General features: G+C 37.0%; 3 protein-coding genes, 1 long non-coding RNA gene and 1 other non-coding gene across 9 annotated transcripts; 3 read left to right on the forward strand and 2 right to left on the reverse strand.

The window, feature by feature from the left end:
• Nucleotides 1–4,684: 4,684 nt before the first annotated feature.
• LOC140164630 (peroxisomal succinyl-coenzyme A thioesterase-like) lies at nt 4,685–48,337 on the reverse strand. 5 transcript variants are annotated; one of them, XM_072187967.1, is made up of 9 exons: nt 48,208–48,336; nt 16,844–17,087; nt 15,552–15,809; nt 15,153–15,322; nt 12,415–12,531; nt 11,936–12,021; nt 10,035–10,134; nt 9,082–9,283; nt 4,685–5,582 (listed from the first exon to the last, which is right to left on the reverse strand). In XM_072187967.1, the coding sequence occupies exons 2-9, from the start codon at nt 17,052–17,054 to the stop codon at nt 5,443–5,445; spliced, it is 1,284 nt and encodes a 427-aa protein (XP_072044068.1). In that variant the 5' UTR covers nt 17,055–17,087; nt 48,208–48,336; the 3' UTR covers nt 4,685–5,442. The 5 variants fall into 5 exon arrangements, with proteins under 5 accessions (XP_072044068.1, XP_072044066.1, XP_072044067.1 ...); XM_072187965.1 differs by lacking the exon at nt 48,208–48,336 and adding an exon at nt 24,065–24,169; XM_072187966.1 differs by lacking the exon at nt 48,208–48,336 and adding an exon at nt 18,201–18,347.
• Nucleotides 48,328–54,973, forward strand: LOC140164629 (tetratricopeptide repeat protein 22-like). Its single transcript, XM_072187964.1, has 2 exons — nt 48,328–48,466; nt 50,987–54,973. The coding sequence occupies exon 2, from the start codon at nt 50,988–50,990 to the stop codon at nt 53,967–53,969; it is 2,982 nt and encodes a 993-aa protein (XP_072044065.1). The 5' UTR covers nt 48,328–48,466; nt 50,987; the 3' UTR covers nt 53,970–54,973.
• A 13,490-nt stretch (nt 54,974–68,463) lies between these two features.
• Nucleotides 68,464–79,007, forward strand: LOC140163965 (uncharacterized). The gene is made up of 3 exons (XR_011860445.1): nt 68,464–68,637; nt 77,500–77,794; nt 78,930–79,007. It is a non-coding gene; the product is annotated as an uncharacterized lncRNA (long non-coding RNA).
• Nucleotides 78,666–78,739, reverse strand: Trnat-ugu (transfer RNA threonine (anticodon UGU)). Its single transcript has one exon. It is a non-coding gene; the product is annotated as a tRNA-Thr (tRNA).
• Nucleotides 79,008–79,967: 960 nt separating the features above from the next.
• Nucleotides 79,968–84,558, forward strand: LOC140164631 (uncharacterized). The gene has a single exon (XM_072187970.1). It carries the CDS (start codon nt 79,976–79,978, stop codon nt 82,871–82,873), a length of 2,898 nt encoding a protein of 965 aa, XP_072044071.1. The 5' UTR covers nt 79,968–79,975; the 3' UTR covers nt 82,874–84,558.
• The last annotated feature ends 45,043 nt before the right edge of the window (nt 84,559–129,601 follow it).

The following is a 129,601-nucleotide window of genomic DNA, read 5'->3' on the forward strand; positions in this document are numbered from 1 at the left end:
TCAAAAAAGAATGTGCACAGCAAAAATCCAAAATGGCCACATACTCCCCTGAAAATCACATTTTTAGCCATAACTTTTTCATTTTTGGGTCTTTTTACCAGGTTCTGGTGTCTAGTCTATGTTCTTTTTGGGTCTATCAATCTATTTATGCAGTTAGAAGTAGTCTCAAATCTTCATGTGTTGAGTTACGACCATTTCTGACCCAATGCACCTTTTTTACCCACATTTTGAACCAGGCCCATAGACCTCATATTTAAATTACAGAAAAAGCTAGACAACAGGTAAAAACTTACATAACACTATAAATTGGAAAAACGAAATAGACACACAACATACGTTACATCAAGTAAAAAATGTAGATTTTTGCACTGCAGAGTTTTATACAATTTTGATAGTTTAATGGATTTACATTTTTAGCAATTTCTTGCGTTACAAAAGTTTGTATTACACTTTATATTACTGATTATCTGAGGCTTCTTTAATTGTGAGCTAGGATAATTCAAAGAGAAGGCAGTTTCCATGGCAACGGCCATATATACTAATTTTAAAGCAGTAAAAATTTCCCCAGTAACATTTGACAAATTCCCTCATCATGTGAACATGACCTAAACATTTTACCCGGAATAGCCAGTATCAGGGATAATAAATTCTCTTTTCCTTATCTCTTTTTTTACACTGTCAGTATGGGAGAGCTCCAACTAAGCCATGTGTATTGACCCTTGACCTTCTACGGTGACAGTGGTATGTTAAAATAAGATGAGAGAAAGAAAATTTGTTATCCCCAATACTAACTATTTGGGAGTAAAATTTTAAGGACATCTCCACAATATGAGGTAAAATTTACAAAAAACACATAATATAAATGGCTACTTGTTATGTTGCTACGGAAACTGATAAGTGTCACAGGCACAATCTCAAACTGCTGCATGATAGTGTCCTAGATATCATCATCAGTGCCATGTGGTCGCTGCTAACTTTCATCTCCGGTATCAGTACCAACGCGCATCAGGTGATCCACTCGAAGGTTTTGTCCCCCGCGTTTCATCCCATTATCATCAAGGTAAAACCCAATATAGGCCTACCAACTTTTGTTGCCTCCCTCATCCCAGATGACAGCAACAACATTTTTCTGTGACCTATGACCTTTGAATTTTGGGCAGTTTGACCCCAAATTTTGAGCAATTTGTTGCATTAAAAAAGTTTGTATTACACTTAATGAGTATATTATTGATATATGGATTCTTTAATTTTAAGTTACATGTATTAGGAGATTTCAAAGGGAAGGCAATTGCCATGGCAATGGCCATTTATACTAATATTTAAGCGAATTTCCCCAGTAATCTATGATCATTGAATTTTGGGCAGTTTGACCCCAAATTGACCCATTTTCTTCATTTTGAGCAATTTGTTGCATTAAAAAGTTTTATTACACTTTATAAGTATACTATTGATATACATGGATTCTTTAATTTTAAGCTACATGTATTGGAGATTTCAAAGAGAAGGCAGTTGTCATGGCAATGGCCATTTATACTAATATTTAAGCGAATTTCCCCAGTAACATTAAGCAAATTCGATTTCACAAGAAAAGTATAGGCCCTCTCCGAATAACTGCTAACAGAGCCCGTTTTAGTACTAATTTCGATGTTGAAATAGCAGCATCACTTTCTAACATTTGTTAATAAAAACTGAACCTTACCTGTAAAGATAGACAACATTGGAGCTTAAGTGAAAATTTAGGCTTTATTTAATACAGCTAAAAATAAAGAAAACTATTGTCATGCGTGGTAGAATTGCCGCTTAAAAAATGTTGATTTTTACATGCTTTTCACTATGATGGAGAGGTTATTTGGTGGTCTGCGCCCCCTTAATAGACAGAGGTCACTCAGATGAAAGAGAGCAGTTTACTAGTATATTGACCATCAAAGGTTCCTCAATACAAACCCCAAAATCCATATATTGTGTCAGCATTTTTGGTAAAACAAAAATCGAGAATCATAGATACATAAGCGTTTTATGTTTAACACAATAACACCCCTACTTGATCAATGTAGTGTTCCAATATATTATTGTCTTTGTTGTTAACTACATAGTGATAGAAAATAATTATTGTAGGCCCTACCTGCGTTCCTTGGAAGAAAAAGGTATTATTCATTTGAGGGTGCATAAAGCATGATGCAAAAAGGTTATTTTTAAATCAGCACAGACAGAATTTTAGTACTGACCCGGGGTACTGAACCCCTTTATAGAATAGTCCTGTTCTATAAGCATTTATCCAACACAATTTAGGCCCCAATTTATTATGTAATAGTTTTGTTGATGTTGTTTACTTCTGATAGGCTCCTTTTTCATCAAATTTCATTTTTAAACTTAGAAAAATCACCGTACCTGAGTTTAGCATGAAAATATCGCAATTTTGCACTTTTCTGAAAAAGAGCATAAAGTAAGTAGATGTGCTCATTTTAAAACGGAAAAAGTCTCCACGATTTTTATTTGCTCAATTGTTCAACCTATATCTACTTTATCCAACAAGTAAATAACTTTGACAAAAATATTGAGGAACTCTCACAATCATCTTGCAAACTTTGCTTCAAAATTAGTATTTTGTACTTTTCTGAAAAAGAGCATAAAGTAAGATGTGCTCATTTAAAAACGGAAAAAGTCTCCACGATTTTTATTTGCTCAATTGATCAACCTATATCTACTTTATCCAACAAGTAAATAACTTTGACAAAAATATTGAGGAACTCTCACAATCATCTTGCAAACTTTGCTTCAAAATTAGGATTTTTCACATTTACACAATTGCTGAAAAGGCCATTACACCCCTCTCTGAAAATGGAACAACCCAAATGTTGTACAAAGAATTTTTAATTGTTATGTCGAGACAAAATGTGTATTATTACTGTGAAGTATAAATAAAATGTCTGCAGATGCGCGTTATTACGTGGCCCTAATCAAAAGTTAGTGCACATTTCAAAGTTTTTGTGTCTGAGAAGACAATCATGGGGGTCAATTTGAGGGGGTCCAGTATCTCCCAGTGGGGGTCCTCAAAATTTTTAATACCTCCAATGTAAATACTCATGGACACATGTTTGATTGACAAAATATGAACAAAATTTGCTGACCCCCATCTTCCACCTACCATCTGAGTCTATCGGATAAACCCTCTTAAGCTTAAAACTCTGATTTAATTAATGTGTGCACAATTGATAGATTTTCACATCTGATCTTTTCAGTCACCCTACTCCCTCTGTTTGTTAGCTTCCCAAGTGGACTACTGACATTGGATTGCGGTTTACATGCTTAACACGGCTGTCTATGAGCTTCTATGGATGAGATTGTCGGAAATCTGGCCTACTAAAATTGGCGATGATGTAATGCATCTTTAAATGGATCTGGCTTGTGATTGGTCGCCCAGATCTCGTTATGGTTTAAATCCTCCGGGTACCTGTCATTACCATTAATAACTACATGGTACACAAGTATGTGGCCTACGCCGCCTTTGTGTTGTGTAATTGCATGAACGCGTCAGTAAGTCAATGAGCGCGTCTTGTATTTGCTTGCGGTTAAATTTGATTGATAAACAAGTATGATTGACAGTGTGAGTGTTAGGGACTTTGCCTGTTCAAAATCACGTTTTTAATTGAATGTCCATAGTCTATTTTAACCTGGAATTTCGCGATTAATAAACTGGCAGATTCTAAAATCAGAATTGTTCAGTACTGAAGTGCCAATACAATTATGACATTATGATATGTTGCATTCAATAATATAAGCCACTTTACTTTTACTGTCACTAATATAATTATATTAACTTTTTCATAACAATTTTATACTTGTATTTTGATGTATTAAATATCAGTATAATTTCGAGTTCAACTGAATGCTTTCATCATGATTAACATGCTTTTATTTATCAAAAATAGACTATGGCATAGTCTAAGGTCTGAGGTGCTCTCATGTCCCACAAAAAATACTGTCGAAACTCAATAAATGCTCATTTTAGATCCCTTAATTCCCCTCAATTTTCCCCCAATTCCCCTTAATTGCCCACAAAATCAATTAATTCACCTGAATTTCTCTCAATTCCCCCAAAATTGCCCTTAATTTCCCCCATTCCCCTCAATTTCCCTCATGTTCCCCACTTTTCCCTTAATTGCCCTATAGGCCTTCTCCCTCACCAAGTAGTACCATAGCCATGCGACAAACGATGTTGACGTAACAGCATTTTTTAGAAATTGTTGAAAATCGTGTAATGCCCCTTTAATGACCTAATTAGCATATTTCGGGACGAAACTCTTTTCCAGTATGGGGCCGGTACCTGCCTTCCCCCTCACCAAGTACCATAGCCATGCGACAAACGATGTTGACGTAACAGCATTTTTAGAAATTGTTGAAAATCGTGTAATGCCCCTTTAATGACTTAATTAGCATCTTTCGGGACGAAACTCTTTTCCAGTATGGGGCCGGTACCTGCCTTCCCCCTCACCAAGTACCATAGCCATGCGACAAACGATGTTGACGTAACAGCATCTTTTAGCGTTTGTTACTAACGGACGCGTCGGACGGACGGACTAACGGAGAGACATGGTGACTGATAGAGCTGCTACCCGCAGCTAAAAAGTACAGGTTGGACTCAAAATTCAATTCAGTTAAAAATAATTTATTATAAATACCTTTTCTCACATAGCAACAAATCAATTGATAAACAGCAAATTTAGAATATAAACAACAAATAAAGAAATATTGTAACCAGGTGGTGTGCGGCATGAATTTACTAAGTTCAGGATTTTTCCTTTGTCGACTGTATGGGATTATTTTGAAATTTTTAGACGCCTACAAAATCGTACACTAATGATATTAATTAACGCTTACAAAATTATGAACTAATGATATTAATACAAGCTAAAACCGAAAAAATTTGACCTTTAACCTCCGCATTCCTCTCATATCAATTAGGATTCCACTCACTAAGTTTAAGCCTAATTGAACAAAGTTTACATTTGACCTTTGATCTCCGATCGCAACCAAAATGTGTAGTTTACTCCTCATTTTTTTTTGATCTCTCGTATGAATTTGGCAAAATTTAAGGATAATCGGACAAAGTTACAAATTTGACCTTTGACCTCCGCGTTCAACTCATATCAAGGAATTCACTAACCAAAAATGAGTTGAATCGGACGAAGTATAAAATTTGACCTCTGACCTAAATGTAGTTTACAACACTCCTCGTATGATTTTTCTAGATCTTCTGAATGAATTTGGCGATATTCGGATCAATACTGATGGAGCCTTTTACACCCCACCCCCACACACCAACCCCACCACACCCACACACAACCACCCCACCCCCTATATACAAACAACAGTAAGATTATTGCCAACTTCGGTGTGATTGAATCAGACCCACAGTGGATCAGACCATGCCACAATAACCATTTACAGTTTACTATGCAGAGACTGACGACTGGTGGTCTGTGATCCGACATGTTTATCCAGGAATTGAAGTAATTTTGGCCAATGGTGTTCTAGTGCTCTTTGATGTTCTCGTAGTGATCCACCCCATTCAATGACACCATCTGTGAAAATATAAAAAATGGTCTACTCAGTATGCAAATTACTTTCTTTAATATATCATCCTGATCACAACGACCCATATTTTGCTTCTTTACTAAATAAGTCCTAAATAGTAGATATAGATGCTGTCCCTGATTTTAAAAAAATGGTGCAACCAAAAACGGCTAATTTGTACTAAAAAAAAATGGTAGTTTGGTGTAAATGTAATCAATACCACGGTAGGGTTCATAGCTAAACTATTCAGATTTTCAATATTTTTCATTTTATCCAATTCGGTGGTGTTCACAATATGATGTGATGTGCCTCAACGGTTGCCGAGGCAGAAAGCTGAATCTTGGTCAGCGATAGGAATTGCTTTATTCCGTGTGGAGGCAAGTGTATCACTGACCACGATTCAGCATACGAAGGGATAAGCATCCTAGGTTACATAACCAAACCGGAAGATGTAGCCTAGGTCTAGACAATAGGCGGATTAGCGGCCATGTTGTCTTCTACATGATTTTATTCACGTGTCCTTATACTTTAGTACACACATATATAAGTTAACAGGTTTACAATTTTAAAATTATATTTTGTGTATACAATGATAATTTGATATACAGGGTGTCCCAGAAAAAATTACCGGGCAAACTAATTTGGCCATAACTTGAAAATTAAGCCTCCAAATCGTAAAATTAAAAAAGCTGCGTGTAGCCCATTGTATTTTGCATTTAATATATTAATTTTATTTGAATCGGTTGACCAGTTGCGAAGAAATGAGCGATTACATAACACATGCACAAATTCACTTCATTCCAAGTTTGCAAGAAAGTTCACTCCACACAATGCACTAGTGGTTAACATGCTTTATATTTTGTTTGGTGAAATCCTTCTTGTTCTTCTTAAACAATCTGTTTCTTACAAACAAACTTTATAATATTAAAATGAAACCTTGCATGATACTCAGTACTTGTAAATATCTTTCTTCGTTTAGAAAATGTTAACATATTGGACAACATAAAGAATGAATTCGAGCTGGTTAAAAGTATCGGTTTTCTTTTTTTCTTTTTGGAATATTTCCAAGAAATGGATATACAAACTTCTTAAATCTTGTAGGGATGGAAGAAAATGTCCAGACGAGTAACCCTGTTAAATGATGATTTGGACAGTATGTTGTTCCGCCTTGCACTCATTCTGGAATTGCGTTGGAGGGCTTGTCTGATAGCGGCTATGTTGTGCCAAGTACGTACAGTTCTTGGTCTTCTGCCTGACCTGACCTTATTCAGGTTGACGCTCGTACATTTCTCCTGATACTTTTTAAAATGGTTCCTTATTGTTTTTTCACAAGGAGGCCTTCTGTGATATCGCCGTCTGAAATCTTGCTGGGCCTGCACAGCACTGCGTGTTTCTGCATATCTTAAGACAATGAAGGCCCTTTGACGGGCAGTAAACTGTTCGCCAACCATGTTTGACAAGAAACATTCAAGCAATGGGCATAGACTGCACTGCAAAGTGAAGTACAATCTGAGTTTGACAGCTAGGTCTATGCTAGTTGTCCAGTTATTATCATGTTAATTAAAAACACATTGTTAAACCATCATTTATAAAATAATGTCCACTCCAACCAACCTGTCGGAATATCAAAAACCATTGTTGAAGACGGGATGAGTTGTTGGGCTTGTTGTTAGTTTTTGAGATGTAATGTCTTCATTTATCAGCTTTACCCTTGTTCATTGACTGAATTCAGGTCGTCCACCTTCAAAAGTGAAAGCATGAATAACAAAACATTATCGATTATAAAATAGATACGAGGACTAGATTTAATGAGATACACAGAACTTAGGAAGAGGGGAACGAATATGAAAAAGGGCCTGTTGATCAAACTTGGAATGAACTGCATTGACGCATGCTTTATGTAATCGCTCATTTCTTCGCAATTGGTCTACTGATTCAAGTAAAATTGACACGTAAGATTTAAAATAAGATTAGCTACACGCTGCCTTTTAATTTTTTTGATTTGGTTGCTTAATTTTCAACTTACGGTCAAATTAGTTTGCCCGGTAATTTTTTCTGGGACACCCTGTATTCTGTAGTAAATCGATCAAATGACGGTGATTGTCCAGGTTTTATATGCTTGATAGAATTAAATTGTCTGACCAGCTAGTATTCTCCTCCGCCGTCAGTGTGATTCCAGTCACTCCACGTACCGTGTTGCGAAGGTGGAGGAGACTAAGGCTGTATTGACGAACACGCATGCGTTAAAAATGATGTAGCCTTAGTCGAACAATAGCGTGACGCAGTTCCCGGCATTGTTCCTATGCACTTTCACCCTCCTGATTCAGCTCGCTGCGTTGCCGAGCATACAGTGCATCATGGGAAAAAGTCGTATAATTCAAAATCCCGGGGTGGGCACTGAACTTTAGAAGTGACGGTATGTGCCTGTCAATAGGCCCGCTCTTTTGAAGTCGACTATACCCGATGACCCCCCTTTTTTAAAAATCATACCCGATGACCCCCTTTTTTAAAGGTGCGGCTACCCAATGACCCCCTTTTTTCTAGAATTGCATCATCAAAATGCCACAAAATAATGCGGAAACTTTAAATTCTCTTATTTTAGCAAATTTGTATTTGAAATTTGGAACAAGAAATAGAATTTTGCTCCATTTTAAAAAAAATTTCTACTCAATGACCCATTGTTTGCAATGTTATACCCAATGACCCCCTTTTTTCAAAACGTTATACCCAATGACCCCCTTTTTCATTTTGTTTGTACCCAATGACCCCCCTTTTTTAAAACAACGTTTTGTACCCGATAGGCCCCTACTTTGCAACGCTGGTAGGCACATACCCGTCACTTCTAATGTTGAGTGCCCACCCCGGGTTCAAAATACAACTCGGGAGCATATGTCATTCACGTCTGCTGGAAGACCATAGGGTTATTCCCGGGGGTTATTCAAGGAAAACTTTTGACCTCTTCAACCTGGCCTCGGCGGAATATTGCATTTTATATAATGTTTATACAATAGCCTAATCTGAGTAATCTTGCTGTCACTAGAAACCCACAAAGGCGAGAAAGTACCCATTTTTTGCGAGAAATGGCGAGACTAGGCAGGAAAGGGCGAGGAAAGGTGAGGAAGCCTATTAAAAAAGGCAAAGAATGGCGAGGTTGAGATAACTAAATTAAGTATTGCTCAGATCCTGGGCTCTCTGGCTGAGTGTAATAAAATTGGTTATTATTGAGTCAACATGATAACAATGGGTGTTAATTGGGTGCTACATATATTCCATACAAAATGTCTGTGGCAGGTCTGAACTTGCTGCATGTACCTCGCCTTTCCTCGCCATTTGCCTTTCCTCGCCAAACTTGCCCATGATCTGAGCAATACTTGATTTAGTTATCTCAACCTCGCCGTTCCTCGCCTATTTTGATAGGTTACCTGGCCTTTCCTCGCCTAGCCTCGCCATTTCTTAACAAAAATAGGTACTTTCTCGCCTTTGTGGGTTCCTAGTGTGTATACTTACCAACAGCTTTGTAATATGATACCAAAGTAATGGGTGCATAGGGTGGCTCAATTAAATGTCCACATCCTGGATATCTCACTATTTCATAATTGTTACACCCTAATGCTTTCAATCGTTTCTCCGTCGCATCTATAAAGTGTTGTGCCGGCAAGTTCTTATCATCCATCCCCACAAAGAACAAGAGATTCTGAGCTTTCTCAAACTGAAATAGAAGGAACATTTAGAGGTTGATTTAACAGGATTTTGAAACCTGTGCATTAAATTAGCGTTATTTTGATTTATTCTAAAAACACTTTTAAAAACTTTTCAGTATGGCGTATAAGTACTGCTGTAACCATACCTTTGTCATACGTGAGAACGCTAGTACCACTTTCACCTTTGGAGCTCTTTGGCATACGTGAGAACAAATGCCCCCCCCGTTCCTAGAACAATTGCAAATCCCAATCCCAAAACAAATTCTAATTCTTAATCAAATCTCCACCGACACTCCTCTTAAACATCTCTTGGACTTTTTTTTTTTTTTTTTTTTGGTGTAGGACGGGTAACATAAGTGCAGACTTTCTATTTGTGTCGTGTTTATCATGTTTATAATCACAGTAAAAAAGGTAAAGGAGACGATCCTGTATAAACAGTGATCGGAGTGCCCATCTCTCTTTCATTGGCGATTGGGCCAGACTCCTCCATGTAATGTTGCTATAGGGGATCGATACACCTCCTCTACAGCGAGTCTTACCTTCCCAACATTTAAGAATGCCGGTACCCATTTAAACACCTGGGTGGAGAGGAGTAATCGAGATAAAGTGCCTTACTCAAGGGCACAACACGATGGCGTCGCCGGGGCTCGAACCCACAACCTTCCGATTATGAGTCAGTGCCCGTTCCGCTAGGCCACCGTGCTCCCAATCACAGTGGTTTATAATAATTTAGTGCTCCATCCAGAATCCTGCACTCACCTCAATTAAAGCTCCTGCTGGTGCAGTTTCTAATGGGTCAATCATATCATAGATATTAACGAGACCTGCTTCAGTGGTCTTCATTCTCGAGTAATCAAAACTGAAATAAGGAATAGGTTTACATTGATGTTCTTTGACAAAGAAGCAGTGGCGTAGATTTCTTTTTGACATTGGGGGGATGGGGTTGGAAAAAAAGTACAGTGAATCCAGCACCTTTATGGTTCAAAAGATGAATATATGCGCGTGAATCGCAAGAAAATGGCACTTTGGGGGGCTAAAATGGCCAAATATGAGGTTAATTTGGTCAGAAACACACATACAGGCGTCAACATGGGGGGATGATTGTATGGACCATCCCCCCTGGCAAAATATTGGGGGATTTATCCCCCTCCCCATCCCCCGGGATCTACGCCTATGCAAAGAAGTGAATTTTATTGTCATTATCTTGGCCCATTGACTTTATATATGGTGTAAAATCACACCAAATTTGACTTATCCATGCAATTTATTATTAATTTCAGCAAAGTGGGATTTACTATAGGCTACGCGTATTTCTTGATCCTGCAGTTTCTCTCATAAAGAAAGAAATGACAAGCTTGTTGATCAGTGGCGTTGCGTGGGGGAGGCACCGGGCCTGGGGGCACAAGCCGTTTTGGGGCATTTGTTTTTTGGGGGATTCACTAAATTTCAAGTCGATTGCGGGAAAGTGCCCCCCCGTGTCCATATGATGCTATACACCACTGGGCTTGATTATGAATAAAACAAATCTAAGACTGGTATGGTGATGAACAACCAATAGCAATATGAAACACGTTACTCTAGGATGAAAGAAAATTCTCAAAATTCGAAGTTAACGTATTGCAACATATAATTATGTAAGCATTGATTTAGTTTCCGAAATAGCCATAACTTATTTCACTGTGAAAACATAATTATAGACCATCGAAATATTTCCAGCGACATTACAATAGACCCTTGAGTACTTGAGTGATATATAGACACTTGGGTGATATATACACTATTATACACTACTCTATTTATGTCCATGTCGCATGACGGAAGATTAATATGATAGAAAGCTAGTTTATATTGACTTTTATTCAATTTATTAATTAATTTGGGTATCGCATAATGTGAAGGATGCCCGGTATATAGGCATAGACTTAAGACTAGAGAAGGGTAAAAGAGATTGGGAGAAGAGAGAGAAGAGATCGAGAGGGTATGTGGTGGGGGGAGAAAGAGAAACAAAGGGGAGAGCATTTGAAGTGGGAAGTGAAGGAGGGGAGAGGAGAGCTCAAGAGTGGAGGAGAATAGTAGGGGAGAGTCGATATTGAGTGGGGGAGGAGGTTATGAAGGTGGGGGAAGGGAGACTTGGTAAGAGGTATGGGTTGTGCTTTCCGGGAATAAACTAATTCATAATTAAAACATCATCATGCATCGTTTATATTTCATACAAATAAACAAAGCACACCCAGCACACCCTCAATTTACGCGCATGATTTCTAGGCCTCGTAGAACTCGGGGGGTAATTATACGGTGACATGAAATTATGCCACCTACGACAGAGAGCATTATAACTGTCGCCCGCGTTGATTGATATCCAATAATGAAAATGTTAGCACAATTATAGGCCATTATATACTTATGGTTATAGGCCATTATGGTTATATACCCTCATGTGTCCTCCCAGCACAATAGTGTTATGATTGCAGACCAGTTCATCTCCACTTTTTAAACCCTTGATTTTTGGTTTCTGAACAAAAGAGACACCATAACTTATAATTTGATGAGGGATTGTCTTGTTGTAACATACAGTTGAGACTAACCCAAAAATGGAACATCTTTTCCCTCGTGCATATATGGGATTTTGTTGTATGTACACAACTTCGTGTATCACTTACTTCAAATATGGAATGTCTCTTCCCTTATATGACATTGGTACGGTTATATTCGCACTACAACCTGATATACTAACACAAGCGCTGATCTGAAAAAGAAGTAAAATATAATAATGAAATATTCATGTGTTAATAAGGCCATTTTAATTTAAAAGTTTGTCTCAAACATATAACTATACACCAACATCGACCGTTGTCACATTTCTGCCCATAGCGTCGTAACTAAATGTTGCAGATAGGGCAAACTGTACATTTTTGGATTCCTTGGTAATTTGGTATATTTTTTTAAAAGAATTGAGATATTTTATAACTTTGACCCCTGTTTGACGTTAATTGACCCCTACCAAGAATGCCCGACACTTTGAAGAGGGCAGCCCAATCCGAATTTGTTGAATATCCTTCAGCAGTGCCAAAAACACTTTCAAACCTTTGTTCCAAAGCATTGGTCTCTTACTATGGAATAACTGTACTTTATAACTCACCTTTTCAGGGAACTCTGTTGCCATGCGTGCTCCTAGTACTGTTCCATATGATACTGCACATACACCTATACCGCCTGGCTGGACAAAAGATTGGCTTTGGAGCCAATCGGTGGCTTCCTGAATCATGAAACAACATAAAATGGATTTTTATGATATTGATTATCTTTAAAATGTGTATCGCAATCACAGTGACCCATGCACTGTTCTATATAGTGATACCACAAAGAAGTTATTCTTTACTCTGAAAAGACCTATCCTGGAGTAATGTGCTCCAGTTTGGGCTCCTAACAGAGAGGATCACAAAAACAAGTTGGAAGGGGTCCAGACAGTACTTTGGTCCAGATAAGGTTAACCAGATACTGTTTTCCTGGTCCCTGGTATTCGAGGCCTTCATACAGCATGTGCTCCATACCCAAGTTGAGATTCCCTTTCTCACTTATCTTTGCGCTATGTTTGCTGTCGGGTGTCTGTTCAAGTCTAAAAATTTACTGGGTTAGGGCATATAAGAAAAATGTGAACTTTCATCTGATACCAAAATTTTGATTTTGATAGGATCGACCAAGTGGGATGGGATAAGGCTATCAAATTCAATTTGGTCAAACACCTTTTAATTGCCTAAAGATGTTCAAGATGGATAAGATGATCTTGTTGGTCAATCAAATCTGATGATTACTATGATAAGAAGTACGAGCCAGCGGCGTACCGGTCCAACTTTCCTGGGGGGGTGTGCAAACAGAACTCGTTCCGCTGACTTGCTCCCAGATGTGTGTGAAAAAAAAACAAAAAAGTAATGCTAAAATGGGCCAAAATGGGGGGGGGGTAATCTTGATATAAATCAAACAAAAAAGTAGAAATTTTTAGCTGTTGGGCTACTTTTGTAGAATAATCTCAACATCAGGCATTTCTGCACATGTTATATTACTCCTACTTGGGATTCATTTTGAAGCCATCTTCATAGGGAACTGAGTCAATTCTGCAGGCATTTCTGTACCTTTTGTCTTTCTCATGCTTGGACGTAGAGGGTTCTGAGTCAATTCTGCAGGCATTTCTGTACCTTTTGTCTTTCTCCTGCTTGGACGTAAAGGGTTCTGAGTCAATTCTGCAGGCATTTCTACACCTGTTGGCTTATCAGGCAAAAATAATTCATGGGTATTCCCAAAATTCGCTACTGGTTGCTATGCAAATCATGCCATGAACATGGCATGATCATGCCATGAACATGGCAAGACATTCCGATTCTTTTGTTTTGTATATGGCATGAAAATCCTCTATCAAGGATTCATGGGTCGTTAAATTTGAACCCATTAAAATTGTAATTGACGCCCTTGAATAAAAATTAATGGGCATAGAAGTAGAGAAAATTTGACATTGACCATAATTCATGCCATGAGTTACCCATGAATAAGGCATTTATAGGCATGAAAGTAGAGAGAATTTGACATTGACCCCGATTCATGCCCATGAGTTACCCATGAACATGCCCTGAACATGTCAAGGCTCTGACTACACGCATGACAAAAAAAATCATGCAAGGCCATGAATATTCATGGTTGAACATGAACAACTCATCAAATTTTCCCAAATTCATGAAAATTCATGCCCGTTGCTAGCGAAAATAGAGCATGTTCTTGGCATGTTCATGGCAAGATCTTGGCATGTTCATGGGCATGACTCATGCCTAAATGCTTGGGCTTCATGTTCAATTTGAAGTCATCACCATTGGAGGGAACCGAGTCAATTTTACAGTAATCCCCAGTTATTTTATTCATGTTTGGGATTCATGCTCACAATTTGAAGTCATCACCATTGGAGGGAACCGAGTCAATTTTACAGTAATCCCCATCAGAGGAGGCCGAGTCAATTCTAAAGGCATTTCTACACCTATTGCCTTGCGCTTCATGTTAACAATTTGAAGTCATCACCATTAGAGGGAACTGAGTCGATTCTACCTGGATTTCTTCAACTGTTGCCTTACTCATGCTTGGGCTTCATGTTCACAATTTGAAGTCATCACCATTGGAGGGAACCGAGTCAATTTTACAGTAATCCCCAGTTATTTTATTCATGTTTGGGATTCATGCTCACAATTTGAAGTCATCACCATTGGAGAGAACCGGGTCAATTTTACAGTAATCCCCATCAGAGGAGGCCGAGTCAATTCTAAAGGCATTTCTACACATATTGCCTTGCGCTTCATGTTAACAATTTTACAGTAATCCCCATCAGAGGAGGCCGAGTCAATTCTAAAGGCAATTCTACACCTATTGCCTTGCGCTTCATGTTAACAATTTGAAGTCATCACCATTAGAGGGAACTGAGTCGATTCTACCTGGATTTCTTCAACTGTTGCCTTACTCATGCTTGGGCTTCATGTTCACAATTTGAAGTCATCACCATTAGAGGGAACTGAGTTAATTCTACAGGCATTTCTGCAGCTATTGCCTTACTCATGTTTGTGCTTCATGTTAACAATTTGAAGTCATCACCATTAGACGGAACTGAATCAATTCTATACAGGCATATCTACACCTGTTGGCTTACTCGTGCTTGGGCTCAGTGTTCACAATTTTAAGTCATGGGCGCCATTAGAGGGAACTGAGTCAATTCTACAGGCATTGCTGCACCCGTTGTCTAACTCATGCTTGGGCTTCATGTTCACAATTTAAAGTCATCGCATCAGAGGAAACTGAGTCCATATTTTGCATCTGTTGTCTTACTTCAGAATAAAAGAAACTCACCTCAAAATACTCAAGTTCAACTTGGCCCACAGAACTAGGTAAATCCTCATATCTGAAGTATGGCAAAGCATATGCAGCAAAACCTCTAGATGCTAACAATGCAGCACGATATGCTAGTAGTCCACCAGCACCGCCAAACATGTCTATCACCCCTTTGAACGGTCCTGGCCCTGTATGATGTATATTCAAAGATTTATTTGATATATTTCCAAAGAAGGAAAGGAAATGAAAGAAAAGGAAAGGAAAGGAGAAGAGAGGAGAGGAAAGGAAAGGGAAAAGAAAGAAAAAAAAAAAAAAAAAGAAAGGAAGAAAGAAAGAAAGAAAAAAGAAAGAAAGAAGGAAAGAAAGAAAAGAAGGAAAAAGGAAGAAAAGTATGACTATAAGCTGTAATACTATTACCTTTAGGTTTGAATACTTTTCCTCTCACTTTTCCAGATCGCACTTTAATTATTTCAACGTCAGATGACATATACGACCTCTGAATCTGTGTTTTAGCTATAGGTGCATCAGTTTGTAATGCTGATATATCTAAATGTCCTTTGTGTACTGAAAGTGTTATTTGCATTGGTTTGTTGACATCTTTCTTCATAAATCGTAATCCACGTTTCTGGCCAGGTGATTGTGTCATACTCCAAAATAGACCCATCGGCTCTACGTCTGTGAACAATGATCAAAAAACTTATGTTTTAACATTTCATATCGTAAATAAATAAAATAATAAATTTCGGTATATATATAGGCCCTATAGCACCTTACCACAGATCACGGAGTGTTCAAAGCGCTGTAATTTCGCTGCCATGGTTAATCATCACAATCAGATCGCATCAACTAGGCATTGTGCAGCCGGAATAGCGGAAACATATCCGCACTTAGATTGTACCATCCACCATTTATCTGTGCAGCTCCCCAAATTCCATTGGGTGAACCAAACAACTAATCACCGATTTTTTTGAAAGCAGGAGAAAACCGGAGATCCCGGAAAAAACCTGCGAGAGAGAGCATGGAATCGGGATAAACCAAGTGCACATGAGTCCTTGGGCCGCGCCGGGGCTTGAACCCGGGACCTCCGTGGTGCAAAGCGAGGGAACTACCGATGCGCTAACTCGCCCATCCAGTAGCGTAGCCAGCGGTGGGCAGGTACTAGGGCAGAGTGCCCCCCCGACAAAACATTAAAAAGAAGGATTTATGAAGTACCCTCTGACAAAAAAAAAAGAAAGTGAAATCAGGAAGGCAAAGAAAAGAAAAGGGGTAAAGAGCCAGTTTCCCAGCAAAGTCTTTTTGGAAGCTCGAAGACTTTTGCACGTACAGTCGCTCTAAAGTAGGCATCTGTTGTGATTTTGGGCTGTCAATAGCCCGAATATACAAATTGGATGTTTTTGTCATGTGACCGATACAAAATATAAAATATAAAACTGGTATAAAAAGCTCAACTTTTTTGAGTAAGTCTGGGGGATGAAACTGTGGAGTAGCATTAGACTTTTCAACAAAAAAAGAAAAAAAAATAAAAAGAAAAAAGAAAAAAAATGACAGGTGGATATTTGAAAAACAAAATTCAAAAATAGGATCGGTATTCATTTGAAAGTGACAGCCAAACTTTTTTTTTTTATCAAATTTTCCCAATTCTGACTGGTTGCGGATTTGAGAGCAACACTATAAAAATTTCGCCTTCTGACTGCACAATTTGAGCAAACCTGTGTAAGTTCCACCAAGCGATGGATCCTGCTCCATAGAAATCTCTCCATTACCATCCACCACGAAATGACCATGTGCCTCAAAATGTAGTCCTTTTTCTGGAAGGAATGACCTTACAGTGACCTTTGACCCTGAGTCAAATCCCGAAAGTTTGATTTGGACCTTCTCATCTGTGAGGGTAGTAGTAGGGGTTGCATAGATGGTGGCCATGGTTCGATGCACGCCTTGGATGATACGATTGGTCTGTTGAAGTAAGGATAAAAATACTACAGAGATATAATTTTAATTAAAGCCTTATTGAACGATTTCCTCCAAATTTTAAATTTGTTCTTTGATACTCAAAATGCTGAAATAATTGAGTTTAAATAAAATTGTTAAAGGTCATCTGAGGTCGACTAAGTATATATTGTTGGATTGTCAGAATATCAAGTTCAAAGTCTTGTCAAGATCATTTGATGTCAACTGAGCATTGATCGTCGAATTGTCATAAAACGTGGTGCATGTAATCAGTAGCGTAGCCAGTAGGGTGACAAGGGGGGCAGAGTGCCCACCAAAGAAAAAAAATGAAAGAAAAAAAGTGCCCCTCTGACAAAAAATAAAAGAGAAAATCTGGAGGGCAAAGGAAAAGAAAAGGGGCAAAATTTAATTTTGTCCCTCCTGACCAAGAAAGCTGCCTACGCCCCTGCATGTAATCACAACTATAAGCCCAAAACCATCAAGGTCATATCAAGGTTAACAGTTACTGATAATAGATAGTTGGATTGTCATGAAACTTGATTGGTCCATATGCAAAATTATGGAACATGACCCCCTTTTTTCAAGAATTGTATATCAAAATACCACAAATAATAACTTTAAAATTCTGTTTCAGCAAATTTGTAATGTAAATTTGGGGAATTGGAAGGCCCCTATACTTCGACGCGACGCCGGTATAACTTCATGACACGTGACTTGAAGTTGACCCCCCCCCGCCCTCCCATCCCCAAAATAGGCCTACACACACCGGAAACTTAGGCCTACTATATACTTTCTCAATTATAGAAACATAACATAATCCAATTATGTTTCTTGTAATTCAAAAAACATGGTGTAAGTATGTTGGCCTGTTTATAGCAGACCCGCGGACCGGATAGTATACCGAGTTGATACATCGTTTACGATAATCGTCCCGTGTCTATCGCATAGCCTACTTTAGGCCTATAGTACCTGTAGGCATATAAGGGGCCTAGGCCTAAACCGACACTCTCAGTTACTTGAGGCTCACGATCAGTTTACCGCACAAATCAGTATTTGATCATCGCTCAGCCTCAGCTACATCTACTGTGAGTAAATTAAATTCAGCTCTTTTTAACTTACGTTTCCAACTGAGCAGCAATATTACCACGTAGTAGGAAGGAGTTTTCTAAAACTGATGTGACATGTCCAATTTCAAATGAGTCCAACAGGCAACTCCAATTATCATGTTTATACACTACAACTTAATACACGTCTGTGATCTCTTAAGAATATGTAGGCCTACAGTGCCTATATGCATCCTTGAACGGAACAGTACGTCCGTCCATGCATGAACAATATTTAAAAATATTAAAATACCAAAACTATTGAAATTACAAACAAAACCAAAATGTTTACCACACACCATTGAGTTTCATTGAAACTATTGCATAACTATGATAACAGAAAGGGCATAAAACTATATAATTGCAAAAAAATGATGTATTATTCATGTTATTAAAGAGGATCACGGGGGGAGGGGCGATAAAGCGGGACGCAATATTTTTTGTTCACGGAGCCTGAACTATTTCCCTGCTTGAACATGTTGAACCCACATCTCATATGCACATTTTATATAAACTGGTTGAATAACTATTATAGCCCACAAACCCTAGGCTAGGATCTTATAATGCCCCACAAGACAAGGACTATTTAGCCCATCTTATCTTGTACGAAACAGTGACAGTCAAGAAAATTTTAGCATTTTTCTCGCCATACGGGTATAATACTGAATTGACACTCAATTTAGGTGTAATTTATCTTGGGTCGAATCTCTATCATGGAAAGTTTGCTATATCTTTATAAATATAATGATCAGCTATGTTCGATTGTTCTAGATTTGGGTTTTAGCGTTTTATATTTGAAAGAACTAATGTGTAATTGCAATATTTTGAAACAACAAACCAAAACTGGGTGCTATGACGTACGAGATTGGGCTACAAGTGTGCATTTTACCAAGTTAGCAATAGGGAATTGCTTCATTTTGCATATGCATGAGTTTCTTGTGATAACCTTCAAAATGTGGTTATTTTCAGAAAAAGGATGAGGTTGTTTAAGAGTTTAGGGAGATGTGAGATGTGCTGAATAAGTTGTTTGTTTATGGATGAGATTTGCTGTAATCAACGAAATCTGGCGAATGGCTCATTTTCAGTCCAGATTGACACCCAACATATTCAAATTGGTTAAATTTTGACCAAAATAGGATATTTTCTTTTGAATTAATACTTGTCCAATTGTTTTCCACCTATCCCATTATGTTTCAATGAAATTCCTATAGGCAAAGTTCTCTAAATATAATAGTCAGTATATTATATCCATCCATGGTATCTGAGTTTTTTCCTATTATTATACTACCTGTCCCCCCCTCTCGGCCTGCCAAAAATCGCTTGCCCCCCCTCGTCGGCCCGCCAACATTCTTTGCCCAAACCCCCTACCCCACTTACACATGCCAAATTTTTGGGATCCGAATTTGCAAACATTAAATGGTCTAGTATGTTAAATGTTGCAAGTGCAGCGAGCAGGAAAATTTGCGTATTAAAGCGTTTCCGTACTGTTTTCCTAAGCCTTTTTAGAGCGTTTTATTTAAAAGGCGCCCCATGAATGGGTGCCAAAATTGCTCCCCCCTCTCGGCTGGCCAAAATTGCTTGCCCCCCTAACGGCTCGCTAAAAATGTCTTGCCCCCTCCCCCATTTTACCCTCCCCCATCATGCCCATGGCTCATAATTATTGCACAGCCCCTTATGTATCAATGGTAGGGCCTATACAACATTATTAATGCAAGAAAAAATTACGTTTTGGTGTAATTTATTTGTTTTGGCTGCAGCTGCAGTTCGATGAACACGTCCCTATATTATGTCGCGTAGCAAAATTATGAGAAGTTTATAATTTTGCCATAAATCCCCCAATACTGCTGAGAATCGCATGGTGGGCGAACCTACCCCTAGGGCGAACACCCCCGCTCTCCCCTACATATTATATAGCCTATCATTAGATTTATACAATTTAGGTCTACTGTTAAATTTTAACTAGAGCGATAACCGCACCATAGCTGAACCATGTGGCTTCAGCAGTATATTGTGGTAGGCCAATACCACTGTCACCCGGAGTCTATAATGGACATAATCTTGAAATGCTACGAAGGTATGACCGCCCGAGTGGTGTTAATAGAAAGAGGAAAAGTGAAGAATATAAAATAAACTAGAGCAACTGTGCCCTTTGCAAGGACACAAGGTAAGTTAGGCGGATGACTGTGACGATCTGATCAAGCAGCAATACCATGAATACTGTGCTGGATAGTATTAATTTTAATAAGACTGTTTCATTAATTGCCGTTTTAATATACCTCGTGGGAAGCTGGCATTTTGAAAACTTGACTTTTGACCTCTGTATGACTATGACCCCCTTAATGACCTTAAAATGAATTTTAAAATATTTAAAACATGTTAAGAATGTCATAAGGATCATTGCATTTAAATTTCAGCTCAATTGAAGCATTTTTAGTCTATATAAATGACCTGCCGGATGCGCGGAGAACATTACGTCCTCCGTCAGGTTAATTGCGGACGATTGTGTGTTATATAGAACCATCAAAATAACAATGATGCTAAATCACTTCAGGATGATCTTGACAGGTTATCTGAATGGGAAAGCAAGTGGCTTATGAATGTTAATGCCCAGAAATGCTTCCTCCTTAGAATTACTGACTCTAGGTCACCCATCATGACAAAATATAGTTTGGGAAATTCAGTCCTTGAAGAAACAACTTCTCACTCATATCTTGGAGTGGAAATTTCCCAAGATCTCAAATGGGACACTCACATATCTAAAATTACTGCATCTGCAAACAAAACACTGGGTTTCATAAAAAAGAAACCTGAGTTCTTGTAATAAGGAAGTCTAAAGCAACTGCATATACTGCTCTTGTCAGACCAACTGTGGAATATTGCGCTAGTGTGTGGGACCCTAGATGAACACATGTAGGCCTATATGAGATTGGTAAAATCCAGAGGAGAGCGGCCCGCATGGTTTGCAATGACTAGCAGCAAACCACTAGTTTTAACACACGGAGGAAGATCGCTAGGGTCAACGTACTACTGGCCCTACCAGTGTCGGACTACCTGCGCCCGGCCAGCCGCTATATCGCTCATTCTACAAAATCCGGTGCCAATAGCCTTTTTTCCATTCTTTGGTCCACAAACACTTTGTCGAGCATTTAGGGCATCAAATATGTTGTTTTTCTGGTAGAACTCAACGAGATCTACACGGACATATATAGTTTTCCATACTTTAAATGCTTTCTTCAGCCTGATTAACCCTTGCAAAGGCTCAAAAATAGCTAAAAATGCGTTTCCACAGCTCAAGTGTCACATCTAACCCTGAATATTTTCTTTGAATAAATGCGATTTCTTTACATATTTGTTGTTTTTAATTAGATAACGCACCATCATATTGTTTATCAACATTATTTTTTAGTGATTAAAACGTCTTTGTGTAATTCTAAAATAAATTGCACTTTCCACCAAAACGCTGTGAGCTACGTTACCCCTTTTTAACACACGTTATTGGAAAGAAGTAAAACAGAGGTATCAATGTAATTTGCGGTTTTTGAAAGGAAACACTCATAGGTTTTTAAGAATCACAGTAAAAATCGTGATGCTCTGTAGCATTTTTGGCATAGAAATGTTGTAAACATTGAAATTTCGACCGACCATGTTAAGATTGGTGAGCTACGTTACCAGGATTCTATAGTATGCACTTGTATTACATGTACTTCCTAATAATATGTGAAAGCTACCAGTGGTCGAACCCCATTTATATTAGAATTAACCGACATAACGTTCTATCGTTCGCAAATCACATTAAAAACATTAAAAACCAGTGAACTACGTTACTGTGAACTACGTTACACACTCATTTACGCATCTTCAAAACTTCTATGAAATGGTGAAATCTGTTTTACATTTCACTCAAGTGATCTTTAGTTTGCTTTTTATGACCTTGGATTGAGTAAAACCAGCCCATTTTGGAGTCGGTAACGTAGCTCACATTACCGGTACATTGAGTTTTAGTGTTAAAAAACATCATGACTTCCTGAAAGAAAAATATGCAAGTGGTGTTGGCAATTTTTTACATCTGAAAGTAGTGATACATTTACTCTTAAAAAACAAAAAATCAGGTGTTTTTGAACAACTTTTATTTTTTCAATTTTTATAGTGGATTGGCACCGGATTTTGTAGAATGAGCGATATACACAAGACGATCTACTACCAACACTTTTATACCATACCACGCCAGAACCAATTGTTTCAAGAACTCTTTTGTACCTCGCACCGTCGTGGATTGGAACTCACTTCCACCTGAATTCCATTCAATTGAAGAACCCAACCAATTCAAATCAAGCACTTCAGAATACTACAAGAACCAAGACACAAATAATAATATCAGAGACTAATTAGCAGCACAGCATTGCGCACTCACACCCTCTTTGTGTGATTCCTTGTGGAATGTTGGAGAGTAACCAGAAAGAAGAATAAGAAGATTTTGAGAACTTGACCTTTGACCCATTTATTGCCCCTTAATGACCTTAAATGAATTTTAAAATATTTTCAACATGTTTAGAATGTCATAAGGATCATTGTAGGCCCTATTTAAATTTCAGCTCAATTGGATCATTTTGAAAACCTTGACCTTTGACCCCTTAATGACCTTAAATAAATTTGTTGATGTTTTAAACAAGTTTAGAATGTCATAAGCATCATTGCATTTAAATTTAAGCTCAATCTGAGCATTTTCGGTTAAAATTACCTTTTGTGACCCCTCTGACGTTTGGAAATATTATTCTTTATGTTTTCCTCTTTCATATGACACCACTCATGGGGTCATACCTTCGTGGCATTTAGAGATTTATGTCCATTTCAGACCAAATGGTTAGTCAGTTAGTAAGCTAGTAAGTAACATTCACTCATATAGGCTGATACCATTTCATGGTTCAGCAAAAATATCAATTTTTAATCATTAGCCTATGTGTATTGTATCGCAAACTTTTCAAAAAATATATTTATTTGATATCAGAAGGCCATTCCTCGTATTTAAAATGCAATTCGATATTCAGGCGCCGGGGCTCTCAGATCCCACAAAAAATACGTGAAAATGTCCCTATCCGAGCCCTTTTAAATGTTAGCATACTTTAGCGCAGTAGGGCCTACTTGTTATACTATTTCCATGATTATAGTGACGTCATTCTTTACACGGGAAAACCCCTTTCCCATGAGCCTTCACGATTTTACCGGAAATGGCCACCACGACTGAAAATACCAACATGATTTTGTGTCGGTGAACTATACAACGGGAGATACAAAAACAGCAGAAGAGTACAGTACATGACAGTGCTTTGAAGCCTCTTCCAACGCAATCAAAGTGAGTTTAAATGTCATTAGATCTATGTTATCTTTTATCAAAATATACAAAAACTATATACTTTCCACATGTGTGAGTATTAAAGCTTATAAACAATAAAACAAGTAAAAAGTTATTATCATCACACTCACAGTCACAGTCATGACAGTTGCTAGTTGTAGTAGTATCTACAACTTTCGAACGTTTAAGGACTTGTTCTCAAGTTGTTGCAGGTGCCATAGGGTGTCTTCAATTTTAATTGTTTTCATTTTAAATGTCACACAATAAATAACAGCCTGTTTGACCTTATACGTCGAACAACTGAATACATAATATGCACAACGTACGGACCATTGGGACCAATATATTTTTGTAAACATTTTAGGCCCATAACAAAATGTATATTTTCGTACAATTGTACAACTACCGTTTCTACCCTATGACCTATAAAAGTTACTGTTATCAAAGTGTCCGCAAAAAACTGGTCATCGCAAGTATCTTTGATGCAGAAAAGTAACGATATTCACGCAGGGACAGGCCGAAAACCTTACCTCGATCGTAAAATCCAGCCCATGCATGCCATAAATAATTCATTATTGCATTGTGTAAATGTCACTGATTGTGTCCGGGATGTATTGTTATTGCACCTGTTAAAGCAGAAGTCATGCTGAATGTATACTCGATCGCTGGATCACCATGTGAATTCGCCTATTAAAAAAAAAACCTCTACGACCAGGTTGTTAAGCATCGAGCACGCTGACTGGCTTAGCAATTATCAAAGTAGTTTTATAAACCAATCAGGTTAGACGTACTTTACTGGCGGGTCACATTAATTCATACCGTAAAAGGCCGTCGCCTTCATTGATTGGCTTACGATTGCGATGAATGGTGTTTGCATCCAATCACAAAACGGGTTACAAATAAATAAGGCGCCCATCGGAAATTTTGTACACGTCCATGATGACGTCATGCCACGAGGTATGATTTCTTCGCACCGACCAGGCGGTGAATGGCATGATCAAGCCGGCAACTTGTGACACCGCCCGGCCGTATGGCATTTTCCATATACTTGGTTAGTTTTGTGGGGTTCATTATCGAACCCCAACGGTTTTAGCTTGTATTTATATAACATAGGCCTATTTGTTTGTGATATTTCAAGCGTTTTAAAATTTCGAAATAATCCCATTCAATTACACTGTTGACGATGAAAATTTACTGAATTTAGAGAATGCAATGCGACCCCCACCTGGCACCGACGGCTACGTATGCATGTGAATGCACATTAAACATTATATAAACACATCCACGCCACATACAGTACCTGCAGGAACTCCCGGCCCGGTCAGAGCCGGGAGTTTCAATTAAATTGGAACTCACCACACTGATATCATAAATCATGTACCGGGTACACAGCAAACACCCACCAGCACTGGACCAGTAAAAGGGCCCATTTGCACTGGCCCAGTACTGGGCCAGGGTTGGGCCACATAAAGTGAGCGCCAGCACTGGACCAGACCAAGTCGGTCACAAGTGGTCCAATACAGTGCGTCACTTATGGACCACATAATGTTGCCAGAGCTGGCCTAACGCTGGCCGGGCTTCCATGTGGCCCAGCATTGGCGCTCACTTTATCTGGCCCACATGTGGTGGGTGACATGCTCACACTAGCGAAACAATCAATTAAATCAGTTTTCAGACTAGTCTAGGCTAGGCCCGGGGGCTAGGGCTATTTGAATAGATATTTTTAGTGGAAGTGCAACTTTTGCGGGAACTTTGATTTAATTTTCAAATCTTGGTGTATGGCTACAAATTTGGTACCAAATGAAAGCTAACAGATTCAATTTTATTGTTTATTATTGAAAAGTAAATATGAATATTGTATGGAGGAATATTTTTTCTTTTATTTTACTATCTTTACCTTTGATTTCGTGACAATTTAATAGGGGGCTAGCATTATTTAGGCATGTTTATTGTTTAACTTTCAACTTATACTTCTATCCTATCGGTAGGGAAAAAATCAAAATAATATTTCATGTCCCTTTGTCTTTGATTTCTAGACCATCCTCTAGCGCCTACTGATTTACGGGCCGGGTCCAGATTTGACCCTCGCCATTTTGTAACTGAGATTCGTGTATAATTAATTTTGTAAGGTAGGCCTATACAACTTTTAAAGCATTTTATATATAAATAGGGGCCTATCTATTCTGTTTTTATTCATATAATTTACCTATCATTTCTTTGGGCCCCGGGTTTGGGCCTAACCAGCTGGCTAGGTCTATGCCATGTCGGGCCTCCATATGAATAGGCCCTATATTAAATAGTAGGCCAAGGCCAAATAGTAAATTCTACGTCTGTCAAGTAGGTCTTTAAATTAAATAGGCCTAGGCCTATGCATGATACGTTACAACATGTAGGCCTATCAGTAATGGCCCTAATAGGGCCTATTTTTCTCTCCCTAGGCCTAAGAGCTTCAAACTGATATTAAATAAGCCTATAACTTTCCATAGGCCGTGTAAAATTAATGTTTTGGTTCTCGTCCAGAGGATTTTCATGAATTGATGAGGCAGGGAGGTGTTTTTTTTTTCAATGTAAAATTAGCCCCGATAATTAGCATGGCTTAGTTTTCGGTCTTTTTAGAGCAAATGAGGAGGCCCTTTTTTCATTTTAATGTGAGATTCTGAGGCCGGATAAATCCCCTAGATTACCACAAAAATTCTTGGAAGTGATATTTGTTCTCTAATAAACGTATTTAGGCATATTTGTAAGCCTATAAAGTTTTCGTAAAGTAGGCCCGGGAAAGTAGGCTATTCATAAGTTTTAAAAAGTTGAAAAATCTACTTTAAAAAAATCTGACAAATCCCGTAAATTGAGGAGGGAGAGGACGAGAACCAAAATATTTAGTATTTATTCAAAATTTAGCTTGAGCTATTCTTATAGGGTGTAACTCCAAAATTAGACCTCTAGTCTCAATAAAACTTCTGCATGGATTTTTTGATAGTGTGGGCCTACAATCCAAAATCCCGGGGACTCATTTAAATACAAGCATAAAACGCCAACATTTAGGGTCCCTAGCTTAAAAGCACATATTTAAACTTGAAATGTCTGAATGTCCCTTTCTTTTCATGGGGGCTGAGCAATTTATGTGCCCGGTTTTATGGGACGCCTAATTTTTAAATACAACGCTCTAAATTTAATGATAAAACGCTGCATCTAAATGGTAAAACGCTGCATCTTGTAAATTAGGTTCCCAAAATGTTGCCATACGTTGAGGGGTGGGGGGGTGGGGCAAGGACAAGAGTAAAGCAATTTGCAATTTTGGGCATGAAGTTTAGAAATTTTACCCCACCCGGACTCGTATTTATTGCACAAAGGTTGGTCTTTACAGTTAAGTTATTTGTGGTTTCACCGCCTTTGACCGGGAGGGGGGCACTCGAATCCCGAGTCGAATATGAAAGTGACATACCTGTGCCTACCAAAGTAAGATCCCAGACTAGGGATCTACCGGAGGCGATTATTAATTTTGTCAAAAAAGGGGGTCATTCAGTGGCGGCTCCAAGAAAATGTAATGGGCCATTACGTATGGAAAGGATTAGAATTGCATGTGTCATTGAATAACTTTCCGGGAAAAACTGCAAAAATGTGCTACAAAATGTAAAAATTGTACAATTTGCGCATTTTTGTTTGTTTGTTTGAGTGTACATTTCTATTTTTAAAAAGGGGGTCATTGGGTGTAAGCTGATGACAAAAGGGGTCATTGGGGTAATTTTAGCCTTCAATAAATAAATAAATGATAATAATAATAAAAATAATAATAAACGCTCGACAACCCCTACTAGAATAGGGTTTTTTGTTCTCCTAATTATCGTATTAAACTCCCTGAAGATTACAGATGACAGAGAAATAATGGAGACTCACTCAATGAAGTGCAGATATTTCAAATTTAATTGAAAATTTAAAATCAAACAAACTTATATTCCCCCTGCATGTCCTTTCTCAAGTCAAAATCAATTCAGGTTATTTTGAAAATGACAAGTCCCCTCACAAGTTGACTCTTTATAACACAATATCTAGGGACCGTTTTTTATTTTTTGAATTTTGACCAACTTTGAGAAATTTGCACCAAAAATGGTCAAAAAAATGCAAAATTTCTGAAGTTGGTCAAAATTCAAAAAAATGAAAAAAAGGTCCCTAGATATTTTTCTCTAGTTTTTAAAAATTAATAAAAAATTTTTTTTGGCCAAACAATTTTTTTGTTATGTGCGCGTTGCACGAAAAAATTTGGGCCAAAGAACCCGTTTTTGGGATTTTCTCCAAAAATTAGCATTTTGGCCCAAATTGGACCTCACAGATGAATTCATCAAATCATTTCCATTCTAAAAATGTATACTTTTATATTCTTTAGACTAATAATTTAGCAGTTATGAGGCCCGAAAGTTTTCATAATTCCAGGGTTCAGACCAACCTTAATACCCAGCAAACACAAAACAAAAAATCCCAAATCCCCAAAACAAAAAATCCCAAAAAACCACTTCTTTTTCGTTAATCGTAACAAAAACATTTTTTTGTATTAATTTTTTAAAAATAAAATATCTAGGAGCCATTTTTTTATTTTTTCAATTTCGACCAACTTTGAGAAATTCCAAACAAATCATAAAAACCTGATTTTCACCTAAATTTCAAATATTTTTGGTGAAGTTGGTCAAAATTAAAAAAAAAATTTAAAAAGGCTCCTAGATATTTTTATCTAGTTTACAAAAATTAATAAATAAAAAAAAATTGGCCCAAGAATGTTTTTTTTTACGTTTAAGGGAAGGGATATGAACGTTTGGACAGTATTTATTGTGGGACATTAGAGCACATCGGACATATCGAATGGTATTCTGAATACGAAGAATGTCATTCTGTTATCAAATAATAATTTTGAAATTCGCAATGTAATACACATTTTATGGCAAATAATTAAAAATTGATATTTTTGACATTTAACAGTACTTAAAGTGTATGTAGGTGGGATGAAAGGCCGACGATCAATTGAAAAGTTTGACCTTTCCTATTGAAGATATGGATTTTTTCCAAAACACCAAAAAAAATAGCTTTTTCTCCCAGCTACATACACTTTAAGAATATATCATTAGATTTATAAAATTTACTTCGAGGACTGTTATTATATCAAAATGTGAAAAATATCAAATTTTAATAATTTGTCATAAAATGTGTATTATATCGTGAATTTCAAAAAATGAAAATTATTTGATATCAGAAAGGCATTCTTCATATTCAGAATGCAATTCGATATGTCTGATGTGTTCTCATGTCCCACAAAAAAATACTGTCGAAACGCTCATTCCAGATCCCTTAACGAAATAGAAGTGGGCAAAAAACCCCGTTATTTTGGGGATTTGGGGCCAAAAATGGCATTTTGGCCCAAATCTTTACCTCACAGATGAATTGATCAAGTCTTTGCCATTCTAAATATGTATATTTTTATATACATTACACCAAGAATTTAGCAGTTATGAGGTCCAAAAGTTTCAATAATTCCAGGGTTCAGACCAACCTTAAAAACGTTTTTAAAACGTTTTTGTGTTTGCTGGGATATTAATACTTTGTCTAACCAGAATTACTGGTTTCGTAATTAAGGTGGCCCCCACAACAAAGGTTGGTAAATATAAAGTATATTGACCTTGATAAATATGCTAATAAACGTTAATCAAAATATGGGAATAAGGTTGCAAATATTTATACATATGAAGAGCTTAGTTCAAAAGCCCTTACATCCACCTCTGGCTGAAATTGAGTTATGACATTATAGTGTGGGTAAAAATACACATTTTGGTGGTTGTTTGACCTTCATACTGCCTTCTCTTCTCTTCCAGAGATATCATATATTTCCTGTTTGGAAAATCTGAGGGAATTTCCGGATATCTGGGCATTAACAATAATATAAAATAGTTTTGTTTTAATTTTTGATGTATATATAACAATAGTAGCCTTCAATGTTCTTTAACTATTAAAACCAAAAGGAACTGTTTTGGGGTCACTGTTTGAAGAAAAAAAATCATTATAATTAACAAAAGTTGTAGTTTATAAATACTAAAATAAAAGGCATTTTGCTGAATTTAATTTAAAAAAATTCATAATCAAAAACGTAAATGAGATTAAATTTTCTTTTTGATTTTGCAAACGTTTTATAGTCAAGGGCTCAAATTTGATTGCAAAGTTGATCAATGATTGTGTTTGAGCTGTACAGTGGATTAATGACAAGCATGTAGGCCAAATACACAAATGAGCTCATTAATACTGAGCTAGAGAGTGGATTAATGGAAAGGCAAAATATGCAATTCTAAAACACAAGGCCTGGTGGCCCTTTCAAAAAATGTATGCTTTGGTATATCTTGCATGACTAAGTTTAAAAGAGGTTATAACCATGCTAACAATTGTATTGCACTTCTGAGACTCATCAACCACCTTATTTTGGGAGAATATTTGTGTAGTGAACTGATTTCCTGATTTTCCATCAAATGAGACCTGTTCTCACAAAATGAGCGGAAATTGTCATGTAGAAAAGGAGATACATCATTGAACCTGCTAAAAAACAATAGAAAGCAAAGGAATTCTCCTTTGAAATATTGAAAACTTATATGACCCAGATAATTTTATATGACCCAGAGATTATGGATCTGGCCATAGCCATGAAGATCTGACAATAGCCATGCAGATGGTGCCCACCTGGACTAGCTTTAAGCTAGTCAGTACTTTAAGCTAGTCAGTACTGCTGGACTAACAAGGATGACTAACCTATCTTAGTCCAGCTTGACTAGCTTTTGCTTAGTCGCTTGACTAGTTTGATGTTAGTCCAGCACGCTGGACTAGTTAAGGTTAGTCACTCGACTAGTTATTGACTTAAGTTAGCCCAACTGGTGCCCATCTGGACTAACATAGTGTTAGTCAAGCCAGCTGGACTAATGTAACATTAGTCCAGCTGGCTTGACTAATATGCTCAAACTAGTCGATCCGACATGACTAACCTCAAGCTAGTCCAGCCTGCCGGACAACCCTAATTTAACCATACATGCATGCAGTTGCAGATTTGATAGTCTGATAAGGGTTATACAGTTGGAAGGTAAATGAGTTTGTCACTCATATTCACAATAATGTAGTCAAACAATCAAAAGTTTTGATGGATCCATTTTGCATGTGCATCAAATCATAAATCAGAAAAGTTTCATGTGCATGATTCAGATAAATCCATCTTTGACAGGCAAAATAAGTGCAAGGTTCTTTTTTCACATGACTTTTTTGTGGAACAGCTTAACTTGTTATTTTGCACAGCTGATGTATGCAGGATATACAGCATTTTTTCTTCTTGATGAGTTGGAATTGTTGGAAGTCTATTCCTACCACAGTTGGGTCACATTTCAGCAGCACCTGAAAGCAAATTATGCAAAAAGTTACTGTTAGTTAAACTTCAATTAGCAAAATGAATATTCCCGCTTTCACATCTGGCGGTTTTCTGAAAAAAGTACCAGTGAAAAATTTGAAATTCAGGATCATCAAAATAATTTACTTTATTTACAGTTTAATACATGTATAGTGTACGGAGCCCCTGAAGTGACATGGAAGAAAAAAACTTTGGGTCCGACTTTGTAACTCTGGACCCCGAAATAGTAACTTGGGGGCCAACATAGTAACTTGGGGCCTGAGATAATAACTCGAGCGCCCAAGATAGTAACATGGGCCCTGACTTAGTAACTTGGGGCCCAACTTAGTAACTCATGAGACAAGGTTGCTACGTCCGGCACGCATAGTAGGTGATAAAGTGGTTTTCAAGTAAAGTGTTTGGATGCGAGCCGTTAGACCAATAGGCCTATAAAATAAACGCCGTGTTTTATTTTATAGGCCTATTGGTCTAACGGCTCGCATCCAAACACTTTACTTGAAAATCACTTTAGTAACTCAGGGCCCGACTTACTAAGTTGGGCCCTCAAGTTACTATGTCGGATCCCAAGATAGTTCTTTTTCTTCCGTGTCAATTCAGGGGCTCTGTAATAGTCCCATCAATTAAGGGCTGAAATCAAAACTCGACCGCGGTTGACTGGCGGTTCTGTCCAGGTGCCATTGTTTAGAACAATAGCAAAAGGACAGGCGGTCAACCGCCAGTCGAAGTTTTGATTTCATCCCTAAACCAACAACAATTTTTTTTGATGTTTCAAAATGGGAGCTTAATTTTGACAAATGACAACGGGCAGGAAACTTTAAGAAGTTCTTACACCTCCAAAATTTTGGTTGGTCATGTATTTCCACACCATTTTTTAGAGTCCACCATCAGGGACAGTACTTAATACAAATATAGTATACATGTACTGTCTTAAATTGCACAAGCAGTTTTAACATTTAGAACCAAAAATGTGTTTCTTAATGGCTATAGAACCATCATTGGTGGCACCGGGCATTTGCCCCTCAATATTCTCCCCCCCCTAGACTATGCCATAGTCGAATTTTATTAAAAATATGTTATTAGGCCAAAAAAAAAAAGGTTCGTCTCAAAGCTTGCGTGCGCTTTTTTTTTAATAGTTTTTCCAGAAAAAATCGGCGAAAATCAGACTTTTTTCTCAAAATACCATGAAAAAAGTCGGGAAAAAAAATCGCATTTCGCATTTGTTTTTAAATTTCTCGTGAGCTTTGAGACCCCGTTTGAACAAACCTTTTTTTTGGCCTTATTAGTCATGATGAACCCATTTTGTTGAACTCAAAATTATACTGATGTTTATTAAAATTAAAGTATTCACTAGTAAAATGGTCATAAAGAGTTAAAAATATCAGATGATTAGTGACAATAAAAGTAATTGAATGCAACTTTATCTTGCATAATTATAATGGCTCACTTTAATACTGAACAATTCTAATTTTGGAATCTACCAGTTTATTGATAGCGAACCCCGAAAATTCGACTATAGACTTTGAATTGTAAGCAGAACTTTACCCCCTGCCCCCTGGACTTTGCTCCCCCTAAAAACACACTGTCAAGCATACTTGTTTATCAGTCCATTAACCACAAGTACTAAACATGGTATAGTGCAAGACGCGCTAGATGTTTGATGAGAGATTAACTTTCGCGTCAACACAAAAGCGCTGCAAATACCACAGACAGTTGTGTACGGTGTAATTAATGGTAATGGCGCGGGTCCAGAAGATTTAAACCATAGCGAGATATGGGCGACCAATCACAAGGCAGATCCATTTAAAGATGCAAAAAAAATTCCTGATGTCGCCACTGAGAACCAGTTTATAACATCTAAACATGCTAAACGGAACATATTTCAGGTCTACAATATCACGGGGATTATGAGAATACATGAGGTTTCTTCTGATGCAAAATGTCTCCATTTTGATCTAGGATAAAGAACAGTATGACCGGATGAGGCTGTCGATCTGGTCACACATTTTTCAGTTACCTTTGGTATTTGAACGAAATCATTCAGACTAGTTGTATGGCGTTGAGTCGTTCAAGCTTCACGGTTGCATCATCAGCCACAGAGCCTATAAAAAAAATTCATGGAATTAAAATGGGATTTGACAAACTGTCGATTGTAGATTTTGGGTCACAGTTGTTATTCTTTAAAAAAGTAATTAATTGCAGACCATGCACATAGCATTTTTTTGCCTAAGTTGTTGCTAATTTAAGGTACGGTATGATATATTTAAATGAGTCATATTTGAAATTTGTTTTGAATTTTTTTTTGCAGCAATTTTGGGCAAAATTTGTTGAAATTCAATTCCCCCTTAGTGGGGGGGGGGGGGAGTGAATTTCAGGGCCATGTCACCGGAAAAAAAATCTGGCACCGCCACTGTACTTAATAGACCTATTCAAGTGTTCATGAAAGTCAAAATTGTGAAAATAGGGCTAGTTTTTCAATCCAAATTCCTGTTTTAATTCAATCGTTTAGAACAAAATAAGGCTCAAAATGCAATCTGCAACAGGGGTTGTTTTGAATTTTCTGACAATCATCATCATCATGATGTTATGCCTTTGATAAATTTATATTAAGGGGAGCCCTGTGCAATAATTGTGAGCCCCTGGGGGAATTTTCAAATGGCAGAAATGCTTGCCACCCCACTCCCCTATTGGCTTGGCAAAAATTGCTCTTGAACTTTACGGCCAAGGCCCACTTTTAGAGTATTTTATTTTTAGCATTTTAGAGCATGTTATTTAAAAGACGCCCTATGAATGTGTGCCAAAAATTGCCCCCCCCCCCCTTTGGCTGGCCAAAATAATCTTGCCCCTACCCAATTTTACCTCAGGGCTCAGTGCTCATTACACAGCCCTTAATTTAACTTGGACTATTGGATAACTTGGGCCCCACAAGCTTATCAATTTTTTTCAGATTCAACTTTATTTAGCCACGGTGGGCCCACTTCAACCCTAGGTTGTTCTTCCTTGGGGCCGTGGATACAAACTACAGTACAAACAAATATTTAACAAAACATGTTTACAAGAGATATGTTATACAAAATATCAAATGAATTGTTAAAAGATACAAAAGATCATATAAACTTACAATGTATATAGGTTACCTTGTAAAACTGTTTACAAGCGACACTTCATAAAAATATCAAATGAATTGTTAAGCGATACAAAACATCATAAATAAACTTACATACAAGGGGAAAAAATGAATGAATTTATAAACTTATAAACAAAACTGAAAAGAATTAAAATGAAACATCTTTCAGCATATTTTTGAAAGTAAATAAATTAGGTGAATTTGTGACCCTATCATCAAGACTGTTCCATAAGATTGCACCTCTATATGATAAGCTACGTTTTTTGAAATCAGTTTTAGGCTGTGGGATGAAAACATTATTTTTACTTTGCCGAAAATTGTATTTATTATTAGAAAACGAGGAAACAGTTGAAAGGTAAGGAGGTGCTAAGTTATTTAAAATTTTATAAATCCAAATTGAGGTATTATACTGATGTCTATGAGAAAGTGGCTTCCAATTGAGCTGATCTAGGACAATAGCACTGGAGGTATCCCATGGAGCTCCACAAATAATGCGAGCAGCTCTGTTTTGGATAATTTGTAATCTCTTTGCTATAGACATACCACAATTTCCCCAAACAACATTACAATATTCAAGGTGAGGAAGTACAATTGCATTATAAACCATATTCAAAATATCTGTAGAAATAAAATTAGATTTACATTTCTTCAACATAAACATACCTTTAAGAGATTTCTTACGAACTTGATCAATTTGCTTGATTCCATGTCAATGTGTCATCAATGATGACACCTAAATGTTTACATTCATTAACTTGTTTAATATTAGCACCATTTATAGTTACAGAAACATTGTGAATATCATCTTTAACAGATTGCAAACGTTGCCTAGATCCTATGAGCATGAATTCAGATTTATCAGTGTTAAGACTAAGTTTGTTGCTTTTCAGCCAATTACTTATTATATCAAGATCCTCATTTATACAATTCATGATTTCCTTAGTTGAGTTAGAAGCATAATAGATTACAGTATCATCAGCATACATATTAACCTTACAGTGTGTGACATAATTTGGCAAATCATTAATATAAATAAGAAAAGCAAGTGGGCCATCGATTGACCCTTGTGGCATTCCACATGTTATTTCACATGTATCAGATAGAGTACCATTAACAGTAGTACATTGAGAACGTCCTGTTAGATAACTTTCAAACCACTGAATACAATGTTTACCAATACCATATAATTTAAGTTTATCTAAGAAAATTTCATGGTTTACTGTATCAAAAGCCTTCTTTAGATCAAGTGAACAAAGACCAATTAGATTTCCCTTATCTATTTCATTATACCAATCTTCAGTAATGTTAATTAGGGCAGAACTGGTGGAGTGAAGGCTGGTTCAAAGTGTATATTCGAAGGCGAATATTCGGCTTCGAATACTTTTTGGTCGTCAAAATATATGCGGCTTCGAATATAAAACTATGAACCGGAGAAAGTATATTTCTACAATTCACAGCGTTGCCCGACTGTTAACAAGTATTGCCCGTTGACCTAGGTAAGCAAAAATTAGAGAATTTCTTTAACGTAGTCAATACAATAATAGGTAAACTCAATATTGAACTACTGTCATGATTTAATGTCTGTAAAATAAAAATGAATAAATTAATTAATAAGTTAATAAAGAAATAAATAAGTCAATAAGTGACCATGCGTTTTAAGTGTAACATTTTGGGGTTCATAATATAGGCCTACCCCGGGGAGGCCTACAGCCTATGTAGTTAAATTTGGTGTCAAACTAAAGCTTGTGATGAGACCAATACAGTAGGCATAATAAATGTTGTAAACATTATTAACATTTGCTTAATTTGCGGGGTTGATGATGATCAGGAGGAGCAAATTGAATATAATGCAAGAGGGCCATTTCTTTTTTCACATTTTGTTTACAATTCACTTTAAACTGCATACTTTAACACCATGCAATCATATTCCAGGTAATTTAATTTGCTTTGAGAAGCAATTTTGCATATTTTATTTTCTGTAATTATCAAACACATGGCTAATTGTTATCTAATCAAGTATAACATTATAATTATAATTATAGGCCTATAAATAGTAATGCGTTGAGTTTTTAAAAGTAATATCCGCCTTTTTTTTCTTTCTTTTTGAAATGACATACTCGTTACAAAAAACAAATCAGCATGGAAAACATTTTTTTTTTTTCGTCAGAGGCAGATATTTGGTCTATTCAGTGTCATAAAGCTACAAATAGACGATCTTTTAAATTCATTTTTAAATGGCTTTTTCTTTTTCAACCTTATTGTTTGTATTTAAAATGTTCACACAATCTGACAATGTCCCAACTTATACCTAATGTGAATCGAGCCATTTAACATGTGCTTGTAGGACAACGATTTTGAATTAAACATATTAATTGTGATATTTTAATTCCCCTAGAACACCACAGTTAAGCGTCAAGTCCAAAATTGTAAGTGGGTTTTCTTTTATTTTACCTCATTATTTCGTTAAAATTACTCGAAAACCCTCCAAAGAGTTGTTACTGATATACATTTCATAATTTTGGGCAAAGAATAGCCAAATAGTTGACCGAAATCGTATATTTGCACCAATATTTGACTGAAATCGTATATTAGCATTACCGCCCCTTCGTGACTTTATTGCAAGCCAAACTGCTGCTAAATGTGAAACGAGATTACTTGAAATATATATTTCAAGAGTTGAACAAGTTTCAACTCTACGAATATATTTCTGAAATATGTCTATCTGATTGGTTGATGGTAAAGAGGATTACGGCATCCTCAAAGTCTCTTGCTGTAATTCTCTAATCGATATCTATTATAGGACCGATCTTTTGAAGTCCATACAACCGTGGCAAATGAAATAGTCTCGGATCATAATTTGTGCACGATACAACGTTGATACGTCAGATTTCGGAATTTTATTTAAAATAGGCATAAATTACCTTGAACAGGTTGAATGCTGGCAAAAGTAGATACAATAACTGTGGGTCGAATTTACATTAATCAGTGTCCTGGGCCAGGATAACATTTAGGACTCCTTCGCATTCTAAAACAATACTTCACCAAATGTCCTTGCTTTCATTTTCTCATTTAATTTATTTTATTTTATTAATTTCTTTATTCACTGCCTATGTGGTCAATCCGGTATTGCCAAATATTTCTCGTCCATTACCCGTGTTAATCTATTTATTTATTAAAATGCACCATCTATTAAATTCCTGTAATACAATGTATAGGCCTAGTGTATTTGATAACAAAGTTGTTTTTATTTTTGATTGGAATTTGGGGTTCGATAGATTTACAAGGGGTCAGTTTTTACACGATTTCATATATAAAATATGGTTGGGCATGGCGGAATTAGTATATGATTAAAAATAGACATACTCTTAGGCCCCCTTTTTAATGTTTGTACATTATTAATATTAATGTACAAAATGCAAACGAATGTATATATATATTTGATTGTTTTGTAAACATTAATTTTGATGTTTATTCATAATTATGTCTGGAAAGTCAGGAAAAAAAGGAGTATCGATATTTCCTGGGAAAGTGAATCAGATGAGCAGTGAGTAAAAACATTCGCTCTAAATGTTTATTTAAAAAAAAAAATTTTTTTATGAATTTATTAGGCCTACCGGTAAAGTGCAGAAAAAAACTCCAAACGCACTCTAGGATTTTTCATCAGCTGCAGTAGAAATTTCTGTTGCATGGATTTTCGGGTGATCTCGCTTGGATTTAGCAAACAATGAACCGTTCACTTGTACATTTGTAGGTTATGTTTGTAAGCCTAAATATCATATTATTTGCATAAAACATAACTTACCATCACTACAGCATTGGAATGCTATTGCCTGCCAGGCATTTTCCTTTTTCTGGGCGTCTTTATATATAGTCACTTACTTTTATGTCATATAAAATGGGTACGCTTGTACCGCACTAATAACGTTTTCTTTCAGTTCGTTATCAGCCATTTTGGAACTATTTGCACAACTGTGCAGCTTAATTTTCATTGGGGATTTTTGAAATCATCGTTCGTCGAACGATATTCAGGTGACCTCGAGCCTTTCATATAAATCAATAGTATCTCGCTATCAGTTGCGCGATATTTAATCCGACTCAACTCGGCGTGTCATCATATTTTATTCGTTACCGTATATATTTTGACGTCACAAAAAGTATTCGACAACGAATATTCGCCTTCGAATATTCACTATGAACCGACCCTGAGATGGACGGAAACCTGATTGATTAATGTTGATTAATTTGTTATCATTTAAGTAATTATATAACTGATCAAAAACAGCCCTTTCAGCAATTTTAGAAATAACAACAAGAATTGAAATTGGCCTATAGTTGCTAGGGTCACTAGGATCCCCAGCCTTAAAAACAGGAATTATTTTAGCTCTTTTCCAACAACTTGGGAATTTACATGTTGTGAAAGAGTGATTAATTAGATGAGTGATTATTGGTGTAATGACAGGAGCAGCTAATTTAAGTAGTTTAGATGGTATATTGTCCAAGCCAGTGGCTTTGTCATCAGATAATTTTGTTAATTGATTGAATACATAATCATCATTCACATGAACTAAGTTAAAGGTAGGTTTCTTAATATTACTAGTTTTCTTATAATCACAAAAATCATTTTCATCAATATTATCAGCAAGTTTTGAACCTATTTCTGAAAAGAATTTATTTAATTCATCAGCTTTGTCTTTAGATTCAGTTACAGGACCATCTTTAGTATTAATGGAGGGAATTTTGGTATCTTTATTTTAGATGGAACAACATGTCTAAGGTGTTCCCATGTCTTTTTAATGTTATTTTTATGTTTATTGAAACCTTGATTTAAGAATTCTTTCTTTTTACTCTTTACAATCTTATTAGTATTATTTCTAGCTTTCTTGTAATTTTCCCAACAAGAGTGATCATTACCTGATTTAATAGCTATAACCTTCAGTCTGTCTCGCTCGCGCATCATATCAAGAACCTCATTAGTCATCCATGGTGAAGTTTTCTTACGAATTCTACTCTTTTTAAACGGTACATGTTTGTCAATAACATCTAAGAATATTTCCTCAAAAAGTTCAGCAGATACTTCAACATCACCAGTATTAATTACAGGATTCCAATCAGTTAGAGCTAAATCTTGCAAGAAGTCTTGCTCATTAAAATTCTTATAAGAACGAGATATTTTATAATTATGATCATGCTTATTACTACTGTCTATATTTACTTTACTACCAACACTATTTTTAATTTTACCAAGAATTGCATATGTAACTGAATGATCACTTATACCAGCATGTATAACACCTGACTTACAAACTTTGGAGGCATTAGAACAGTAAATTACATCAAGAAGTGTTTCACTAGTTTCAGTTATCCTGGTAGGTTCTGTTATAATTTGTTTGAGATTAAAACTTTCACTGATATAATTAAGTCTTTTAGTATAACAGTGGGGTGTGGTTGTCAAAAGATCGCAATTAAGGTCACCCATTAGGATATAATCCTTTCCTTCAGATTCAATAACTTGAAGAAGTTGTTGAAGATGATCAAATAAATCAATACATGAACCAGGCACTCTATACCATAATACAACAATAGTGGGTTTCCTTTTCAAAGGCATTAATTCAATAGTTAACAGCTCAAGTTTCTCAGAACTTAAATCATCTCTTACAACATGCGTACAATGCTTATTTACATAAAATGCTACACCACCTCTGTGATTAGTATTGCACTTTCTATCCTTCCTATAAACATAAAAGTTATCAACATTAATATAATTATCAGTAACATTATCAGACAGGAATGTTTCATTAAGTCCAAAAACATCAAAAGAGTTGGAACTTAAAATATGCTTCAACTCATCAAAGTGTTCAATCAAGCTACAAATATTGAGTTGTCCAATAATTAGACCAGTACTTAAATCACGAAGAACCTTGTATGCATCTTGGATATTAATGGTTGAAACAGGATTATGGGATACATTTTGAGAACTATTTGTTGTATTGTCAGCACTTATCTGTTTACCAAAGTCATGTGAGTCAACAGAAATAACAGTATCTACATGTACATCAATACTACCAGTATATTGGTTGGATACACTATCAATATCACTTGTATTGCTATCACTGTAATTATCAATATCATTATTTATTAAGTTATTAACATTAAGATTGTTTATATCATCATCATTTACATTATTTCTAACATCACTATTTACATTATAATTTAGTTTGTCATTGTTCACACTTTTCTTTACAACTAATAGTACATCACCATTTTGTATATCATCATTATTCATACCTTTGTTTACATCATCACCATTGTTTATAGAGTTGTTTACATAATCATTGTTTATACTTATGTTTAGAGCATCACCATTTTTATAGAGTTGTTTACATTATCACTTACATTATCATTGTTTGTACCTTTGTTTACATCATCATTATTTATAAAGTTTTTTACATTATCATATACATCATCATTATTTATGAAGTTTTTATATTATCACTATGAACATTATCGGGGTTTGCACCGTTGTTTAAATCACTACTGTTCATGTTAATGTTAGCGTTGACAGTATTTTCAACATTTTTCTTTGGTGAATGATGGCCTATGTTATGGGGAGGGGACTGATCCTCTCTGCAATTGTCATCATCATGATCCATATTAACTAAATCATCAGAAGCATTGTTGGAAGGTTTGGAAGAGATACTATTTGCACACTGACCAACAAAGTTGGGCATAGAACTAATTGGATTATCACAAACAAGGGCCTCATTGTCATCATTGCAAATAAAATCACTTTCAGAGACAACACAATCATTACCACAAAGACATTCATGTAAGCAATTTTGATTTGAAGAGTCAATTTGAACATAAGAGTCATTAATGGAAGTTAGCGGAATTGTCCTGACTGTAGATATGTTAACCATGGAGGGAAGTGATTTCTCGCTGGACGTTGCTGGTATCTCTGTCTGGGAGCTTGTCGAAAAAGGGAAGGATGTGCGCACCGTAGAAAGTCTTGGAAATTCCTGGCTAAAAAACTGAGCCCCTTGTCATTTGGGTGAAGATTGTCCCTAGCTAGATCCCGAACTGCGCCATTATCAATATAAGTCCATCTGTTGGTATCACATACATTAGAAAGAATTTGGTTTACCTGTTGTACCTTGGAAGCGAGCGAGCGATGGATTGTCCCTGCGATTTATTACTGACGATAAGGCTACTTCGCATTGCCTCGGCGCATGAGCCTTTACCACCTCACAAAGCTTGTGAACCTTAGCATTGATTTCAGCTACAGTATTCTTTCCAAGATTATTTGTCCCGACATGAATAATAATGGAGTCTGCTTCTCCATTATACCACCAGGGTGCTTATAATAATCATTGAAGGTAAAATATGGTGCCATGGCTTGAACTTTTAGGGCCAAGGCCCAATTGCAAGGGCATGTACACATCTAGGCATGCCCGTCACGCAGGATTTTTTTTTTTTTGGGGGTGCTGATTTTGAAAAAGTGGACCTTTTTTCCAAGGGGGGGCAATTTTGTAAAAGTGGACTTTTTGGACATTTTTTTGGCCAAAAAGCGTAAAAACTCTGTTTTTTATCGCTACGCCGCAAATTGTCATATTTTGGGACTTTTTGTATACTTTTGCACCCCCCGCGTACGGGCCTGCATCTAGGGTGTATTGCCGGCACTACATGTATTGCTATACAACAACAAAAAATAGTACACAGGCCTACCTGTTGTATCACAGTGTTCCCGGGGTCACTCCCATTGTGGCCTGTACACCATCCGCGATAATGAAAACGCAGAAAAGGGTAGTTTTTTGGGTATGCACGATACGCATGCTGTAACGCGTTTAGGGTGTCAAAACCATGAAAAATTGGAAAAAAGGGTAGCAAAATTGCAATTAAACGCGGAAATGAAATTCAGGGTATGAAATTTGATGCAAGGAATAAAATCCCTGTTTAGGGTATTGTTTTAGCCAAGGGTTAAATCCTTGTTTAGGGTGCTTTTCAAAAGTTGATTATCGCGGATGGTGTACAGGCCACAATGGGAGTGACCCCCGGGACAGTGTTGTATACTAGCTGCTATGTACATCATAAAGACTGGCATGTTGATGGCTTGTTATGCGGCATATGCATGACATTATTTTTGGTCTTTCTGATGTAATATTATAATAATTGCAACTTTACATAATCAACACAAAGCAAGACTTACATTGTAAGACATCTTCTACAAAATCTTGATGCATTTAATTCCAGGACATTGGGGCAAGTGTTGCTCTGCAGTGCAGTGTATACGTGTAGTACAGTATCAGTAGTTGACTCTGACAGTTGACAGTTGTGTTTCCCCGCTTAGAGTTGGGTCAGAGGTCACATACAGAGGTCACCACAGAGTGGCAAAATTTAAACTTGAAGCTAGTCGAGCAACCTAGTCAAGCCTGCTTGACTAACATTAAGCTAGTCCATCTACCTCTACCAGTCCATCCAGCTTGACTAACCATAAACTAGTCAATCCTCAAACTAGTATGCAAATATTCTAGCCTGGTTGGTCTGAATGGCATGTATTCCTATTATAGTCACGGTTGAAAATATGCAAAATCAATGCAATTTCAACAACATTTGAACTGGAACACATAGTGACACATCTATGATGTTGATTTGAAGTCATTCCAATTGTCTGCTTTCACTGTCACCATGTAACCATTTTCATACCGTACTTGGCTCTGTGAATGATGTTGATCAAGTCACGATACTTTCTGATGTGATATTCCTCAATTCCTGTCTGAAACAACAAAATAAAATATTGATACAAAGTAATAAACATTTTGGTCATCTAAATGTTTATTCATATCATTTTCAGTACCGCGGTATTTATTTAAAAGTCACTAAATAACACATGTTCCGATTCTTTATTCTTGTCTGGGGCTGTGCAATAATTAAGAGCACCCCTGGGGGTAAAATTCCCAAATGGCTCGCCAAAAATCGCATGCCCCCCCCCCCACCGGCCCGCCAAAAATCGCTTGTTTTCCTGAGCCCCTTTAGAGCATTTTATTTAAAAGCGCCCCAAGAATGTCGCCAAAATTGCTTGTCCCCCCCGACCCATAGTATTTGATCTATGACCTCCAGCAAACCACAAGCCAATTCAATATGAAATACATATTATTTGGATTTTTCTACTTTTATACATGTAAATACATACCGTAGGCCTATAAGCACTAAGCAGAGAGGCTGCAATAAGAGTCATGATTTAAGATTTAAAGAGGCCATATGATTTTAAGGTTTTTGTGCAGCACTTTTGGACAAAGCTTCTAATGGTGATAAAATTTATTTACACACATTTTACCCGGCTGACATTCCTGAAAAGTGACTTGATATTTGGGTTGAAAAATGCAATGTTCACCTTTACATGTGAGTGCCCCGGCATTTAGGCCTATAAAACTTGAGACTCGCAATTAAAGCATGGATCGATGTTGAAGTAAGCAGAGTCAGTCTTAATAGGCATGTCGACGGGCCAGCAGTAATTTTCACATGTTTTTGTGCCGAGGACCCGCCTTCAAGTAATGCCTAAATTAATCACAGGCCTATAGCCTAGGGCCTATAGGGCCTACTTACGAACCAAATGTCCGTTTTTTTAGGCATGGGCCTATGTGCAATGTAAGTATTTCTCTTCTCCTTTTCTCCTCTCTTTTTCTCCTTTCCCCTTTCTCTTCTCTCCTTTTTCTTTGCAAAAGAGTGGAACACCTATAAACCAAAATGCATTGCAAGGCGGCATGCATGCATGCCAATGCAAGTCATAGTTTCACCAGAATGAACTTGTGTCTTCTAATGATTAAACTGTTCCATTAATCGTGGATTCAAATTCAGTCAGCATATTTACCACAAATATGTCATTGTCATATCTCCTAGTCCTACATCATGTTCATCATTCATGTTCTTGAGCTGACATGCATGACATGACACTCTCCGCTCACGGAAAATGAAACTATAAAATGAGATTTATGCATGTGAAATTACAAGATTTTTTTTATAGTTTATACATACCTATTCGATGCCGTCAGTGGTCAGCCTGAATCCTCTAACATTCTGCTAAATATGTATATGCTTTTGGGCCAAGATATACGAATTAAAACCTTTTAAACGGCATCTAATTTACTTTTTATAAGCTTTAACACATCCGGTGATTGATTAGAATTTTTATGAAAACTTAAAGACAGCTCGTGGTACTACCAGCTCTGGGCCAGCAAAAGTGGCTTGATGTGGCTTGGATTATGGTCCAATCCAAGTGTCACTTTTGCTGGACCACACGAAAGGTCCTTTTGTTGATCCAATCGCCGGTACCAGGTGTGGCCCAACACTGGCCCAGTACTGGACCAAATCGGCCAAGTTCCCTGTGTACATGCTTAGTTATCATCATGATCATACAGTATACAGTGTATGTGTGGATTGTGTGCATCATAGTCAGAAATTTGACACGTGGCATTGCAACTTTGCAAATGCCATGCAATTTTCAGGTGCTTTCGCTGTTGTAATAATTCGCCATGGTTGCTTCCCGGGGTTGCTTTGCAAATTTACATTGTAAATCACATAGAATTTAAATTGCGATTTGATGGGTGAGTCTGGTAATGGTATTGTCATCAACAAGAGGCAGGTTTATCATATGAGACAAATTGGACCCAAGGATAAACAGTAGCCGTGCCAGGAATTTTTTTAGGGGGGTTCAAAATTAACTAATTTAAATCAAATTTGCTGCAAAAAGTGGACTTTTTTCTAATTTGGGTTTTTTTGCCTTTAAAGTAAAGGTGGGGTTGAAATTTTAAAAAAATATGGGGTCAACATACTCAGCAATTCACAATTTTGTGAGTACTGGTTATCCAGGGGAATATACATGTACTATATGTTGCCCAAATTTGCAATATGTAATAATTGAAGTATATATTAATATAACATAAAAATTAATTGATAAATTGGTAGATCTATAAAATGTTCGATGTCACCACTGCAGACACTACCTCTCCCCTCGTTTAGATTCTTGAGCATCTTGGGTAAACAATTAACAATTTCTGTCTTCAAAAAACATTTCCATTGATTCACAAGTTTGTGCCCTCACCCCCCCTTTCTGGACACCTAGCAATGCCATTGGAGATTAGATACGCTTTTAATAGCCCTGTTTTAGAACTGTACATATAATAGTACCACTCACTTTTGGGGGCACAGACAAAACAAATTACAGTTGCATCATACAAAACATAGAGACTGTATGTCTTTGAGCTTCCAAAAAAGGCTTTATTGGGACGATGCACAGTGTCAACGCCCTGTATTATAAATATTTTTTTTCATATCCCGCTCCATACTCCGTTGGTGATCAATATTCTAATGTTGACACAGATAAAGAAAGTTTACGGGCAATTCCATGTTAAAATGACATTTTTTCAAAAATATGAACTTTGCAATTGGCAATGATTGATGATATATTTTGATTATACACCCTTTAAAGTTAAGAAAAAAGAAATTTTCAAATGAATATCAGCTGCAGTATTTTTTTTTCATTGATTTGAAGGATTTAATGTATTTTCCTACATTTTGTTAATAGCAGATAGTCAAAAGTAATTAATTTTTTTTCTCATTAATATATGGAACAAAAACAATTCTTTTTTGTGATAGTGTTGTTTGATACATAATTTGTCAAAATAAAAAATAAAAAATTAGGAAGCTGTGTTGGTAATGGTCAGGATGGCACGGCAAGTTGTATAATGTTAAGCATGTAACGCGAGTCACAAAAAGAACAACTTTTTAATGCAGTAAAAAATCTAAAGGGTTATAAATGTTCCCTTTCATTTTCCTCCTGGTTTAGGTCATAACTCGTAATTATTTCATAAGGTTTTTGGTTTGCTACAATTGTACCACCAGAGACAGACTATTCAAAATGGTAACGCGAGTCACAATGTAACACGAGTCACGATATTGTAACGCGAGTCACACATATTTACAGCTCTCTATACAGTAGAGCTAGAAAATAATCCATAAATAATCACTAAAACTTCTCCCTCCCACTTTTACCCTCCCCAGGACTCATAATTATTGTACATTTGTACATCACTTAACAAATTGCAGGACTGGAAATCGTTTTTGTCCCCATCTGTGAATTCAAATTTACAATTTGACTTTCCATTATAAACACCCATTATAAACACTCACTACCACCATTCCACCCCAGTTTCTCCACCTAACCCCAGAACAGAAGGTCATGTTTAAAGTTGAATTCCACAATATTAATTAAATAGAGCATGTTTAGAGCTTTCAAATTGGGCTGTGTTATCAAATAGTGAGTGTAACAGTCACGTAACGTAACGCGAGTCACGCACTAAGTTGGCCATTTTTAAAATACCAAACTCAAATGTACTTAATGTTTGCTTCTGTAGTATAGCTGCAGTAAAAGGTAATTACCTAGTGGTATCAACTTTTGTGTGCAGCTTCTTGTTTGAGGAGAAATATTGAAAAAGTAAAAGCTCAATTTGGAAGGGGTAATTTTAGTAACAAAAATCACAACCCCATTTTTGTCAATAAATGTTACATCGTTACATAGAGTTATTCACAAATTACAAGTTTACATGATTTGATGTAAAGAGAAGATGAATAAATCAAGTCTGAGGAATGTGTTCCACATTGATCAGCGGCAGCCTTTTATATTTTGCTATAGGGGCTGTGCAATAAGCAGACCTCCCCTCTCAGCCTGCCATAAATTGCTTGATCCTCTCAGCCTGCCAAAAAATCCTTACCCCTCTTTGCACATATGGAAAATTTTTAGGAACCCATTTTGCAAACCTTAAATGGTCTATATCAGTTTTGCATATACATTAGGCACAAAAAGAAACTCGTCAGTTATAGTCACCCTTGCTGATGTTCAACAACTTGATAATTTTGCATTATTCTGAAATATACATTTTGTTAGTTGGATTTTGCTTTCTCGTTTGACATCCTGTTCATGAAAATCGAGCAAGAATTGACCAAGATATGTGCCTCCAAACCCCAAAATGGAAAGTTGCAATTTTAACGATTCAATTGTGCCTGTTACACTGTGTGCTTTATTGATCGGCCCGTGGTGCTTGTGTACAACACAACGATGCATCCCATTGAAAATCGTTGAAATTGCAACTTTTAATTTTGAGAGTTTGGAGGCGCATGTCATGGTCAATTCTTGTTTTTTTACGAACAGGGTGTCAAGTGAGAAAGCAAACTCCAATTAACAAAATGCATATTTCAGAATAATCCAAAATGATCAGGTTGTCGAACAGCAAGGATGACTATAACTGACAAGTTTCTTTTTGTGCCTGGTGTATATGAATGTTTCCATACAGTTTTTCAATGCATTTTATGTAATAAATGTATATGAAAATTGTATTCTTATTCAAATTGCCAGTTTTTTTTAATTTCCATCATTAGTCCCCATTACCACCACCCCACCCAAGAGGAGAGGGTCCTTTTTAATGCTGAATTACAGTATTTTTTATATAGTGCTAAAGTAAAACTGACCACAATGGAAATGAAATTGAGCGTGTTTAAAGCTTTTAAAGTGGGACCATGTAATCAAACTAGTGAGCGTAACACGAGTCACGCACCAATTTAGCGAAAGTTGGCCATTTTAAAAATACCAATCTCAAATATACTTGGTGTTTGTTTCTGTAATACAGCTGAGATATAAGGTAATTACTAAGTGGTATAAACTTTTGTCTGCAGCTGTTTGTTTGAGGAGAAATATTGAACAAGTAAAAGCCTAATTTTGAAGGTGTAATTTTTCGTAACGCGAGTCACAATCACATTTTTTGCTATAAATGTTCCATCTAGTTATTTACAAAATTTAAGTTTATGTGATTTGATACATTGGGTCGGTAAGTACATGTGGAGAGAAGATGAATAAACCAACTCCTTGTTCAATTGTATTTATATGACATTGTATGTGCTGATTTTATCAAAAATGTAACGCGAGTAACATGGAATTGCCCATATGCATTGTGATATACACGTGCACGATCGAATATTCTATACAAGCAGCTGGATGGGCTAAATATTGTAATTCTCAAAATTAAATATATCATAATTTTTACTTTGGATTTCTTTCATTTTATATAAAACTTGATCCTTACTTGTTTCCAGTGTTTGATGAACTCCTATTTATTTCTTATTAAACCTATTTATAGGTAACATCTGCACCAAGGTCAGCAGCCACAAGCAGATCAGCAGAAGTACATGTATTTACCACTTTGAAGAATTCACTTTATTATCTTGAATGGATGACATCTAGATGCAGTGTAGGTAGCCTAGAGATGGAGATATCAATTGACTTTGTACGTAGAATGAGACCTCCTGGACACACTAGTTCCATCAGGGTGTGATTACATTCAGGTATGTCTGTCTATATTACCACGTTCATGTTGGATATTTAGAAGGATTCGGCCTTTCTAGATTAAAAGTATGACACATGACATATACATGTGTAGATAGAAATGAAGGATAAATCAATTGACTTCCTGGTCACAGCCTCAACAGAATGGCACAACATTTGTGGATGTCTGTGTATGCCATATATATCACAATGGATGATCCTGGTTCCTGAAGGGAAAGAGAGGAAAATAAATTAATTATTACGTATGACAATATTTTGAAACCGATATGATAAAAATACTTATATTTTATGTGCAGCACTATACATTCTCATCATGTTGTATGTAATTAAGCATAGTTTAAAGTAACCTTTTATTATTTTCGAACATAATTGATTTATAATTCAAACATTTTGCTTGGTAAATCCAATGAAAAAGGCAAATCGTTTTGTTTTTGGTGATATATACTATAATTAGCGTCTTTGAAGTATGGCGGGCACAAAAGAAGAGCTAATTAGAAGAGGACATACTTTGATTTGGGCAATCTTTTATATACTTCTCAGCTGACAATAGATACCCAAATCAAAGTACGCCCTCTCCCTTGTGCCCGCCACATTTCAAAAAGGCATATGGTTTATTATAGAATTAGATGTAGCTTGTGGACTGTATTTTATTACCGGTACTCAAATTTATTTTCAACATCAAATGCTAGCAAAAAATTATTGTTACACCCATTAACAATTGGAATTCTTTTAGCAGTACAATGTATTATATACTGACACTTCCATTGACATCAAGTCTGAACTGTATCCTAGCCCCTGTATCCTAGCACTAACCGCTCCCTTGAAAGAGTAAATCTTGCAAAATAATGGATAGTGTACTAACACATATTACAGAGAAGTTATACATATGTGTGGAATAGAGTGTATGCAATAAACCCAAGCGGAACGAGAGTTGCTAAGTAACCGCTACCCGAACCATAAACACATGCATGATCAGACAACAAGTGTTCAATTTCCCCATAGCTTCCCACGCTTGTACACATGTCAGTCGAATTTGGCGGTGTTGGTTTGTTTGTCCTCCAAGTTATAGCATTGTTCACTTTGTGTTGAACATTGTACGTGGGCCTCACTGTAATAACTCAAAGATAACTGTGATCATCATTTCAAGAGGTCACTCTCCCGATTAAGCTAAACAACCTATGTGGAGGAATTTTATGCACGAGCAATCACATCAATGACGTAGTAATGAATACCCTCTATTAAGAATTTGTTCAATACCTACCAGAATATAATTATTAGACCACATCCACCAGCAAGCACAATGTGTAATGGCAGAGGCAAAGATATACACCTATCCGACTTCGCCATTACTGCGGTGTCCCCGATGTAAAACTGCGGTGTCCCGAGGTCGGGGGTTCTATCCATTATTTATTGTGTGCTATACAGAATTGTACCCGGGAATTATACACAACAGTGATATTCAATACACAATCATGAGTATTGAATTACGAATTAAATCTCCCGCTCTGGTACATCTGTGTTGCCGTCAATAGAGGGCCAAATACAGTAAACGCTTCTCGGATTGGTGTATACATGTACATGTATTTGTATAGCCATACAAATGATATCCTAGCACAGAGTGTAGGTAAAGAGTTGTGGGCGAATGGGTGGGTGAAAGAGTCTGTGTGCGTGAAAAGGGCATGTATGTGTGGGAGTAAACCAGGGGTTTGTGCCCGGGAGGGCACTTCAATTTGAAATGGATATAGGTGTAGGGCTGGCGCTTTCGCACTAAGGGGCATTCGGTGAGAGCAACATGTAAAAAATATGGGGTCATTGGGTGAGAGCATGATTTTTGGCATTCGGTGAGAGCAAAATGTAAAAAAATGGGGTCATTGGGTGAAAACATGACCTTTTTTTTTAAATGGAATCTTTGGGTGAGAACCGAAACAGCGCCACAAAAACCTCGACAATCGAATTTCTAGTTCTAAATGGCTTCAAATTTCTTTATTTTTTCAAAATAAGTAACAAAATCATCAGTGATAAATGAAAGTTGCTGTTCAAATTGAAATTATAAGGGTCTTTGGGTGACAGATCAAATGGAAAAATAGGGGGTCTTCGGGTGACAGAGCGCGGAGCGAGCATGTGTTCGTAAAAAAATATGGGGTCTTTGGGTGACAGCGATGCTGAAAAAGGGGGTCTTAACAGCCCTACATACGCGTCACCTCCAAAGTTGAGTGCCCCGGGGTTTGTGCAAGTGTACAGTAGAACCCTTTTTGTGCAATATCAAGCCAGTTAGTTGAAATTTTTGGCTCAAAATTTAGGACAGTTTTTATATCAGCCATCTACAGGTATGTGTTCAGTTCTTTCCATAGTTATTCATCACCCCATGCAAGACTTGATCTATAAGTAATTCTTATTCTTGTACAGTATTTTGAGGCTGGTTTGTATAGTTATGATCAAAGTATAATGGCATCTTAACACCTTGTACTGTGTAGCCTTCCATTTGAGCAAATGTGATTTTTCTTTCTTTTATATTTTAGAATGAGTGGCAGTGCACGAGGAGAAAATGATGTCCCTGGGTTACTTACCTTGGATCTGGCCATAAACAAGGAAAAGTTAACTGAAATTTACTGTAAGCAAGCAAAATGTAAGGTGGAGCTTCTGAAGAAAATCCTGAGAAATTGTCCTAAACGTCCTCATCGCTTTGTTCTCCGACACCTTATTACAATATTTGAGTTTCGTCTGGGTTATGAGGATGAGGCGATCCAAGAACTTGAAAAACTTAAAGAGGAAGATCCATGCAACTTGAATGTTCTTCAAGATCTTGTGACAATATTTGAGAAGCATGTCAGAAAAGAAGATGAGGCAGACTGTTTAGCCAAGATTGCAGCCATAAGAGATGGTAAATATAATGACAGCAGTAACGATAGTAGTAATGATAGAAGTAATGATAGTAGACTAGCTCAAGCAAGGTGCCTTGCAGGACAAGGGCTTGCTTGGGGTTTTGATCTTCATGTAGAAACTAGAAGCACTAACAGGTTAGATAAGTCAATTGATTTGTTTACAAAAGCCATAGAGATTGCAGGAGACTCAATAAGTGATGATGAAAGAGATGATTGGCTCCATTACTTGGCTCTCGATTATGTCCGTGCAAATAATCTGAAAAGAATCAAAGAAGTCAAAGAGTATTACAAAGAAAACTTGGTCAAAGCACTTGAATGTATTGAGCCAAATGTACGATCTGAAGACCAGTACAGGCGATCTGAGGCATTGTGCTTATTGGGTACCTTGTTTTCTCAAAGGCCTGCAAATTATCTGGAATTAGTATCTTTTGTACAAAAAGATTTCAAGCCATACTGGTACAATCCAGAAAAATGCTTCCTTGCATCTCTAGCAGTAAATCAAAGTAACTTCATTGCCCTCAACCAGCTTGCGCGAAGATACTACTATTCTGATAGGAAAGAATTAGAAGCTCTAGATTGCTTAAACAAATCACTTCAGCTAAACTCTGGACCATCAAATCATGAAGCCTTCCGCATTAGGGCTCGTATCCATCGCAGTAAATACAACAAGCAAGTGAGAGACAAAGTAGAACATGAAAAACACAACCCCCAGGTGGGTAAGCCTAATGTCAATGACCCTTCTGAATCGCATCAGAACCCTGATAAAAACTTTCTCCGTCTAGCCATGGATGACTTGCAAATGTGTATCAAGTATAATCCGTATGTTTTAGACATGATCAATCTTGCTGAGGTATATCGGAAGCTCGCCTGGAAAAGCAAGAACGAGTATGACAGGCACTTACTATATCGTGCTTTATCACATTGTTCAATGGCTGAAAAGTGTCAAGATGGGGCTATGAGATCTGATCTACATCAATGTCGAGCTTTAATCTTACAGGATTTGAATGATCTTGATTCAGCAATTCAGTGTTTTATGCAGGCAATTGATTGTGAAAATCCTGGTACCAAGTATAATAGAAATTTTATACTCTTATTCTATGGCCTGTTGCGGAGGTATCAGAATTTGGCAGACAAACCAAATCACTTGCTACAGCAGCTTGCTTATTGGTTAGAAGAAGGAATGCACAAGTATGCACAGACTGGCATTAAAATCGGTAAGTTTGTAACAAGTTATCCAGAGGAGATGATGAGCATTCTGGAAGTTTTGTCAGATGGTGAAAGAAAGAAGCAATTGTGCCTTGCAGAACAGTGTCTTCAGGCTTTCAAAGATAGCCAGGTTTCCAGTGACCAAGCCAAACTTTCAACTGTAGACGCAAAAGTGGTGCAGTCCATGGCAAAATATGCTAATCAGCCAGAAAAGCCTGTAAGTCCGAGTACTAAGGCTGGATTGAAGGCTAAGATGCAAGATTTGAAGCTTAGTATATCACCAGTGGAAGCAAAGTTGTTCCAAAAAACAGCCACAACTCAAATCCATGAACAGCCAAAAGAAGACACCAAAGAAGAAAAAAGAGTGGAACTTATTGATGACACTATCAAGTCTCAGGATGATGGCGGTGCAACAAACAAAGAAGCCAACTCTGCAAGAGGAATACTGACTTCTACTCCAATACAATCACACCAACCCCATCCAATATCAGAAGAGAAAAGTACTGGGAAATCAACATTCTTGGATCTACTTTTTGAGCAGCAAAATCCACATGAAACAAAAGAGGCATCCAATGTAGAGGTATCTGATGTTATTCCGACAGTTAGTTCAGTTATGTCACCATCAGAGATCCAGCCAATTTCTCCAGAAAGTAGCCCACTTGCTAGGTATGTAGAATCGATGAAGACATCAGAATCTGAACAGACTCCTAGTCCTTATAAAAGGCACAGTGCATCTCAATCGGCATCTTACGAAGCCTCACCATGGACACCACAAAGCCTTTCAGATGATAGTGCATTATCAACTCCAAGTACAGCTGGCTCTGTAACTGTTGAGTTCAGTGTTGAAACTCCACAGAAGGCGGTGAAAAGGAGCATTTCATTTCCTCCTGGCCAAGTGCATCACAGAGACCTCTTTGATGCATTTCGATGTACTCTAGAAGAATCTGACTTGCGTGTATATGATATAGGTGATCCACCAGAGAAGGCATTGCATCCTGATTTCGAGTATGATTTCTATGCAGTGTATGATCCCAAATGTGAAAAGACCAGTGACTTTGTGTATTATCATCTAAGATCCCAACTGGAAGAAGGTACAAAACCTCTGAAAGGCTGCATTCAAGAAAGAGACTTTCTACTGGGAACACCAATCATCGATAATATGGAGATAGCAATAGAAAGCAGTGCCAAGATTTTACTTCTGATATCAACAGGCTTTTTTGAAAATGGATGGTGTAAGCAAGCAACAACTTTAGCATTTGATCCAGATATGCGTTACAAGCTGGTCCCAATACTACTCGACCATACACCACTTCCCAGTAGGTGGAAGAGTATACAAGTGCATAATGCCCAGAAAACTATCAACTGGGGTCTGATACGAAGAAACCTAGAACCATCAGGAAGCCCGAGTGTATAGGTTTAATTGAACCTTCTTCTGATTCTTCTGAAGCTATAGTATCAACAGGGTGATGAAAACTGCAAGTGACTAACTTTCTAGGTGATCATGATGCATGCTAGATCCTCGAGAAGGTTATTCACATGTATGTTCTGTTTCATCTGAGTGATATAACAATCTCACCTAGTCAGGTTTTCTCGAAAGTCATTACTGCTCTCCATGACTGCTGCCTGGACCAAAGGTTTTGATAAGGTTCCCCATGGTCTGCTGCTACTGAAACTCTGTTATGTTGATCCGTTTCTCAGCTAGTGTAGATCATTTTGTCCAACAGAACCCAACTTATCTCTGTCCATGGTGTGTCATCCAGTCAAGTTCCTGTTGTGTCTGGCATTACCCAGGGATCTTGTCTGGAACCTCTTTTCTTTCTTATCTATTTGAATGATCTCTGTTTGTCAATTTTCTCCCACAATAGTTCCCTGGTGCTTTTCGCAGATAACACAACATTTACAAACTCAACCAGCAATGATGACTTTTGTCTCTTTTCAATTCAATAAAGACACATTACACAACTTGTTTGTCAGGCATCATTCAGCGGCCAATACCAGCGACACACAAGAAATCATTTCCACCAAAAAGATGTTTTGCCAAATTACAGCTCACATTAAATAATCTCTCATGACCCAAAGGCTAAGAGTAAAATTAATGTTCACATGATTGGTTGGGAGTAGCATCTGTGTTTCTTTTCTTTCCATAATTATAGAGCAGCATAGTATAAGCTTTTTAGTCTGGTTTGATCACTTTATTGAGCCTGGTCCTTCAAGGGCCTAAGTGTGTCTCCATGTAGACTTTAGAGTAACCATCGAAAGGGTACCTGCCAAATATTCCTCAGCATCCACATCTGTAGCAATTCGTCAGTCGCAACACATAGTGGCGTACGTGCAGGACAAACGCAAAATACATTTCCGAGAAAAACGCGTTTGAAGAATATGCTACTAATAACATAGTCAGTACTCCTCTAATATTATCTCTCAGTGGACCGATTACATTTAGAATTGAAGTTAAAGGATTAAACTATTAAACTGTAACTTAAATAGTTAAAAAGGAATAACTTTTACATGATATATCTAGCTCTAGACTTATACGCCACTATGTGAAACGGAAGATTTCGGGGTTTCGGCGGATTTTTGAAGCGTAAGTCACACGTACGCTACTATGTGAAACGGAAGATTTGGGGGTCTCAGCAGGTTTTTTAAGCGTAAGTCGCACGTACGCCACTATGTGAAACGGAAGATTTGGGGTTTTCGGCTCGTGTCTGAAGCGTACGCCATATTATTGACGGATGATGTGCCTAAATGTCATCAAATCTGATTTCGCCGTTTCACATAATGGCGTATGTTGATCGTGCGTCAGTTTGTGAAACGGAAGATACTGGATTCTTACGGGATTGTTAACATAAGTCAATTGATTAATTAACGTTATTTATTAATTAAGTATAGTTGAGGTTTCTTACTCGGTATACTTGAAGAACTTGATATATAAAACCATTGGGCAAAATTTTATAAAATTTACCAAAATCACCGTACGCCACTATGTGTTGCGACCGACGAATTTATTCTGGAATCTCCACATTGAGTCAAGCATGTTAAGAAAGCCCCAAAAGTCATTGGCTATATCCACGGGCCTTACCAATCTCATCCCAGACCCAATCTCTGGAACCTTTACAGCTCTGCTCTTGATCCTCCTTCTTCAGACTCTCATCTTCCTGTTTCAGTTGTCAAGTGTCACACTATTGCTTCATTCAAAACTGCAGTTTGGCACCATCTTCAGTTTTTACCTAGTTTTAGGTTCACAAATGTTCAGCAACAAGTAGTTTAGTGATGCAAAAATGTGAAACAAGGTCACATACCTGTATGGGTATGTAATAGCCCAGGTCAGCCGCCTTGTATGATGCAACCAAATCACCAATAATTGCCTTCCCCTTCTCGATCCACCCTTGGACTAACATTTATGTATTTAAATCTGATATGTAAATCTATTATGAAAGATAGTAACAAAATTTTACAGTTGGATGGGGACATGACTAAGCATGCTTAAATGGAGAGGTGATACCTCTTACATGTATGTTAAAACAAAGAAGATAGGCCTTTATATGTATCCCAAATTTCTATTAAAGGAATAAGCTTTAAAAAAAACGAGTGATGGCTGAAATTACAAACCTTGCATGCACAGATTTTGAACATGTAAGTAAAGTTAGACCTTACGATGGTTGAGATGTAAATAATTACTGTAAGTTGGTTGGGTTTGTTTTTTTACTTTTTTTTATTTATTTATTTTGTATTTTTGCTTGTCAAAAGCAAGTCAATTTTTACTCACTACAATATCTTGTCCTTCACATCAGAGGACTTCATCAGACATGACTGATAATGGTCATATCCTGTTCTTCCTATTTCTGTGGAAATTCTCTAGACGAATTGTTATGCTCCCACCCAAGAGAGACTATAAGAATTAGCCCTACCGGTAACGAGTTTGCCAGGAAAGTGGATCAGATGACCATATCAGTCATACATGTATCTGATGAAGTCCTCTCACGTGAAAGATGAAATATTGTAAACCATATTTTGCCCAGATGTGGCAGTGCACAGACGTCAGTGCATTTCATAGATGCATGCAAGAAACAGCCGACTCGAGGTGTTGACATCACTGCCATATTATTGATTATGGTGAAAATTGTATGTTTTGGCAATAAAAAATACCCAACTGTATTTGATCAACAAACCTAATGATTAGTGATGAATGTATTAATGGATAACCTCTTTGTTTCATGTCTATTATTACTATTTTAAAGTCATGATCATGGTATTCTACTCTATTTGCCAAAGATTTTGTTTTGTTTTCTTGTAACAAACTGAAATAAATTGTTGTTTTTTTTGTGTCTATTTTTACATGTTAAAACAAGGAAGAAAGATTATATTTTCTTAAGAAAGATTGTAAATGAAATGAATAAGTATTCACTTATCATTTGTAGAGATGACAGAGGAGTCATATATTTTGTGATTTAGAAGTAATGGTCCTAGCCTGTATATCAAGCTCCTGGTATAGTGGACGTGTTTTGAAATGAAACCTAAGGGGTGGTGCAATAAATATATGTACTTTCAGGCAGGGGTAGCATTAAGGCCCGAAAGTCGGGGGCTGTTTTCCTGTGTTTTTCACTCCCGAGCTTGCAGAAAATACAAATACATGGGGTGAAAATTAAATCTCAGGGGTGAAAAATATTTGCAGTGTAGTCAGGGATAAGAGTAAGGTCCAAAAGTAGAGGGTCAGAGTTCACCCCCAAGCTTGCACATTCCCAATATATGGAGGGTGAAAAATTAATATTTTTTAAATTTAGGGGTTCATTCACCCCTGATCTAGGGTTAACGCTACCCCTGCTTCCAGGGTGGTGAATTATAGGGGGCAAAGATTTTTTGGCAGGCCAAAAGGGGGCCCAGCATTTTTTGACAGGTTGAAAGGGGATGTCAAGCAAGCGATATTTGGCAGGTCGAAAGGGGGGAAGCGATTTTTGGCACAGATATTTTGGGCACCGTTTCTATATTACGCCCTAAAAAGATGTAGGAAAACGTTAGGAACACGTTCAAATATGCACAATTTCCTGCTCGCATTATATGATAAAAACATTCATTTAACATGTTTAAGGTTTTAAATTCAGGTTCCCAAAAATCTTGCATGTGCAACGGGAGGGGGCAAAGATTTGTTGGCACATCAAAAGGGGGGGAAAGGGTTTTTTGGCACATCAAAAGGGGGGGACAAAGATTTTTTGGCACAGCCAAAGTGGGGGAAGTGATTTTGGCAGACCATTTTGAGAATTCACAACCCCGGGGTACACATAATTATTGCACCACCTCTAAGATTTCACTGTGCAAACCAATCTTTAAGTGCAAGACAGCAGTATAGCAGTCTCTAAAACGTAATAAGAATAACATAAGGCCAAAAAAAAAAAGGTTTGTCTCAAAGCTCACGAGAAATTTAAAACAAACGCGAAATGCGATTTTTGAGAATTTTGAGTATTTTGAGAAAAAAGTCTGATTTTCGCCGATTTTTTCTGGAAAAAACTATAAAAAAAAAATTTTGAAATAAAAAAAATTTCCGCATTTGTTTTTTGTCAAATCGTGGGATTTTACAAACGCGCGCGCAAGCTTTGAGACGAACCTTTTTGTTTTTTTGGCCTAACATATGTATTTTAAAAGTGATTGCTTTTAGATTAGCCTATCTGACCTAATTAACACCCCTACCCTTATTAATGTCCCTGTGAGCTTTTGTAACTTGCATCTGTTAATGCGTCCCTATAAACAGGCATTTTAGCGTGACAAGGGGTGAAAAAGGCAGAGGTGAACATGGTGAACATCATAAAAATATGAGCATATTCGCTGACTAGCTGTTACACTTGTGTATTTTGGGTATTGTTTCAATTTTAATGTTTGCGGGAGGGGGAGGTGGTTCTTATTAAGTACCCCCCTTCAACTGATTTACTCTGGAGTCAGGCACTCGAGTCGGGGCGGGCTCAGATTCACTAAATCAGAAAATCTAAAAAAAATCATTGAAAATCATATTTTGCATTTTTGTAAAGAGGGACATGAGAGCACATCAGACACAAAAGATCTAAAAGTGTTAGGTCTTTTGTCCAAAAGTACATAAAGTTTACTTTTAGGACAGTTAAATGTCAAAAATGTAAATATAATTTGCCATAAAATTTATATATATCACAAATTTCAAAAAATCAAAATTACTTGATCATATCAGAAGGACAGTTTTTGTATTCAGAATGCAATATGTGTCTGAAGTGCTCCCAGGTTCCACATGCAAAATGTGGGTGACCGACCCTTAAAGAATATTTTGGAGAATTTATTAAATGACATGGGGAAAATGAAATATGCGTGAAAACTGTACTAGTATTTACATGTAAAATGATTTATAGATAAATAACATGGGAAAAAATGAAAAACGTGTGACAACAATATTATTATATTATACAATAGCAATATTAAATAGCTGCCCAGGTAAACTTAAGATACGCGTGAAAAATGATTGTACATTACATTTCTACAAAGAGGTATTGTAAAGGGTGCTTTAGTTTCTATAAAAATTATAATTTGTGATTCTGTAAAAGTTGTAAAGATTTTTATAATAGATACATTTATAATATTTTTGTTTGTTAATCTTGTATACATTTGTACCCATTGGTGTTTGTAACTACTCTTTATGTATCACAAAAATGTACCATGACAAATCATTAAAGCAGCTTTACAGAGGGTGCTGAAGTAAATTTTCTTTATATGATTATTTTGAGAGCTGGGTTGATGCCCGAAGGAAGATAGGCCAAATGTAGATAATGTACAATGTCATCACCCTACTACGATAATTGCTTTTTGAGAACAAAGTACAAAATAAACATGCATTAATTTTAAACATTTATTCAGCAATCTTTGCACGCGCACAAGAACACATGATAATGAGACAAACAAAATGAATAATCACAAATAATTAGGATGATTATGCAATGCAATCCTTCAACCATATTTATTACTTTGTTCTCAAAATTACAAAAAATGACTTGGGCAATTATCGTTGTAGGCATGTAGGGTAACAATGTATATTAAATCGTCAGCCGAGTGCAACACTATCGTGACTATTCGTGAGTGCAGTAGAATGCAATAGCTGCCTTTTGTAAAACACCTATTGTTTGCAGCACAATTCCCTCATCATGCACATTGTAAAGTGTTGATGTTCTGTATACTTTCCTGATGGCTACTAAGCTAACCCCAAGATATCACCTTTACATGTAGTTGTGGTTTTTTTCTTGTGTTATTGGTTAAAATTAAGTACATTTATTGAAATGTTGCAAAAGGCAGCAACAATGTATTGCATTCTACTGCACTTACGATAGTGTTGCACTCTGCCGACAAAATGTGGTATGATCCAACCAGGCCCAAGGAAGCCATTTAAAAATTTGAGTTATTTTCATCATCAATTATTTAATCAGTACAGTAAGTTAACCAAGCATACTTTTGCTGAAATCCTTACATCCCTAGCATTGGTTGTGAAGTTCTGAACATGTCAATGGCTATTTTCTTATGTATTTCATAATATTTTTGCTCTCTATTTGCACTGTATCTCAATTTTACAATTGCCTGTTTGGATCGGGGTTTGGATCAGATTGTGTCACAAATAATAAAAAATGGTCTTTTTTTTCAAAATAATATTGAATTTGATATGTTAATCATGTTCATTGTTGGACAGATTGTTGTTGTTCTGAAGAAAGTAAGGGCTCATATTGAAATTCCCTTACACAGGAAGGTGTGTGCCATCCTGCAGCTTTCCTGTGCTAGCCTTCTTTTGTTAAAATCCTGGGCAGGGTGTATCACTGATGCATATAATCCTTCCGTTTTATGACCGAGCTTTCCTGGGCTTAGCGCAGTAGCGTAGCCAGCGGGGCAGGGGGGCAGAGTGCCCCCCTGACAAAAAATGAAAGAAAAAGTGCCCCTCTGACAAAAAAATGAAAGAGAAAATCAGGAGGGCAAAGGAAAAGAAAAAGGGCACAGAGCCAGCAAAATTCAGGGCCAAAATAGTATAAAAGACAAAAAATTTCCGTGCCAGGCGCGCACATTGTAACAATAAAGCCCCATTTAGCCGGATAATGGGCGAAAATAGTGTAAAATATCATTTTTACGCGCTACACACGCACATCATCCAATTAAGGCCTTTTCGGGAGGCTAGTCGACATACAGTCTCTGTGTATTGTATGATGCAACTGCACTTTTTTTTTCTGTGCCCCGAAATTTTATTTTGCCCCCTCGACCCCAGAAAGCTGGCTACGCCCCTGGCTTAGCGAGGGGAATCCTGCCTTCTTTCTGTGTGAAAACGTGGTAGGGTATTTCAATATGAGCCCTAAAGAGTATTCAACTCTTGTAAATGAAATATGGAAGCCACTTGGAAGCCATGCAGTTCTATTTTCAAAATAATGTTGGATTTGATATTGTTAGGACCTTTTGGCAGATTGTTATTGTTCTGAAGAAAGTAAAGAGTATTCAAATACTATTTGTTGTGTGTCATGCCAAATGATTATGGAAAAGACTAACATGTAAGTGAAACATGGGAGCCATGCCGTTCTATTTTCAAAATAATGTTGGATTTGATATTTTGTTAGGACTTAATCATGTTGGACAGATTGTTGTTGTTCTGAAGAAAGTAAAGAGTATTCAATAATATTTGTTGTGTGTCATGCCCAGTGATTATGGAAAAGACTAACATTTAAATGAAACATGGAAGCCAGCCATGTAGTTCTATTTTCAAAATAGTGTTGGATTTGATATTTTGTTAGGATTTTTTCAAGTTGGACAGATTGTTATTGTTCTGAAAAAAGTAAAGAGTATTCAAATACTATGTGTGTGTGATTGGTACCCAGTAGTGTCCAATTGAATATGGAAAAGACTGCAACATCCAATGCAACATGAGATACCATAAACTCTGAAATCTGTCAACCAGAGTTATTTCAACTATTGCCTTAAGAAGAAACAGTCTTTTCAATAAATATGGATAGCTAATTGGGTATACCAATCATTTTGATATAAGTGGCATTAAAGGGGGACATATCAATATTTGCACAGGGGATTTGGAGGCCCAGGATTTGTTTTTAATACATGTATTTCAACAAAAAGTGGGATTACAAATTACAACATATTCATGTAAACATTGTGGGTGGAGGTGAACACATACACAGTTTATTTTATTGAATATTTGGAACATGATTTTCCCTCCCAATATCCCCCCTGTAATATTGATTAGTCCCTAAGAATGGCTGAAGGATTGTGTGTGTTAATCTTAACATTATTGATAATGTAAATTCAGGTTTTAAATCTAAAATATGTGTTTATACATCATGCGATTGTGAGTGATTAATGATGATATTAATGAACGGGTTATGATGATGGACAGAAAGTAGTTTTTGTATATGTTGAGATAGTATAATATTAATAATTAAGAGGTAATTATGAATAATTATGAAATTCATATTAAAACATCAACTCAATTTATATAAAACACATGAAGAGTTCAAATGAAAAAGCAATATATCCATTTTTTCTCAATTTGAGATATAAGCAAATACAACATATAAAGAACATAATTAGAAAATGTGTACTATTTTTGATCTTAGTTTCAAAAATATACATTGGATTTTAAGGTACATGTACTAGCTTTAAGTTGATGCCCTACAATGTATAGGGTGTCAATTTAAAGCTATAGGTCATAGGTCATACGTTATGGGTCACATGGTGTATATTATATAAATTGCAGCTGCAACTATTGTTGACAAAAGGTGTTCCATTTACTCCTTGCACGGTTTTGCCATATTGGGTAAAGCCTCAAAGTTGCAACAGACTTGAAGGGAAAAATTATGTACATGTTATATGACTTTTTCAATTCCCATTCATATATGCTGCCAGTTTGAGGCTCTATACCGGGGGTGGGGCAATATTTTCAAACTTTTCCACTGACCCACTAAAATGACTGTACTGGGACAACGGGCTAATATGCGATCAATTTTGTCCCAGTTTTTTTAGTCAGGTGGGGCAGGGAGACTCAGGTTGGTATGGTATGCCTCTAGAACCTGATGACTGTGCAGTGAGCAAATTGCAAATAAGATGAATCTGGAGTAATCATGTAATACATACATGTAGATTTCACTGCCAGTCACATTTTTTACATTTTGTGGCAGCTTTTATTATGAAATCATGGTAAAATAGACATATTTACAGCTGACAATGCATTATTAATATTATGAGAACTTGTTGCACACAAAAAGTATTGGTACACTTTAATGAGAGGCAATTACTTTAAGTTCAAAGGATGACGGATTTTGTTCTGAACATTTTGATACCTTAATTCTATATGACTTAATTTGAGGATGATTGTAATTTACAATTTTTAAAAATGACAAGCTTTCACGTCACATTTGAAACAGAAAATGAAATTTTGTAATTTTTACAAATCTACTTTTTGTGAATTAAATGGATGTACTATTGTGCTAATTTAGAGTTATCAAAATGTGCAAAACAAATTGCCTGTCCATAGAATTCTTTTCTTAATAAATTGTAGCGGGGTAGCGGTAATTTTTGTGTGCAATTTATTTTAAGTTGTGTTTAAGTTTTTATATAAGGCATATCTACTTCATGAATTAATAAGGGTTTTGCTTTTATTACGCGTGTCATTGTGGTATTTAATACCAGAGTATAAAATATGTTAATAAAGTATTATGTTGAGTTATTTTTTGTCTAAAATAGTTTGATTTTCTGTTAATTATAACAAAATCGTGGCTTTTGTGGGGCTGTGTTTGTTTTGTACCAAAGTACTGAGTACTGACCCTTAGCAAACAAACAAAATTTACAGGGAGAAAATATAACCAAGACAATGAGAAGGAAATCAGGCCAATGAAGGTCATCCTGACCAAATGAGCTCATATGTTTGAAGATTTTTGGAGTCAGACCGTCAGGTGCTTTGTCAGGTGTCATCTTGGGGTCAAATGAGGTCAATATGTACAAATACTAAAAACGCTTTTTATCCCCAGGAAGTCATTACAACGGTCCCCCTCACACACACACACACACCCCCACACACACACCCACACACTTTGATTCTGGCAGCCTGTTACTATTGAGATTCCTATGTTTTGGGCCCAAATTGCCTAAGATTCCCCTACCACCCACCCAAATATTCACTATACCACCCCTCCCTCCAACCCCAACCCCATGAACACCATAAATATTCTTATGCCACATCTGGAGTTACTCCTATGCCTGGCCTGGTATCCATGTATTGCAAATTTCACAACCAAGGTGCTTACCTGTTTTGTAACCAGCCACAAAAAAGCCCAAAATACCGGGTAGGGATCGTGGTGCTACCACATGACCAATCGGTGCATCATAAACCTGGACCGTAAACTGTCAGTTTGTTGATCTTGTCACTGAGTACATCTGGAGACTAATCTGTTAATGAAAAATAAGTGGCAAATAAATAAGACTCAAATAAAATATCAAATTGTTGGTATCATTTGAAAATGTGAGCTTTTTGGAGCTGCATGGTCCAAAAACAGGGCGTCTTTCTGGAGACCATGTTACCAGCTCATCAGTGGTGGCAGAAGCATTAAATTTAAGGGGGGGGAACAAAGCATATTTTTTGCACAATTTGCAATTTTAGCCCATGAATTATGGTATTTGCAGGGCCAGTGTGTGTAGCAACCCCGGGGGGGCACTCAACTTAAATTTTGGTAGGGGTGTGCGGCGCAGAGCGCCGAACTTTGGGAACTAAGAACTGATTTTCGGGCAAAATAGGGGCTTGAAGAACTGAAATTAGGGCCAAATTATAGGCTGTTGAGCTAAAAATTTCTAAATTATTTCCAAAATTGAGCTTAAAGAGCTACAATTGTCAGAGTTTGAGGCTCAAAGAACTGGAGCAGATCCAAATGTGGGGCTTAAGGAACTGCCGGAGAGCCTGAAAAAGGGACCCTTGAGCGCCGCACATACCCGTACCACCTTAACATGTGAGTGCCCCCCCCCCCCGGGTGGCAACATTGTGCAATTGCACCCTATTTTGATGAGAATTTTGATGGGGTTACCTGAATGGGTGACTCCATATGTCTCCCATTTAAAGATGAGCTGCATAGTCCAATAACAGGGGTCTATACATGGAGAGTATCCCCCAGGGGGCATCAGTGGCCCGGGGGGGGCACTCAAATTTTTTTTTTTTTAGGGGTGTGCCACCGCCAGTTTTGAACTTGAGGTCTAAGGAACTGATCGGACAGCCAAAAAGGAGGGTCTAGGGAACTGATCGGCCGGTCAAAAAGGGGGGTCTTGGGAACTGATTGACCTACCAAAAGGGGGGTCTTGGGAACTGATCGACCGCCAAAATCCGAAAAATCTCGGAAACTAAACCCGCAGGCCAAACCAGGGTTCAATTTTGTTGCGTTTTTGCCACAGATTTTTGAAGGAATCGATTTCACTTTGAATTGTGCATTTAAAATAGGTCTGGTTTGGCCTATTACGATGGAAACCTCAACAAAGCAAAACAGCATTCAAATCAAAAAATACTAGACCCTGTAGACCTACAATCTATGCTATTAGCCTACTGACAATTATAGCAGCAGCCCACCATAAAAACAAACCCACAAGAATTTTTTTCAGTGCCGAAAAGAAAAACATTTGGACAACATTGAACTGCCATGCGTAACATGAGATGATTGAGTGAAGTGTGCAGAATTTGACACCCATTCCACTCCCGATTTCACTAGACCAGTAGATCGTAAATTACCTTTTAATTCATTGTTTATGGAGAGCTGCAAGGATGTGTACATAATTATTTAAGGTACTTTTCCTCATATTTGGCAATTTTATTCCCAAAAGAGATCTCAAAATCATTTATTTCTAGCTAAATGTTCACCAGCTGGAGGCATCGCGGCCAGCGCAGTTGTCCAATGTTTACAAACAGTCAACCAGTGTTGCCACTATAAAAGGAGCCCAAAATCCCACCCAAAGTTCACTTTACAATGTGTTTCAATGGGGAATAAATTAATGGAAAATTCCCTTTGAAGTTTTTGGGCTCGCAAAAGTAGCTTTTGGGTCTGCTTTTGGGCTTGAAATAGTAGGACAGAAAACACGCCTCTCAAGATGCCGATGAGAGCGGAAATCGATGATCTGAGGGTCTATGGAACGGCTAGAAAAATTTTGGGGCTTCAGAGCGGGCAAACAATGAATTCAGAGGGTCTAAGGAACGGCCAGCGGCTCTGAAAAAGGGGGTCGTCGCCGCGGCACATACCCGTATAGCTGGGAAATGTGAGTGCCCCCCCCGGGATCAGTGGTGGCAGAAGCATTAAATTTTAGGGGGGGGGACTCCCAATTTGGAGGTGATACATAATTATGTTGGGCTGTTAAGACCCCCTTTAGTTTCAGTACAGCTGTCACCCAAAGACCATATTTTTATCATCACATGCTCTGTCACCCAAAGACCCCTTACGGTATTTATCCATTTGAACAGCACACAGTGTCATCGACCCTATATCTTGAGTCATGGGAGAAATCGCCATGGTAGGTTGAATCCACAGCCACGATTGGCCATTTGGTTCAGACCTTTGAAGCTCTTTGAGACAAATAATTAGTCGAGGGACATGACTAAGGCTACTCACAATAGCCATGTAATTGATCTTGGTTGTGCGTGAATAAGCTTGTATACCCCATTGAAGTCAATGGTCATCGACTTTTATACTGCCTAGTAGTGAGTGCAGCTGTACTACACGATGTAGTCCATACAGGACCAACGCAATATAAAATTAAGAGTTTTGGTCCGATTTTGAGTTCAAAGCGCACGGCCAATTTTCGAAGCGCATTCTAGCGACCATCTGTTCAACACGTATTTTTAAGTGTATGAGACCACATCTGGTTTCTTGAGAAAAATTCATTTATGGGAGATATTCATCATTTTCTAACCCGGTATCCGAAGATTTTCGTCTGATATCAAAATCGTGCATTAGCATAGCAATTCACGTGTATCGATCCCGTGTATTCATTTTTTGGGGCGCCCTCTACGGAGGCGTCCCACAATATAGGCATGTACTTGTGAGTAGCTTCTAATTTCAGTCTTACTAGATTTACTCCGCAATTGTTGTGCTATTTTGCTAAAATTATGCCCTTGCTCAGAAATAAATCCACAATATGCTTGGATTTGATTTTATTATTGTTTTCTGTTATGCACAGGATAAAATGGTGTGCGTATATTCTTTGTTTAAAAGACAAAATTAATGGATTTGTAAAAACACCAAATAAATCGAGACCTTTGACCTTTGTAACCACTTTGACCTTTGTAACCAGTTTACCGCCTCTTAGAACCCGATAGACGGTGACCAACACTATGGATTACAATAGCCTAATCTGAATGGCATAGTCCAATAAGCTCAAATAAACAATCATAGTGCAAAATTTGACCTAACTTGCAGAGTATGAGTTTTTGTACCCAAAGTTTCAAAGTCAGGCATCTTATCAAGATCAAGATAGTGATAGTGACATAACAATTAACACGCTTATCTTACCAAGGTCTTATCTATCTGCATGGGGTAATTGGAAATTATGGTGTAGCCTATTTGTTTTAAGGATGAAACAACTGGCTCCTTTTGCATGGAAATTAGAACAAATTACTATACAAGCTGTATCAAAAGTTTGGTACCCAGCAGTTTTGATAGTAATTGAAAAGCCTGGTTCTTCCAAATGCAATATCGGGTCCCCTTAAAATGATAAAATGATCAGACCATAAATCTTTTGTGACTGTTTATGACATTAATCAACAAATTATGCGGATCCTAGATGTGTCGAGGATGTTATGTTTATGAACAAAACGTTACGTTTGTATTTTCAACATTGTTAATCATTGCTACGTGTATGTTAACAAATGAAAGTTCTGTAATTATTTTAATTCTTCAATGCTAAGTTAGTAAGTATTCTTTTGGATATCATCAAATTGTAAATCTCTAGTCAGATTTTCAGTGTGTTAACAACTATGTATCAAAGATGTTACGTTCATGTACAAAACATTAACGTTCTTATCTTGTAAACATTGTATACCCATATAGCTACTTTTGAAGAATGAATGTTCTGTAATTGTCTTTTATCCTTCATCTCTATTAGATTTTCAGTGTATTAGCAAGTAGATGATGTATATGTATCACAGACGTTATGATGTATATGTATCACAGACGTTATACATTCATAAAAACTTTTCTTTTGGTCAACATAGGGGTAGATCCTCTTCTATACTATCCATCATATACCCCCCTGCATAACGAAATTCAACAATATTCAATATCCAAAGCAATATCATCACTACAATATGCCCCAAAATTGAACTCCCCACCCCACATAATCGCAAATTGACACGACAGCTTCATTCCAATTCAATTTATTTCATCCAAAACGGTCCTGTGATACACCTTCCCCAATCAAACACATTTGTCTTGCATTTGATCATCTTCTACTCTTCCCTAGAAAAAAATCATTATGATACCAAATCCCCGGGACCAAATCTAAACACCATGCCATGGAATTCACCATATCACGTCCAAGCTCACATACTTTGGGCGCCCCATTCCTTTTTTAAAGGAATTTTTATTTTAGTGTCTCTGCATGCTATACTGCTACACCAAATAATTATTAGCCAGGCGGTGTCGGTGTGCAGCAAGGCCTCTATCACTAATTTTGCTGCTTCTTATAACTAAACCATTTAGAACTAGAAAGTCAATTTTCGAGGCTCTCACCCAAAAAGGTCAGACCCAATGCCCCCCTAATTTAGATTAGGGGGGGGGGGGCAAACTTTAGGCAAGCATATTGGCAGCATCAGGCAATTTAGGGAAATTCCCGGGCCGGCTGTATCTTCATGTCCCACAATTCATTGCGCGATATAAACATGTCTGACGTTTCAGGAAGTCACTGGAAGTCGAAGTCGCACTTACTCAGATTTGTCATCAATAAAACAGTAATTTAAAACATTATTTTAACTGACAGAAATTTTTCTTGTTTAAATGAGGTTTAATTAGCCGTAGAACACTGCAGACAGGCAGTAAAGCATGGATGTTAGGTACTCAGTTGCAGTTAATTTGGTAAGCTTAAAATTTATAATTAAAATTTTACGGGATGACCTTTGTCAGGCTTTGACATTCAGTTGTTGTGATCCACAATATTTCAATTCGCGCGAGTGTCCTTGACTATCTACATGATCTATGCGTCAGCTTGAGACTAGTGTACCTTTGTGGTCAAAACAAAAGGGGAGGCAACTTTCAACGGGTGGGGGGGGGGGACTTTGATGAAAATGGGGCTGAAAAGTACCAAAAAAAAGTCCAGGAGTTCACTCTAGTTCACCACGTAAACTTGTATGGCTCAAAATTCGGACCGCTCGCCATTAAGTTTACTGACATAGTGTATTTCCAGGCGGTTGATGTTTTTTTCATACTCACATACAGTCCACAGGTGTTCCAGAGAAAGTCATTAATATATCCTGCTAAATAAAACGAATTCTCATTACGGAGAAATTTCAGTGAAACATACGTGCCCATATGACTCTACCCCCTTGACGTAATTATTATTAATTTTCTTAATATTGTCATAATGTTGATCATTAAAAATACTAAATAATTAATTTATACAATACTAATATTTTTTATATTTGTTTTAATTATTGTAAAACATTTTAGATTATATTTTGTACGTTTAAAAACCCAATATTTCTGAATTCAGGTCATCTACGTCCATGACGTCATTGATTGAGGTCAATTTCCATCATTCGACGAATGGACTTACATAGGATTACACAGAGAGAAATTTGACCATTTCTATTTAGCTTGGCCCTACTTTGTCTGCGTTATATGAAAAAGGACAGTCTTAAGTAAGTAAAAGTGCAACGCTTTTGATGTTTTGATGTTTTGAGAGACTGGGAGGGATCATAACACAAAAATGACGGAGCCTATTCTTGACTGTGTAATATTTCTTCACCACATTATCGTACGGTAACAGGCTTATACGATGGACAGATAGTATCAGTTTGTGAATGAGGACATCGTATAAGTTCCTTGTACTAAGTTCACTCCCATTGTCATGGCCATCTGCGAGAAAAAAAATTCGTAAAAAGGATACTTTTTTGTGGGTAGGCATGATAAGCGTGTATCTATCATGTTTAGGGTGTCAAAAACTTGGAAAAAAAATTGGAAAAAATGTAGAGCTTTAAAATTGCAATGCGGGGGGATGTGGGATTTTTAAAAAAATTATTTGTTCGGGTCTTGACAACCCTGGATAACCCAAGAAAACCTAGATATTGAAGCTTGTTTCCATTGGGGTCCATTTGAACTCCGGGATGGGTTGGGAACAGTCGGGGGTTAACACCATAGTTACTCTTTTTGAAACTGGTTACGAGATACATGTACACTACAGGTATGGTATTCGGGTCTCTCTGCACACGGAACCGACGGCTTAAAGGACAGAGTACTTTCATGAGTCATTTACCCAGTTCTAAATGAACCATGGGGAGGGTGGAAGTCTGAATTTAATCTACAGAGGTTGCCAATTAATTTCAGACTTTTTTTTATCCAGCAAAGCGCCCGGAACTGAACCCGGGACCTCGTGCACTAAACAGTGGCGTACTGTGGCCGCTCCTACCCCGGGTAGCAACAGCCCGAAAAGGTTGACCCAATTTCATTCCAGCCATGGACGACTCTCGAAAATAAAAAAAGTGGGGGGGGGGGGTAAGAGCAAAAAAAATTTTCAACAAATTTTTTTCAAAGTAAAATTTTACAGGTGTTACACCCCCCTAATTTTTAACATCACCGTCTAGAGCTGTTGACAGTGGAAAAGGTATATAGTTTCTTAATTTGTCACCCTCTTTACTTGAAAATTATTCTTGGTGCCCCTTAGGTCCCGCCTTTATATTCTTATTCTTTTTGCCGCCCCTTTATCTGCTGCCGCTCCTTCTTTTTTGCCGCCCCCTGCTTTTACCCCAACCCCCCCAAAATATGCACATGCTAAAGACGAGTTGGCTCAATCGATAAGGCGTTCGACTATGGTGCGAGAGGTTGCAGGTTCAAACCCTGGTGCTGCCTTGTACGCTCTCGTGGAAAAATTGAGTTAGCTTGAAATTCCCCTGGACAAGGAACTTACTGCTAATTTGTCTCGTTGTAACCCGTACAAAACTTGGGGAGCTGATCCTGTTTGCGATGGTTATTTGTGGAATGACTAGGGTGTGCGTTCTTGAAGCAGAAAAGTCCCTGAATTGTTGTTTAATGGTTTATGGAATGATGTGGGGCTGTAGTGGTCAGCGACAACCTGTAAAGTGTGCTGAGGCTTGTGGATCAACGTCTAGGCGTTGTGCCTGTGCGTACAGCACTATAAATCACTGCGCTTTTTTTTTTACTCTAACCATTAGGCCACGCTCTCCATGTGAAGAGTATAAGTGGATAGATCAAGAAATAAATATAAATGGAATATGATCTTCAAATAGGGGTAGGTTAAACAGCCTTTTAAAAAGGGTGATGTTTCAAATTTCTTAGGGAACCAGCTTATTTGATGCAGTATGATCTCCTGAGCAATTTGACACCCTTTTCATTCAAATCGGCCAAAAAATGAGAAGTGCCGGCCAAAACAAGTATTTGGACAGGGGGGTCTGTTGGGGGTCTTAAAATCAATATTTTCATCAATAATCATTATTTTATGCCTAATTCTGTTAAAGTTAGTGTTGGTTTGCAGGTAATTGATGTCTAGTAGAATTAATTCCATTTTTGAAAGTTGCATAAAAATTGGAGTTGTCGTATTCTTAAAATGGCCGTTTTACGTCCAAATAAGGATGTGAGGGCGCTTTGTATAAAACATGCACACGTTCTTTGCACATGAAATTTTAATGATGTCAGTATGAAGATAATCACATGTGGCACATCCTCAAGAAATTTGGGCATTATATTTCTTTTCGTTTGACCGTAGCACCATTTTTCGTATTCTCAGGAAGCCTTCCATTGAAACGTACACATTTTAAAGTGCATTGACCCCTGTACAGTTGAATGGCAGCGTTCTATAAAATATTCAAATGGCTGCCAAAATCAAAGCGTACAATGTAAATCACTCAAATTTCTTGAGCAGGTACTACCTATGATTATCTTCATACAGACACCATTGAAATTTCCATTTTAAAGATCATTTGCAACTTAAATGCGAAGCGCCCTCATATCCTTGTTTGAACGTAAAATGGCCATTTTAAGAAAATGACAACTCCAATTTTATGCAACTTTCAAAAATGGAATACTTAACATCAATTACATACAAATCAATACCAACTTTCACAGAATCAGGCATATAATAATGATTGTTGATGAAAATATTGATTTTCAGACCCCCCAACAGACCCCCTGTCCAAATACTTGTTTTGGCCGGCACCTTCTCATTTTTTGGCCGATTTGAATGAAAAGGGTGTCAAAATGCTCAGGAGATCATACTGCATCAAATAAGCTGGTTCCCTAAGAAATTTGAAGCATCGTCATTCTATAACCCACCACTACTTCAAATGCTTGCATCCTTGTTTAGGGGACTAAAAGTGATCCATGTTTAGGGTGTGAAATATGTTACGAGTCGTACTTGACTCAAGGCCAAAATCACCTTTTAACCGAACTCACATGAATGCACAACACAAATACACTGTTTGATTAAGCTAACATAATCTAAGTCTTTAATTGAAAACAAAGTATGCTTGGTACATATTTAACAACAATTACAATAAAATCACACAATCAGTTTTATTCTAGGGGCACTTAACCAGCGGTCTTCTTGTTGGTGATTCTAGAATTCTTGCAATGTTCTGGACGACTGATGTAATATATCCTTATTCACTTGTCCTGCGAAAATCAGCGAAGTCCATAGTACACTTGCATTTATATCTAATGCTTGCGTATAAAATCCTCATACAAAAATGATGATGCTTCCTCCAGTCTCCTTTGCGCTGCTTGCTCCACAAATATATCTCCTTGCACTAGCACTGCTTTCTCCAAAAATGGTGTTTCTTTCACCAATCACTCTTTTTCCAGGGAACAGGTTTCTTTAACACAGCTCCGCTGTTTTTTGACAGATCATGCGTGGCCTTTGTTGCTGTATTAAAATTAGCTCAATTATTGGCTATATAAACTGGTTAAAATGTACTTCTTTTTTGAAGCACGAAGACCATCACACACATGTGGAGTTTCTCAATCTCCCATGGCATTCTGTAAAGTCCCACAAAAGCCTCCAGCTTTTTGGCGCCCTCTACGGAGGCGCCAAAATATAGGCATGACTTTGTGAAAAGCTTCTAATTTCACTCTTGCTAGATTGACTTCGCAATTGTTTTGCTAAAATTATGCCCAGCTCAGAAATAAAACCACAATTTGCTTGGATTTTATTGTATTATTGTTTTCTGATATGCACAGGATAAAATGGTGAGCGTATATTCTTTGTTTAAAATACAAAATTAGGATTTATAAAAACACCAAATAAATCCTGACCTTTGTATGGGTTCAACCAGTTTACTGTGTGCCTTAGAAACCCGATAGACGGTGACATTTGACCATACACTAGGATCCACAACATGCTCATCTATCATGGGAACAGTTCTTAAGCCCTAATACATTCATGATGCAGTCATGTCTACAGTAGAATTCATCTCGACCTTTGCAGGACTTAACCCCATTAAAAGCTATTAAACCAAGATAACAATCGTTGAAACAGCTCAACTGATTAAATCGGATTTTCTCTGGTTGTGCACAAGTTACCATAGAATCTAATTACCATAGAATCTATATAGCGGTTATTGCCAAAGTTGCAATATGGTGGCACAATTGGGCGGCAAACTGTATGCAAACAACACGGCATATTAATTATACATGTTCTACATTGTTGTATTTTAAAACACTGAAGACCAAAATTGACGTTATTGCCATGATTGGATCATGGAGGTAGTACTACAACTCTGGCGGAAATTTGTTGCCACACCAGGGCCACACCAGCACGTTCTGGTGTTAAAAGCACGCAATCGAAGCTAAATATGTGATAGTTCCGTATTATTTTGTATAATAGTTGCAAATGCACAGTCAGATTACACTTGCCCTTCCCACCCCCCATTTTCCAATGTTGGGAGACTGTAATGTAGAAATGATGACGATTTTGTCCAAATCAACATTGCAATAGGGGAGCGGGGAAGGATGTTGGCCAATTAACGCTCAGGTACAATGTGGCAACATATTTCGCCAAGGTTGTAGCTATACCTCCATGATTGGATTAAGTAAATAACTAAATCCTGTTATCTACCCAGCAATGTTTGCTTATCTTAATAATTGTAACAAACTGTAGACAGAAAAGGCAAACAGACAGAAATTTAGAGTTTTAAATTAGAGAGTTGACAGGAAGTTGTAAGAGTTAAATTGTTATGGATATGATTGGTGTAAGGACGAAAAAGTTGAATGTCAGATCAAAGTCATCCGAGGTGAATTAAGTAATGTCAATCACAAATTGTTACAGGTCATTTGAGGTGGACTAAGTTTATATTTGGATTGTCAGAACACCTTCCCCAATCAGACACATTTCTCTTGTTTGGCTTGACTTTGCAAAGAGCGTCTAATTTCGGTCTTGCTAGATTTACTTCGCAACTGTTTTGCTTAAAAGTATGCCCAGCTTAGAAATAAAACCACAATTTGCTTGGATTTTATTTTATTATTGCTTTCTGATATGTACGGGATAAAATGTTGTGCGTATATTCTTTGTTTAAAATACAAAATTAATGGACTTCTTTCTATGCTAATATTACAATATTGTTTTAAAGAGAAAAAAAAGTATCCAAACAGTTGGGCCCCATTCCTTTTTTAAAGGAATTTTTATTATATCAGTACTCATGCAAAAAACCCATCATCTATTAATAAACCATTACTTCAATCACATTTTCACAACATTGCTGCAATCTTGGGATTTCCCAAGATTAATTATACACATTCACCTTTCACATTACATCACTTCCTGGGTTTTTTTTTCTGACTATGGTGCAATATACTGAACTGGGGATTTCCAAGTTCCAAACATAGATCTGACTTTGTTTACAATAATTTGGGGAATTCCAAAATACAAGGGGGTTTCCCATCTCATGATATACTTTCAGCTTGTAAACAAAGTTAAATAATTAAATTAAATCAAATTACTCAGGGCACATCACAAATAGCACAGCAATCCTTCTTAGGGTATGAAATTTGATGCAAGGAATAAAATCTTGTTAGGGTGTGAAAACAGGCGCAATATGTTACTTGTTTACTTTAGGGTATCGCTTTAACCATGGGTTAAATCCTTGTTTAGGGTGCTTTTCAAAAATGATGGTGTACAGGCTGCAATGGGAAACTGGGAATTGACTTTCCTTACAATTAGCCTTATAGCCTCATCACTTCATGGTAATTCAGGCGCGTATCCAGGGGAGGGGCGAAGGGGGGGCGCGCCCCCCGGGTAAAAAAAGGAGAGGGAGAGAAAGGGAAGGGGAAGAGAAGAGAGAAGGAGAAAAAGAGGAGAGAGAGAGAGAGAGAGGGAGAGAGAAAAAGAGGAGAGAGACTAGGGCAAACATCGTGCATCGTGAGTTTAATAATTTAATAGTAGGCTACTGCATGTGATTTTTCAGAGAAGAGAAGAGAAAAGGACGATGAAAGAAAGAAAGGAGAAAGAGATGGAGAGAAGAGAAAAGGTTAAATTACACATGAATAGACAAATGCTAAAAACCACAGTCGGGTCGATCGGAAGTATAATAGGCCTATAGGCTGTAGGCCTAATTATCAGGCATTGCTTGAAGGCGAGTCCTTGGCTCAAAAGCATGTGAAAATTTGTAGGCCCTACTCGGCGGGCCCACCGATATGCAGGGCCCGTCACATTTTACTCACATCTTATAGGCCTAAAGTGTCAGTGGTCCAGGGTCTACTTTAACGCACAAAACACGCGTATTATGCGTTAAGGCACTTTGCAGACCCATTCAAATCCAAAGTCCCAAAGTCCAACGCGTTCAAAATCTAGAAAACGTGGGCCTACACATTTCACATATTGTCGGCTTTTTCAACTGTTCAAACTTACTATTTTACACAGTAATAGTGCCAAAATGGTCCACCAAATCATATCAATTAGGTCTTCATTTTGCAAAATTTTCCAAGTTCTGAGAAGGAACATCCCTCTGCGTAGTGGATGGCCACTTTCGACATTTGCCAATTTCTGTTTAACACAATTTATAGGTCTACCATATTAAGGAAAACCTTTGCCGTCCACGAAAGGCTTCATGGACTGCCCATTTGACAAATTTTCGGCTTTTTTAAACTAAAATTTTAACATTAATAGTGCCAAAATGGTCCACCAAATCGCTTCAATTAGGTCTTCATTTTGCAAAAGTTTTTTTACTTCTCAGGGAGCTTTTTTACATTTTATTGTTTTCTTCTAAAATTGCCCCCCCCCCTTTTCTGACTGCTCTAGGTCCGCCTTTCCTCCAAAAGCACACATATTGTTAAAAATGCCCCTTTTGCAATGTTTAGACCTTCAGAGGAAGGGTCCAAAAAATTTGAAAATACCTCTTCAGCAAAATGCTGAAAAAAAAACCTGCAGTGGACCATAATATTCAAAATTTTGCAAATTGAGTTCGGGCCCTTTTTTAGTTGAAAGCAATAATAGGGTATAAATAGTGTAAAAATGATGCACCAAAATGGCTTCAATTCGACCTTCATTTTACAAATTTCCCCAACTGCTGAGGGGGAACACCCCCTCAAACACTCCCCTGCGTATGGATCAACTCAGTAGGCGTTTTCGCTACCGGTACTGTATTAGACGCTTGTATGTTTTAGGCAATAACTTAATAATTAGGCCTAACAGTAATAGTAAATAATGTAACTTTTTCTAACTAAGATTGTAGGCCTACACATATAGGCCTAGTGTCAAAACCGCCCACCAAATGGCTTCAATTGGGCCTTCAAAATTTATAAAGTAATAGGCCTAATTACAATAACAGTGAAAACCTGACCATGAATTGGGCCGTCATTTCACAAATTTTCGACTTTTTCAAACAATATTTTACACAATAATAGTGCCAAAATGGTTCACCAAATGGCTTCAATTAGGTCTTCATTTTGTAAAAGTTTCTCACTTCGGAGGGGGGCACATCCCCCCTCAGACACCCCCCTACGTCGCGCAAGCGCTCCGGGATGTCCGCTTCGCGGCCACATTGTATTTTACATAGATCTCATTTGCGTCCCCCGGTCTACGAATTCCTGGATACGCGCCTGTAATTGGTACATGTACATGTATAAGAGGCTTCAAGAAACCATTCAACACAATTACCTGGGAGTAGAGCAGTGCCGTACTATTACGCTGACTTTGTTTACAAACAGAGAGGTAGACAAAGGGTCTGTCAAAACTGTTCCGCTTGTCCAAATACTCAAGTATCAAAAGGATGGTCCACAATAGATGACCATGTGCTTCTTTTGTCCACTTTGCCATCAAGATTTCGAATAGAAACAGTTCAGACCCAGAACAGGATCATGTCAGAAATTAATATTTTGTTCTGGGTCTGATATTTGGACTAGGGGTAGAGATTCGGCTAGACCTGAAATGGAACTCGCACATAAATAAGATAGAAGGCTCCATAGCAGGTTTCCCAAGCCAAATTCAGCACATGCTGGTGGGGGAGGGGTGGGGGTCATTTTCATGTGTACAGCTGCTCCCTACCTGTGCAGTGGCATAGCCTGAGCCCTCCGATTGGGGTCACCGCAACTGAAATCCCACCACTCATCAAACCAATCAATTTTAGGGACCGTTCACAAACAAAAAAATTTGAGGTCTGTAAAAGGGGGGGCCCAAAAAATTTTCGCGATGAAATTTTTTTGCATCAGGCCCCCCTCCTTACAAGTGTTTGTGAACAGTCCCTAAATTTTTCTCACCTTTTTTTTTGTCAACAGAAGGCACTGTATAACCTGAACTAAGCAGAACTAATACCGGGGTATATACGACTTCAGCCTCAACAACTGTCCAAGATTGGAACAATCTGCCATACTCAAGTTTCATCTGTATCTATTCCACAACTTCAATAAAAGAGCCATTGCACCACTGCATTTAATTCATACACACAAATCCGCACGTCACTTCATCCTGGTTGTTTGGCTTAGCTACATGATACATTGGACAATACCAATCCAGAACCAGAGAATCGAGTAATACCATGATAACAAGCAATTTTGTTAGCTGTATTCTAAGGTAAATACAAACCAAGTTTATGACTTCAGCCTTGTACAGCAAAACAATAGATCCAGTTGGTTGGAAATGATTGGTTGATGCATTCATGTGTCAAGCGATACTGCTCAAAAGTTGAGATTTCTTCAACTTGCAAAAGCGACATCGGTTTTTTCCCGGTGGGGCACTCCAACTTTGGAGGTGACACGTATGTAGGGCTGTTAAGACCCCCTTTTTCAGCATCGCTGTCACCCAAAGACCCCATATTTTTTTACGAGCACATGCTCTGTCACCCGAAGACCCCCTATTTTTCCATTTGATTTGTCACCCAAAGACCCTTACAAGTTCAATTTGAACAGCAACTTTCATTTATCACTGACTTTGTTACTTATTTTGAAAAAGCAAAGAAATTTGAAGCCATTTAGAACTAGAAATTTGATTTTAGAGGTTTCTGTGGTGCTGTTTCGGTTCTCACCCAATGATTCCATTTCAAAAAAGGTCATGTTCTCACCCAATGACCCCATATTTTTTACATTTTGCTCTCACCGAATGCCAAAATCATGCTCTCACCCAATGACCCCATATTTTTTACATTTTGCTCTCACCGAATGCCCCTTAGTGCGAAAGTGCCAGCCCTACTACACCTATATCCATTTCAAATTGAAGTGCCCCCGGTTTTTTTTTTTTTGTATCGATTGATCGGCTTGACGCTCTGAAAACGGAAGTAAACACTGAGCATGCGTGAGAATCGCTTTTCTGCAAAAGCGATCAAGTATAAATTCAGCTTATTGAATTTGTCATGGAAAAACAGTGGCATGATCGACGAGAATTATATAAATAACTATAATTTTCACCAGGTTCTACATCACATAATCGAAGCAACAAGCAGAAATAGTGATCCCGCCTGGGAATCGAACCCAGGACCTTAGGTTTACAAGACCTGTGCCTTCACCACTTGGCCATGGGAGCTTCGTGGTTAGGCTGGTTGAATTTGTCCCTGATCAATTTAGAGTAGGAGTAAATCTCGTGATCAAAAGAAAAAAATAATATGGGGTGAGTTCAAGTACAATGTACATTGATCAAAAAGTATGTTATTTATTTATTTATTTATTTATTTATTTATTTGCATATATATATTTGTTTTTGATGATATTTCTAGACTGCCTATACAATGTGTGTGGATATGACCAAACTAGTTTAGTTCTTACCCCGGGAATGGAAGAAGGTAGCAAGGACCTCTGAAACTATGTGGAGAAGTGGATATATTGGTTTTTGTTCCCTTGGAAGAAAGTACCAAGGACCTTATAAAAGGTATGTACTTAAAGATGTTTTTGACAATCTATTTTCTCCATAAAATAAGTTAAGCATTACAAAATCCCAGCAACCTAGATATTGTTAAACTTTTTCTGAAACTATATGGAGAAGTAGATGTATTGTTTTTGTTCCCATATCATGCATTACGGTATATCCCTAGCAATATGCATGACCTATGTTGTAAACCTATAATTCCTCGTGGAAAAACAGTTGCATGATCGATGTGAATTATACAAATAAAAATAAATTTTCACCAAGTTCGCCATTGCAAATAATCAAGGAGACATGCAGAAAAAATGATCTCGCCCAGGAATTGAACCCAGGACCTCAGGTTTAGAAAACCTTAGATCCTGGCTTGTAAAACTGAGGTTCTGGGTTCGATTCCCGGGCAGGATCACTTTATTATTTGCGACAACAAACCTGGTGAAAAATTATGTTTATTTCTAATTCCTCCTAGGCTGACTCCTTGCACATCATTTTGGTTACATTATTATTCTGAAAAACTGACTAACACAAGAAAATGTATGTAACTTTTTGCTGCAGATTAATAATGTGACTTCCTACATGCTTTTGGGTTCCATTGTGACAAAAGTGTGCACTGTATGTTCAAAAATATGTGGAGAAGTGGATGTATTGTATTTTGTTCTCATATCATGCATTATGATATCCCTATGCATGTCGACCTATGTGGCAACCTGCAATTCCTACACGGCTGACTCCTATTTTGTGCAAAATTGTCTCCACACCATGGGGAAAGTCTGTCATAAAAAGTCATGTAAGTTCATCAGTTGGTCAAAACCAATGTTGACCAACTGCGGGTGCCACTTTAACTGTGATATTTTGCTCACCATAACAGTAATAATGTTGCAATATCATTTAGATTCTTTCAGAATGACATCGTTACCAGACATCAATCCTGGACTACTGAAGCAGAAAGATCTAGCTATTAACAAGAAACTTTTGGGTGATGCTGACAGACGCCAGGCAACCTGTAAACTGGAACAATTACAAACCTACTTTGAATCAAGCAAGGATTGTCCCCATCAGTATGCGCTTCTCAACCTCATTGCAGTTTTTCACTTCCGTCTCGGTAAGGCTAATGAAGCTGAAAAAGTTCTCAAAGAGGTAGTTGATAAAGATCCTACTAATGTACATGCATGGCAAGATTTACTCACAATTTGCAAACGTAAATATGTGTTAAAAGATGCAAATAAATGTGAGGAGCGTTTGAAGGAAGAATTGGGCAAAATTGGGGGAGAAGATAAAAGACAAAGTGATGTGGTTCATGCTAGATACCTTGCTGGCCAAGGTTTAGCATCAGCATTTGATCTTCATGTAGATACAAAAGGTACAGGTAGGCTCGATAAATCGATAGATTTGTATGGAAAGGCATTAAACAAAGGGGAAGGCGTCATAGATAGTTCAGAAAGAGCAGATTGGATGTACTATCTTGCTCTCGATTACATACGTCGAAATAATGTTAGAAAGTTGTGGGAAGATGAGACTAGTTATCGTGAAAGCTTTGACAGGACGTTTCACTGCCTTGAACCAAGTCTTAAGTCTGACAATATGCACAGGCGGTCATCAGCTTTGGGTCTTTTAGGAAATTTATTCTCACAAAGACCAGGTAGTATGTCTGCAGTCCCAGAAATCATTAGAAATAGTGATTTTAGGCAGTACTGGGGAAATCCACAAGCTTGCTATCTTCGAGCCCTTGAACTGAATAGCAGCAACTGGATCGCACTCAATAGACTAGCTCGGTTACTCTTTGACAATAATAGGGAAGAAGAAGCTATGAAAATGTTGGAAGACTCTCTTCGTATCAACCCAGGTTCATCAAATCACATGGCTCGTCGTGTCAGAGCTCGCATTTATCGTGTCAAATTCAACAAACTTTTGAGAAGAGGTGCAAGTCCAGACAAAAGTCTTCTGTCCAAAGCTTTGATAGATTTAAAAGAATGCATAGATGTCAACCCTTATGCCCTGGACATGATTCATCTGGCAGAAGTTTATCACAAGCTATCATGGGAAACTGACAAACCACATAACGAAGACAACTTAGTCAAAGCTCTCGAGTGGTGTGCAGAAGCAGAATCTTGTCAAGATGGGGCAATGAGACCAGAGTTACATCAACGCAGGGCACTCATTCTCCAAGACCTGCAAGATTACGAGAGTGCAGTTAAGTGCTTTATGCAAGCTATGGACTGTGAACCTGTCGGTACAAAGAATTCAAAGAATTTCCTGTACATGTACAACGGAATGTTAAAAAGATTCAACGAATTGAAGAATCCAAATTATCTACTTCAACAATTGGTTTACTGGCTGGAAAAAGGGATGAAAAAATACAATAGATTGGAGATCAAAACAAAAGGTAAAAAATCGAAGGTTGAAGCAACAAATATTGATGCAAAAGAGGAAACTTCAAATGTTGAAACAAAAGGTCAGAAGTCCATTATCAAACTGAGTTACTTCATCAACAGGTTTCCAGAGGAAATGATCAAAGTGCTCAAAGTGTTGTCTGCATCCAAAAAACGATATCAGCTAGAGCTTGCACAGAAATGCATTAAAGCATTCAAAGACACAAAGGTCAGCTACAGTTTGTCTACTGAATCACTAGATAAACTACGTGAAGAGGTTGCAGATGCATTGCAAGTATGCTCTTCTACTGGGAGTGAAAGAGCAGATAGCCTCAGATTGGATGTAGCAGCTGCGAAATCTGCTTTTTCTGGTTCAGTATCATCCAACAAGTCTGGTCAAGGTTCTACAACTAGTAGCATAGACAGAAAGAGTAAGCCTGAATCTTCCAAACAACTAGATGAATCTAAAATGGTCCCAGGATCAGATGATGGAAGCAGTCTTCAAGTCTCGAGACATGAAAACCTACCACCTACAAGTGTGTGTGGTTCTTTAGCTCCTGATCTAGCTAGGCAAAATGTTGTGAAAACAGAAGCTTCCCAGTCACCATCAAGTAGTAATCCACATGATGTCCACGAGACTTCATCAGCATGCTCTTTATCTGACATTCCACCTGCTAGTCCAGAAAACATGCCACTCTCCAGACTGCTAAGTTCAGATGAGACTGCAATCCCACCAGAAGCAATAAATTCACCATCAACTTCGGCAAATGCAGAAGGAACACCAAGTTCAACCAAAACACCTTTGTTGTCAATATCAGCATCTAGTTCAGGCTCATATCTTTTCAATTTCCAGTGTAAGCCACAATTTGACGGAGGAACAGAAAAAGAAATGACAACAACATTTTGCATGACAAAGGATGGCTTTACCGTTCAGAAATTATTTGAAGAATTGAACCATGTTTTAGAACAAACTGATCTTAGACCGGATGATATTGGTGATGCGCCTGAAACAGCTCAGCATTCTCAATTCAAATACGACTTCTATGCCGTATATGATAACGAAACCACCAATGCTAGTGATTTCACCTTCTACCATCTAAGACCACAACTCGAAGAAGGACAGAGTCGACTGAAAGGCTGCTTTGATATAAGAGATTTTCATGCAGGAAGATCCAGATTCAAGAATATGGCATATGCACTTGAACACAGTGCCAAGGTATTATTCCTGATATCAGAGAATTTCTTTGAAAATCCATCATGCGACAAAGTCCTATCAATGGCTCTCACTCGACGTTTTAGGGATAAACTAGTTCCAGTGTTGCTTGATCATGTAACTCTTCCTGCAGAACTAGAGGATGTCCATTATATAGATGCAAGGACAACCATCAACTGGGGACATATAAGGAAACACCTAGAACCACCAGTGGCGTAGCCAACTTTTTGAGACCAGGAGGCACAAAATTGCAAATGTACGAATGGCCTAAAAATGTCTATGATTTTTTTAAATGGTTGCCTATCAATCAAGATCCACCTGGTTTGCTTTTGACTTCAGAAACACTTACATTTTACAATAATATTAGAAAATGTTACAACAAGAGTCTTCTGTCAAGTTACTAAATTGTCAAAACATAGCCCATCATATGAGAGAAATTGTTTATTAGTGAGGCAAAATGTACCAAGTCGTCCTGATGTGCTGGTGGAGAGAAGTGGTTTTACCAAAAGGACTTCTGAAATTGACCAAAAAGTCTTTAAATGTAGCAAATAATAAACATTCTGTATCTTACAATTCAGTGAAACTAAAATAATAGTGATTGTGGTATCAATTTAGTAGAATGTCAGGTTGACAATAATTTTCAGCTCATTCTACAGATGCGACACATGAAACGTTGCACAAATCTAGCAATAAAACTTGCCAGAATCTGAATTTAGAGGGCGTTTTGAGACCGAATTGGTCTAAAAGTGTAAATTTTATCCAAAAAGCATCTTCAACGATTTAATGATTTGTTGTTTTTGTAGCAAAATTCACTCAGAAGAGCTCAAATTTATGTTTCGCAGCTCAAGCTTCAAAGTGGCCCAAAAGTTGAGAAGTGGTTGAGAAGTAAGTAGCCTTTTGGAGATATGGGGGACAGGGGGTACAATTGGACAGGCTGCACAAGTTCTTTTGTTAGTGTACATGTAGGTTAATTATCAAAAAAAAAAGTATGAATACTGCATTACTGCTAGGCAGGAGCTTTTTCAAGTGTATTTTTGGATTATTCCTTCAGACATTTTCATATAGTTTGAATGTTTAATTGTATCAAATTTCATTGTCATGCATGATGTACATTATTAGAGGGTCATTATCAAGTTTGCCAGTAGAGGGACAAAGTTACAAAAGACAATCTCAGGAAAGACAGTTGCTATAATCAATAATCAAAATATATGATTCTCGATCATCTGAGTATACTTGTTTCGCACATATATTTGCATGGAGTGTGAAACACAATAACCAAAATGCTATATGGAGTCAACATGACCAGAACTGACCACTCACAGTCTTCAAATACAGCCAGCGGTACCGCTAGGGTCAAGGGTTGGTCACATTTGTGTTAATTCAACAGAAAATGCACTGATGCATTGTATCTCATGAGCTTGAATTAAATATTTTGATTTAAATAGCTTGCATTCATCAGACGCGTGATAAACTTACACCAGTATCATCACTGGGCTGTAAAAACCTTGCATGTAAAGTTGCCTTCTGAAGTCATTCAAGTCAAAACCTGATAAGAGTAATAAATGTCCAATGACAAGACCTATTATGCAAAGATTAAATCATTTTGCCTAACACATACAAAAACGATTCAAAAGTAAGAAGATTTGCATAGAAAATGGCATTGTTTATTTGGATATTTTACAGGCACTTATTAGTATGCTATAGTTAAATGGAAAGTATCAGAATGTGTGACACACAAAAAAGGAATTTGATAGTAGGTTTTTGCATTTGACCTTTGGAACTACATGCAAGGTTTTCCCTTGCCCAGCGATGTAGATCTAAATGTGACATGATCTGATCCAATCAGACAAAATACAATAAAAAAACCATTATTAAAGAAAAAAAAGTTAATGATGGTAATATCACAATTTCTGACTGGTCTGAATGGATCAGATCGTGTCACAATTTGTGACTCGCAAATGTTGTGATAAACTTGGAAGATCATAGCTTTACGAAGGTAGTTTAAGGCTTAATTGTTCTAAATCAGGGATTCCCAATCCCAAATATTGGGCCACAACCCCAAATTGGTTGGCCAGTTCACTAACATGGGTTTGCAAAATTACTCACAGGATATTTGACATGTGACACAATTTGAAAATGAAGTTGCAAGTGCTTGTGACATTTCCAGAAATGTGGTCACAATCACATTCCAAAGACGTTGGGCATCCCGGATTTAAATAGTCAGATCCTATGTATTCTTTGGTTCGCCTCAAGTTCGGTAGTGACGTCAGTGCTTTTTCGCAGTTACACTGCAAGCGTGCCAACAAACCTTACTTAGGTTAGCTCACATCACACACTATAGGTGGCGCTATTCATCCATAGGGAAGTGGAATGTGCATGTACGGTCCAAAAATGGCTTTACTGTGGGGCTCAATGGAGAAAATCACTAAAATTTAATTTTGACAACCAAAACCTAAGTGATGTTGACTTATGTTGGTACTGGCATGATACTGGATTCATAAACTATCACATAGTGCAATCCATGTTCCACCAAGTCGACACTTTTTAGTTCAAAAGCAATTTGTGTGTAAATCAAGACCATCCAAAACAGCTTTCTTACAGTAAAGAATAGGAGGTCATCTGGGGTCACATACAGTAGTGTGCATTGTACATGTGCCTGCTGTCACAATTTCACACACAAAATTTTGGGCAATTTGATGACACTAGTTTTGTTTGTAACTTCAAAAGTATATGCACTAGAAACATGATTGACCCCTTATTGTTTAGGTAATTTAATTCTCTTTCAAATGAAAGAACTTTCAGCTAAAAATATTGAACTTCAAAATTTTATGAACATCCCTACCTTACTTGAACATGTGCGTGTATGCTCTGTGCAATTAACTTTGCGCGCGCAATTTGATACTGCGACCAGCAAAATATGCACCTACATCCCCGCCTACATCACTACCGAAATTTAGGGGAACCAATGTATGAATTCATCATAATTGTCAGGTATTGAAGGTACCTTAAGAAAAAGAATTTTGAGAGTTCAGTGCAACAAGACATTTAACAATATCTGCATTCTATGTTGTACACAAATGACAACTGGCAGCTATTGCAGGTAGGGCTTTCTTGATATTGGATGGACTTGATTTTTTTCAATGGATTATTTGAAGGGCATTTTGAAAATGGAACTATAGAAATTGATGACAGTGCAATATTTAATGTGTATATTGTGAAAATTAAAGAGGTTGAGGATAAGAGGATGTTTATAGTATGGTTAGTTTATATGACTTAAGGACTGATCAGTATTTATGCCAGGGTAGTATTGGGGAATTTAGAATTTTCTGCATGAAGGTTTTTGCAGCCCCCATCCCCATGTTTGCTCAAAATGGTGTTTTTACCCAGATTTAAAGTGATTATCCTTTTTTTTTATGAAATAAGATTGTTTCCCCAAATTCCTCAATCTCCTCCCCACCCCATTGGCATAAATACTGACTGGTCCCTTACAGAGACTTGAATGTTGATGAGTGTTATTTATTTTTGTGTGGAGAAGTATCCTGCCAGCATTATTTTAGATGCAACAGTGTGTGTGTTCAATACAGCAGACAAAATAGAAGAATGCAAGGAATTTGTCATATTTTGGAATAGGAGAATATAATTGTAAATTAGCAGAGGATGCTCCGATTTAATTACCTGGTATGCCCACCTCCATGACCTGGAACCTGGAACACAACCCATATGGAGTTATTATCAGTATTTCATTCCCTTTAAAGACAAAATGTGATGTGATCAAGCAAAATGAGTGGGATGTCAGGAATATTGATTTAGATATATATAGCCAATAATGGTATTCAACTTCCTTTGTATTTTATTGTTCTAAGCCACACTATATGTTCTAAGCCACACTTTATTGTTCTAGGCCATATCTATGGAACCAAAAGTCTAATTATGATGGGGTTTACAGCAAAATAATGCTCTGAAAATAGCTCATGTTAATGATATTGAAAACTGAATTTTGATTTTGATCGATATTATAGACTCATTTAGCTAGATCACATCACAAATGTGTATTTGAGCACAAAGGGCAAACAACAGACTACTACATACCATTCACAACCAGTCAAAGTCCCTGTGTTTTGTATGCTGTGAATTCTCGCATATTCATGAGGGCCGATTGTTCCACCGTGCCGTAACAATCACGCCAGTGTTGCGTGCCTTCGCGTATACATGATAGAGCTTCGCATATGTCTTCATGTTTATATGAAAGACCGTAAAAATATGCGGTATGTGCATAGCAGTTTCGCCTGTCGCATTTCATGGAACAATCGGCCCTCATTATCGGGTGATGTTGAGACTTTGACTGTTTGGAAATGGTCTGTTATCTCCTTCATCCATGGGGCAAACACTAGGATCATGCTCATCCATCAGGACACAGTTCTTTAACCCTAATATATTTGTACATTCATAGAATGACCTCTGAATTTGTTGGGTACATAAACTCGTACTCCACACTTTTGAGGTCAAACTTTTAGATATCATAGTTGAATGTGAGTTGTTGAACTGTGCCGTTGGCAATGAGGCATTGTTGACTCGTATCATAATGAAAGGTCACATAATACTGTGTGAATAAGTGACTTAATCCATTTTCTGGATTGAACCAGAAATATGTATATTCATAACCCATATTAACTCATAAAACCATTGTTTATATTATTGTAACTTTGTAACTATTATATATTTATAGGGAAATATATTGAAACGCGTGGAAACAATAATTCCATTGCTTTAAAAGAAGCAATTATCTGATGTATATTTTGTCAACTGCATGTTAAAAAGTTGTAAAATTTAAAAAAAAAAGCTTTTGTTGTACATTTGTTGTAGACGTTGCTCATAATAGGTCAGCAAAGAAATCAAAATGGTTTCTCAAAAACCCATGCATACATGTAGCTATGTGAAAATAGATTTGCAATTGGGTCATTTGGGTTTTTTTAAAGTGTCATTGAAAATGACTACTTTGTATTGCAGCTGTAGATTAGCAGCTGAAAGTTGAGTGGAACCAAAAAGTTCATAGTTGTATTGTGTTCTCTGTTTAGGGAGGACAGTTTTTATGGTCTACTTAGCTCAGCAATGCTTTGCTGTCTTCGATAATGGTTCATGTACGCTAGAGCGTTCGATAGGAACAAGCGAGCAGTATACGAGTTTGCTGATATCTATCGGAGAGTTCAGCAGAGCAGCAGGATTATAAACACGGTCGATGGTAAAACCAAAATCAATTTCCTTTTTGTTCAGTAAGTACATAACGACCCACTCATCAACTACTCAAGTGGTCATTAAATACGCATGTCTTGGGTCATGTCTGTGGTCAATAGAAAGTAAATAATGTGTGTAAGTTTATGTTTACATAAAGTGGTGTAATTAGATTTCAAGGGGTTGTTAATTCAAACATGGAAGAAAGAGATAAGAAGGAACCACAACGAACGCATTCACTTTGTCCACTCCCTTTACCGACATTTAATTGACATTGTTATTCATGAGGATTTACTTTGATCAATACCCAGCGTTAAATAGGTGATTGGTATTGTACTCCATGTATTTGCATGTCTTCTGGAGCGTGTCTGAAGGATGATTTGAACTAATGACCTTCCGTTGCAAGCACTCTATAGGATTTCTCTGGTGACGTGATCATCGGTCATTGATGGCCTACATCTTTTCTTCCATTTCGCCCAATTTTCCCGAACTTTGATGACTTTTTTCTCAGAGTTGGCAGTCTTTGGCACTGAAACGAGTTAGCTAGTTACGATTATACACATATAAACTATTAAATTAAACAGGTTTCATGTAACGGACTCAACCGGAACATTGTGCATTATTTAAGAACATTTTGCATCAATTTTTCATCGAAAAAAGTCACCAAAATCTTACCTTATTTGCTAAAGATGAAACTCAGCAAAAACCGGCCGATTTTGATGACCTTTTCGATGTGTTAAAGGACATTTTCTACACAACACGATCAAGAAAACAGTTTGACTGTAGATCCCAAAACAAAGCTACTATACATGTTCAGAGCATCAGTGAAATTCCATAATCTTACTTCTGGGTAGCGTTTGTTTGTTCTTGGATGGGTTTGTTATAGTTTTTCCAGTAATGATTTCGCCAAGCATCGATCCGCGTAAATGGATCATACATGAAAGTAAGTACCATTGGTAGCTTTTCTTTTCATGCGTCAATAGATAAGCGGATTAAAACTTGGTCGATCGAAGTCGTTGTGGTTCCTTCTCATCTCTTTCTTCCATGATTCAAACATGGTCGTAAAATTGATTCGATCGATATTTTGGTCAATGCGTTGTATCGGAGCAGAGTTGTCAATTGAGCGGAGCCTAAAAGAGTTTGCTGCATGCTTTAATGGGTTTGGGCTTTGATAAAAGCCAGGTACCTCTCCGATACAATGCGCTATTGAAGACAGCAAAGCATTGCTGAGCTCAGTAGACCATAAAAACTGTCCTCCCTAATACCGAGAGTATAATTATCTGTTCTATATAATTTATAACGTTTTGGTTCTTAAACCATGTAAGTAGGGGGACAAAGACTTGCCACAGATAGTCTCAAACTCGTACAGAGTCCTGGTACATGCTGCAATCATGAGGGTGTGTCCCAAGCACCATGGACATGGACAACCAGGCCATACATAAGTAATGGGCTGTTCTATTTAAAATCCACACTACCCCTGTGGAAGATTTTGGAAATATCTTCCACAAGGGGAAATTTCATTTCAAATGGAATTAACACATTAGGCAACTTAATTTGAATTTCATACACCCTCTCAGAAAGATTCCATCTGAATCTTCAACAGAGGGAGGATGAATTTCAAATGGAGCTGCTTAATTTGTTAATTCCATTTGATATTCATCCTCCCCCTGTGGAAGATATTTCCAAACTCTTTCACTGGGGGAATGTGGATTTTAAATGGAATAGCCCAATATGTTATGGATGTGAAAGGTCAACATTTCAAAAACCAATCAAATACAAAAATGACCTGTGGTTGTATGTGTTCATAATTCCACTATATAACTCTGTTGTGTTTCTTTAAAATTTACATTTGACATACTGAAATATTGTCAATGTTGCAACATTTGATAACCTTAGACATACCTCCCTAAGCACTACCTGCCGATCTAACATTGCCTCTGATTGGCTAATTACATGATATTTTTACTTTAATCACCAATCAAAATGGAGCTTTGCAAATAATTCACCCCAATTTATTTTGCATAGTGAAATTATTCTAACAATGTTGCTGATTGGTCCAATTGATAATGGGAACTTCTTTTTTGCCAATCGGCAGGTAGTTCTCGTGGGGTTAAACCAATGCTTCTATTGCAACTCTAAAATGTAAATGTTGCTTTTATGAAATTTTTAATAGTAGAAGTGCCTTGCCTGAAAAGGCTTATTTGTTTTTACCTTAAAAATTAAATCTAAGTAAGGATTTTTGTCCCAAGGTTCAAAGAATAAACTAAAATGCTAAACTTTTAAGTTAATATCAACTGGAAGTGTGTAAAAATTTGACATAACATGTTCAATCTGAGGCTATTGAAGGAGGTGTTGGTACTACGCTATTTATTCCGTATAGCACGCATATTGTTATAGAGGGCCATACTACCATGACTACGGGTTGTGTGCATTGTAATGTACAAAAAGTACCCTGATTTCGGAACAGTAACCTCAGAATTTGATTGCCATAAAATGTTTTTTTTTTGTATAAAGTGAACAGTGTACTTACATCTTGCTGAGTCTTTAGTTTCAAAAGATCACAATTTTTGAGGTAATCAATTATTTAATTTGAATTGAAAGACATTAAACTAGAACTAGTAATGATATTTGTAAGAAATTACAGAAATACTATATATATTATGCAGCTGTAACATTTATCTTCAAGAAGATGAATTGTAATACCGGTACTTTCTCATTTATGATACGCGTGAACTGTCAAACATTACGCGTGAATTGTTAAACAAATTATATCTTTATAATAAATATCAGTTATATTGAATGATTGTGCATTTTGTGGCATTATTAAGTTGAAGTCCAGTACTATGTTGTCTATTGTAAAATGTATGGTTTGGTTTCAAAATTGACTTGGTGCACTTTGTACAGACGATAGCAAGTGTGTGGTATTGTACTGAAGATAGCAAGTTTATCCTCTCTTGCTATCGTTAAGGAGGCATCACTTAAGTGTTTTCTTCAGATCTCTTTATTGGGTACTAACATAGGCTCTGTAGCATCAACTGGGTGAATAATTAGATAATTAAAGCTGATAATAACATGTGTATGCTGTGTACTAAATGCAGCTTTTGCAATTTGCATGCCATGTACTAAAGATAGCCTTTATATGCTATCTACTGAAGAAAGCATGTGTATGCTATCTACTGAAGATAGCATGTGTATGCTATCTACTGAAGATAGCATGCATGTGTATGCTATCTACTGAAGATTGCATGTGTATGCCATCTACTGAAGATAACATGTGTATGATATCATCTGATGATAGCATATGTGTGCTATCTACTGAAGATAGCATGTGTATGCTATCCACTGAAGGTAGCATGTGTATGCTATCTACTGAAGGTAGCATGTGTATACTATCTAGAAGATAGCATATGTATGCTATTTACTAAAGATATAGCATTGTATGCTATCTGCTGAAGATAGCATGTGTATGATATCTACTGAAGGTAGCATTGTATGCTTTCTGCTGAAGAAAGGTAGCATGTACATGCTATCTACCAGGGGTGTGATTTTTCCGGATTTTTCCGGATTTTTGGGATTAAAAAAAAATTCCGGATTTTCAAAAAAACTTTTGGAGTGGCCCTGGACCAAGAGCTAAATGCTTAACAGAGATGTCACATTACATTTCCGGAATTTTCAGTTTCCAGATATGAGAAAATCTCCAATTTTAAAATGAAAATTCCTTAGAACCCTGACTGGATGATTTATAGACACACTGTACTGTGCAAAAATGGTGATGCAATTTCTCATGTGTATGTGAATGATATGATACTGGAAGTATGTATTCACAGATAATAAATGTTTTTATACTATAAATTGAAGTATTTTAACAGTTTCTCATTTTTGCATTTTACCCCATGAAATTGCATCTCCAGTGGTGCTCAAGTGTGTAAAACCCCTCTGGCTTCAGGGGGCTTTGACCCCTCGACTCCCACCGGGGCATTGCCCCTGGACCCCACCAGGGGCCCTTAAGCGGGCCCCTGGACCCCGGCCGCAACAGATGAAAGCATGTGTATGCTATCTACTGAAGATAGCGAAGATAGCATGTGTATACTATCTACTGAAGATAGCATGTGTATGCTATCTACTGATGATAACATGTGTATGCTATCTACTGAAGATAGCATGTGTGTGCTATCTGCTGAAGGTAGCATGTGTATGCTATCTGCTGAAGGTATCATGTGTATGCTATCTACTGAAGATAGCATGTGTATGCTTTCTACTGAAGATAGCATGTGTATGCTATCTACTGAAGATAACATGTGTATGCTATCTACTGAAGATAGCATGTGTGTGCTATCTGCTGAAGGTAGCATGTGTATGCTATCTACTGAACATAGCATGTGTATGCTTTCTACTGAAGATAGCATGTGTATGCTATCTACTGAAGGAAGCATGTGTATGCTATCTGCTGAAGGTAGCATGTATATACTATCTAGAAGATAGCATATGTATGCTATTTACTGAAGATATAGCATTGTTTGCTATCTGCTGAAGATAGCATGTGTATGCTAGGCCTATCTACTGAAGGTAACATGTGTATGCTATCTACTGAAGATAGCATGTGTATGCTATCCACTGAAGGTAGCATGTGTATGCTATCTACTGAAGATATATAGCATTGTATGCTATCTGCTGAAGATAGCATGTGTACATGCTATCTACTGAATGTAGCATTGTACCGGTATGTTTTCTGCTGAAGATAGCACATGCATGCTATCTACTGAAGAAAGCATGTTCATGCTATCTTCTGAAGATATCATGTCTATGCTATCTACTGATGATAGCATGTGTATGTTATCTACTGATGATAGCATGTGTAAGCTTCCTACGGAGCTCGACTGACATGTATGTATAATCTACACAAAATGCATGCCATTTACTAAAGAAATCAAGTGTGCTATCAACAAAGGACATGCAGCAAGTGTATATACATCCACTCGAAAGTGTTTGCTATACACTGCAGATAGCTAGTGGGGTCTATTACACGGGGTGCAAAAGTGACTAAGAGTGTTCTTCAGAACACAATATAATGAAACAGAATACTAGACACAAAATGATATACACTCTACTATGATGAAATATATTCAAATAATAATTTAATATATACACTCTATATTCATATTCACATTCCATATTCACATTCATATTTCAATCTCACAAATAATAATCAATATCCAATTAAATAAGATTATATCTTTAAACTCAATATATTATTCAATTATTCAATTGTTCAACTGCTGTACAAATTGCCAATAATATATCACATGTTTAATACTCTCAAATGTTCAAAAACATGAATTGTCAATAATACATCATATGTTTAATAAACACAGATGTTCAAAATATGTACAAATTTTTAAACTATTAATGTTAACTAGTAACGCGAGCTTTCGACACTAGTCCACATTAAATAAACAAAAGTTTCAACAAAAGAAATCAATCATTAAATACACAAAATTAATGATTGTAGGCTTCAACCTTGCATGTAATGTGCTATCAAGTAATACACTGAAATTTAAATATTTGAATCAAAAATTACCCTTTTTGATGTGTTTGGAATTCAAGCATAAATTAATACAATACACAAAGTTGATTGCAAGATTATCCAAATACCAAAAATGGGTTTTCCAAACTAGATCAAAACAACATTGTTTTGTTATCACAACCTTATTGTGATACTCTCAATTAAATGAAAGATTCAAGAATTATAAAATACAAAAATTATATCTTTGGAACAGGTTTAAAGAACAAATTGATTTGTTATCAGATTCACTGACAATATTTCACAAATATGTTAGCAAATATGTGACATCTGTTCTGATCTGTATGTGTGCAATCTACAAGTGTGTGATAGACAATACCAAGTGTGCTATCTACTGATGATAGTAAGTGTGCTATCTGTAAAATGTTATGTGTTCAACCTTCAAGTATGTTATACTGTAGGAGATATCAAGTGTAGCTAAGTGTGCTTTATAGTGAAGAATGAAAGTGTGTACTTCTACTGAAGATAGCAATTAATACTATAAATTGTAATGTGTGCAATCTACAAGTTATCAATTGTGCTATCTACTGATGAAAGCACATACTTCCTTGCTATAATATGCTATCGTCAGGAGAGCCTGGCAGAGAGCACACTGATCTTTATAACCTTTCAAGTATCGTGATATCAAGTGTGCTAATATTGAGCGGATATCTACTATTGATGATATCAAGTGTGCTATCTACTGATGAGAGCAGCTGCTATCTACTGAAAATAGCAAGTGCATGTGTGCTATCTACAGAAGATATCATGTGTTTTCTACTGATGATAGCAAGTGTGCTATTTGTAGAATGTAATAAAATTTGTATTATATGACTAATTTCAAAAAACTTGATTATCATTTTGATATCTAGACCCTCCCTCGGGTCCGTGGAGAACGACTGGTAATGTAGATTACATAGCATTAAAAATCAACCCGGAATCAGCGCTCAATGGACTTTCGCGTTCACTTATAATACGAGTATATTTCTATATTGCTGCATGGTTGACTGTGGTGGGTGTAATTAGTGGCGTCGATTTGTGGATGAAGAGGAATGGGTTTTGGCATTGAAGAAAATAAGGGGGGGAGTTGGCATTTTTTTCATAGGGCATTACGTAATTATTTATTGTTACATTATCCAGAGATGGAACCGAACCGAGACTGGGGCCAGTCTATTTGATATCAGGACATTCCTCGTATTCAGAGTGCAATTCGATATGTCTGATGTGCGGTCCCACATACAATACTGTCAGGAGGGTGAAAGTGCATATAGGAACAATGCCAAAAACTACGTCACGCCGGTCACGCTATTGTTCGACTTAAACTACATCATTCGCCATTTTGTAAATATTAACGCATGATCGTTGCTTTGAAGTTTCCACCGGATAGTCTGTGGATAGCGCAAGAGCATGCTTTGACCATGCGCAAAAAAATGAATATCATGAAGATGTTTAAGATTGATTCTTAGATGTTTCAAAAATTACCGTCATATGCACCGTCATATTGCATAGATTCATCAAATTTTACAAAATCAATGTTTTTACCTGTCGGTATTACAACTCGTGAAACACATTAGTGATGTGCCTGGGTGACCTAATCTACTAACCTTTACATAGGGCCTGCACTTTGGCTCCACATTTGAAAGGGGCGTGAATTCATTTTTGGATACGCCCCTATTATAATTAGGAAATACTCAGTCACACACATTCCCTATATGTATATACATGTACCACATGTAGTAAATCTGTCTGCTTTATCTGTATTGTGACGTTCTTAAGCAAATAGTTAAACACGATTTCATCAAACATTATAACAATAGCTCTTTTACAGTGTGCAATCATCCCGGGCAATAATTGGGCAATAATAGAGGATGTGCGTGAAATTATTGATTGGCTCCATACAAAGGATTTGAACCGGTGTCCTTCACCGTAATCATGGCGCAATGCAGTGCATTTAATCAAACGTTGTCGTCAACCTATTTGATCGTATAGTGCATTTGTTATGTGTGTGTGACGAGCTGTCGCGGTAGATTGCAATAGCTTGTAATCATGGTTTTGTTGAATGAATTTGAGTACTCCGCCATATTTACAGTATGATACGTCATAATCTAGGTGATTATTTGCATTGGATGTCTTGAATACGCTGGCGAAGTTGTGTAGGCCTAATAATCGGATTAATGCTATAACAGTAGATGAATACAAGGTTTGAATATATCGCGTTGCAAAGCCCCATTCAGTGATCCCAGCGAAAGTGAAAAAAAAATCAAATTGTTACTTTTATAAAATTTTTAATGAAAAAATGGGCAAAAAACCAAGAAAACGGCAGTATCGACGAAGTTGAAGCCCCATTGAAATACATGTAGCTAATTTATATATAGGCCTATTGTCAGTATATAAATTACAGATTCACGTAAATGCATTATTTTTGTCTTAAATAGGCCTACTCGGCTTTCGGCTGAACCACTAGCAGAAGATACCAAATTGATGTTTTATGACCTTTGAAATTCTTTTGTTGCGAGTGACATGGTCAGTTCAATTCACGCCGAGTGTCCTTGACAGGTTTGACTCTGCTTCAGTGGTCATGAAAGAATTCAAAAGATAACCTCTGCCCCACCAATCCTAAGCAATTGTCTGAAACTGCTCTTCGGATGATGTATCATAAGAACTCAGTCGTCAAATGATGATAGTCATATAATGACCAAAAGATTATTACTGACTATATCATTGAAGACTGAGTTCCGCAGTCTAGTACAAAATCTGAATTTTGATGATTTTTACGATCGTCCGGATGAAAAAATCACTGAATGGGCCGTTAGTACCCTCCTCTCCTTACCCTGGCAATATGAATCAAAGAAAAATAAAGAAAAAATTAAATAAAACAAGAAAAAAAAGTCAAAGAAAAGAAAAACAAATATGAAAAGTTCGAACAATATTTGGTTTATAAAATTAATGTGACCGTGATGAGGCTCGAACTCACCACCTTCCGATTTAAAGTTCGAAGCGCTCGTGTACCAAATTCTGATGCCTTACCAAGTGAGCTGTGCTCCTGAGATACGAAATAAAAATAAAATAATACTGTACACTGTATACCTGCTTGTGTCGGTAATTGATTTGCTCTAATTCCATAATGGTACAGTGCAACAGAGCAAAAATGCCCAAAATTTAAAAGCTATATAATTTATGAACAATATTCACTACACATAAAAATACTAATACAAGGGAATTTCAACATAAGAATCCAAACAATTAAGTACCAACATGCACAGCTTTGTCCTAATATCACATTTGGGTTTTTAACAAAATGTTATCAAACCTCTACTGTGATTGGCAGCTGCACAAGGCATCTCTTTGATAGCTGATAATGGCCATCCATTCAGCAAGTGGCTACTAACTGACCTTGACAGGCTTGAATGAGCACTGTCATCTGCTACAAAACCATCACACTCTAGGACCTGGTCACTCCATGATCCAACAGAGAGCACAGTACTTTGACAATGGAGTGAAATTATTGATTAAGTACAGCTCCTATGCGTGTATAGCAAAAAATTGGAATAGAATGTTTGGAATCATGTAACTAAAATACTAAATGCATTCTGCAAAATGTGCTCTGACCAATATATAAAGCATTTCATTAGCTTTAATTTGACATATTGTTTGACATGTTTGGAATTATGGTAAATCATTAAATAAAATATTTATTAATTAATCAATTATGTCAATTAATTAAAAATTTAATGCAAATATGCATATTTTCTCTGACAGAATTGTAGGATTTGACAAGAGCCATCTTTCTTGTAAGTTTGATTCTTATAACATACCGGTATCGTATTGCGTCCCCAGTTATAGTTGCAGAAAAAATACGCGTGCAGGACACACATACGCACACACCCCCACACACCCAGAGGATCGTACCGTTTTACAATCATATAACATTCATTGGCGCTAGTAGTAGTAAATTCCAATTTTCTTTGCTTTACCTCACTTGTTCTGCTCAAAAATAAAGGGGACATATCTGACAGTAAAAGCATTTTTATGGAAATTATGTTTAACTATTTGCTTAAACAGCACAAAACAGATAAAGCAGACAAATTTACTATACATAAGCCTCTACATGTATGGTATGCCAGGGACTGTTTAAGAATATATCATTTACTTCGAGGACTGTTATATATCAAAAATGTGAAAAATATCAAATTTTAATTATTTGTCATAAAATTTGTATTATATCGTGAATTTCAAACAATGAAATTATTTGATATCAGAAAGACATTCTTGGTATTCATAATGCAATTCGATATGTCTGATGTGCTCTCGTGTCCCACAAAAAATACTATCGAAACGCTCAAAACGCTCATTCCAGATCCCTTAATTTGGTTAATTTTCTTTGTCGTTTTTTTTCTTGTTTTATTTATTTTTTTCTTTATTTTTTCTTTGATTTATATTGCCAGGGGAAGGAGTAGACTTCTCCGTAGTCCACTTGTCAATTGTGCACTACTCTGGCTATTACATTTAAGCTTAAAACTCTGATTTAATTAATGAGTGCGCAATTGATAGATTTTCACAACTGATCTTTTCAGTCACCGTACGCCCTCTGTTTGTTAGCTTCCCAAGTGGACTACTGACTTTGCCTTGAGAGTTAGGCCAATTTCTGGCCTAACTAAAATTGGTGATGATGTAATGCATCTTTAAAATGAATCTGGCTTGTGATTGGTCGCCCAGATCTCGTTATTGTTTAAATCCTCCCGACGCGTACTGGTACCATTATAACTATACATGGTACACAACTATCTAGGGAATGCGGCGCTTTTGTGCTGGTGGATGAACGTATGCATCTAGCGCGTATTGTACCACCATGCTTAGTCTTGTGGTTAGATTTTATTGATAAAGAAGTATGATTGACAGTGTGTGAGTCCCGGGGTAAAGTTCTGCTTAAAAGTGAAAGTCCATAGTCGGTTTTTCGGATAATAAACTGGCAGATTCTAAAATTAGAATTGTTCAGTATTGAAGTGTCATTATAATTATATGCCATTATGATATGTTGCATTCAATAATATAAGCCTACGTAGGGCCTATACTTTACTTTTACTGTCACAAATATAATTATATAGCCTAAACTTTTTCATAACCATTTTATACTAGTATTTTGATGTACTAAATATCAGTATAATTTCGAGTTCAACTGAATGCGTTCATCATGATTAATAACATTTTTATTTATCAAAAATCGACTATGGCATAGTCTAGGGGAAGGAGAGGAGGGAACTAAAGGCCCATTCAGTGATTTTTTTTTGATTTTTTTTTCATCCCGACGATCGTAAAAATCATCAAAATTCAGATTTTGGATATTAGACTGCGGAACTCAGTCTTCAATGATAGTCAGTAATTTTTATATTTTGGACATTATTATGACTATCATTTGAGGACTGAGTTCTTATGATCCGAGGAGCAGTTTCAGACAATTGCTTGGGATTATTGGGACAGAGGTTATCTTTTGAATTCTTTCATGACCACACAAGCATAGTCAAACCTGTCAAGGACACTCGGCGTGAATTGAAAGACCATGTCACTCGCCACAAAAGAATGCCAAAGGTCATAAAACACCAATTTGGTGTCTTCTGCTATCTAAAGGCGTATGGGTGATTTTGTACCTTTCGTCATTGTCATAGATGTGCTAACATAGCTTGCCAGTGCAGTGGTTCAGCCGAAAGCCGTGTGTCTAAGACAAAAAATAATGCATTTACGTGAGTCTGTAATTTATATACCGGTACTGACAGTATATAAATTAGCTACATGTATTTGAATGGGGCTTCAACTTCGTCAATACTGTCGTTTTCCTGTTTTGTTTTTTTGCCATTTGTTTTTCATTAAAAAAATTTATAAACGTAACAATTTGATTTTTTTTTTCACTTTCGCTGGGATCACTGCATGGGACTTTGTAGCGCGGATTATTCAAAACTTGTTTTTACCTACTGCTATATAGTATTAATCCGATTATTACATAACTTTGCCAGCTTATTCAAGACATAGGTTATGTAAGGGATAAACTGTACATGGGTATAGACAAAGAGCTTTTAAATAGAAATAGAGTCGCAATAGATTATATAATCTTTTGTTCGTTTGATGCCGATTAGAAGTTGCGACAGGCTATTCATAAAAGTGGTACCATTGTTTCGAACAAAGGGCAGTGAATGGGTTCCGCCATTAAATTGGTCACTGATCCGGCATCATATTAACGCTTTACCCAACAGGCGAGTATAAATAAGTGACCACAATACAGTCATGTGGAAGGGCAGTCATGTGTAAAGTGGTACCATTGTACTCACGTATCCCAAATGTGCGCTTGTGCGGGTCTGGTGTCTATAATGGAGGCTTTAGTTGTCGATATAATCTTTTTTATCACCCACCTGACTTTAGACGCTTCATTTAAATAAATTGAATGCCCCTGCTGATCGACTACACATTAGAATGTATTAGCTGCCAGGTTCACATTTCTATAGTATTCTATAATGGTAATCGCTGCGTATACATGTAAGTATAAGTATAGGCCTATAGGTTTTTCACAAATGTCCATTTATCTTTTATTTTAAAAAGGAGATTGGCATAGAAATAGCGGCGGTGGAAGGGGTGGGGCAGATTCTCCCCTGTGAGAAGTCTTGAGAGGGATATGAGGGAGGAAAAGGGAGGAGGGATATGGAGAATGAGGGGCCTACAGGAAGGGAGAAAGAGGACAAATGAAGAGAAGAAATAATGAGAAGTAAATAAAATAATAGCAAAATAAGGACATATTTATATTGGAATGACAGGGAGAGTGAGAGAGGACAAAAAGAAAAGAAAGAGGAGGAAGAAGGCAAGAGAGAGAAGGATAGCGAGGGAGTGATAAAGTTAGTGTAGGCCTAGGAAAGAATAAATACAGAGAAAGAAAAGAAAGGAAAATAAATGTAATAATAATTATTATAAAACTTAACACACATAACAGCACTAAGCAGCCATTCGATGACATCAATGCCGTTGTGCGTTACGTAATTAATGAGCCCAGTCAGATGTATTTCGCACCTGCCAAGCACAAGTCACCCAATTTCGAAAACTGGACGTTGAATGTACACTCTCATGAATATTGATTGGCAACATTTTTCAATATGTCAGCGCTCTAATCGGAAACAATAGAACAATAGACCCTGCAGAGCGTTGGGTATAGAGGCCCTGCATGCTTTTATCGATTGGCTCCAAACAAAGGATTTGAACCGGTGTCCTTCACCGTAATCACGGCGCAGTAGCCAACAGTCCATTCAATCAAATGTTGGCAGTGTGCGAGACGAACGATGTATAAATCTAGAGGTCACATCATCACTTATCATGCTTATGTTGTCCAATGCATATACTGTGTGTATTGTTCCCGGGAATTGTCAATGCAGTCAAGCAAACAGGTATTCAGTATCGAAGTTACGTAATGTTACTATGTCAACGGGATCACGCGCTTGAGTTATGAACCACGATCGAAACAATCACCACACAAAGTATATGGCACTTGAAGGCATATCAAAATAGCGTGATCCGGTAACCAAGAGGATTACGTAACCACTTCGATGCTGAATTATATTTTGAAAAGGCCGCTATAGTATATTCACAGGGGTGTCTTGAATGGCCAATCATATGGGACATAATCAAATTGCAGTGACTGCTTCCTCTGTTACCACATGTCAGTCATCTTGTGATTATTGGACCATGTAAACCTGCAAAAAACGAGACAAAGTGCTGGCCCTATGACGTTTCCTCTATGAACTCTAACCCTCCTGCAATATGGCGCCTATTGTCTAGAGTTAAACTACATCATTCGGTGTGTTACGTAATAGCTACGATGCCTATCCCTTTATATCCCTGATACTGTGCAAATGTTGTTATCCAATTCCTTAAGGGCTCTGGTAACAACTTTTGCACAGTATTTTTGTGGGACATGAGAGCACATGAGACATCGAATTAAATTCTGAATACGAAGAATGTCTTTCGGATATCAAATAATTTTGATTTTTGTTAAATTCGCGATATAATACAAATTTTATTGCAAATTATTAAAAATTAATATTTTTGACATTTAACAGTCCTCGAAGTAAAATTTATAAATCTAATGATATTTACTTAAAGCATGGAGGTATATAAATAAATGGAGGATGATCGCCAGAATTCTAATCTCCTAAGTGGAGATTATCCCGTTACCTCTATTCAATGAGTCACCAAACTTGAATTGACCAGCCACTTCAGCCAAGCTATTCATCTCCACGATGGTTATGAGCCTCTACCATGGTTCATTGATTGTCACTCCCAAAATTTCCTCATAGGAATTGACCCTACATTGACCCGTACCGGAAGCCTTGTAAAGAGACTGTATAATGACGTCAGCTAGTCAATCAGCTAGTTCAAAGTCACCAGTTTTGATAGCTTATAGTTTCAATGTATGAATGTGCGAAAACCCGATGAAATTCGGATGTTCTGTTCTCAAGTTACGAAACTGTTTTCTAAACAAGTTGTGTCGTAACTTGACAAATATACTTAGTCTTCATGTTCATATATTAAGCTTTTAAGGGGGTCTGAGGGAGTTCAAATATAGTGCAAATGAAAGCAAAACGTTTTTACCTTCCAATTGTGAAAAAATTATGTTGGGCCAATTTGGGCCATTTGAGTTACAAGCGAGCAAAATTTACCGGAAGTACTTCGGAATTCAGGTAAAAGTGACGATGATCAGACAATCTTTTCATCATCATTAAACTTCTCATTTTAATTATCAGTATTTAGGCCTAAATGATTATTAATATTGTTAGGGGCCATCATTTTCTTTGGAGGGGGGTTCCAAATAGGCTTATAACGGGGGGGATAACTTTTGGGAAAGAAAAATAGGGGGTCATAGGCCTAGCCTAATTTAATTTTTCACGAATCATGACCAAAATGTAGGGAGTCACAATATGACCACAGATATAGGCCTACAGATAGCGTGTTTATTTTATTCAAAAAGACTGATTTCAATGAAATTTTTTAGCGAAAATGACATTTTGATATCCAATTTTCTGAAACATGAGGACTTTCCAATAAACATTATAAGTAACTGCGTTTAGCACCCATTGAAATAAATGACCAGTGAAACAGACTTAACAATGTAATCAGCTTAGCATAATCAATATCCCATGAAATTGCCTATTCAACAATAATTGGTCATAACCAACGTAGTACAAAAGATGCTTGGCTAGATCATTCTCCATTTATTTATATACCTCCATGCTTAAAGTGTATGTAGCTGGGAGGAAAAGCCGACGATCATTTGAAAATTTTGATCTTTTGAAGATCTAGATTTCTTCCACATAGGGCCTGCACTTTGGCTCGACATTTGAAAGGGGTGTGAATTCATTTTTGGATACGCCCCTATTATGTAGTAGATAAAGGGTGAGAAACAGACCATTACCATAGATAATCGGTGTCTTGTTGAGGTATGGTGAGCATGTTAGTCGCTCAGAAGGCGAGACCCCGAAGGGGTCGAGCCTTCCGAGCGACTAACATGCGAACCATACCTCAACAAGACACCGATTATCTATGGTAATGGTCTGTTTTGAACCGTTTATCTTACATATACGGTGAGCCAAAATAAACGAATTTGTTGTTATGGTTTATTCATTTTCCAAAAGACAAACTGGAAAAGCTGATATGATTATTTTGTGTAAGTTTAGGGTTTTCCAAAATAAAAACACACCGAGACAGTGTAATATTCTTCCCGTGTGTCCTGCGTTTGAGTCTACGAGTCTTATCTAGTGTCAATTGAAAGTGATTTAATCAAATCAATACAGCATTGATTTTAACCGGAGATTCTATTCAATTCACTTGTGGTCATGTTCCACTCGATTATACATATTCGTAATATTAATAATGAATATGTAAATAGTTCAAAGGTCAAAGTGGGTGTGTTTTACCTAGACATGGCGGTAACTCATTTAACACCATAGAATTTATATTTATCTTTAATATACTTATAGAACAAATGTCCTGAACCAAATCAACGCATATTCCTGGGTACCTTCCTCGACCTTTTTTTTGGTTGGGGTTAGGCCGCAGATTGTTGTAGTTCTTCTACATCTAGTCTTGTGGCCTGTAATGTACTGCATTTTAGGTGCAAAATATCCTTGGTTGAACTTAATTTGTAAGACCTCATGGCTCTTGTTTTGTTACCTACTTTGTCGGAATCTGCGTTAGTTGGGAGAGGGGGGACAAAGGTAGATTGACATCCTCGTCATAATTATACAGGCTTTAAGACATAATACAAACTAATTTGCATTATTCAATAAAGGTGTTCTTGGTGTCATTCAATACACACAAGTATTGTTTACCATCTTCATTTAAATCTAATATGCATAAACTTGCATAATAATTTATGCTGATCGTGTAAAATATATAAAACTTTGATGCATTTTAAGTTTGTTGAAATGTCCAAAAAGTCAAATAATGTGGCCAGTGTTTCTAAATATGAACATGTACTTCTCTTGTTCAAAATTTATTGACCTGACCAAGATTATCTTGACCTGACCAAGATTATCTTGACCTGTCCAGATTATCTTGACCTGTCCACATTACTTGATATAATCGACAGTTGACCAGACTTTGAACAAAAGAAATACAATAGATAATGGAACAAAAGAAGAGGGCTAGACGTATATAATTAGGTAATACTCGACTCACACACATTCCCTATATGTATATACATGTACCACATGTACCACATGTAGTCAATCTGCCTGCTTTATCTGTATTGTGCCGTTCTTAAGCAAATACGGTAGTTAAACACGATTTCATCAAACCATGGAGGTATATATATATTTATATACCTCCATGGTTCAACCACCTCGGATTCAGAATAGCGCTATTGGTTGCCACTATAAACAGCAGAGATAACGGATAAGTCACATTCCATCCTAATCCCAAATGCGTATAAGGATACCGTATAAATACCGTACACCACTATAAACACGCTCAATGCAGTGCATTCAATCAAACGTTGTCGTCAACCTATCAGTACGACAGCAACTTAGCTCACTTCCGGTAATTTTTACCGGCGTGACCTCTACTGTTACGTAACGCAATGTTGAAAATCAGGTGGCAAATACGGTTTTTAGAAAACATCAAAAAATGGAATACACGAGTCGTTTCTCCCTTCATTTCCATATTGAGCCCATAGATAAGATATGAAACATGAGTATAAGGCAAAGAATAACGTGTAAAAGTTGAATTATTGTGGAAAAATGAATGCTTTTGGTGCGCGAAGTAGCCTAAAAAATGAGAGAAAATGCATGTCACGATCACTAAAATGGTTATATCTGTAGCTTTGAGGAAACGCCGGTCTAATGCTTTTCTGTTGTGATAAACATTGATTAACCACAGCTTGTATTAAAATTTCAGCGAAAATGAGCGGTGGAACAACCTAGTCGTAGGTTGAAAAGTTGCGTTCTTTGATTCCTCGTGCCGGAAGCGCACGTTGCAAGTGTCACGATGCTTCACGAAATGGATCCCAGCCGGCGCTGTCTATTATACATGTTATATTGATTAATATAGCAATTAAAAACGTCTATTGTTATATATTTTATAAATGCAAAATACTCTATTGTGTTACAAAATATTGTAGTCGTCAAAGAAGGTAGTATCATCTCATTTAACTGAAGTACAAGCAGTTTTGAAAAGATTGTTGTTGAGTGAGATCCTTGAACACGTTGAACGAGAAATAAGATGGCAAAAGAATACCCTTTGCCCGAACAAGTTGCGATGGCTTAGTGGACAGAGCGAAGGTGGGCAGTGCTGAAGGTTGAGAGTTCGATTCCCATGTTATCTTATCGATGATGTGGAATTTTTCAGTTCGTTTTTCTTTTCTTTTTTCCTCTCCCTTTTGTCTTTAATAATATAGGCCTAATGAATGTCGGCTTGAAGGCCCACTTTTTTCATGATTTATTTCTTGTTCATGTTTAAGCCTAATCCTACATTCGAGTTCATATCTTTTTAAAAATTGCATTTAAGTTCAGTAGCTTTCAATATGATATAATCAAATAAAGCATGTCAAACTTAAGTAATTTTTAAAAGTTCAAGAATATATATAGGCATAGGCCTATCAAATAAAGGAACGTCAACACAGATTTTCACGATTTTTTTAATTGGACTAGACCCCTCCCGTATCGGCAACATATTTTATGAGCTTTTATGCATACATATCAAATCATGAGATGCACGAATTTCAAACCTAATATTTTGGCATATTTGTAATTTTTACACAATGTTCAACTTACACCTCGGATTACACCTGGAATAATATAATTGGAATCAGCCAAGTTCGTTGTCTAGACCAATTCCCCATAGAACACCACAGTTAAGCGGTCAAGATATTAAGTGTTTTCTTTCATTTTTATCTCGCTACTTCGGCTTCAAATGTAACGTGAAAACCTTCCTGACAGTTATTTACTAATATTATAAATATTGTTATAATTTTTGGAATAACAAAACTTCAAATTTGGCCGAAATCGTATATTATGGCTTTAATAAAAATATGAAAACTAGGATTTAAAAATATGAGTTAAAATCAAATCAAAAATCAAAGAGAGGTGCTTGCGGGGTTCGAACCAAGATCGAACTTCCAAATACATGTATTTACCACTAAGCCATACCAGAGATATGATTAATTCGATGACAATAATAGCAATGTTATTCCCACTCAGTGCCTCACTCGTGTATTCTATTTCTGGAATGAATTAACACCGTCCAAATAATGTAACACAAACCTTTATGTTGACTTTTAAAATTGTTTGAACGTTGGGAGTATTATTTTCAAGTTAAATAACCAACAATGGACAATTGACAATGAAAGTTTCTTTGCAGGAAAAACATCGGCCGTACAATATGTGACTCCTCGCCACAACTGAGCCCGGATGTCGCCAATCATCATTTTGAGATATTCAACCAAAATATTCTGCTTGAAATTAGCTTTAAAATGATGTATATCATGTCTATAGTACTTGACATTTAAGTAGTAAAAATCAATAAAACAGTCAATAAATCCTTTCTTTCCTATTGTTTATTGTTAAGTTCGATGGAGCATATCTCAATAGTGGCACTGGCGACATCCGGGCTCAGTTGTGGCGAGGAGTCACATATATGGCGTGACAGTAGTCACGCACAAAGATAAACATTTCAACATGTTCAATATACGACTACGAATATACCCCAACCAAAATTCACGAAATTTTCAGGCAAGCTAACTTACGTTATTCTATAACATGACACCGATTTTTGATTCCGGCGCTTTTTCTTGCTTGATGATATGAACATTTTTGTGTTCGTGACATGCAATTTTTCTCATTTTCCGAGCTACTTTGGACATGTTCAAGCTTCTTTTTTCTTATTTAATTCAACTTTTACACGTTATTTGTTGCTTTACACAAATGTTTGATGTCTTATCTGTGGTCAGGGTACATGAATGATGCAATATACGAACCGTGTCTTCCATTTCTGGAGCTATTTTGATAAAAAGCGTTTGCCGGCTAAAATTTCAACATTGTGTTACGTAACCCGTGTTCACCAACCCGTATAAATTTTCTGTCGAACAAAAGAGGTCACGAAGTTGCTGTCGTACTGCTATTTGATCGTATTTGTGCATTTGTTATGTGTGTGAGACGAGCTGTCGCGGTAGATTGCAATAGCTTGTAATCATGCTTTTGTTGAATGAATTTGAGTACTCCGCCATATTTACGGTATGATACGTCATAATCTAGGTGATTATTTGCATTGGATGTCTTGAATACGCTGGCGAGGTTGTGTAATAATCGGATTAATGCTATAACAGTAGAATAGAATACAAGTTTTGAATATATCGCGTTGCAAAGCCCCATTCAGTGATCCCAGCGAAAGTGAAAAAAAAAATTGTTACTTTTATAAAAAATTTTAATGAACAAAATTGGCACAAAACCCAAGAAAACGGCAGTATTGACGAAGTTGAAGCCCCATTCAAATACATGTAGCTAATTTATATATACTGTCAGTATATAAATTACAGATTCACGTAAATGCATTATTTTTGTCTTAAAGGAGTATTTCGTGATCCTAGCATCCTCTTTTTATGGCATTTTTCAGTAGGTATCCACGAAAAAAGCATATTCCCAAAATTTCATTTGATTCCGATATTGCGTTTGCGAATTATGCATGATTATGTGTATTGCACTGCTCCATAGACAATACGTTGTAATTTCGTTCTGGTGCACCAGAACGAAATTCAAATTTCACGATATCTTTGCTAAACGAATTAATCTGCAAGAAATATTTTGTACATAAACATTATGTAGCCAGAGGTTTCCAGTGATATAAAAATCTCAACTTTTTTTGAGAAAAGTGGGGGATGAGGCTGTGGATCACGAAATGCCCCTTTAAATAGGCCTACACGGCTTAGGGCTGAACCACTAGCAGAAGACACCAAGTTGATGTTTTATGACCTTTGACATTCTTTTGTGGCGAGTGACATGGTCAGTTCAATTCACGCCGAGTGTCCTTGACAGGTTTAACTCTGCTTCGGTGGTCATGAAAGAATTCAAAAGATAACCTCTGCACCAACAATCCCAAGCAATTGTCTGAAACTGCTCTTCGGATGATGTATCATAAGAACTCAGTCGTCAAACGATGATAGTCATATAATGACCAAAAGATTATTACCGACTATATCATTGAAGACTGAGATCCGAAGCCTAGTACAAAAACTCAAGCTTGATGATTTTTACGATCGTTCGGATGAAAAAAAATCACTGAATGGGCCGTTAGTTCCCTCCTCTCCTTACACTGGCAATATGGATCAAAGAAAGAAAAAAATAAAAAAATAAAGAAAACAAGAAAAAAAAAAAGACAAAGAAAAGAAACAATAAAAGAAAAACAAATATGAAAAGTTCGAACAATATTTGGTTTATAAAATTAATGTGACCGTGATGAGGCTCGAACTCACCACCTTCCGATTTAAAGTTCGAAGCGCTAGTGTACCAAATTCTGATGCCTTACCAAGTGAGCTGTGCTCCTGAGATACGAAATAAAAATAAAATAATACACTGTATACCTGCTTGTGTCGATAATTGATTTGCTCAAATTCCATAATGGTAGAGTGCAACAGAGCAAAATGCCCAAAATTTAAAAGCTATGTAATTTATGACCACTATACACTACACATAAAAATACTAATACAAGGGAATTTCAACGTAAGAATCCAAACAATTAAGTACCAACATGCACAGCTTTGTCCTTATATCACATTTGGGTTTTTAACAAAATGTTATCAAACCTCTACTGTGATTGGCAGCTGCACAAGGCATCTCTTTGATAGCTGATCATGGCCATCCATTCAGCAAGTGGCTACTAACTGACCTTGACAGGCTTGAATGAGCACTGTCATCTGCTACAAAACCATCACACTCTAGGACTACACCACATTTCGCCATACTGCATTCTAGAAACGCTTGCTGTTAGAATAAGAAAAATTTTAATGCTAAATTATTGCACATTCTAGGGAAGCGTGGTTACCGTTTTGAAATAACCGAGTGAGAGGGTTTTCAAGATAATATTTTTCCTGTCAAAACTGAAGCATCCTCTGTATAAAAGAAAATATGAATATTAACTGCACATCATATATAACGATTCGTGATACCCAATTGTGGCACATTTGAAGTCGTTTATGAGGCAGAGAATTTAATTTCAATTTTATATACGCCAAAATATTTTTTTAATTGAGCAAGAATAAGGATAGAAAAAACGTTGAAAATTCTATGTATATATAACATTAGACCCGGCAAAAGATGACTGTTTCGTTTTTATGGTAATCTAATCTTTTATTTCCTGAAGAAACATTTGGGGTCTAAAATGGATTTTTTATGTAATTGATAAAACATCGAACGTGTATACAAGAAAATGGTAGGTTCCTCTATAGTATTTTACTGACCATGGAAATGTACTGACACCGTGCGAGCACATGTCAAAATCGATATAATGTATTGTCCATATAGACGCGCTTTATCATGTTTATTGTCGGATTAACAACAATTGAGCGCTATTAATACACGTTAATGTTTTTAGGCAAATAAAATTCCAAAATATGGTACGTTTTCTGCTTTTGCTTGTCACGTGGTAGGCCTATATTGAAGTTGCGATTATATCTTCAAATACGTTTCATAAAAGATTCCATCAAGACAAGTGGCCGAGTGGTCTAAGGCGCTAGGCTCATAGAGCATCTCCAAAGCGGCGTGGTGCGCCGTGAGTTCGAACCCGCCTCTGCCAAACTTAGTAAAATTAAAATTTAACTTTCATATTGGGGAAATGTGACTGGGAGAATTTATGTATGGCGTGGAGTGGTGTGCTCTAGGACCTGGTCACTCCATAATGCTACAGGGAGCACAGTACTTTGACAATGGAGTGAAAGACTATTATTATTGATTAGGCGCGGATTTTAAAAGTACAGCTCCTATGCGTGTATAGCAAAAAATTGGAATAGAATGTTTGGAATCATGTAACTAAAGTACTAAATGCATTCTGCAAAATGCGCTCTGACCAATTTATATTAGCTTTAATTTGACATATTGTTTGACATATTTGGAATTATGGTAAATCATTAAATAAAATATTTATTAATTAATCAATTATGTCGATTAATTAAAAATTTAATGCAAATATGCATATTTTCTCTGACAGAATTGTAGGATTTGACAAGAGCCATCTTTCTTGTAAGTTTGATTCTTATAACATACCGGTATGACAAGCAGACAAATTTACTATACATAGGCCTATACATGTATGGTATCTGTATGCCAGGGACTGTTTAAGAATATAACATTAGATTTATGATATTTACTTCGAGGCCTGTTATTTATCAAAAATTGTGAAAAATATCAAATTTTAATAATTTGTCATAACATTTGTATTATATCGTGAATTTCAAACAATGAAATTTATTTGATATCAGAAAGACATTCTTCGTATTGAGAATGCAATTCGATATGTCTGATGTGCTCTCATGTCCCACAAAAAATACTATCGAAACGCTCAAAACAGATCCCTTAATTTGGTTAATTTTCTTTTCTCTTGTTTATTTTATTTTTTTCTTTATTTTTCTTTGATTTATATTGCCAGGGTAAGGAGAGGAGGGAACTAAAGGCCCATTCAGTGATTTTTTTGATTTTTTCTCATCCCGACGCTCGTAAAAATCATCAAAATTCAGATTTTGGATACTAGACTGCGGAACTCAGTCTTCAATAATAGTCAGTAATTTTTATATTTTGGACATTATTATGACTATCATTTGAGGACTGAGTTCTTATGATCCGAGGAGCAGTTTCAGACAATTGCTTGGGATTACTGGGGCAGAGGTTATCTTTTGAATTCTTTCATGACCACTGAAGCATAGTCAAACCTGTCAAGGACACTCGGCGTGAATTGAAAGACCATGTCACTCGCCACAAAAGAATGTCAAAGGTCATAAAACACCACTTTTGTGTCTTCTGCTATCTAAAGGCCTATGGCTGATTTTGTACCTTTCGTCATTGTCATAGATGTGCTAACATAGCTTGCTAGTGCAGTGGTTCAGCCGAAAGCCGCGCCGTGTAAATAAAACAAAAAATAATGCATTTACGTGAGTCTGTAATTTATATACCGGTACTGACAGTATATAAATTAGCTACATGTATTTGAATGGGGCTTCAACTTCGTCAATACTGTCGTTTTCCTGTTTTGTTTTTTTGCCATTTGTTTTTCATTAAAAAAATTTATAAACGTAACCATTTTTTTTTTTTCACTTTCGCTGGGATCACTGAATGGGACTTTATAGCGCGGATTATTCAAAACTTGTTTTTACCTACTGCTATATAGTATTAATCCGATTATTACATAACTTTGCCAGCGTAGTCAAGACATAGGTTATGTAGGGATAAACTGTACATGGGTATAGAGGCCCTGCATGCTTTTATCGATTGGCTCCAAACAAAGGATTTGAACCGGTGTCCTTCACCGTAATCACGGCGCAGTAGCCTACAGTCCATTCAATCAAATGTTGTCAGTGTGCGAGACGAACGATGTATAAATCTGGAGGTCACATCATCACTTATCATGCTTATTGTAAAAAGTTTGTCCAATGCATATACTGTGTGTATTGTTCCCGGGTATTGTCAATACAGTCAAGCAAACAGGTATTATATTTTGAAAAGGCCGCTATAGTATATTCACAGGGGTGTCTTGAATGGCCAATCATATGGGACATAATCAAATTGCAGTGACTGCTTCCTTTGTTACCACATGTCAGTCATCTTGTGATTATTGGACCATGTAAACCTGCAAAAAACGAGCCAAAGTGCAGGCCCTATGAAAAACACCTAAAAAATTGAGGTATTTGGGGGAAAAATGTGTATCTTCAATACGAAATGTCAAATTTTTCAAATGATCGTCGGCTTTTTCTCCCAGCTACATACAAGTACATAGCATTAGATTTATAAATTTTACTCGGAGGGCTGTTTTATATGGGAAAAAAATTAAAATTTGTATTATATCGCCAATTTCAAAAAAATCAAAATTATTTGAAATCAGAAGGACATTCCTCGTATTCAGTCTATTCTCATGTCCCACAAAAAATACTGTGCAAAGGTTCAGTGTTGCCTTTAGGGTAAATTGGGGTAAATGGAACGCTTAAGCAATAGATCACTTTCTGTGGTTAGGAGGGTATCCATATATGATTTTTTTTTTCAATAAGTAGATTATATGTTTTTACTACTTGTTTTAACACTACAGATTAACTCCCATTTTATGCTTTGTTTCTTGTACTCAGTCCAAATACATACATGGTCATGGTGTTACAGTTACCCCCAACAAATTGGGGTAAATGGAACAGTGATGGGGTGGGTAATCGGAACAAGGGGCATTCATTGCAAGGAGCCTACATTCATAGCTATATTTACATTGAAAAGACATCAGAATGTTTTATTTAACATATATTTTGTGACTAAACAAAAGAATAAGAACAATAATATTATTTTCATGATTTTTTATAAACATGGTAAAATGCCACGTAAAAATGCACTTTCTCTCGGTACATACATAACAGAAAAAGATGGTTTTCAGATTTTTAAAAATCAATAGGGGGCTTAATCTACCATGAACTAGTTATTTGTAGTAAATAATTTCATAGTAGTTAAGGGATATGGAATGAGCGTTTTGAGCGTTTCGACAGTGTTTTTTGGGACATGAGAGCACATCAGACATATCAATTGCATTCTGAATACGAAGAATGTCTTTCTGATATCAAATAATTTTCATTTTTGAAATTCACGATATAATACAAATTTTATGACAAATTATAAAAATTTGATATTTTTCACATTTTTGATATATAACAGTCCTCGAAGTAAATTTTATAAATCTAATGACATATTCTTAAAGTGTATGTAGCTGGGAGAAATGCCGACGATCAATTGCTAATTTTGACCTTTCATATTGAAGATATGGATTTTTTTTCCCAAAAGACCTAATTTTTTTGGTGTTTTCGGTAAAAAATCCATATCTTCAATTCGAAAGGTCAAAATTTTCAATTGATCGTCGGCTTTTCATTCCACCTACATACACTTTAAGTATAAATCATCAGATTTATACAGTTTACTTCGAGTATTGTTAAATATCAAAAATATCAATCATTTGCCATAAAAAGTGTATTACATTGCGAATTTCAAAAATCAAAATTATTTGATATCAGAAGGACATTCTTCGTATTCAGAATGCAATTCGATATGTCTGATGTGCTCTAATGTCCCACAATAAATACTGTCCAAACGTTCATACCCCACCCCTTAAACCAATTAGCAAAAACATATTATACAAATATTATACTGCCATGAGAGGTTCTGGTTAAAACTATGGGCCCGAGGTGAGATCAATAGTACTATTTTCCTGAGGGGCGCAGCCCCGAAGGAAAATAGTATTAATTGATCTCAACGAGGGACCATAGTTTTAACCAGAACTTTGAATAAAGGCAGTATATATTTGTTTTATATACTTCATTAATATGTTCTTTGTTCATTGATTGGTTAAAAGAAAAATTATTTGACGTTTTGACTCTCCAGCTTCTATCCTGAGTGAACAGCACGACCAATTTAAGCACAATCTATATTTTCCCCTTCAAAAAAATCGAATAGGCTAAAATCGGTCTAACCAATTACAGCAGCGCGAAATCACGCTATGGCAGTTTCGCGTGCGTGAACTGTTCCGTCGCATCGAATGCGCGCACGCGGAAGGCATGGTCAAAAGTACTATTTACGGCTTGGAGGTACTATTTACGGCTCATCCGGGACATTGTATACAAATATATACTGCCATGAGAGGTTCTGGTTAAAACTATGGGCCCGAGGTGAGATCAATAGTACTATTTTCCTGAGGGGCGCAGCCCCGAAGGAAAATAGTATTAATTGATCTCAACGAGGGACCATAGTTTTAACCAGAACTTCGAATAAAGGCAGTATAGGCCTATATTTGTTTTATATACTTCATTAATATGTTCTTTGTTCATTGATTGGTTAAAAGGAAATTATTTGACGTTTTGACTCTCCAGCTTCTATCCTGAGTGAACAGCACGACCAATTTAAGCACGACCTATATTTTACCCTTCAAAAAAAATCGAATAGGCTAAAATCGGGCTAACCAATTACAGCAGCGAGAAATCACGCTATGGTAGTTTCGCGTGCGTGAACTGTTCTGTCGCATCAAATGCGCGCACGCGGAAGGCATGGTCAAAAGTACTATTTACGGCTTGGAGGTACTATTTACGGCTCATCCGGGACATTGCAAATACTATTTACGGCTTAGAGGTACTATTTACGGATAGGAGTACTGATGGTAGAACTATTTTTGGTCATGTGATCCACTTTTAACCAATCAATGAACAAGAATATATTAATGAAGTATATAAAGCGTCTTCATTAATATATTCTTGTTCATTGATTGGTTAAAAGTGGATCACATGACCAAAAATAGTTCTACCATTAGTAATCCTATCCGTAAATAGTACCTCTAAGCCGTAAATAGTATTTTCAATGTCCCGGATGAGCCGTAAATAGTACCTCCAAGCCGTAAATAGTACTTTTGACCATGCCTCCCGCGTGCGCGCATTCGATGCGACGGAACAGTTCACGCACGCGAACCTGCCATAGCGTCATTTCGCGCTGCTGTAATTGGTTAGCCCGATTTTAGGCTATTCGATGTTTTGAAGGGTAGGTTGTGCTTAAATTAGCCGTGCTGTTCACTCAGGATAGAAGCGGGAGAGTCAAAACGTCAAATAATTTTCTTTTAACAAATCAATGAACAAAGAACATATTAATGAAGTATATAAAAAATATATACTGCCTTTATTCGAAGTTCTGGTTAAAACTATGGTCCCTCGTTGAGATCAATTAATACTATTTTCCTTCGGGGCTGCGCCCCTCAGGAAAATAGTAGGCCTACTATTGATCTCACCTCGGGCCCATAGTTTTAACCAGAACCTCTCATGGCAGTATATATTTGTATACTATTTACGGCTTAGAGGTACTATTTACGGATAGGAGTACTGATGGTAGAACTATTTTTGGTCATGTGATCCACTTTTAACCAATCAATGAACAAGAATATATTAATGAAGTACCGTATATAATAACCTGCTATGTAGGCCTATAGGCCTGTTTAAGTTAGTCAACCGTGTTCCATTTACCTCGACTCAAGTGGATCCGTTGTGGTAAATGGAACACCAAACCAATTAATTAGCTAATTAGCATATTAATTTGCATAATTGCATCATTAAAATCTGCTATTTTTTTGTTTAAAACATTTATGTTATTTTAGATAACAAACATATTGCCAATATTGTATGACAACTGCACAGTATTCAAATATTTAGGAATCAATACCCTTAAATTAGTATTGTTCACTGAACCGTAGCACCACTTCAATGTCAGTGACAACCTTTGAGATTTTCTTCCACTCCAATACCGAGTAAACCCAAGTTTGGGGTAGGCCTATAGGCTAAAACAAAAGCGGAACGTATGGCGTTGAGGTAAATGGAACACTCGGTATGATGTTGCCCAATTTTGTTCTTGATGAGGAAATTGCATTCTCAGCGTTCTATTTACACCCACCGTTCCATTTACCCCAATTTACCCTAATGGATGAAAAATTGCTAAAATATTCTTTACCATCAACAGTAGGGAGTAAAGCAAACAGGCTTATTCTGTAATTTTTATATAAGGACCACTTACCCCCACTCCCCTAGCTATAGGATCTTACCAAATTGCAGCCTTTTGCTGTAGGCCTAGGGGGAAGTGGGGCAAATTGGTCCACCTAATGTCCCATTTTGCCCCACCAGATTTTACTCGGCTATAATACTAATACCCGGCAACTTGCGACAAGTGACCACTACAAAACAAAATGTACATCGCCAAGAGTCTAGTAGACTTACGTTTCACAAAAATTGGTGCCGGTCGGCTTCCGGCTTCATTATTTTATTAAGGTGTCTTTAAGGCGTCCCATTTTACCCCACTGCAAGATTTTTCTGTAACAGAGGCTGGGGTAAAATGGGACAGCTGGGGTAAAATGGGACGCCATTGATTTACTATGGGACTTTTTTTGTTGGGGCAAAATGGGACAGTTTGAGTTAGCACACAGTAAATTGACCTCCTTCTTCGCCAAGAAAAAGTTGAAATTGGAGTTATCACTGAGTCTTGGTTTAACCCGCAAATGGCCCCTGAACAGACTAACATCAGTGGTTATACATTATTCTCTAAAAGCAGAGAAGATCAGCGTGGAGGCGGTGTTGCGATATATGTGAAGAATGGGATACCCTGTAAATTACTTGACATCCAAGTTCCAGAAGAACTAGAATGTTTGTGGATTGAAATCAGACCGCACCGTTTACCTAGAGGTGTCTCAGCGCTAACATTCTGTGCCATTTACAAAGAAATCTTGTGTTATCCGTCCTTTTGGTGAATCCCGTGTTAGAGTATTTGGTAGGTGGATACAAGAGCAATCCTGGAACAAGGTCTATGATGGTGAGGGCACTCAGGCTAAAACTGACGCTTTGTACTCTATCTTAAACAAAGGTATTGACATGCATTTACCAACTAAATCTATTAAAATTCATCAGTCAGATAAGCCATGGGTAACATCCAACATAAAGAAACTTATCTCTAAACGTCAATCTGCTTTTGCAGAGAATGACACTTTGAATTGGCGTAAACTTAGAAATGAAGTCCAAAGAGAGATTGGTAAAGCTAAAGTGTCTTTCAATGCTGAAAGCGTAAGAAAACTGCAAAAAACCGAGCCACGTAAATGGTATCAAAGAATTAAGTCCATGATGAACTCTACAAACTCGGACCTTGATATGCATATACCTGGTGTTGATAGAACCAATCACAAAGATATGGCAAATGCTATCAATTCCAAGTTTGTCAGTATTTCATCTCATATCGAGCCCTGAAGTATTCAAATCTTCCTGCCTATCTACCTGTCAGATATTCTGCCCTGAATTGCAACCTTGGGAAGTATATTCTGAACTACTGAAGGTCAAAACATCCAAATCCAGTGGCCCAGATGGCATCCCTCCTAAACTCATAAAAGAGTTTGCGTATGAACTGAGTAGTCCATTGACTAATTTGCTTAATTGTTCTTTCCGTGAAGGGGTGGTTCCGTGCCAGTGGAGGTCTGCTATTGTAGTCCCTATTCCCAAGCAGTTCCCCGCTTCCGTTGACAAAATGCGCCCAATATCGCTCACTGATATATTTGCCAAAATAGCGGAAGGCTTTATTGCCAAGTGGGTTGTTAATGACATTCAAGACAGTATTGATATCAATCAATTTGGTAATATTCATGGGGTCTCAACGGCTCATTATCTTCTCAACCTCACTCATTTTTTATTCCATGGTTCAGATAAGGCAAACAATGTTGGAACAGTAGTCCTCACCGACTTTTCCAAGGCATTTGACTTAGTTAGTCATACTGTTGCCATTCAAAAGCTAATTGCCTTGGGGGTCCGGGGGACTATTGTTCCTTGGATTTGTAGTTTTTTGGACAACCGTCGCCAATGCGTGCGTTACAATCAAACTTTGTCCGCTTACCTTCCTCTTAGCGCTGGTGTTCCACAGGGAACAAAACTTGGGCCCATAACTTTTCAGGCAGTCATCAATGACGCGGCTGGCGACTGCAGGTCACACTATTGGAAATATGTTGACGACCTCACCTTCGCTGAAAACCGTTCCTCTAGTGTGACTAGCAATTTGCAGACCGATCTTGATGACTTCCTGAAGTGGTCAGTAGATAATCAACTCAAACTTAATCCTGCCAAGTGTCAAGCTATGCAAATTTGTTTCAAGACAGATTCTCCTCCTCAGCCAGACTTAAAATTGGTCCCACTCTCTCTTTTTTGTGTCTTCTGCCAAAGTGTTGGGTGTTTGGCTCCAGACTGACCTCAAATGGGATGGTCAAGTTGACCACATGTGGAAGAATTCAAATAGAAGGCTATTCATGCTTCGTTCTCTTAAGAAGTTTGGGTTCAATACATCCGAGTTAGTGACCATTTACAGAGGATATATTAGACCCCTGGTTGAATATTCCGATGTCATTTGGCACTCCACTCTCACTTCCAAGCAGGCCATCAAGCTTGAGAACATCCAGAAAAGAGCTCTGAGAATTATCCTTGGGTCCAATTATGTATCTTATGACAATGCTCTTGTTGTGTGTAACCTTGATAAGCTGTCTGATAGGAGGGAGCAACATTGCCTTAAATTTGCTCGTACATTGTCCAAGTGTGATCGGACCACCAAGTTGCTTCCTCCCAGCAGAGGTCAGGCTCATTGTAGACAATTAAGAAACAATGCCAATCTTTCCCAACTCCGTGCCCGCAGGACAGGTTTGCTAGGAGTCCAGTTCCTTACTTTGTTAGGCTGCTAAACAGCAACCCATCCTAATTCTGGTTCATCCCTTGCATTACTTTGCTGTGTATCCTGTTTCTTTTTTGCTGCCTTGAGTTCTGACCTCATTTGTTGTTTATATTTTTTTATTATGTTGTTATATATATATATTGCTTAAATTCTCATTGTTGTTTTTTGCTTTACTTTGTGTACAATGTAATTCGGCCTCCGGGCCGCGATTTTGTGCCAATAAAATCATATCATATCATATCATATAAATCAATGGCGTCCCATTTTACCCCAATTTGGCATATTTCTAAAAGAAAGCTTTTCTTATAATTTTCGAAGAAAAAAAGTTACAATTTTGTCTTATTTAATTGAAAGGGTAGCTTAGAAGTTATTTTTAATTTGAGAAACACTAATCCGGACCATTGATTCAGATATTGAGCCACAAGTCGTGACCTCTGCTTAGACATGACAAAAAATGGAATACTTATTTTGATGTGTTAAGCTTACGGCCCTCAGAAGTTCCTGTTTAATGAAGAATGGTACTTTTAAACGGTTTGAAATATAAATAGACATTATATCAAAGTTATTTTGTTGCAAAAATGGGCAAAATGTGACTATTTTAAGGTATAAAAGTATTTCCGAAATCACTGTCCCAAATTACCCTGTGTCCCAATTTGCCCCAAGTTACCCTACTCCTGATTTACGGCTGGAAAGTCAGCCTTAAAATTCTACTGTAGATGGTAGTCTGATGACACAGTTTGGACATTGCCAACTATTGAATTTAGGGATGGAAAATCAAGGATTTGAATCCGAGGCTGAGTTGCAGGACAGCCCCCCCAGTAAAAACACAAAATTACGCCTGCAAATTCCACTTATTGCACTGAGCAATTTTGCCCCCTCCAAAATCCACTTTTCATCTAGATGGGCAGCTAGCAGCTCCATTCCCGGCTCCATTGTTGTTTGCCATACATAGGCGCCTTGCCTAAATCACGAGGGGGAGGGGGTGGATACATTCCCCAATGCCGGGTGATATAGACCTACCGTCATCTGATCAAATTAACCTCATTTGGCCATTTTAGCCCCAAAGTTCTCCTCTGAAAAGAATTGAAGAGAAAATCTAGACTATGCCATAGTCTATTTTTGATAAATAAAAGCATGTTAATCATGATGAAAGCATTCAGTTGAACTCGAAATTATACTGATATTTATTACATCAAAATATATAGGCCTACTAGTATAAAATTGTTATGAAAAAATTATATAATTATATTAGTGACAGTAAAAGTAAAGTGTACGTAGACTTATATTTTTGAATGCAACATAAATTATCATAATGTCATAATTGTATTGGCACTTCACTGAACAATTCTGATTTTAAAATCTCCAAATTTATTAATCGCGAAATTCCAGGTTCAAAATAGACTATGGACTTCCAATTTTAAACGCGATTTTGAGTGGGCAAAGTCCCTGACACTCACACTGTCAATCACACTTGTTTATCAATCAAATTTAACCGCAAGCAAATACAATACGCGCTCATGCACTTAGTGACGCGTTCATGCAATTACACCACACAATGGCGGCAGACTTGTGTATCATGTAGTTATTAATGGTAATGATATACCCGGAGGATTTAAACCATAACGAGATCTGGGCGACCAATCACAAGCCAGATCCATTTAAAGATGCATTACATCATGGCCAATTTTAGTAGGCCAGATTTCCGACAATCTCATCCATAGAAGCTCATAGACAGCCGTGTTAAGCATCTCTGACCGCAATCTAATGTCAGTAGTCCACTTGGGGATTCTAACAAACAGAGGGTGTAGGGTGACTAAAAAGATCAGATGTGAAAATCTATCAATTGTGCACACATTAATTAAATCAGAGTTTTAAGCTCAAATACAATGCAGAATGGGCAAGTGGACTACGGGGTAGTCTAGAGAAAATCTGGAGGGCCAGGAAAAAAAAGGGGGGGGCAAAGGAGCCCCTTTTGAGGCTTTTCCATCATTTTTAAATACAAAATGTTTGCACGTACGTGCATTGTAGTAAAGCCCTTAATTAAATTTCATCCCAATCATAGGCGAAAATAGTGTGAAATACAACATTTTTTGCGCACATCGTCCTAATAAAGCTTTTTTCGGAGGATCAACAAAAGTTTGATCGATGTCCGAGGTTCCAACTTCTTCAACCTCCACCAAAGTATTTATGGACACTCCCTAAAATCGACGTCATCGGGGAATCACGGATCACGGTTACGTCACTCGCGGGATGGGAAATCCTAGACTGCTGCCCTCAGTCGTCAACCGTCTACGAAGCATACACAGTACATGCGAAGTGTAGACGGCTGATTGGAATTAGTCTAGGGAAATCCCCCACATTGCTGCATACAAACATGGCCCACGGCCGTTCGTTTCAACGCGAATGCGGACAGAAGGTTCATCGCGCGTAGTCTTTTTTCGCAGTCGTACAAGAGGTAAAAGATCGTATCGTAAATGGAGGCGCTCAGGTGCGCTTAGTACACTAACACAAAAACTCTTATAAAACACACATTTTTGCAGTTAGAGACAAGCTAAAAGTAGTAAATCTAAAAGAAGAGTACAAATTCATCATACAATATATTTTCTTTCGTTTTGGCTTCAATAATTTTGCAAAAAGGCTACTCCAAATGTATTGGTACAGCAGGAACGATTTTCACTCAAATCTGCAGATACCGCCGATTGCGCTTAAACACTCATTTATTTTAAATAAATTGTGAATTCTGTGGTTAATTTCAATATTACAGAATACATATATACCGATTGGCATAATTTATTCCGTTGAAATTACTTCGGAAGGTTTTATGTGATCCATACTACAGCCTTTTCAATATTGTACTAAAATGTGCCTGTAAAACTTCATTTCGCGCGCGTGCATTCAAGTGACAGGCTGATGATCACCATTTACGGTGGATGCGGTGGTCAAAGGTTTTAGAGTACAAGTTTGAAATTATAATACCTGCACCAAGAATGAATTAGTGATGAAAATTGAATAACTACGTTTAAACATTATATTTGACCTATGTTTTCCTTAAAATAACGGCCAAAACGGGCCAAAAGCAGTAGTGCATTATGATTGGGCCTATACGGTACGGGAGGGAAAATTGTCTACAAATTTAAATTCAGGCCTACTATCCATAGGCTTCTCGTATATAGCAGAATATTACATTTCGTTTTTTTCGTCTACAATATTATATCAAACAAAGCATATGTGACCGAATTTATAGCCCCCCCCTCCCCGCACACTTCGAGGAAAGTATACATGGTGTATAAGTAGGCCTAGGGCCTTGGCCTATTGTTTCAAATTTCCGTTTTTTATGGCCGTCATATTGGCCTAGTTCTATATATTGTTTAGCTTTGTTTCTCCGTTAACATAACAGTCTACAAAATGTATGAAAACCCAACGCTCTGTAGGCTAATTAATATAATGGGCCTTTCGCATATGCCTATAATTTTTAGCCAAATAGGCCTATTATTTTAAAATTGGGCTCACATCGGCAACCATTTTCAAAAGACAATTCAACATAGGGCTATGCATATTAAGCGTCAAGGTAAAATATTACCTGTTGAATTTAAAACAAAGTCGCAAATTGGGGTTAGTAGGCCTACTCTGGTACTAAAATTTACCTTACTAATATTATAGGCTACAATACGGTATAGGCCTCATTGATTATACCAGATAACCACAAAATCAAGCCATGCTCGCTGTATATGAGCATGTAGGTTAGGCCTACAGTAGGCTGGTGGTGATCATCCCGGCTGGCTTTGAATCTCAGATTGACGTTAGTTTTCCCCCACCCCCATAATAGGCCTGCTGTGACAAAATTGCCTAAAAATGTGATAGGCTTTATTTGTGCCGCAAGTTTCAAACCAAGATTAAACTATTATGCATGATTGTACCAACTCCAATAAAATTGACAATTAATATCATTTTGTGCGCATTTGCGCTGAATTGCCCTAGTAAAGTCAGTTTGCAGCGTGTAAATTTAAATTGCACTGGGCGTGCAATGGGTTCTTTTTTTTTCGTCATCATAATAATGTGTACTACGGGTCTGCATTTTCTTTAATATTCCGTTTTCACATACTTAACTTCAAAAAAAAATCATTGAAAAAAAAGCATGTATAATAGGCCGTATATATGCCTGTACGACAAAAACCTTTGCTCTCAACCCGAAAGTTTCAAAAGTTGCCGCCCTCCCCTTTAGGCCTAGGCCTATAAGAATTTGAAAAAGGTTGGGAAAACCTGATGTGACATTTAGAGCTATTTAGATGGGTCAGCTGTCATTTTGCTCTTTCTATATGCATATAGGGGGCCGAGGCATTATATAGGCCTTAGGCTATTTGGTTTGCAGTCTATGTTTGCAGTAGCAGTTGAGGTGCTGGGGTAGAGGTAGGGTCTACTACTCTCTGCGTGTAAAGGTTATAGGTATTATACCCGGGGGGTTTGGAATAGTATACAAGAAATTGGAAAAGTACCGGTATAGGCTACAAAAGTCTTAAAAAACAATCCTGTTTTTTACAAGTAAAAAGAAAAAAAATTTCAAAATTTTGAGAAGAAAGTCCACTTTTCCCCTCCCCTTGGAAAAAAGTCCACTTTTTAAAAATCTGCACCCCCAAATGAAATCCTGCGTACGGGCCTGGTGGGCTGGTTGTGGTTTGTTTGTGTCAAATTTCTCTCCAATGTGATATGACCATGTGGCATATTATACGCGGTGTCATCATAATATTTTTGGAGAGTTCATGATTTGTGCAATTTGCATGCTATAGATACTTACTCATCTGTTGGAGGCATCCCCCATCTCCCTTTTTTTAGAGCTAGTACCCCGGGTTGAGGTGACTTTTAGCATAGACATACACTTTTAAATAATGGTCATTCTACGAGGAGGGGGCGTCCATGTCGTCATTCATTCAATGTGGCTATAATAATATAGGATATAGGGCCTACACCCGTTTATTGTTGAATAAAATGGTCGTTGGTTTCCTTCTTTTTGTATTATATCCTGTCTTCTTCTTGCATTATATTCTGTTTCATTTTTATTCTTTTGCATTATATTCTGTTTCATTTTATTTATTTAGGCCTATTCATCATATTAAGCTCTATGCCTAGTAATACGATCAAGTTCAGTCAAATCATTTTAATTGGCGTGGAAACCGGGCGAACAAAACAGGGAATATTCACTCTTCAAGAACTTGGGTTATTTATAAATAAATACTAGTAGGCCTAATTGACTTTTTTATTTACTTTTTATAAATGATTCTTATAAAAACAATGGCACTTTGTTCTTATAGCAGACAAATAGAAAACGGCAAATTAGAAAACGACGGAATAATTGTTTATTTAATATCATCATCATCATTATCATCATCATCATCATCATCATGATCATCATCATCATCATCATCATCATCATAACCATTCTTGTTTATGTTAGGCCTGTCATTATTATCGTTGTATTATTAAAATTTTTGTTATTATTATTAGTGTAATTATTATTATTATTATTATTATTAGTAGTAGTAGTAGTAGTAGTAGGCCTATTAGTGTTATTATTTATTTATTAGCCTATTGTATAATGTAATTATTATTGTTACCGTCTTTGCCTGAAAGTAGGCCTATCAGCTTACATCGCATTGCGCTGACCATGGCCGGCAGCATAGTAGTATCATAGGCCAAAGAAACTGTTTGTTATTACTTTTGTTTTGTTTTGTTTATATATTGGTTATGATAATGATTACTAATTATTTTGTATAGTTAATTAACATGGTTTAGAAATGTATATGTTTTCCTATGTTTGCAACCTTGATGATTGATGAGTAATAATCACGATGGTCAGTCAACTTTGGTTCTCATGCATTACCTGGCATAATTATGACATTCTTTTAGTAATTAAGGAATTCTTTAAGTGATTATGAACAACCACAATCTAGGCCATCGCCCTGATGACGTCCAGAGAACAAATGTTACTTTCATCCTTTTCCAAGTACAAAATTGTATATCATTCATAAAGTGGTTTTGCATGATTTAGTAAAGGAAGCTACCGCCCATAATCTTCTTAAGATTAATAGTACAAGCAAGGTTAATGTATCATGGTAAAACAATAGAGATGAGTTCTAGGAAAGTGATGGTTTCCTACATGATGATTGGATGGTTAAGTTGGATGTAAGTGATGTGGGTTAAGAAATGTGTTTTGAGAGTTAGTAGCTGTTAGTTAAGTTTTGGAAGTTGAGGAAGAAGGATCACAAATAAATATCATACTCAAGCAAAAGGAATATTAACTTTGTATTTTCATCAAGTCTCTACCTGAGTTACTTCCCCAGACCAACATCAACAGACCTCATAAAGCCCGGTTATAGTAGCCTAGGCCTATGGTCTAGGCTATGACCAAAAAACTCCTTTAAAAATCCGATAATCTTGCGAATGATATAAATGGATTTTTTTGAATAAACATAACCTATATAGAGCAGCATTTTTCACAAAAATGTACTTATTTTATTTGGAATTGTGGTATTTTTACCCCAAAACATCAAGAAAATTACGGAAAATGACAGATAGGCCTAAATACAAAATTATTTTAGATTTTAGCGTTAAATTTATTATTTTCCAAGTTCTACATGGATTAGTTGAATTAGGCCTATTTGATCAAAAGAATCAGAATCAAAAGACACTAAAACCAGTTAAAATCCCAAAATTCCCGCAATTTCTAATTGCGCGGCAAAATAGGCTAAGTTCAGGACGAAGAGCCGTGCATCGGCATGCGCCCACGGCGATTTCGGATGCAGTCTAGGCCTACTAGCTGCTAACCGAAAAGTTTGCATACATTTATGCTATTTTCATAACATATCATGTAGGCCTACAGATCATTTCACCTCATAGCAACAGTTTTTAATGAAAATAATCAAGATATAGGCCTAAATCAAAGTCGATCAGTAAAATGAATTAGGCCTACTTGTATTTTTGACCAACTGAAAGTATCCGATTTTTGGCGCTTTGTGAAAAAAACGCAATTAGAGATTCTGATGATTTTTAAATGGATTTATAAAAATTATTCGATATATATTTGATATATAAGATCGTTAACTGCAACATAATACTCAAAAATAATTAAAATGGATGCTGAAAAACTGTACTTTTTTACTCAGAAACCCCCAAAATGAAGTTAAAATATACCAAAAAGACATTCGATATTTAAATGTTGTCATTGGTTTTGCTGAAAAAGGGTATGTTAAATCATGGAGGTATATAAATAAATGGAGAATGATCGCCAGAATTCTAATCTCCTAAGTGGAGATTATCCCGTTACCTCTATTCAATGAGTCACCAAACTTGAATTGACCAGCCACTTCAGCCAAGCTATTGATATCCACGATGGTTATGAGCCTCTACCATGGTTCATTGATTATCACTCCCAAAATTTCCTCATAGGAATTGACCTACAATGACCCGTACCGGAAGCCTTGTAAAAGAGACTGTATAATGACGTCAGCTAGTCAATCAGCTAGTTCAAAGTCACCAGTTTTGATAGCTTATAGTTTCAATGTATGATCGTGCGAAAACCCGAAGAAATTCGGATGTTCTGTTCTCAAGTTATGAAACTGTTTTCTACACTAGTTGTGCCGTAACTTGACAAATATACTTAGTTTTCATGTTCATATATCAAGCTTTTAAGGGGGTCTGAGGGAGTTCAAATATAGTGCAAATGAAAGCAAAACGTTTTTACCTTCCGATTGTGAAACAATTATGTTGGGCCAATTTGGGCCATTTGAGTTACGAGCGAGAAAAATTTACCGGAAGTACTTCGGAATTCAAGCAAAAGTGATGATCAGACAATCTTTTCTAGAGAGAAATTGATATATGGAATGTATAGGCCCTATATACTTTGTTTAAACAGTTTCTCATAGTTTAGTGTATGATAATCGTGATTTTGGTTGAAGCTTCGGGTCAAATTGATTGAGTGCCATGACGGATATGTCATGTTATTGTTTTTAAACTTTTAATTCTGTATTGTCATGAAATCGTATAGGCCGCCTAAATCATCATCATTAAACTTCTCATTGTATAATAAATAATTAGCAGTATTTAGGCCTAAATGATTATTAATATTATTAGGAGGCTATCATTTTCTTTGGAGGGAGGGGTTCCAAATATACGGGGGGGGGGGGGGGTCATAACTTTTTGGAAAAAAAAGTCATAGGCCTAATTCAATTTTTCATGACCAAAATGTAGGGAGTCACAAGATGACAACAGATAAGGTGTTTCTTTTTTCAAAAGACTGATTTCTTGATGCAATTTAAGCACTCAATTTTTGGCGAAAAAATGAGATTTTGATATCAAACTTTTATGAAACATGAGCACTTAATTTCCAATAAGTATAAACTTCATTTTACCCCATTGAAATCAATGGCCAGTGAAACAGACTTCACAATGTAATCAGCTTAGCATAATCAATATAAACCTGAAATTGCCTATTCAACAATAATTGGTCATAACCAACGTAGTACAAAAGAGGCTTGGCTGGATCATCCTCCATTTATTTATATACCTCCATGGTTAAATAAATAGGCAAGCCTTCATTGCGTTGAATGCAGAAAAAATCACCCAAAAAGACACTAAAACATTTTTTTTTATATGCTCTGAGGTAAAATCGACCCTCTATGAAAAATTATGAATTTGCCGACTCAAATTTGCGCGGGGAAATGCATAGCGCTTGTGCGTAGCAACCTAGTGTCGCGACACGAACGGCCGTGGGCCGCGCTGCTGTGAGAAGTCAAACCATGAAGCAATTCCTGGAGAGGGCAATCCCTCATTTGCATGTGCCGCATTCTTATTTAAATTAGCCACTGTGTTATTGCTTAATATTCATATGTTATGGAGAGCACTTTACACCACCAGATCGGGCAAGTCATGAATAATTTAGCGTTGTGAAGCCAAATAAACTTATTATTTCCCAGGCTTGAAAAAAAATTGTAGGCAGAGGTGGGAATCGATCTCGGTACCTCCCGGTTAAAAAGCACAGTGCAACACCATTAAGCCAGCTAAATATCTGTTGGGAGACGTGTAACATTAAATCAGTAATAAAAGAAGTAGATTCTTATTTTGGGCTCAAATTGTAGAAAAGGGGAAATGTTTTTCCCTGCTCTAAAGAAAATAAAAATTGAGATCTTTAAACAAAATGTTACGGCTCTATTGAAAAAAAAAAGATTGATATCAAAATAACTTGTCTATTTTATATTTATTTCACGAGGCGGCATTATCACAGACGAACGCTGTATATAGGCTAAAAACTAGATCCTCACCACTGTCCGCCGTCGTAGGTCAGTGGTAGAGCATCAGACTGATGATGCCAAGATTGTTGGTTCGAGTCCTCCTGTCAGCAATGTTTATTTTTGTGAATGCAATGCTACGATACCATTTGTTCAAATTTTTTATTTATTTATTTGTTTATTTGTTGTTGTTTTTAATGTAAATAATTATGTATTTATTTTTGTTTAATCACTCACTCACACTCAAAGAGGGCTCTTGGTCGATCAGTTCATTTATTCATTGTTTGATGGTTGTGATACGTCTGTTGATCGAAATTGAATATCATATAATTTATTCATATTCATTGTTTGTGAATTGATTGATTGATTGATTGATTGATTGATTAACTGATTGATTGATTTGTTGAGCCGGTGCAAGTGAGTGCGTAGAGGCGAGTTACTTGAACAAGCCTTAATAATTATAATAAATAAATAAATAAATAAATAAATAAATAAATAAATAAATAAATAAATAAATAAATAAATAAATAAATAAATAAATAAATAAATAAATAAATAAATAAATAAATAAATAAATAAATAAATAAATAAATAAATAAATAGCTTCCCTCTCTCAGCCTGCCAAAATATTGTGACCACCCCCCTGTTGGACATTCAAATTATTGGGATTCCAAATAATGATTAAATACATCAGATTTGTAGATGTAGGCCTACAATAAGAAAACTTTAAAAAAAAACTAAACCGATATTTTACTCATTATTGACCATGGTAGGCGAAATCATCAATAGTGATTAAAGAATTTTTGTTCAAAATAAAATTTCCATATCATAAGCGTTTCCGGACATTTACTGTTATCCTCCCCTGGGGTACTCACGTACAAGGTTTCCCACGAAAAATCCTAAAACATGGGTCTACTGAAGAAAAAATCCTTAGACATGGGTCTCCTTTTTCCGTGCTATGTGTGAAAAGGAAAAACATGCGGAAAAACATGTTGCTTTTACTATTTTCAAGCTCAAATCCTTAGATATCTTAGATATGGGTCCTTACTTTCCTGACAATCCTTAGATATGGGTACCTATTTTCGGTAAAATCGTGACCCTTAGAAATGGTTATGGGTTCGGAAGCTCGGGCCGCACATCCCCGGCGAAAAATAATCCAAGTACCCCCCACCCCCAGGTTATCCTAAGCCTTTTATAAAGCGTTTTAAATCGCACCCCCCATTTTACCCTCCCCAGGACTCAAAACTATTGCACAGCCCCTGATAATCTCCAAAATTATTCAATTGCTTTTTTCGATGGGCCTAAACTCTTGTAATAGGCCTACACATATTAAATACAGCAAGCTGCATTCAAATTATACATGCACGATACAAGTGGTATTCCAGAAACTCTGCACATCAGTGACATCACTTAATTAATATTACTACCGGTAGTGAACAGCAAGCTTCAAAGCTTGAAAGTGCGCCCGCTTTACTACCTGAGAGCAATCCGGTGGCGGCGTTTCAATTTATTACTTGTTTAGAAATCCACAAGATCAAATAGAACGGTGAGTAATGATTATTTACTTATTTTTAAAAATAAACATCTTAAGCCAGTAATAAACTACGTTTACGGCCGACAACTATAGTTTGAATGATATTTATTATCACACGAGGAAATAAAACAAACGAATATGGCGCTTCACGTGACGGTAGGTCAGGTCAGTGGTCAAAGGTTTTTTATCCCTAAATCGCTGGCTGGATATCGTATCAAATTCAAGTGATACACTACCGTCGTATTATTGACACCAATTTCTAATTTCGACATTACTATTGCGAAAGGTTATTCCATTATCAAATTAGTAGACTTTCTGTAAAAAACCAAATCATTGGTGCCTGATGGGAAATACTAGTACGCCATCACCGGA

Source organism: Amphiura filiformis, chromosome 11 (genome assembly GCF_039555335.1).
Source record: "Amphiura filiformis chromosome 11, Afil_fr2py, whole genome shotgun sequence".
NCBI lineage: Eukaryota > Metazoa > Echinodermata > Ophiuroidea > Amphilepidida > Amphiuridae > Amphiura > Amphiura filiformis.

Bases quoted from the DNA above. Each gene is read 5' to 3' on its own strand.
- LOC140164630 (XM_072187965.1), bottom strand. From the start codon at position 24,091: ATGCATGGGCTGGATTTTACGATCGAG. The intron at 10,135-11,935 runs GTAAGTGATACA...TCCTTATTTCAG, and splicing joins AGAGACATTCCATATTTGAA to TTTTGATTACTCGAGAATGA. The intron at 9,284-10,034 runs GTGAGTGCAGGA...CTTCTATTTCAG, and splicing joins CAGCAGGAGCTTTAATTGAG to TTTGAGAAAGCTCAGAATCT.
- LOC140164629 (XM_072187964.1), top strand. From the start codon at position 50,988: ATGAGTGGCAGTGCACGAGGAGAAAATGATGTCCCTGGGTTACTTACC.
- LOC140164631 (XM_072187970.1), top strand. From the start codon at position 79,976: ATGACATCGTTACCAGACATCAATCCTGGACTACTGAAGCAGAAAGAT.